This window comes from Nicotiana attenuata, unplaced genomic scaffold (genome assembly GCF_001879085.1).
Source record: "Nicotiana attenuata strain UT unplaced genomic scaffold, NIATTr2, whole genome shotgun sequence".
Classification (NCBI taxonomy): Eukaryota; Viridiplantae; Streptophyta; class Magnoliopsida; order Solanales; family Solanaceae; genus Nicotiana; species Nicotiana attenuata.
Genome location: NW_017673781.1, coordinates 18,946 through 120,414, shown reverse-complemented (window position 1 = coordinate 120,414; position 101,469 = coordinate 18,946). Strand labels below are relative to the sequence as shown.

At 37.2% G+C, this 101,469-nt stretch overlaps 5 protein-coding genes across 9 annotated transcripts; 2 read left to right on the top strand and 3 right to left on the bottom strand.

Moving 5' to 3' along the window:
• The first annotated feature begins 25,085 nt into the window (after window positions 1-25,085).
• On the top strand, window positions 25,086-27,244 carry LOC109217261. Its single transcript, XM_019381489.1, has 2 exons — window positions 25,086-25,569; window positions 25,671-27,244. The coding sequence occupies exons 1-2, from the start codon at window positions 25,086-25,088 to the stop codon at window positions 27,242-27,244; spliced, it is 2,058 nt and encodes a 685-aa protein (XP_019237034.1).
• An 18,641-nt stretch (window positions 27,245-45,885) lies between these two features.
• LOC109217262 lies at window positions 45,886-46,813 on the bottom strand. Its single transcript, XM_019381490.1, has one exon. The coding sequence runs from the start codon at window positions 46,738-46,740 to the stop codon at window positions 46,141-46,143; it is 600 nt and encodes a 199-aa protein (XP_019237035.1). The 5' UTR covers window positions 46,741-46,813; the 3' UTR covers window positions 45,886-46,140.
• A 3,547-nt stretch (window positions 46,814-50,360) lies between these two features.
• Window positions 50,361-61,386, bottom strand: LOC109217264. 2 transcript variants are annotated; one of them, XM_019381495.1, is made up of 11 exons: window positions 61,262-61,386; window positions 61,091-61,176; window positions 60,675-60,783; window positions 59,647-59,745; window positions 59,490-59,555; window positions 58,955-59,071; window positions 58,573-58,647; window positions 53,064-53,166; window positions 52,831-52,878; window positions 51,022-51,143; window positions 50,361-50,933 (listed from the first exon to the last, which is right to left on the bottom strand). In XM_019381495.1, exons 1-11 carry the CDS (start codon window positions 61,328-61,330, stop codon window positions 50,841-50,843), a joined length of 987 nt encoding a protein of 328 aa, XP_019237040.1. In that variant the 5' UTR covers window positions 61,331-61,386; the 3' UTR covers window positions 50,361-50,840. The 2 variants fall into 2 exon arrangements, with proteins under 2 accessions (XP_019237040.1, XP_019237041.1); XM_019381496.1 differs by having other exon boundaries at window positions 60,675-60,780.
• Window positions 61,387-73,868: 12,482 nt separating this feature from the next.
• LOC109217265 (B-box zinc finger protein 20) lies at window positions 73,869-77,474 on the top strand. The gene is made up of 3 exons (XM_019381497.1): window positions 73,869-74,327; window positions 75,919-76,300; window positions 76,981-77,474. The coding sequence occupies exons 1-3, from the start codon at window positions 74,142-74,144 to the stop codon at window positions 76,986-76,988; spliced, it is 576 nt and encodes a 191-aa protein (XP_019237042.1). The 5' UTR covers window positions 73,869-74,141; the 3' UTR covers window positions 76,989-77,474.
• Window positions 77,475-78,243: 769 nt separating this feature from the next.
• Window positions 78,244-89,333, bottom strand: LOC109217263 (kinesin-like protein KIN-7D, mitochondrial). 4 transcript variants are annotated; one of them, XM_019381491.1, is made up of 25 exons: window positions 88,731-89,332; window positions 88,537-88,634; window positions 88,348-88,437; window positions 87,944-87,996; window positions 87,587-87,652; window positions 87,380-87,433; window positions 87,021-87,080; window positions 86,455-86,533; window positions 86,287-86,354; window positions 85,714-85,770; window positions 85,523-85,627; window positions 85,202-85,306; window positions 84,911-85,018; window positions 84,703-84,834; window positions 84,081-84,263; window positions 83,434-83,616; window positions 82,818-82,964; window positions 82,239-82,358; window positions 82,101-82,151; window positions 81,916-81,963; window positions 81,643-81,792; window positions 80,138-80,890; window positions 78,914-79,043; window positions 78,717-78,833; window positions 78,244-78,535 (listed from the first exon to the last, which is right to left on the bottom strand). In XM_019381491.1, the coding sequence occupies exons 1-24, from the start codon at window positions 89,069-89,071 to the stop codon at window positions 78,751-78,753; spliced, it is 3,264 nt and encodes a 1,087-aa protein (XP_019237036.1). In that variant the 5' UTR covers window positions 89,072-89,332; the 3' UTR covers window positions 78,244-78,535; window positions 78,717-78,750. The 4 variants fall into 4 exon arrangements, 3 of the variants coding, with proteins under 3 accessions (XP_019237036.1, XP_019237038.1, XP_019237039.1); XM_019381493.1 differs by having other exon boundaries at window positions 80,138-80,845; XR_002066613.1 differs by lacking the exons at window positions 78,244-78,535; window positions 78,717-78,833 and adding an exon at window positions 79,875-80,004 and having other exon boundaries at window positions 78,980-79,043; window positions 88,731-89,333.
• Between the last annotated feature and the right edge of the window lie 12,136 nt (window positions 89,334-101,469).

Below are 101,469 nucleotides of genomic sequence, written 5' to 3'. Positions count from 1 at the left end.
GTGCAATGCGAGGACTATTTCATCACCGAGACTTTGATTGACGGGGGGTTCAGCCTCAACATTTGTCCATTGGTGACCCTCAGAACATTGGGGAAAAGTCTGCATGAAATCAAGGATGGGGCTATCAACGTCAAAGCTTTTGATGGTTCCCAAAGGTCCACTATTGGGGAGATTAGTTTATGTCTGCAAATGGGGCCAACTTGGTTCGATGTTGATTTTCAAGTAATAGACATCCCAGCATCCTATAACTTGCTACTGGGACGACCTTGGATCCACGCCGCTGGAGCCGTAGCATCAACCCAGCACCAAGCAGTGAAGTTCGAATGGAATCACCAAGAGGTGATTATTCATGGCGACGGGAGTAACCCCATATACAGTCGTCAAACCATCCCAGCGATTGAAGGAAGAAGGAAGCTAGGAGAAGAAACTTACCATCACATTGAGCGAGTCAACGGCATGGACAAAGATAAGTGGTGGGATAACAAGATAGAGAGTATACTAAACTGGAGCGGGTATGAACCTGGCAAAGGGCTCGGCAAGAACATCCAGGGAATCACCAAGCCTATCAAACTGAAGAAGCATGGCACCACTTTTGGGTTAGGGCACGGATATACTTGGCAAGAATTCAGAACTGGTCGCCACCATGGCGCGACCCTTACTATCCGCTGGAGCACCCTATACCCCGCCTGGAACAGACTTTCCAGCCGGCCGACATCATATATGGGTCAGAGGAAGATGAAGCATTAACAACAATGAAGAACCTGTTCTTGGAAGATGACAATATGGACTATCACGTCATTCTCGATGAGGAAGGGGAGGAAGGCCCTTCCATACAGGCAGTGAACCGAGGAGAGCGCCTCAACAATTGGTCCGTCAGAACCACCAAGGCCCGGAGAGCTTCGGGGTAGCAAGGCTGAACAAAGCATTATGCATTATCTTTTATTTTTCGCTAGTTGATTTCCCTTCAGTATTATCTTTGAATTTTGAAAAGAGATCTGATGTTCAAAACAATTCTTTTAGCATTTATTAAAGTATTTCAATTTTTATAAATCTCGCTCTTATTATCGCTTTTTCTCTGCCATTTACTTTACTTTACACATCATTACTATTACTTGTCTTGATGAACCGACGAATGTGACATGCGACGAGGTAACGCAACAAACGGATATAGACTCAGAAGAGGATGAGATACCAGAAGAGATCGTTAAAGAGGTCGAGGACTTTGAGAATAGACCTAAGTCTAACCTGGACGAGACTGAGGTCGTCAACTTGGGGGATACAGAGAATGTCAAGGAAACGCGCATCAGAATTCACCTGTCACCGTCAGAAAAGGAAGAGTACACAGAGTTCTTAAAAGAATATGAGGACATATTTGCCTGGTCATATGACGATATGACCGGTCTCGGTACATCTATTGTAGCTCACAAACTGCCAACAGATCCGATATGTCTGCCGGTAAAACAGAAGCTCAGAAAGTTCAAGCCAGACATGAGTTTGAAAATCAAGGAAGAAGTTACCAAACAAGTCAACGCCAAGGTCCTCAGGGTAGTGGAGTACCCGACATGGTTAGCCAACATTGTGCCAGTACCAAAGAAGGACACGAAGGTCAGAGTCTGTGTCGACTACCGGGACCTCAACCGGGCCAGTCCGAAAGACGACTTCCCCTTGCCGAACATACACATCTTGATCGACAACTGCGGCAAGTGCGAGCTGCAGTCATTTGTCGATTGTTTTGCCGGATATCATCAGATATGAATGGACGAAGAAGACGCGGAGAAAATAGCTTTCATTACGCCGTGGGGGATGTATTGTTATAAGATGATGCCGTTCGGATTAAAGAATGCTGGGGCCACCTACATGAGGGACATGACTACCATTTTCCATGACATGATACACAAAGAAATCGAGGTGTATGTGGATGACGTCATCATCAAATCCAAGAAAGCCACTGACCACATGGAAGATTTAAGAAAGTTCTTCAACAGGTTAAGAAGGTACAACTTGAAACTGAATCCCGCTAAATGTGCATTCGGGGTTCCTGCCGGAAAACTGCTTGGGTTCATCGTAAGTCAACGAGGAATAGAACTAGATCCGTCAAAGGTCAAGGCCATCCAAGAATTGCCACCGCCAAAGAACAAGAAGGAGGTTATGAGTTTCTTGGGGAGACTCAACTACATCAGCCAGTTCATAGCCCAGTCCACTGTCATTTGTGAACCAATTTTTAAGATGTTGAAGAAAGACGCCGCCACTAATGGACCGATGATTGTCAAAAGGCTTTCGATAGAATCAAGGAATACTTGTCAACGCCGCCAGTACTGGTTCCGCCCGAACCAGGTAGACCGCTATTGCTCTACCTTGCAGTACTGGATGGAGCATATGGTTATGTTTTGGGACAACATGATGAAACGGGGAGAAATGAGCAAGCCTATCTACTATCTCAGTAAGAAGTTCACCCCGTACGAGGCCCGGTATTCCCTGCTAGAACGCACCTGTTGTGCTCTGACTTGGGTAGCTCAGAAGTTGAGGCATTATTTCTGTGCCTATACCACTTATCTCATATCAAGGATGGATCCGCTGAAGTACATCTTCTAGAAGCCCATGCCCATGGGCAGGCTGGCCAAATGGCAAATTCTGTTGAGTGGGTTCAATATTGTCTACGTGAATCAGAAAGCGATCAAAGGACAAGCACTAGCCGATCATCTTGCCGAAAACCCCGTGGGCGGAGAATACGAGCCTCTAAAGACGTATTTTCCCGATGAGGAGGTTTCTTTCATAGGAGAAGACATTGCGGAATCCTATGATGGCTGGAGAATGTTTTTCGACAGAGCGGCAAACTTTAATGGAGTTGGCATAGGAGCGGTTCTAGTATCAGAAATAGGTCAGCATTACCTGGTGTCCGCCAAACTCAGGTTCCCGTGCACCAACAACATGGCCGAGTACGAAGCCTGCATCTTAGGGCTCAAGCTGGCCATTGATATGAACGTTCAGGAGTTACTGGTGATCGGGGATTCAGACTTGCTCATACATCAGGTTCGAGAAGAGTGGGCAACCAAGGACTCCAAAATACTCCCATACTTGCATCATGTACAAGAGTTGAGGAAGAGGTTTACAAAGACGGAATTCCGACATGTCCCCAGAATCCAGAATGAGTTCGTCGATGCATTGGCCACTCTATCATCCATGATTCAGCATCCAGATAAGAACTTCATTGATCCCATCCCGATAAAAATCCAAGATCAACCTGCCTATTGTGCTTATGTCGAGGAAGAGGCAGACGGAAAGCCATGGTTCCATGACATTAAAAAATATTTGTCAACAGGAGAGTACCCAGAACTTGCAAACACTACTCAAAAGTGCACACTGCGGAGATTGTCCAATCACTTCTTTCACAGCGGAGGAATCCTGTATAGAAGGACTCCCGATTTGGGATTACTAAGGTGTGTCGAGGCAAGGGAAGCATTCGGGTTGTTGGAGGAAGTTCATGCAGGGACTTGTGGTCCGCATATGAATGGTTTTGTCTTAGCCAAGAAAACATTCCGGGCCGGTTATTTCTGGATGACTATGGAGACGGACTGCATCCGGTATGTCCGAAAGTGCCACCGCCGTCAGATACATACAGATATGATAAAGGTGCCTCCTAACGAGCTCAATGCAACTAGCTCACCATGGCCGTTCGCCGCTTGGGGGATGGATGCCATTGGACCTATCGAGCCTGCCGCATCAAACAGGCACATGTTCATACTAGTGGCGATTGATTATTTCACCAAATGGATTGAAGCAGCATCATATAAGGCGGTAACCAAGAAGGTTGTGACAGACTTCATTCGCGATCGTCTCATTTGCCGGTTCGGCGTCCCAGAGTCAATCATCACTGACAATGGTTCCAATCTCAACAGTGATCTGATGAAAGCAATGTGTGAAACCTTCAAGATCAAGCACAAGAATTCTATAGCCTACAGGCCTCAGATGAATGGAGCTGTAGAAACGTCCAATAAGAACATCAAGAAGATACGAAGGAAAATGATAGAGAAACACAAGCAATGGCATGAGAAGTTATCATTCGCTCTACTGGGATACTGTACCACAGTCCGCACATCGACTGGGCGACACCCTATATGTTGGTTTACGGTACCGAGGCAGTCATCCCAGCCGAGGTAGAGATTCCCTCCCTGAGAATTATGCGAGAAGCAGAACTTGAAGATGCAGAATGGGTAAAGAGCCGCTATGAGTAATTAGCCCTTATAGACGGAAAAAGATTGAATGCAGTTTTCCATGGTCAGCTTTATCAAAATAGAATGACCAGAGCTTTCAACAAAAGATTCAGGCCGAGACAGTTCGCGCCAGGGCAGTTAGTACTGAAGAAGATTTTTCTGCACCAAGACGAAGCCAAAGGAAATTTTTCTCCCAACTGGTAAGGTCCGTACATGGTTCGCCGGGTTCTAACCGGAGGAGCTCTCATACTTGCAGAGATGGACGGAGAAGTTTGGCCGAAGCCGATCAATTCAGATGCAGTGAAACGATACTATGTGTAAAACTAATATTGATTCCTTTATGATGTAATTTGAACTACGCCTGACTTGATTCCCGTTTAAGAGGGGATACGTAGGCAGCCCTATGGGTTCGGTCACAATTCAATAAAATTTCCATTTTCCCCGATTGGAAACTGGGGCAGAATTTTGAGGAGGACCCTCAAAATTCCGAAGTTGACTTTCACCATCCACCGCGCGCAGCCGTCAGAGGCACCGGCCCAGTAAACTGGGGCAGAATTTTGAGGATGACCCTCAAAATTCCGGAGCAAAAGAGGTTGCAATATCTTGAACCGTGTCGCAGTCGTCAGTTTATCTAAAATCGTTTTATCTATTATGTATATACATCATATTTTATTATTTTGCTAAATCATGCATGAATACTATCAGAACAGCTTTGTCAGCAACGCTACCCCAATGAAAGCAAGAGCCGAGTAGGACGAACGCAGTCTGCGGGAAGACGAACTAACCTTCCCCCTTGACAAAACTCACAATCCTTCTTTGAATGCAGGTACCCCAAGACATAGAATCATCGGATACGGTTACAAACTCATACTTTTCAGGAATGCAACTCCCAGAATCATCACCTATTTTCAAGTGCTACTCGCACGCAACATCCCCAGCAGCCACAGTGACAATCAACTAGCAGCTATCGTCTCTCAGCTAAGAAATTTTGTCACTCTTCACCTCTATTTTCGCACACTGCATAAGGCTACCTTTCTGCCTTCCGAGGTTAAGCACTACCTCCATCCTGTATGGCTGAAATATTGCCACCTCTCATTTGCATCGGCTGAAAGATCGCCAACTCTATTTAAATCTTTACATCGGCTGAAATACCGCCATTTATGCTTTTCATCGGCTGAAATATCGCCAACTTCATTTAAATCTCTATATCGGCTGAAAGATCGCCAGTTTGTATTTAATCATTGTCGGCTGAAATATCGCCAACTTTATTTTAATCCTTGTCGGCTGAAATATCGCCATTTATATTTATGCCTTACATCGACTGAAATATCACCAAATCCTGCATTTCATGGGCTGAAATATTGCCAAATTGTCCAAAGGCGTCATTGTTCGGAGGCACCATTTTCATAGCCCGAGAACGCCATGCCATGTCCCGAGGACCCCGCTTTATATTCTACACATCATTATTCAAAGGCATCATGGTTCGGAGGCACCATCATCATAGCCAAGAACATCATTTCATAGCCTGCGAATCCTTTATTATGCGCTTCACGGCCCAGGACGTCATGGTCTGAGGACGTCATCCTAACTGTCCAAAGACAACATTCATGATCCAACGGGAACTTGCATCACGTTTAAATTCTGCACGATATGCTTGTATTACTCACTTGCAGGTACATCAGCTGGCAACGACCATTGCTGCAGGAGCGATCTCGCTCTGGTTCTCGAAGCTCATCAGTCCCTGACCATCCATCCCAACCCAAATATTGCGTCCGTCCTTTTCAAAAACCTCCATCGGCATACTCCGTCGATGTATCCTGAACTACATATGACCTGATTCTTGTAAGACCAGGGATATGTAGGCAGCTCAAAAACCAGAGCTCGGTCAAAACCTTTGCAAGTCGTCTCTCTCGGTCAAAATTGGTCATCATATCTTTACCCGATAACTCTTTCATCCTTCCCGGGTAAAGAGGGGCAGCTGTTGATACCCAATTTTTCCCAATGTATTTATATATACTCAAAATATTCTCAAAATAGTATGTACATGCATATATAAGTATGCCCAAGAGTTTTGGTATTTTTCCCTTATTTTTTTAAAGATCTTAAAATCAATTTGTTGTCTATTTTAATAGTACCAGAATTCAATAATTATTCCCAAACCAGCATTTTTGGTGAATAATTTATTTCATTCTCATATTTACACTAAGATATAATTAAAGTAATTTTTGCGTATTTTTATACATTTGTTTGGTATTTTTTTTAGCTAAATTGCATACAATTGCAATTATGGCCTATTTTACAATTAACAGCATTTCATAATCATAAAATCACTTTTAGTATTTTTACATTAATATTTATATGTTATTAATTAGTTCAGTACCTGTAATTTATTTTTTAAATCATTTCTTACTATTTTTATAAAATAATAAAAGGGGAAAATTGGCTATTTAACAAACAACCCTTATTATTTCAATTATAGCCAATTTAGCCCCATCCCCATCAGATTTTTAATTAAACCCAAATGGCCCAATAACCCGTTTAAACCAGCCCGACCCAAGCCCCCTTTGATCTGAACCGTTGATCTTTGAGATCAACGGCCTCAATTCGCCCTTCCTTAATTAAACCTAATGACTAACCCTAATTCCCTCATTTTCATTTCAGTAGCCGCCCCTGAACACCCTCCCCCTCTCAAACTCTCTCGAGTGTTCTTGAAACCCTAATCACCTTCCCCCCATTTTCGACCTCTAATTCACCAGAACCTATGGCCTCTCAGGCCATGGATGATCTATGCTCACCTCCTATCGCTCCTATGTGCTTGGTACTCGAAGGTTCGAGGCTAGACCTCAAAAGTCTCCACCCAGACCTCTGCCGACTTGAGGTTCCCGGCCATCTCCGGCCTGGCTCCGGCACATCTTAGCCTCCTGAGCCTGTTTCTAGTCTCATTCGACTTAGATCGAACGTTTTCGAAGCCTTTCTCAATTTAGGGTTCATCTGAAAACCCGAACTATCGAGGTTCTTCTCCGGTTATCTCCAGATCTGTGTGTATTCATGCTTTATCTTGAGTTTTCAAGTGGTTTCCCCAATTTTTCTTTTTAAAATCTTATTTTCAAAGTCGTCTCTTTTCTGGTTTAGGGCTTTCCGAAAATGCTTCAGTGTTTTCCGACTTTTCTTCTTCCTTTCTTATGTGTGTTTTATATTCTTATGTGTTTTCATATATACATGTTCTTCTACCATATTTTCTGTATTTTGTTCTTCTCTCTACTATGTTTTTACATGCTATGTTTATATGCCATGTTTCTATGCTATGTCTCACATGTTATGTTCTACTACTTGCCCTTCCACTATNAGACATTTCGGAAGCCTCCTCGAGACCCCGAGGATGAAAGGCCACGATCGAGTTACTCGACCTCACGGGCTCGTCGAAGGCTGAAGCAAAGGAAGCAGGGCCCAAGGTCAGGGTGAGAGGAGATGTCTCTGAAGCACATGGCTACACCTGACAGTGCCGGTCTATCTGTAACCTACTGAGATGACGTGCGATAGGCCGTCCCATCTTTCTACTCTTGTAAATAATATATGCATATTTTACCGAGTCCCCCCGCCTATATAAGGGGGGCTCACCCCACCTTGTAAGGGACTGATGTTGCTCCACTTCTCAATTAAGCAATAATATCTCTCTCTCTATCTCTTTCTTCTAAGTTAACTGTGTTCTTCGACCCCGAGGTCTCCCTAGCATTTTATTGTTCTTCGTTTGTTCTTCGTCTTTTAGCTCAAGATTGACGGTACAAAGCCTTGTATACACATACTTATCTGTTATCCCCTTCCCGACTACCCTCGGTAATATTACCTCCGATAGGCCCGAGGTAGGCTTGAGGCCTGGCCCCGAGGTATCTACTGGCTTGTTCTAAGCCCGGGAACGCCCCCTTACTGGTTCGATTGTTATTTTGGCTAGCTTGATCTTTACTGTCTTACTCAATATTTAACACTAATCACCCTTCCAAACTATCTCGGGAATAGATCACGTATTTTTAAAATCCCATTTATAAATTTAATTGTTGTTACCATTTTCACGGTAAACAGTTTGGCGCCCACCGCGGGGCTAAAAATAATAGTGATTATTTTCTTGCTGGTTTCGTCACTTAAACGCACAATATCTCTCACACTTTTTCTTGCCCAAGACCTTTCGATTTCAGGTGAATGATCAGCTCAATAAGGGAAATCGAGGACGATAACCCCAAAAATCGCAAGGAAAACAATGTGGCCATCCTAACGGCTGGTGTGACATCGCGGGACCCCGATAACGCATCTAGATCGTTCCGAGCGGATATGGATTCGTACGCTGCACAGCGGGGTAACGAAGTCTTGCACTTCAATGGCGGCACGCAACATGCTAACCGATAGGAAACCCGAAAAATCCCAGCTCCGGTAGAACGGGAAGTTGATCTTCATATTATTTTTGAAATGTTGTAGGAATAACGTTTGGCTATCTCTCAGCTACACAGCCGCCCGGAGACTCTTAGCGCGGTAGCACCCAAAATATCTACTCGCTCCGAGCCAGTATCCAAGGTATTGGGCAACGACGAACCAACGACCTATCCTGTAGCGGTAAGGATGCTAGAGGACATTATCGAAAAGATCGACTCACGATCGCGGAGACTCCTACAGCAACTGTCTCCCGGAGATACGATACCGGGACTTATTTTGCCGAAGTCAGAAACAACGAAATTCCCTGGGGATGACAGGACCCCAAGTCCTCACAGGTACATCACCACTCACGCACGCCCGTTCAGAAATGATGACCCCCATAATGGAGAACTCGGGCCCGTCCCGATGAAGGGATTCGAAGAAATTCCCCTAGAAGAAACTACGACGCGACACCATTGTTCGACATCTAATCTCGGGGACCCGCTCACCATGCTAACACGGTCCGTGGAAGCACACGCCAACGCCATCAATATAATGCAAAAGGGCTCAATGCACCGAAGGCCGAGAGAAGAAGAAGAAATAAAATATCGCGTAAAGCTGCGCCCCGCTATCCGACAAGACAAACGAGACCACTTCTGGTCCCGAATAGTAGGGTGGCACGGGCCTTCGCCCGAAACCCAAACAAAACATACCCGGCAGCTCCGGAGCAATTCGAGCGAAGCTTAGTCAAATATCCGGTCGAGGCTTGGTCATATACCAGCAACCAACGCCGGACCCAAGTCAGCCGCGGATAACCCTCGAGAAACCCTCACTGGATAGGCATATCCAGGCAGATCCCTAATAGAGAAGCCGACACTGAACAAACGGAGCCATCATCCACATGGCGCGAACGGAAGCAACGATCCGAGGTACAGCGCATCTCGCAACAACAAGGCGGTAGCCCGAAGACGACACCTTCGAGGAACCCCCAATGGTACCAGATTCAACAAGACGCAACCGGCAAGAAAACCTCGCCCGATAGAGCTCGACTTCAACGTTGCAGTTCCAAGCATAGTGGTCACCATAAGTGAAGCCGGGAATTCCGGATGGCTCGGACCTATTCGACCAAAACCCCTCCAAGGAAACCGTGGCCCACCACGAGAGTCACGAAATGCTCGGAGTTACAGACCCAAGAGAGCAGCAACTACGCCATCCAACAAAGGTGATTACAAAGCATCGCCAAGCAAGCGAACCCGGATCCAGCTCAACGGACAAGGGGAAATTGAACAAAGCAGAGCCGGCAAGTTGCGCCATATCGTCACAACCGCTAAAGGATGGCGGCACCCCGCTAAGATCCGTAGAGCGTAGAGTGCAAGTGCCCGTCGCCAGAAAGGGACGATCTCGGCGAATACTCCCCAAGGACACCCTCTCGCTCGAGGAAAAAGACGCCGAGACTCCACCTCGGCATCACATTAACGTATTGGTAATCCCTCCTTCATTCGAACTCATTGTCAAATAAAACATACATTAATGATTATAGGTCTGTCGGCCAAAGTTGTACCGACAATGTCGGGTCAAAGCCAATAAGACAATCCGGACCAATGTCGCCCTCATGCCGGACCGCTAATATGTCCCCAATGGCGGTTGCCATAACATCCAAATCGCTCCCCCTGCGCGGCCTGCCAGAGCTCAGGCTATTACGTCGGGTGACGCAGGATGCAGACGCTTTGTACAAACAACGGCGAATACGTCGTCCGGGACGCAATTCCGGCCCTACTCCCCCAAGGGTGTGAAACTCCATGACAGACGCGGAGCCAAAGCATCTAGCTGCAAGCGACAGAAGGAGATTCCCCGCCTTACGCCCATGACCGGCGTTACCCTCAAATGAGGTCAAAGGGTAAGAGCACTCGCGTCTTTGGCCCAGCCTGGCCGGACGAGGAATACGGCTGCCGAGGGGCATGCTCCCTGGAACACAACATCCTTTTATCATTTCCTTTTTTCCTTTCTTGTTGCTAATCTGTACGCAGGCAAGCAGCCAAGGCATTCAGTAGTTCCGGATCCCGCTCGAGGATCCGTGGCCGCCATGGGACTGCCGGGCATTCTTTCCTCGATCGGGTTTCTATCAGGAAGAGGCTTCCGCCAACAAGATTATTAGCAGAACTGCACGTCCCCTGGGAAGGGACCCAACAAGTCCACGATCTCTCTCTCTATTTTCCAATATGGAACCATATAAGCACATCGAATAATCAGGAGAGTCACATCCATGTAGACCAGACACACAACAACAGAACAACATGTATTTACAACTTATATTTTTGCCAAGCAATAAAGAATATTTTCCAAGCATTCAACGCCTCGAAGAAAAATATTTCGGCTTATCCTCAGCAAAAAACATCTACATCGTATACGTCCCGAAATGCTCGGAGACTTAATCAATTCGACACCCTCGCGACCCCATGGTCAGTGTTCCGGCCTCACAAAAGCCCTCGTGATATGACCCCAAGACTACAAAAGGCGATATTCAGGCCTAGATTGATTCGATATATTTGGAGACTCACCATGAGCAATCCGACAACTTGCGCGACCCCACGATCGGAACTTCAGGCTCACCAAGCCTCCGGAAAATAGCTCCGAGCTCACGAGAAGCCGTCTTCAAGCAAACTCGATGACTCCGAGATTGTCGCCAATTTCCACGCACTGGAAAATCCGAAATTGTAAGACCCTAACGGGCAGCCTCGGCAAAACCAGATCTATTCTCCATAAACTGTAAGACCTCAACAGGCATGGAAAACTGTAAGACCTCAACAGGAATGGCAAAATGTAAGACCTCAACAGGCATGAAAAACTGTAAGACCTCAGCATGCATGATAAAACTCCAAGACCTCAACAGGCATGAAAATCCCGATATTTGGGCTATAAGTCGCATTTGTAAGAATCCCTAAAGGGCATACCCTCGACGTAGATGCCTAAACTATCACTAAGGGATCAAAAATGGCTACGGCCAAACGCATATGACTACGGTCGAAACGGCTGACACAGCCCATATAACGCGACTCGGGGACGCCCGACTGTTGCTAAAAAATCCTCCGAATCTACTTCGAAAAGAACCGGTTAAACACAGGCTTCCCTCAACAGGCAAAAAATGAGTCCCGACCATGTCGACTTTAAAATCGCAAAAGCGTCGATCTACTCGACCTATGGGCTATGAACCTTCCGAGGTGCTCAAAACATCGCCGACTACGACTTGAAATCGAGGTTATTTTAGAACCGACGATGGGTCAGGCAAAATAATCAATAAGACCTTAACGAGAGGAAACAAAGCCTACAAAAAGCCTCCGAGCCTTACATCAAACAGCGTAAGTGCCATTGTCGCCGGCTAAGCAAAGCCTCCGGGCCTCACACCGAAAGGTCTCTACGACCATCCTCTTGAAAATTGACAACTTGAGGATTAAAGTGAGCTCGAATCGTAACCCGATTCGGAGACCAGATCCAAAATAGTTAAACTAAGCAAAGCCTCCGGGCCTCATATCAAAAGGGTCCCTGCGACCAAACAGCGTAAGTGCCATTGTCGCCAGTTAAGCGAGCCTCCGGGCCTCATATCGAAAGGTCTCTACGACCAAACAACGTAAGTACCACTGTCGCCGGATAAGCATGCCTCCGGGCCTCATACTGAAAGGTCCCAATGGCCAAGCAACGCGGAAGGTCACAGTTGTTGATACCCAATTTTTCCCTATGTATTTATATATGCTCAAAATATTCTCAAAATAGTATGTACATGCATATATAAGCATGCCCAAGAGTTTTGGTATTTTCCCTTATTTTTTTTTAAAGATCTTAAAATCAATTTGTGTCTATTTTAATAGTACAAAATTCAATAATTATTCCCAAACTAGCATTTTTGGTGAATAATTTATTTCATTCTCATATTTACACTAAGATATAATTAAAGTAATTTTTGCGTATTTTTATACATTTGTTTGGTATTTTTTTTTAGCTAAATTGCATACAATTGCAATTATGGCCTATTTTACAATTAACAACATTTCATAATCATAGAATCACTTTTAGTATTTTTACATTAATATTTATATGTTATTAATTAGTTCAGTACCTGTAATTTATTTTTAAATCATTTCTTACTATTTTTATAAAATAATAAAAGGGGAAAATTGGCTATTTAACAAACAACCCTTATTATTTCAATTATAGCCAATTTAGCCCCATCCCCATCAGATTTTTAATTAAACCCAAATGGCCCAATAACCCGTTTAAACCAGCCCGACCCAAGCCCCCTTTGATCTGAACCGTTGATCTTTGAGATCAATGGCCTCAATTCGCCTTTCCTTAATTAAACCTAATGACTAACCCTAATTCCCTCATTTTCATTTCAGTAGCCGCCCCTGAACACCCTCCCCCTCTCAAACTCTCTCGAGTGTTCTTGAAACCCTAATCACCTTCCCCCCATTTTCGACCTCTAATTCACCAGAACCTATGGCCTCTCAGGCCATGGATGATCTATGCTCACCTCCTATCGCTCCTATGTGCTTGGTACTCGAAGGTTCGAGGCTAGACCTCAAAAGTCTCCACCCAGACCTCTGCCGACTTGAGGTTCCCGGCCATCTCCGGCCTGGCTCCGGCACATCTTAGCCTCCTGAGCCTGTTTCTAGTCTCATTCGACTTAGATCGAACGTTTTCGAAGCCTTTCTCAATTTAGGGTTCATCTGAAAACCCGAACTATCGAGGTTCTTCTCCGGTTATCTCCAGATCTGTGTGTATTCATGCTTTATCTTGAGTTTTCAAGTGGTTTCCCCAATTTTTCTTTTTAAAATCTTATTTTCAAAGTCGTCTCTTTTCTGGTTTAGGGCTTTCCGAAAATGCTTCAGTGTTTTCCGACTTTTCTTCTTCCTTTCTTATGTGTGTTTTATATTCTTATGTGTTTTCATATATACATGTTCTTCTACCATATTTTCTGTATTTTGTTCTTCTCTCTACTATGTTTTTACATGCTATGTTTATATGCCATGTTTCTATGCTATGTCTCACATGTTATGTTCTACTACTTGCCTTCCACTATGACTTGATATGATTCGTCTACTGCATTTTTCAACCATGTTCATTAAGTGTTCCTACTATGCCTGCTTAAGCGTATTTGCCTCTACTGTCTCTTCTACTCTCATTGTGTTTCAAATTAATTCCCATACTCTATTTTACATTAAACTTTCTACTGTATTTGCTTGTTTCTCTTCTTTGCATTTGGTTCAAGTCGAAGACCCTAGGATTTGGGGATTTTTGATGAGTTTGGTCTTGTATGTTTGGACTAGGGTTCCATTCGAGCCCTGGACTCTCTCAAATTCACTTTGGATCCATATAATGAGTTTGAATCCTTTTGTGTATGAACTCTTCTGACTAGCATGACAACCCCTTTTATATGTGTTAAAATCTTTCTTCAAAAGGTTTTCTACTTTGTGTTCGAATCAGAATCCTTTTTTTTGGGGTTAATTGATTGCTACTGATTCTTCTTAAGTGAAGCCTCCCTTCACCTTTTTCTGACTTGGTTCATTCACATAAAATTTTCAACCCTTGATTGCTTGGCTTTCAATTGATTTCCTTTCCTTAATTTGCATGACCGTGTACTGTCAAAAGCCTTTCCTTAAATAACTATTATGTATTTACCCTTCTTGCATTAATTTGAAAAGTGTTTAATTAACTCCTTTCCTTATTTACCTTGCCCGTTTGAAATCAGAATCCCTTAATTAAAGGGAAACCTTGTGTGATTGATTTTTAAACTATTTTCTTACCTATTTCTGCTTCTCTTCTGCATTATAAATACATGAAACAATTGTTTTTTTATTTAAAACACACACACGATTTTTAATCATCACAACTCTCTTCTAAAAGCTTACACTCTTGCTTCTTGATTGCAACTTGGCTTCCTTGAGTCTACTGCTTCTCCCTACTTGCTTGTTTCTAAAAACTAGTATGCCCTTTCATTTAAACTTTTGCCCCATCCCTATATGTTTATTCTATAGTTTCATTCTTCTGTGTGGTTTGCTGTTCATGCTTCGTAGCTTATGCTGGGTATTTTTCTTTCTTTGCTTCTGTTTTCATATGAATCCCTACCCCTAACCCCCTTATGTGTTGAGTTGAAACCTTGGCCTGACAGCATCCCAATTACTGCCCAGGCCATGGTTTGACCTTCAATAGGTCCTGGACTCTCCAATGTTTGGCTAGTGGGCTGGTCAGGGGTGTGCCAGCATTTTATGTTGCTGGGCATGACCACCAGCCTGCCTTGGCATCCCTTATATCCATGTATTGCACTTACACTTATTCCTAGACTCTAAGTTCTGCCCCCCTCCAATGAGCCTTGCCTTAGGACCTTGAGCTCCCTCTGAACTCGGACATTAGAGGGCTGGCCCTTCCACACAACACTTTAACTCAGTTCTGTAATGATATCTGGGTGTGAGCATTGCCTGGAGTTCTTGAAACTCCTTGGAACTTTGACACATCCCGGATAAGAGAAGGCTTTGGAACCTGATCCTGGCAGTTGGCTCATATCATATTGTTAGACCTTGGATTTGAATTAGGCTCCTTGGATGCAGCTTAAGAGTTCTGATTGTAATTTTATTTCCCGTTTTCGATTCATCTTAGTCTGTAATAAAACTTTGTAATAACCTCTGGGGTGATTAGTGAAAGGGTAACCATGCATGCAAAGGGGTAGATATCATGCTCATAGGGAATTACCACACATCTGTACTCATGTATCTTGCCTACAGCTTTGCACATTTGCATATCACACATAGTTATCATGTCTATAAGGTTTCTGCACTTCTGCACATATAGATACCATGTCTACAGGTTTATGCATCCATATAGATACCATGTCTATAGGAATTTTGCATCTCCATATGGATACCACGCCTATAAGTAACCAGAAATCCAGACTCTACGCATGCATTGGTCACTAGGCAAACCTATTTATACGATTAAAAACTAACAGTATTCAGATACCATGCCTATAGGATTTCTGCGCTCTTGCTACGCCTGTAAAAAGTGTTTAAATTAACGACGCTAGAAAGCATGCCTATAGGAACTATCAATCAAATCTGAATCACTCGTTTTAAGATTTGCACTAATTACAGAACTCGCACCATTCTGTTAAAACTGGCAACTTTCTTAATCAGTTTGTTTCTTTATTCTTGAAACCAGTAGATGCCATGCCTTTTGGTCATCACGTAGGCAAACAAGTATGTAGTTAATTAATTGCACTGGTCTTCGATAAGTTGCCTAATGCGAACTTCTTGCCTGAAAATATGTAATGAACCAGCCTGTCTAACGTTAAGCATAATTTCGACCTAATCAGTACATGTAAGACATGCTAAACCACATGATTTTCTGTGATTAAAGGAGGTTTATCTGAGCCTTAATTGTTTTGTGCTCCCATAACTGCTTTCATGTGTTTTGCTTGACGCCTTAGTATTTTAACCTTTTTAAACCTCTGAAAAGCCAAGCTTCCTCCCTTTAGGATTAGTAGTCCTAAAAGCCTCCAGGACTGATAGGTGGGACGGGTAATAGCATGCAATAAGTAAACGAGACTATTTCGCGCTTAATACCTTAACGGGGTGGGAAAGGTAGACATGGAGATAATGATCACACGATAACACTACGCGTACGATTGATTATCGGTGTTGTGTGGATGATCCATGTGATGTATAAACCTAGGACCCCTTTCCTTATACAACTTTGTTTAATATCAATAAAATCTTGTCTTTTCAACTACTCAAAACTCCTCCTTAATTGTACTGCATCATTCCTTTTCTTCCAAAATTTTTTTCTTTGTTTATTCAATGTATTGATTAATTTTTTGCGTTTAGTCCCCCTTTAAACAAATTGTAGATCATCTAGACCTTGATCCCACATACTTGTCACGTATCTATTTGCAACCCTTATATGTAAAATCATTTGTGTATCTATTTGCATTAAAGTCACAACATAGCATGGCCGGGAACCACACTAGTGGATCTTGAAAGGTGCCTAACACCTTCCCCTTGAGATAATTTCTAGCCCTTACCCGAACTCTGGTTTTCCAACTCAAAAACCCTTAGTGTCCTAATGCACTTAATCATTAGGTGACGACTCTTCAAATTCAAAAACCCAATTCCCAAACGGGAATAGAGTTGTCTTCCCAAATGTCGTAAACCCGATTTCGTGAGAAAAGGGGGGCGTCGACAATAACTACATGAAAATGCATAAGTCTTATAGGCATGGTAACTATATGAAAGTGCAGAAATCTTATAGGCATGGTAACTATATGAAAGATACTTAAATTAGAGACTCTTATAGGCAAGTTATCTACCCTTTTCATGCATAGTCACCCCTCCCTTTTCACTAAACATCCCCGAAAGTTTATTACAAAGTTATTACAGCCCTGAATGGAATAAGAAAAGCAAAATTACATCAGAAATTAAAAGTACAACCAAGGGGAGCCTAATTCAGGCTCCTTGTCTGAAACATGAGATGAACCAACTCCAAAGATCCAATTTCAAAAGCCTTTCTCTCATTTGGGGTGTGTCAGAGTTCCCTAAGAGCCTCATGTGGACTCTGGGCAGTGCTCACACCCAAATACATTACAGGATTAAGACATAGTGCAGTGTGGAAGGGCCAGCCCTCAGGTGTCCAAGTTTAGAGGGAACTCAAGGTCCCAAAGCAAGGCTCACAAGAGAGGGGCAGAACTTAGAAACTAGGAGAGAGTGTAAGTGCAGAAGGGGAAATCTGAAAGAGGAGAGGAAAAGGGAATAGCTTAAAATCAGTGCACATAGGGGTATAGGGAAGTGGGGAATTTGCAAGAACACAAGAAGAGCAGGCTGATGGGCATACCTAGCAATGGGATGTGCTGGCATACCCTCTAGCCTGTTTTAGAGGTTAAGACCTCATTGATTCAGAACCCAGTTCATGGACAACAACTGCTGTTGCCATGCCCTAAGTCACTACTCAGAAACACATAGGGGTAATGGGATAGGGAGCAAAGATTCACAGTAGAAACAGGCAATAGAACATAGGCATGCTAAATTAAATATTGAACTCTACATAGACAGTAAAGTAGACATGGATATAAAGAGTGTAAGTAAACACATTGGGGTGATGCTGAAAACTAAAATTAGGACATACCAGTTTCAAGGAAACAAGTAAGAAGAGCAGTAGTCTTGTAAAAGCCAAAGTGCAAACAGGAAGACAGAATACTATGAATGTGAGTTCAAGGGAGATTGTGAAATTGTGAGGTCTGAAATGTGCTAATCGTGTGTGTTTTGTGCAAAGAGGGGTTGTGTATTTATAGCGTGGAAGTCATGAGGAAATAAGGTAAGAAAATAATTGAAGACTGATTGTAAATCAACCACATAAGACTCCCTTTAATTAAGGGATTCAAATTCAAACGGGTATAAAATAATTAAGGAAAGAAATTAATCAAACACTTGTGTAAAGCATGCAATTGAGGGTAAATACATAAAGGTTATTTAAGGACAAGGTCTCTGAAATACACGGTTGTACAATTTAAGGAAAGAAAATCAATTAACAGCCAAGAAATCACAAGGTCTGAGATTTGGTATGAATGAACCAAGTCAGAAAGATGGAAAAGGTTTTCACTTAAGGAAAATCAGTAAACAATCAATTAGACCTATTAAAAAGGAATTCTGAGTCAATCACTAGTTTGAAAACCTCTTTGAAGAAAGATTTATCACACATATAAAGCATACAGACACGTTTAAACATGAAAGAACTGTCATGCCAATCAGTAGAAGAGTCTAGTGTAGAAGAAATTTAAAAGTTCAGAGTTGTATGTAAGCAAAGAAGTTCAGACTTAGTTCAAAAACTCAAAAGTTAGTCTGAGAGAGTCAAGGGTTCTAAAATAGAACCCTAGTTCAATCACATGACCAAACCTCGGCAGAACCCCCAAATTCTAGGGTTTCCACCTTGAATCAAATACAGAGATGAGGAAGCAAGTAGTCGAAACAGGCTCAGGGGTTTCTTTCAGAAACTCATGAGAACACATGCAAACACAGTAGAAAGAGTAGAAGAAACATGCTTAAGAAAGTTTTTTCTCAGAAAAAACCTAAACAAGGATCAGTAGAAGGAAAATATCAAAGAACACAGTAGAAAGGTATAGTATAGCAGGACATAGTAGAAGAAATACCAGAACATAGTAGAAAGCCCATGAGAACATAATATGGAAAACATGGTAGAAGAAACACAAGCGTGGAGCATATAGAACACAGTAAAGAACATTCAAGAACGGAGTATAAAACTCAGTAAAAGACCATACAAGAACATGGTAAAAGAAAAAGCACAAGAACACAGTAGAAAGCATGCGAGAACATGATATAGGAAACACAGTGAGATAAACATGTGAGAGCAGGGTATAGAGACACAGTAAGAAAACGAAATATTAAAAAGCACAGAAGAACATGTGTGGTAGAAAGGAAACATATGAGCACAGTAGAGACAAATACACACAAAGAAAGGGAAAAGAAAAGTCGGAGAAACATTTTAAGCATTTCAGAAAACCCTAAATCGAAAAAGAATCGATTTTGAAAGTAATTTTTGAAAGAAAGTTGGGGAAACCGTTTGAAAACTCAAATAGAGCATGGATACACAACAGATCTAAGAAAAATCGGAGAAAACCTCGAATAGTTAGGGTTTCAGAAGAACCCTAAAATGAGAAAGGCTTTAAAAAGGTCCGATCTGAGTCGGAGAAGATCAGAATCAGGCTCAGAAGACCAGGATACGCCGGAGCAAAGCCGGAGATGGCCGTAGAACCTTGGATCGGTGGAGATCTGAACGAACACATTCGAGGTCAGACCTCGAACCTTCGAGTACCAAGCGTATAAGAGCAAAGGGAGGTGAGTTTAAGCCTCCCATGGCCTGAGAAGCCATGGATTCCGGTGGTTTCGAGGTTGGAGACGGTAGGAGACGATTAGGGTTTTGAGAACATTCGAGAGAGTTTGAGAGAGTGGGGTGTTTAGAGGCGGCTGATAGATGAGGAATGAGGGGATTAGGGTAGTCGTTTGGATTAAAAAAGGCAAGAATGAATAGGGGCCGTTGATCTCAGAGATCAACGGCCAGGATAAGAGGGGATCTGGGTCGGGTAGGTTTTAGTTGGGTCTACGGCGGGTTAAATCGAAATTGGGTTAGCCCGTTTAAGATTGAAATTGGGTTTTAATTGGGGGTTGATTTGGGCTATAATTGAAATGAAACAGGGCTAGTATTTAAATAGCCAATTTTTCCCTTTTTATTTTATAAAAAATAGTAAGATAATTTCTGGAAATAAATTAATGGTACTAAATTAATTAATAATATATAAATATTGAAATAAAAATACTGGAACCAATTTCATAATTATAAAATGCTATTAAATCTCAAAATAGACTAAAATTGCAATTGTATGCAATTTAGCTTTAAAATTACTAAATAAATTTGTAAAAATGCGTAAATATCACCTTAGCTATATTTTGGTATAAATGTGAGAATAAAATAAGTTATTCACCAAAATAATAATTTGAGGAACAATTATTGGTTTTTGTACTGTCAAAATAGGACAATAAATTGATTAAAAAAATTATTTAAAAATTAGAAAAAATACTAATACATTTGGGGATACTTATATATGCATATGTATGCTATTTTGAAAGTATTTTGCATATATAGAATATACAGGGAAAAATTGGGTATCAACATCTTCTTCTTTCTTTGTTGCTGATTAAGGTATGTATTGATAGTTCAAATAATGTAGGGGTTGTTTGAATATCATGACTATCTTATGTTTTTGGAAGTATTGTTATTTGTTTGGTTCATGAATGCTTTGTTTTGTTGACACATGTTTTATATGCATCTCTCACTTCATCTTAGTAGATTACTTGTTTGGCTAAGTCTATTTACTGATATTTGATTGCATATTGCTTTGGTTAGTTCAAGTGTTGAACAAGAATGCATGTTCAACTTGCCTAAATTGCAATGCTCGATTTTTGAGTTCCCTGAATATGAGCATTTTGTGTGTTATCAAATCTGTGTCTTTAGAGTAATATCATAGTTTGAAATAAAATCTGTACAGGCGGTTGAGTTTGGAAATTATAGATTTCATAAGTTGATTAATATTCATGTGTTTGAACAGGCTAGATTTGTGATTTGATACAAGGTTAAGCAAATGTGAAGTGGAAGAGAGAAAAATGATCTATAAAGTTTAGTGTTGTATGATTAATTTTTATTGTAAGTTTCACCTATGGTTATTATTGTAATAATTCTAGCAGATTCATTGTTGGGTTTTGTATAATTTGATTTAATTACTTATTGGTATGGTAACTGAATATGTAATAGTATGCCTTCATTTGTTGTATTCCATGTTGTGGGTATGAAACAAGAAGGGTTTAGCCTAGTAGAAAATGAGCCAAACGCTATGGGCCTCGATGTATGCCCAATGACCTTCCATGTGATTGAATTAAGGTTCAGCTCTGTTGCTAAACCCATATATGACCCATTACCATTAATTGGTTGCTGACTGTCTAGAATCAAGTCACTAAAATAGGTTAACCCAATAATCTGTCAAACTGCGGTTAGCTTTGTTGCATGAATTCTTTAGCAACTCAAAATTCCGATTATTCTGTCTTTTATGGCTGTTAGCAATCAAATTCAGTTGCCTCTATCCAAATTCGTAAGCCACTAACTTAGTGCAACAAAGATCCAAGGATTAGAATTAGTTTAGCACCTGCAAGTTTGTCCATCATGATTTCAATCCGTAACTCTCAGAACTAGCGCAGAATCTCAAAATAGATTAGGAAATAAGTCGCAAACATCGTAGCTTGCTTTAGGCACGATTAAATAAATCCTCGCGACTATGGATACGGTTCCCGTGGCATAGTTGCGATACATAAATTTAAATTCGGGTGTGCATTTTATTTGACCCGGCCATAACTTCAACTAATAATAAATTAAATATGTTGTAAATCGCGGGTGCATTCATGTGACGCGGTTTGCACTGTGTACGACAATCATGATTTGTTCTATAAACATTAAAAGCGGCTAGATAGTTAAAAATGAACATAGGTTAAAAATGTGTAATTAATCAGATAATTAGGCCAATTACTAATAGTTGAGCGATCGTGCTAAAATTACGGAACCCGGGAATGCCTAACACCCAGGTTAACAGAATTCCTTGCCCGGATTTTTGTGTTTCCCGGACTGTAAAACAGAGTCAAACTTCCTCGATTCGGGATTTTAAACCGGTGACTTGGGACACCATAAAATTATCCCAAGTGACGACTCTGAATTTGAATATAATAATCCCGTTTCGATTATTGTCACTTAAATCAGAAAAACTCCCTATCCCTCTGCGGGAAAAAGGAGGTGTGACAGCTCTGGCGACTCTACTGGGGAACGAACCCAAAATCTCTGGTTCAGGGTTCAGAATTTGAGCTTAGAATAACCGTTATAGTTGGCTTTTATTTATTATCTGTTTTTTACGTATTTGAGCCTAATGTGCTAAATGTTGCTTTTTACCGCTTTGATATTGCTTGAACTGTATATAAACTGTTACGAAACCCTCTTCTCTCTGAGTCTTCTAAATCATCTGGGAAGTGTGCACTTCCTATGGCTTCTTTTCTGTTAGAGTCATATCCCAATTTTAGAACGAGGTTCGGATAAGTTGCAAAGCCGGTGAAGCTTCAGTATTCCAAGTATGCTCCCCCCCCCTCCCCCCGGCTCGAGTTGTCCGCTCGGGTAAGCCAGGTCTAGAATAATACACCCAGGTTTTAAACCTAGAATAACATAGCCTCATGCCGGATCCCTAGTAGGAATGCTTGTTTGCATCACGTGCATTTGACTTTGGGGACTCAACAAAGGGGTTGGGTCCGTCTTGGACAGGTGTACCCGAAATAAAAAGACCATCCTGATGCATTTTACGTGCTACTTGTACATTTATTTGCTTCGGCTTGCATGTTGACCGACTTCTAAAATAGGAAAGAAAAAACCAAGTTTGAGGTAAGAGAGAGAGAATCACCCGTTTTTGAAAATCCTAGTATCCAAAGCACCCCGAAATTCTGCCAAAATTTTGAAGAACAAAAGAAAAAAAAGTCGTGTTAAAATAAATCATATTTTTTTGTTACATCGAAATTTGCCGAACTATGCGAGTCTGATTCTCACCGGATGTGAGATACATGGCCAAACCTCATCAGTTCCGGCCCACAATTTTCAAAAATCCAAAAATATTTTCCTTTACTTCCTTCTTTAGAAAAATCTTTCTTTAAGACCCCAATTTAAAAAAAAATCCAAAAATATTTTCATTCTTCTTTAGAAGTTTTTCTTTCTAAAATTGAAAAGAAAATTCAAGATTCAAAAATATTTTCTTTAGACGTCGTTCTTTCACAATTTTAACATAAAAGTCCAAAAATCCAAAGATATTTTCTTTCTTCTTTAGAAGTTTTTCTTTCGGAATTCCAACCAGAAAAAATTGAAACCCAAAAATATTTTCTTTCTTCTTTATAAGTCTTTCTTTCGGAAATTAAAAAAAAATCAAATTCAAAATCCAAAAGAAAAGAGTTAGTTTATTTACTTTATTCCCGATCTTCTTGAACTACGTAATGATCTGACTCATGCGGCGTCATGATACGTAGACAATCCCCATAGGATTCGATCATATCCATAAAATAAAAAAGGAGAGAAAAGAGCATTGAGTGAAAAGAAAAGAGTGGCAAAACAAAAGAACAAAAGAGAGTGCAAAAATAATAAAAAAAGAGCGGTAGGAACAAAGCGAGAAATCAAGAGTGATTAAAGGGAGGCAGAAACAAAAGAAAAAGGCGCAAAGTTAGTTAAGGCCGGGATGAAACATGCAACCGTTCAAACACATGATAAAAGCGTTTAACCGTTTGGGTGCATTGCATCTCAAACGTGCGATTTCCAGTGTGTTAAACTCTTGAAGCTAACAAGTTTGTTGTTGCGATTAAGTTCAAGAAGGTGGTTAGTTTGTTTGGCATTCTGGCAAGTCATCCATATAACACCAGGTCAAAACACAAGGCACTCATGGCTAGCAAAGAATCGGGCACAAGTGTTGTTGACCCACCAAGAGAGATGGTGGAGTTTGAGTCGGGATTGAAAGAGGGGGTTCGATTGTTGAAGCATCAAATGGCAGAAATGTATCAAGAATGGATCAGGGGGCATCCTCCACCGTCATTTCCTGCCAACTATATAGAAAATCCTGCTTTCATCCCACGACTGTCACAAGCCCAAGATCCCACTATCGTTGATCTTTCCCCTCAGCATGCACCGGGCTTTACCCCTTACCACCACTACCCCGGCACTTTAACCCAAACTTTCCATGCTCCACCAGCCAAAACAACCGCATACCCGGCTCCGACATCTACTCCTGTTTTTGTAGCCCCTCCGCGAGCTAACCTCCATCGATCTTCTAGTGAACCGGCAATCCAGGCTCAAGATACCCAATACTATGCTCCATAACCCACTTTTAAAGTCCCGGATCCTTACTCCTTCACTCCTCACTTTGAACCACCTGTTGAAACTGAGAAACCACCTAAGAACGTGGAGCAAGAGGAGATATTTAGGAAAGTAAAAAGTCTGGAGCAATCATTTAGGAATATGCAAGGGTTAGGAAGCCAAGTGAGTGTGGCTTATAAGGATTTGTGCTTGTTTCCTGATGTCCAATTGCCTGCCGGGTTCAAGATGCCCAAGTTTGACTTGTACGATGGGCATGGAGATCCCGTGGCCCACTTAAGAGGGTTTTGCAGCAAGATGAGGGGTGCTGGTGGGAAAGATGAGTTATTGATGGCATATTTTAGCCAAAGCTTGAGTGGTGCAGCGTTGGAATGGTACACCTGCCAGGACAATAGTAGGTGGTACACTTGGGACGACTTGGCTCAGGCTTTTGCTCGGCATTTTTAGTACAACGTAAAAATTATCCCAGATCGCCTATCCTTGACCAAGATAGAGAAAAAGCCCAGTGAGAGATTTAGAGAGTATGGTTTCCGGTGGAGAGAATAGGTTGCACGGGTCAACCTCCAATGGAAGAAGATGAAATGGTGGAGTACTTTCTTCAAGCCTTGGAGCCTACTTACTTTGGCCATTTGATCTCGGACATAGGTAAGTCTTTCAATGAAGTGGTAAAGATAGGAGGAATGGTGGAAGAAGGACTAAAATCAAGCAAGATCATGAGTTACTCTGCCATAAAAGCAACCACGCAGGCGATCCAAGGTGGAACCCGGGGCGTGTTAGGAAAAAAGAAGAAAGAGGATGTTGCTATAGCCGTCTCAGGATCATGGAATGGCCCAAGAGGTTCACCTTACCATTATACCCATCCTCGACCCCAACCTCAAGCCTATACCCAAGCTCCATATAATCCACTCCAACACTACTTCCCACCACAAGAACCTCAATATTCAGTCATACCACCCCAATATCATGTCCACCACGCACAGTTATATGCCGCAATGGCGTGCTCCAACTCCACAAAATCCTTATCCACCCCCACAACCACATCGAAACCCAACTGGTCCAAGTTTTCGGCCGAGGCCAAACAATAGAAGAGAAAGGCAACGGAAACAAACTTTCACCCCGCTTGGAGAGTCCTATACCAGTTTGTTTCAAAGGTTGAGGCAGTTGGATGTTTTGAGGCCGATTGAGTCAAAGTTACCAAATCCCCCACCAAAGAACCTTGATTATTCCCTCAGATGTGCATATTGTTCTGATGCCCCAGGGCACGACACAGAAAAGTGTTGGCATTTGAAGAGCGCAATCCAAGAGCTTATTGATACAAATCAAATCGTGATCCAAAGCCCGAAAGCGCCAAATATCAACAAAAATCCTTTGCCTGCCCATGCCAAGACGCACATGATTGAGATAGTGCATAAGGATGGGGAACCCTATAAGTCTTCAAAGTCTGTCATGATGATCCGTGCCAGTGAAAGTAATTCAGTTAAAACTCCAGTTTCTACAAATGCAACACCCTCGACGGCTGAAGGGCTGACAGATAAGCTAAGACGCCCAACGTGAAGCCGCTTGTATTAGTCGTGAAAGGGTTCCCGGATGATGTTGGAGCAAAGCAAGGAAAGCAAAGAGTGGTCGTGCCAGGAGTAGCAAGTAAGCTTGTCATAATCGTGGAAGGGGCTCGCATTGCCCCTGTTGTTATTAAACCAGTGACCCAGCTGCCAGTAGATGATACCAAGGTTGTTCCCTGGAATTACAAGCAAGTGATAGTAACTTATAAAGGGAAAGAACTGGAGGAGGAAGTTAATGAAACCGGAGGGCTGACTCGTTCCGGGAGATGCTTTACCCCAGAGGAATTGAGGAAGGCCAAGCCATTCAAAGATAGCCCAATCCCAGTGAAAAAGCCAGTTACCGAAGAGGAGGCGGAAGAATTCCTGAGAAAAATGAAAGTGCAGGACTACTCCATCGTGGAACAGTTAAGGAAAACACCAGCTCAAATTTCTCTTTTGTCATTACTGATACATTCAGACGAACACCGCCGGGCCCTCATGAAGATTTTGAATGAGCCCCATGTCCCTGATAAGATCACGGTGAACCATTTGGAGAAGATTGATAACAAGATATTTGAGGCAAACAAGATCACTTTCTCAGATGACGAACTTCCCCTGGAGGGTACAGAACACAATCGAGCTCTTTATCTCACAGTGAAATGCGAGGATTTTGTAGTCTTGAGGGTCCTAGTTGATAATGGTTCCCGTGCAAATATTTGCCCTCTCTCCACTCTACAAAAGTTGAAAATCAGTACTGAAAGGATCCACAGGAACAATATATGTGTTCGAGGTTTTGACGGAGGGGGAAAGGATTCTGTTGGCGATATAATGCTCGAACTGACAATAGGGACAGTCGAATTCACCATGGAGTTCCAAGTGCTAGATGTGGCCGTTTCCTACAATTTATTGTTGGGCAGGCCCTGGATACATGCTGCCAAGGTTGCCCCGTCTTCTCTGCACCAAATGGTAAAATTCGAGTGGGATAGGAAGGAAATAGTTGTGCACGGTGACGAGAACTTATGTGCTTACAATGACACATCCGTCCCGTTTATTGAAGCTGAAGATGATAAAGGGCCTTGGGTCTACCAAACTTTCGAAACAGTGTCAGTTGAGAAGATTCTGGAGGGTGAAAGCATTCCAGGTCCAAAGCTAGCCTCCGCGTCCGTCATGGTAGCAAATGAAATGCTGAAGAATGGTTTTGTGCCGGGCAAAGGTCTGGGTTCATCTCTACAGGGTATCGTACATCTAGTGTGTCTACGTGAAAGTCTGGGTACGTTTGGTCTAGGATTCAAGCCCATAGGGGAGGAGGTGAAGTGGGATAAAAGGTTGAAAAAGAAGGCATGGTCACTTCCTAAGCATGTTCCACACATCTCCAGGTCCTTTGTCAAGCCAGGGGTCATAAGGCGCCCAATGTCAGCGGTCCCAAAGCCTGTGGTCGACTTTGATGAAGGGCTGATCAAGAGGTTCCAGAGTCTATTTGATGAGGTTAATATGGTGGAAATTGGGGAAGGTTCCAGTAAAGCAGATGTGCAGTTCGTTGGGCCAAAAGTGAAGCTTAGCAATTGGAAGGCTATTCCTTTCCCTACTCGGAAGGAGTTTTGGTAGTTTGCTTTGTTTTCCTTTCTGTTATCTGGGTTATTCCAGGGTTGTAATTCAGATTTTTATTTTTTGCTTGTTTTGATATACAAACCCTTCTATCCTTTATTTTCAATGAAATGCAATTTCCCATTTTCCATTATTCCTAATAGTGTCTCATTTTTGTCTTTCTTTGTACAGTTCTTTTTATATTGGTTTTAATGACATGACATGCATGAGGAATTTTCGGCCAAGTCTTAAAAGCCTATCTAACTCTGAAATAATTATCCAAGAAGTAGAGTGTGATGATGAAACAAAATATGATGAAGAAGCGGCATTTGAGGAAATTAGTAAAGAACTAAATCATTTTTGAAGAGAAACCCAAGCTTAATTTGAATGAAACTAAAGCAACCAATTTAGGAGATCCAGATAATATCAAGGAAACCAAGATAAGTGTACACATGGAACCACAAATCAAGGAAGAAATAATCAAAGCACTGTTTGAATATAAAGATATCTTTGCATGGTCATATGACGACATGCCGGGTTTGAGTACTGATTTGGTAGTTCATAAATTGCCAATTGATCCGGCATTCCCTCCTGTCAAGCAAAAGTTAAGGAAGTTCAAGACTGACATGAACGTGAAGATCAAGGAAGAAATCACAAAACAACTTGATGCAAAGGTCATTGGGGTCACTCGATATCCCACTTGATTAGCTAATGTTGTGCCAGTACCAAAGAAGGATGGTAAGACCAGGGTGTGCGTTGATTACCGCGATCTCAATAAGGCAAGTCCAAAGGATAACTTTCTATTGCCGAATATCCACATTCTAATTGATAATTGTGACAAGCATGAGATCGAGGTCTTTTGTGGATTGTTATGCGGGATATCACCAGGTCCTGATGGATGAGGAAGATGCAGAAAAGACAGCGTTCATCACGCCATGGGGAACATATTGCTACCGGGTAATGCCATTTGGTTTGAAGAACGCTGTGGCAACTTACATGAGGGAAATGACTACCATATTTCATGACATGATACACAGGGAGATTGAGGTTTATGTAGATGATGTGATCATAAAGTCAAGAAAGCAGTCCGACCATGTCGAAGATTTGAGAAAGTTTTTCCAAAGGCTCCGCAGGTACAACCTCAAGCTCAACCCTGCAAAATGTGCATTTGGTGTCCCATCTGGAAAACTGTTGGGATTCATAGTCAGTCGACGAGGTATTGAGCTGGATCCGTCAAAGATCAAAGCCATCCAAGAATTGCCACCGCCAAAGAATAAAACTGAGGTGATGAGTTTGCTCGGACGGTTAAACTACATCAGCAAGTTTATTGCTCAACTCACGACAACTTGTGAGCCCATCTTTAAGTTTCTAAAGAAGGATGCCGCGGTCAAATGGACCGATGAGTGTCAGGAGGAATTTGATAAGATCAAGAGGTACTTGTCAAACCCACCTGTGCTGGTCCCGCCGGAGCCTGGGAGACCTTGAATTCTTTATTTGACGGTCCTGGGTAATTCGTTTGGTTGTGTGTTGGCCCAACACGACATCATTGGAAAGAAGGAGCAAGCCATTTATTATCTCAGCAAGAAGTTCACTTTTTACGAGGTTAAGTATACTCTTCTTGAAAGGACATGTTGCGCCCTAACTTGGGTGGCACAAAAGTTGAAGCATTATCTGTCGTCCTACACTACTTACCTCATTTCTCGCATGGATCCTCTAAATTATATCTTTCAGAAGCCTATGCCCACAGGAAGACTTGCAAAGTGGCAGATTTTACTCACAGAGTTTGACATAATCTATGTGACTCGAACCGCGATGAAAGCCAAAGCCTTGGCCGATCACTTGGCCGAGAACCCGGTGGATGAAGAGTATGAGCCATTCAAGACTTATTTTCCTGATGAAGAAGTGATGCATATTGACGAGGTTGACCAGGATGAACAGCCAGTTTGGAAACTCTTTTTTGATGGAGCCGCTAACATGAAAGGTGTCGGAATATGGGCTGTACTCATTTCTGAAACAGGGCATCACTACCCCGTAACAGCTCAGCCTTGATTTTACTGCACCAACAACATGGTTGAGTACGAGGCATGCATTCTGGGTTTGAGGTTAGATGTAGACATGGGATTTCAGGAAATATTGGTTTTGGGAGATTCAGATCTGTTGGTTCACCAGATTCAGGGAGAATGGGAGACTCGGGATTTGAAGCTCATATCGTATCAACAATGTCTGCATGATCTTTTTCAATGATTCAGATCAGTAGAATTCAGGCATATTCCTAGGATCCATAATGAGATTGCCAACGCCTTGGCTACTCTGGCGTCAATGTTACACCATCCGGATACGACTTACGTCGACCCTTTACATATTCAAGTTCGTGATTGGCATGCCTATTGTAATGTGGTTGAAGAGGAACTTGATGGTGAACCTTGGTTCCATGATATCAAGGAGTACATCAAGTTGGGGGTATATTCGTTACAGGCCACAGGTGATCAAAAGAGAACTATTCGACGTCTGGCTAGTGAATGTTTCTTGAGCGGGGGAATTTTGTACAAGAGAACTCCAGATCTTGGACTACTGAGGTGCATAGATGCTTAACAAGCTTCGACTATCATGGTCGAAGTGCATTCCGGAGTTTGCGGGCCGCATATGAGCGGATATGTCTTGGCAAAGAAAATTCTTCGAGCAGGTTATTATTGGCTCACCATGGAACGAGATTGCATCATCTTTGTACGCAAATTTCATCAATGCCAGGTGCACGGTGATCTGATTCATTCTTCTCCATCTGAGTTGCACATAATGTCTGCACCTTGGACCTTTGTCGCTTGGGGCATGGATGTCATTGGACCAATTGAGCCAGCAGCATCGGACGGGCATAGGTTTATTCTGGTGGCCATTGATTATTTCACCAAGTAGGTCGAAGCTGTAACTTTCAAATCTGTGACCAAGAAGGCAGTGGTGTATTTTGTTCATTCAAATATCATTTGCCGGTTCGGAATCCCCAAGGTAATCATCATAGACAATACTGCTAATCTCAACAGTCATCTGATGAAAGAGGTATGCCAACAGTTCAAGATTATGCATCGAAATTCCACTCCGTATCGCCCCAAGGCAAATGGAGCTGTTGAGGCGGCTAACAAGAACATAAAGAAGATACTTCGTAAGATGGTGCAAGGTTCAAGGTAATGGCATGAAAAGTTGCCTTTTGCTTTACTGGGTTATCGCACTACCGTTCGCACTTCAGTAGGTGCAACTCCTTATTCGCTAGTATATGGAACTGAGGTAGTTATACCTACGGAAGTTGAGATTTTATCCCTTCGGATTGTTGCTGAAGCTGAAATTGATGATGATGAGCGGGTCAAAACCCGATTAGAGCAGTTGAGTTTGATTGATGAGAAAAGATTGGCGGCAGTATGTCACGGTCAATTGTATCAGAAGAGAATGGCAAGAGCATACAACAAGAAGGTGCGTCCCCGAAAATTTGAAGCGGGCCAGCAAGTATTGAAACGCATCCTTCCACATCAGGCTAAAACTAAAGGCAAGTTTGCGCCAAACTAGCAGGGGCCGTTCATTGTGACAATAGTGTTGCCCAATGGTGCTTTGTATTTAACAAATATAGAAGGCAAATATGTAGATATGGCTATCAATTCTGGTGCAGTCAAGAGATATTATGTGTGATTTATTTGTTTGTATTCAATTGCGTTATTTGTATTTGGCATGTTTCAAAGATTGGAATGACAAAGGCATTTTATTCTGCTATCCAAATATTTTTATCCTTTGTTAAACCCTTTTTGAGCCATATTTATTTTCTTTCACACCTCTCTTGTGGAATCAGAAATAGAGTTTTGAAAAAAAGGAAGAGAAAAATATAGAAAAAGAGAAAAAAAAAGCAAAAAGAGAAAAGAAAAGAAAAAGAAAAAGAAAGCAAAAGAAAGAGTAACAAAAACAAAGCAACTCTTATTCCTTGAACTACGTTCGACCTGATTCATTTTAAGGATATGTAAGCAGCCTTACATGGTTCGGTATCATCAAAATAAAAATCCAAATTCCCCAGACTCAAAGAAACTGGGGCAGAAGTTGTGGTTTTGTAAAAGATCTGATTCCAAAAAGTTGTAATTTTGAACCCTTTCATTTTAAGCTGTTTTGAGCCTGCAGGCCGCCTTTTCTTTCTAACCCCGTCCAAAAGCCTAAACTACCATCCTAAGAAAGACTTTCCGATCAATCTTTGAGGAAAGCCAAGTCAAGCGAGATTAGATGTATGATCCACATCATGGGTAACACTTTGTTCATGAGCACAAGGAAAGATGAATAAAATGAGAGAGTCTTATTGGTGAAAACCCTCACGGGCACCGTAAGGCGATGAAAGCTGAGAGGAAATTTAAAATGAGAGAGTCTTATTGGTAAAAACCCTCACGGGCACCGTAAGGTGATGGTGAGTTGAGAGATGAACAAATGAGAGAGGTTTGCTGGTGAAAACCCTTCGGGGCACTACACGCCTAATGAGGTTCGTGACTTTACATAGAGATTGGATTATGGAAATCCCGGGTTTGAAGTATGAAGACGTGGCATGAACTAAAATATAATTAGTTGAATGGTTTGGGCTGATTAATCCGAAATGCATGTCATGATCATTGGAGCCAACTGCTTCACTCAGATAAGTCTCCTTTTTATTTTTTCTTCCAATAGTTATCTTTGTTCGAAATTTTCCTTTTTATTCCTATTCTCGAAGTCACTTTGCTTCGTTTCTTTTGGGTCTACTTCTCTAAGTCTTTTTCAATGTTAGCCTTGTTAAGCAAGCAAGAAAGGATTTCAAAGCTTATTACCAACTTTTAATTGTACAAAGCAAAGTTCAGCCAGAGCACATCACAAGTGGCATGATTCAGAATGAGCAATAAAGTGTTAGTGGGAGTTCAAGTGGTCAAGTGGTTCGTGAATTTTGAGGAAATATAAAGGTTCAAAATTGTTAGGACAGAGGTGTCATACAACAAGTGGAGTGTAAGCTACTCGGGTCATTCAGGATTTTGTGGTTGAGGTTCGATCAGAAGGTCAAACAATTCTTTGCTAGCCCAAAGCAGCTAATCGGAACGAAGCATGGCAACGGCTAAAGCAGACACCTTCAGCAAGGATGCCACAAACTAACCACCGCACTTTCAAACTGAAAAGATTTTCTTTGATTGAAACAGGGGCAGGAAATTTTGTTTGCTCTGCAGGAATCCTTCATGAGGAAAGGACGTACCAGATAAATTTAATTTCAAGTCTTCAGGACCCTCCTGGATAATGGGATTTAGTTGTAAGTTTTCAGGACCCTCTTGGATAATGAGATTTAGTTTTAAGTTTTTAGGACCCTCCTGGATAATGAGATTTAGTTTTAAGTTATCAGGACCCTCCTCGATAATGGGATTTAGTTCCAAGTTTTTAGGACCCTCCTGGATAATGGGATTTAGTTCTAAGTTTTCAGGACCCTCCTGGATAATGGGATTTAGTTTCAAGTTTTCAGGACCCTCCCGGATAATGGGATTTAGTTTTAAGTTTTCAGGACCCTCCTGGATAATGGGATTTAGTTTCAAGTTTTCAGGACCCTTCTGGATAATGGGATTTAATTTCAAGTTTTTCAGGACCCTCTTGTATAATGGGCAAGTTTTTCAGGACCCTCATGTATAATGGGATTCAACTAACACTCACAGACGTTCCAGGTACCAAACTGGGGCAGAAAAGCTTCTTTTGTTTTGTCTGTTTTGTTGTAATAGCAGGCGCCCACCTGAAAAATGAGGGAATTATTTCAAAATTCAAGTCAGTATCAGGCGCCCACCTGAAGAAAGAGGGAATTCATTTCAAGTTTCAAGCCAATATTAGGCACCCACCAGTAGAACGAGGGAATTCATTTCAAGTGTTAAGTCAAGTAGCAGGCACCCACCCGGAGAATGAGGGAATTCATTTCAGACTTAAGTTTAAGTTCAAGACAACAGCAGGAACCCGCCTGAAGAATAGGGTCAATTCAAGTTAGAATTAGCGGAAGCTCGCCTGTGCGAGTCAATAGTTCGAGATGCACAACAGATGTCGAAGATTCAAGATCAAGTTTTTTAAGACCCATAGATAGGAATCTTGTAACTCATAGCTGATAGATTTGCTTAATTTCTTTTCATTTTGAGTTTTGGTGTAATAAGGAGTTCAGCAAACAGCAACAGCAGCAACAGCAGTGAAATCACAGTTTCTCGGTAGTCGCAGCTACCAAAACTTCAGAACTATACTGACATGATTCCTTTATAGCCAAGGATACGTAGGCAACCTCGGAAGCAAGGTTCGGTCAAACTTTTTCAAAATGCTTCCCATGGAGTATCCAAACGGGCAAAAATTGCTCGTTAATTGCTCGCTTTATCTTTGCCCAAAAATTCTTCGTGTTTCCGAGCAAAGAGGGGCAGCTGTGAGCACGTGATTTTTGCCCGAATAATAATACTCCTATAAATTCGTAAAATAGATTTTTCCTAATTATTTATATTTTTACAGAATTTCTAGGAAGGTTTTGTTAATTGTTGTTGGCATTTAGTTGCATGTTTAATATTTTAAAATCATGGAAAATATCCTTAAAATATTCAAATTTCATGCATTGCATTTTAGGTTGTTATTTGTATTTTTTAAGGTTAAGTTGTTAATTAGTTGCATTATAAAACAAAAAACTTACAAAAAATGCCATAAGTTCTTGTATTTTTAGCTTTTAATTTCGAATTTTTCTTTCGTTAGTTTAGGTTAATTGATTATCTAAATATTAGAAATAGTAAATAGGTAAATTTTATAAATTAGAGTTAAGATAAGATTTAATTAGGATTTTTAGTCAATTTAAGATTTAAGATCAAGAAAAAAAAAGAGGAAAATTGAAGAGGTTGTTATGGTCTTAGCAAAACTAGGCTAAAAGCATCTCAGTGGCCCAAATCCCTTCATCCACCAGGCCCAAATACCCTCACCCTGTCCAGTCCAACCTAATACACCAAACGACGTCGTTTCGTTACACTTAAATCCCAGCCGTTGATTTCGTTTAATCGGACGGCTGAGAACTAATCCCCCACCTTCCTTATATCTGTCCGAAGGACCCCTTATCCCCCAAAACCCTAGAGAACCCTCCCACAACTCACCTCCCTCATCTCTCTCTCACCTTAGCCGTCGCTGCCGCCGGAAATCGCCCCATGGTGGCGGTCCGTCGCCAAATAACCCCAAACTCACACTCCACACTCCCCATACCCCCTAATCACTAATCCACCATCTATTCTACCAAAATCCCCGCCCATTCTCTCCAATTTCAGATCTAAAATCTGGAAAACCTAATTCTTCCCATTCTTTAGCCGTTTTCGTTCCCCAGCCGCTCGTTTTGACCTAGAACCTACGTCAATGCATTGTTCTTGACAAGAACAACCGATTGACATTGGTTTTTGTTCATTCCGAAAATTTCAAGAATCCGGCCGAACTTCCGGGATTCACTTCAAATCGTCTTTCTCTCTTATTAGGTATTCTCTTGTCCCTCCTATCTTGTTTTGTTGTTTTGTTTGTTCTATAAAAAATTAGAGAAAAAATAGAAGAAGAAGAACATTGGTTTTTTTTTTTAATTCAATTGTTGAAAAGATTTTTTGTTCAATTATTGTTTAGTTTAGGGTCTTTTGTTAATTAACAAGCTTAACTTATAGTTCAGTAGCATTATAATTAGTTCAATCGTGTTTTTAAAAATTTAGTATTTATAATTTTACAATGTTTGTCATTCGATCTTCGGTTTGTCTGTTTGGGATTCTGTCTGTTGCCGGACTTGGCCCATTTGTTTGGGCCTAAGCCTGTTGGTCAAATGACCTAAGTCCTGAGTGTTTGGGGTAATTATGGGGATCTGGCAGGGCATTATAGGGATTAAATCTAAGAGAATATTGTGTATAACTGACTGAGAATATTCTAGAGATAGGATAAGGGGTTAAGATGCAAATAAACTAGAAATTAGGTCAGATTTTTGGGTTGAAAATGATCAATTTGAGAAGTAAAAAAGGGCAAAAACATATACAGAATATATGGAATGGACAGCTGTCCATATTCAGTTATGAAAGATGCTTTTCGTTTTTCTGAAATTGAAGGAGCACATGTCAGATTTTATTCCCTATATATAGGACCTCTTCTTTCTCACAAAGGCATGGATTGACACCCTAAAAATCCTCTCTGAAATTTCATTTCCTTTCTCATCTTTAGGATTGCTCTGAAAGCAGAATTTTCACCTTAGAACTTTTTTTTACAAGTCTAGTTTCCTTCATAAAAAACAAAAAACAAAAAAAGAGGTTTGATAAGTTTGGTTTTTCTGGATCAACTCTGGTTTTCTCAAGTTTGGTTTGGATTTGAGATCAAGCTTCATTCTGGGATTTCATTGCTGTTCCTCTACTAATTTGCTGCTGTCCTTCCTGCTGTTGTTTCTATCTAGTTGTCCAGAGGCTTATTTTCTTCTTCTTTATTTGTTGCTGATTAAGGTATGTATTGATAGTTCAAATAATGTAAGGGTTGTTTGAATATCATGACTATCTTATATTTTTGAAAGTATTGTTATTTGTTTGGTTCATGAATATTTTATTTTGTTGATACATGTTTTATATGCATCTCTCACTTCATCTTAGTAGATCACTTGTTTGGCTAAGTCTATTTACTGATATTTGATTGCATATTGCTTTGGTTAGTTCAAGTACTGGACAAAAATGCATGTTCAACTTGCCTAAATTGCAATGCTCGATTTTTGAGTTCCCTGAATATGAGCATTTTGTGTGTTATCAGATCTGTCTTTAGAGTAATATCATAGTTTGAAATAAAATCTGTACAAGCGGTTGAGTTTGAAAATTATAGATTTCATAAGTTGATTAATATTCATGTGTTTGAGCAGGCTAGATATTGTGATTTGATACAAGGTTAAGCAAATGTGAAGTGGAAGATAGAATAATGATCTATAAAGTTTAGTGTTGTATGATTAATTTTTATTGTAAGTTTCACCTATGGTTATTATTGTAATAATTCTGGCAGATTCATTGTTGGGTTTTGTATAATTTGATTTAATTACTTTTTGGTATGGTAACTGAATATGTAATAGTATGCCTTCATTTGTTGTATTCCATGTTGTGGGTCTGAAACAAGAAAGGTTGAGGCTAGTAGAAAATGGGCCAAACGCTATGGGCCTCAATGTAGGCCCAATGACCTTCCATGTGATTGAATTAAGGCTCAACTGTTGTTGCTAAACCCATATATGACCCATTAGCATTAATTGGTTGTTGACTGTCTAGAATCGAGTCACTAAAACAGGTTAACCCAATAATCTGTCAAACCGCGGTTAGCTTTGTTGCATTAATTCTTTAGCAACTCAAAATTTCGATTATTCTGTCTTTTATGGCTGTTAGCAATCAAATATTGTTGCCTCTATCCAAATTCGTAAGCCACTAACTTAGTGCAACAAAGATCCAAGAATTAAAATTAGTTTAGCACCTGCAAGTTTGTCCATCATGATTTCAATCCATAACTCTCAGAACTAGCACAGAATCTCAAAATAGATTAGGAAATAAGTCGCAAACATCGTAGCTTGCTTTAGGCACGATTAATAAATAAATCCTCGCGACTATGGATACGGTTCCCGTGGCATAGTTGCGATACATAAATTTAAATTCGGTGTGCATTTCATTTGACTCGACCATAACTTCAACTAATAATAAATTAAATATGTTGTAAATCGTGGGTGCATTTCATGTGACGCAGTTTGCAATGTGTACGACAGTCATGATTTGTTCTATAAACATTAAAAGCGGTTAGATAGTTAAAAATGAACATAGGTTAAAAATATGTAATTAATCAGATAATTAGGCCAATTACTAATAGTTGAGCGATCGTGCTAAAATCACGGAACCCGGGAATTCCTAACACCTTCTCCCAGGTTAACAGAATTTCTTCCCCGGATTTCTGTGTTTCGCGGACTGTAAAACAGAGTCAAACTTCCTCGATTCGGAATTTTAAACCGGTGACTTGGGACACCATAAATTATCCCAAGTGGCGACTCTGAATTTGAATATAAATAATCCCATTTTGATTATTGTCACTTAAATTGGAAAAACTCTCTATCCCTTTGCGGGAAAAAGGAGGTATGACAAATGGGAAGAGCTTTACTTCTGAGTAGGCTCACTCAACATAAATCTAAATTAGTCAGGGCAAGTGTACTTCGAACATAAATGGTTAAACAAAGAAAAAATAAATCCTAGTTCAAAACTTCAACTAACAAATATTTGCAAACATCTAACCACGTTATCATAGTATCACGAACGTCAGAAAGATTGCTATTACACTGCTAAAGGATGTACATACGAAAAGATCACACTTCTTCACTCTTTTTTGTTGCTTTTTAAATTATCGTTTCAAATGCATGTAAGTCCAACTGAATATGTTGGAAACTAAACCAAGATTATGTAGTATTCCTAAGTTGTCTAGGATTTGATATTTGGTAATTTATTTAATTCATGTCTAGTTAGGTTTTGTTTATCAATTTTATATTGGAATAGGTTTTTGGTTTTGTAGTATTATAAATAGGGGTGCTACTACTTTTTTTTTTTTTTTTTTGTAGAGAGATTCAAGAGTTTATGAGTTGTGAGAATCCCTCCTACCAAGTTCTCTCCCTAGTTTAATAAATTTTTTCTATATAACTTTTGCTAAATTTCTTGCTTGTGCCTAAATTGTTCTTGGGGATATTTCAATCCTTCAAATTGGTATCATAGCCTGTGTGAGATTCTGCAGAGTCGGTAAAGATCCTAAAAAAATTTATGGATACTCCATATTTACATGATTGCCAAGTTTTCAAGTTTGATGGCAAAAATAATTTTGAAGATTGGCATCTATATATGAAATGTTTTTTCAATATTGCTGGATTATGGTCCGTTGTTGGAACCCCTAGAAGGTACAACATTGACAGGTGATGCAACTAAGCAATTAGAGAAAAAGACAATTAGATTATAAGGCACGTTACTATCTCACCAGCAAGGTTGAATTGCGTGTATCTAACAAATTTTTACATGAAAAATCAACTAAGGAGGCTTGGAGAATCTTGGTGAATTCACATCGAGGTTCCGCCGAAGTAACGAAAGTCAAATTGCAAGAGCTAAGGAGACAGTACGAGTTGGCCCAAATAAAACCAACAGAGTCCGTTAAAGAATTCATTATAAGAATTACTAATATTGTCAACGGCATGAGGACCAATGGAGAAGTACTAGATGAAGTTAAAGTGGTTGAAAAAAATATTGCGGTCCTTGAGTATAAAATTTTATAAGAAGAAGGTGGTTCTTGAGGCTACCAAAGATCTTAGCACTTTTACACTTGATGATTTAGAAGGTGAATTGGTGACATATGAGATGTCCTTAACTCAAGACACACTTGAAATAGTGGAGGAGGCGTTGCAAGCAAAGGTGAATCAACCTAAAGCAAAACAAGAGACAAGTTATCCTAAAGAAACAAATCAAAGATACCAGAATTTCAGAGGTGGAGGTCGTGGTAGAAGTAACTTTCGAGGACGTGGTAGAGGTAATTTTTCTTATCAACAAAGAAATAGTAACAATTTTTGGAAGGAACAACAAGGTCATCAAAATTTTCAAAGACGTGATAAATCTAAGATTCAGTGCTATAATTGTGGTAAATTTGGACATTATGAAAGCGAATGTTGGTCTAATAAATCTGGTAATAAAGACGCACATGCTAAGATGGCTGAAAATCATGGGGATAAACAAGAGACTTTATTATTTTCTAGTTCTGGGGTTCAAGAAACTAAAGGGAATGAATGGTTTATTGATTCGGGTTGCAGCAATCATATGAGTGAAAATAAAAAATTATTCACTTATATGGATAAAACATTTAGAGGTACAGTAAGACTTGGAAATAACGCAAAGGTGCCTGCTGTTGGAAAGGAAAAAATTCGCATTACTGTGAAAGATGGTTCTTCTAATTTTATATCAGATGTGTTTTATGTGCCGAGTCTTCATCATAATTTATTGAGCTTGGGACAATTATCAGAAAATGGGTATGATTTACGTTTAAGTATTGGAGTGGCACAATCAGTGATGATAAATTTGGACTAATTGCAATGTTTAACATGAACAATAGTCGTTCGTGGCCTCTTTATCTCAATAGTGATGATTTACCTTACTTTAGTTCTATAAACTGTGATGATACTTGGTTGTGGCATCTACGTCTTGGGTATTGAATTTTGGGAGTTTGAAATTTCTTGCAAGAAAGAATTTGGTTGATGGTTTGCCTTCTATTGATTTTTCTGACAAGAAGTGTGAGTCGTGTATCTTGGGAAAAAAGTACAGAGAACCTTTTCAGAAAGGAAAGGCTTGGAGAGCTAATGCACCATTGCAGTTAATTCATTCAAATTTGTGCTCAGTTGAAGTTTCTTCTAATGGTGGTAGTAAGTATTTTATTACTTTCATTGATGATTTCAGCCAAAAGACTTGGGTATATTTTTTGAAAAATAAATCTGATGCATGTGATATTTTTAAGAGCTTCAAAGTTTATGTGGAGAAGCAAAGTGGGTATTTTATTAAAACATTGAGGACTGATAGGGGCACTGAATTTCTTGTTTGTGATGATTATTTGAAGAAGTGTGGTATTAAGCATCAATTGATAGCTAGATATACACCTCAGCAAAATGGTGTGGCTGAAAGAAAAAAATAGAACAGTGATGGACATGGTGAGATCTATGATGCATTCCAAAAATATTCCAAAAGGTTTTAGGGCAGAAGCTGTTTCCTGTGCAATTTATGTACTAAATAGGTGTCCTACACAGTCTAATTTTGGAAAAACTCCACAAGAAGTCTGGATAGGTAAGAAATCAAATATTTCTCATCTAAAAGTATTTGGTTGTCTTGCTTATGCTCATGTTCCTGATGCTTTGAGAAAGAAATTGGATGATAAAGCTGAAAATATATTTTTATTGGTTATAGTCATGAGACAAAGGGTTACAAGTTGTTTAATCCAGATACAAGAAAAGTGATTATTAGCAGAGATGTTACTTTTGATGAGCAGAGTTCTTGGGATTGGTCAAAGAAGGATCCTGAACCATCTAGGTCTCAACCAATAATTCCAGTAATAGAGGAAGGAAGTTCTAGCAGACATCAAGAGGAACGTGTTGTAGATATTGTTCAAGCAGAGACGTCCAGTCGCCCGCAAAGACAACACCAATTACCGTCTCGTTTGCAAGATTATGTTGTTGGCGATGATATGATTTATCTGATGAAGATATTGTAAATTTTGCCTTATTTGCAGATTATGATCCAGTTACTTTTGAGGAAGCTGTTAAAGATGATCGATGGGTTCATGCAATGAATGAAGAAATTCACGCTATTGAGAAAAATAATACATGGGAATTGACTACTTTACCACCCTCAAAAAGACCAATTGGAGTCAAGTGGGTATACAAGACCAAGTTCAAACCAACTGGAGAAGTGGATCGTTTAAAGGCGAGATTAGTTGTTAAAGGATACAAGCAGAAGGCAGGTGATATTCTAAAGAGATTTAATATGGATAAAGCCAAACCAATTTTGACCCCTGTTGAAGAAAAATTGAAGTTTGTTAGAGATGAGACTGGTAACTTTGTTGATCCTACATATTTTAGAAAATTGGTAGGGAGTCTAAGGTACTTGACTTCTACAAGGCCTGATATTACTTATGCAGTTGGATTAATTAGCAGATTTATGGAGACTCCACGACAATCCCACTTGCAAGCAGCAAAGAGAATTTTGAGATATATTCAAGGTACGCAAACTGATGGTATATTTTATTCAAAGACTAATGATAGTAGTCTTGTGGGATTTACAGACAGTGATTTGGCTGGTGATACAATACAAAGAAAAAGTACTTCTGGCTATGCATTTTATTTGGGTTCTGGTGTATTTTCTTGGTCTTCCAAAAAGAAACAAGTTGTTGCTTTATCAACAGCTGAAGCAGAGTACATGGCCGCAACAAGTAGTGCTACACAAGCATTGTGGCTACGAAGAATGCTTGGATTTCTTCAATACAAGCAAGACAGTCCTACAACAATTTTTTGTGATAGCAAGTCTGCAATTGAGTTAACAAAGAATGCAGTTTTTCATGGGCGTAGCAAACACATTGATAACAAATTTTACTTTATTCGTGACTTGGTTCAAGACAAAGAGATAGTTATTGAGTATTGCAAGACTGGAGAGCAAGTTGTTGATGTGGCAAGTTGCTGATGTTTTCACAAAGCCACTAAAATTGGAGTTATTCATCAAGTTGAAGAAGATGTTGGGCATGATCAAATTTGAAGATCTTGGTTTAAGGGAAGCTGTTGGAAACTAAATTAAGATTAATTAGTATTTCTAAGTTGTCTAGGATTTGATATTTGGTAGTTTATTTAATTCATGTCTAGTTAGGTTTTGTTTACCAATTTTATATTGGAATATGTTTTTGGTTTTGTAGTATTATAAATAGGGGTGCTACTACTTGTTTTTTCTTGTAGAGAGATTCAAGAGTTTATGAGTTGTGAGGAACCCTCCTACCAAGTTCTCTCCCTAGTTTAATAAATTTCTTTTATATAGCTTTTGCTAAATTTCTTGCTTGTGCCTAAATTGTTCTTGAGGGTATTTCAATCCTTCAGAATAGTTACATTATATTATATGCTATTATCTATCATCATATCATGAGTACGAGTTGTCTGTCTCCGAGGACAAAATCCTTTTCATAATAACCTCATTAATTGTTTTCTTCCCCCCTCTATTGGGAAAAAATGATGCTTTTCGACGCTAACGTTTGGACATAAATTTAATTAAAATTTGAAAAAAGAATAGTTTGAAATTGTGTTGAAAAATAATTTTGGGAAGTTGAAGTTGCGTTTGGACATGCATTTTATTTGAAAAAAGTTGAAGTTTTGTGAGTGGAAGAAAAAATTTCACTCAAAAACTGCCCTAAACCAGTTTTTGGGAACTTGAAACTTTTTTTCAAATTTTTTTTCGAAAGCTAATCGTATTCCATGAACAAACACTGTTTTTATTTTTTTTTTAATTTTAAAAATACCCAAAATCTATGGCCAAATGGTAACATATCTTCCAATACATTTACCGTTATCTGGATTTCAATATCTTACACTAGTAACACAGCTCTTCCAGAGTTTATAAAGAATATTACTTTCCTTTATATACTATTTCCTTACTATGTACTCCCTCCGGTCCATAATAAGTGATTTTTTGGCCTTTTTTTGTGGTCCAAAATAAGTGATTTTTCCAGATTTCAAGAATAAATAAATTATTTTTTTCCTACATTGTCGTTGGAGCAAATAATGCTGGAGTATGTGTTAGGAGTGTTTATGTGAAGAGATAGTAAATATTAATATGGTCAATTTCATTGCTAATTAATGTTAAAAAGCGAATTTCTTAATATGTGTGAAAACAACCAAAAAATTACTTATTTTGGACCGCAGACAGTAGGTACTATTATTAATTTTATGTAAACATTTATTATTTATTTTTAAATCTATGTTGTAAGAGTAATCCACAATGATAAATTTGATATATTTGTTATAATTTACGTCTTCTTTAAGCACAAAAGAATTAGAAGTGGGTTCTATTTTAGTCCTAAAGTATTTGACCTCTCAATTGATATGCTAACCACTCATAATGAAATTTTGGGGAACAAATAGAAGATCTTCATCAGTGGGAAGAAGAACAAAGCCCAACCATAAAAATAGGAGTGCTTGCATTTTTTGTGGTAGTTTAACGGCAGATCAGCATATACCTCTCTAACGGAAAATGATATTGTATAACCTCTTTCGAAATAATAACCAAAAAATATATTTTTTGAATTCATATATATATATATATATATATATATATATATATATATAGTAAATATACTAAATTATACATATTTTATACACTTTTTTGGCTATCGAATATAAATTATGAGCGGGCTAAAAGATAATTAATACCCCTATATCTAATGGAGTCAGCCCTTAGCAAGCCCAATCGTTGAGGCTGAGAAGGACACCATGACAGATCTATGGGGTAAAGCTAAGAAATAGTCATTTTTCCGGACTTGTAACTGAAAAAAAGCCACATATTCTCAAAAGAGATTTTTACATGGTAGGACTCTTATTAAAAAATATTTATACAAATAATAGTACTTCTGTTTTATTCCAAAAAAAGCACATTCAATTTACAGTTGTAGCATTTTCAAAGATCCCTTACCTTAGTTAATGACCATCAATTTCTTAAACGTTTAAACACTGAACCACAATTTAAGGGATTAGTTTTGAGCCAAATTAATCTATCCACTTCTCTCTCAATTCTTTAATTTGAACTTTTCTAAACTTACCGTTTGTCTATGAATTTCTTTTTCCAAATAAATAGTTGGTCTTAAAATCACATTTCCATTATTCTCTCAAACAAAAATACATCATGTCTTTTTATTTATATAGTATATGTTTGATGTATCATTATTAAATAATATATAATTCTGTATATATTCTGTGTATGTATTATATATTTAATGTATAATTTATGTATATTTTAGAAAATCTGAATATATTTTATGTATATTTAAAATATAAAATATATATTTTTATATATGATGTATATGTTATTTATTATTTAATATTATAAGTAGTAACAAGTTTAATACTTATATGCTTATGTATACCATTGTTATTCCTTATGTATAAATATACAGTAAATAAATTTTTAAATATAATATATTGCAAATAATATTAAATAGTTTTATTGAATTAAATTCTTTTTGTGACAAGAATTTCGCTGAAAAAGGGTATACTATGCCTACAGGGAGGGAGGACTGGGAGTTATTTTTGGATGAAAATTATCCTCACATACATTTCTAGTTATATTTGCTTTTTTTTTTTTAGGACTATTGTTTATTTTTAAAAACTGAATCACTTTGGCGCTTTTTTAGGGAAGAAATTCTTTGGATATTTTTCTTAAACGTGATTATTGATCAATATTTATAGCTGTCAGATAAGATATGTATTTATTTAGCTGCCATGTTAGTAAAATGCCAATTGCTGCTACGTTTTTGAAAATATTTCTTAAATTTTGTCTACATGTGTTTTTTCCTCTATTCAAAAGTCATTAGAAAATAGCCTACTATGCTAGAATTCATGATAGTATCCTGAAATTTTCACATATTTTTAAGGTCGAAATCCATGACACTATCTTAATGTTTCTGCATCAAAAATGGCTATGCTATTTTTAAAAACCAATCTAAAAAATGGCTAGCCCGTTTGGCTAGAGGATATAGCGTTTGATATGAAACACACATTCATATCATTGACTTATCTAAAGTTGGCTGCATATATTCATGCGTCAGAGCAGGTGCGTAATTAGAGTGTACAAAGAGCGAAAACCTAGCTTTCTTGGCCATGTGGAACAAGGATTAGCATTATATCATTCCTGTAAGTAATAATCCACTCATTTCTACAAGTAATAACCCACCCAAAACTGCTATGTACGGAACTAGAGATCAAATATAATATTTTTTTGATTTCTCGTGAACCACTTATTTCTACGAAACAAGAGATAGTCATAATCCTAATTGGGACCTTGTATATGTATGTATAGTTGTATTATTGACAGTTAAACCTCTTTACAATAACCTTGTTTATTACTATTGGAACTGCTGCTATAGATGATGATTGTTATAGAAAAATTAAGTGCATATATTAAGATACCGAGACCACAACTTTGTAAATGCGAGACTACCGTTCAGTTAGAACACAGAACCTACTTTAACACCCAAGGGGTGTGGCTTAGACCGTCAATAGTGGATAAAAACTTATGTGGTTCAAATCCTTGGACATAAAAGCAGAATTACTCAATACTTGCACCGGAGGCAACAAATATCAAATACTACTGCTGAGATGTGTGCAAATTGAACCGAACACCAAAATTTGCAGTAATACAGGGACCATGGTGACATGTTCTATTCAACGATTTCATGATAATCAAAAGGGAGCTAGAACTGCTAGAAAATTTTCCCATTTTAACCTACGTTGCGCGGACTCTCCAAAATGCTGCCGCACCCGTTTCGGTTCGGATCCTCCAAAAATACACTACTTTTGGAGGATCCAACACGCACCCGGAGATATTTTCGGAGAGTACGAACAACATAGATTTTAACCAAGATCGTATCACCTTTGCTCGTCAAAAGTCAACCAAACCTAAATGCATTTTTTTTTTTAAAAAAGATCTCTGTCAAAAGGAAAGATAAAGGTACACAAAGTTCTTATTCCCAATCATTGCAGCCTCACAAAGCATCACCAACAACAACAACAAACCATTAGTAGGATTTGGCGAGGATAACAAAAAGACAAAAGAAAACAATATTAGTATCACCACATATCACAAAGCATCACCAACTTAATATAAAATGATAAGTGCTATCTGTCTTCATTTTGTGTCTTATTTCATAGCATGACAACATTGTCACTCAGGATTTACTTAACAGGAGAAATCAAATTATGGTGTTCAATTCTTTTTCAAAGTCCTTGCAATTTGCAAAAACAGAATCTCAATAACACTTAGAGTCTTCAGAGTTCAGATTGCAGTGCAAATTATGAAGAACAAAAGTAGTTCTTTATAGTTGATATATGCCAATAAACACAACACAGAAAAGAGAAAAGAGTGGATCTTGAAATTGAAATGCATTAGATATATTCAGATATTTACATCCAAATCCAAGTAAACAACCTAGGCTTAAAAAGCAAACTACAGAGTTACCAAATTAAAAACAACCTAATTCCAACCAGTCCTAAATACACAAATTAGGATTATATTCAGATCAAATCAGCCATAATTCCAGTTAAATAAAACAACCCTAAAACTTCCCAGTTATTCATCCTTGTTGAAACTGAAACTGCAATATTTACTTTAGACATAACTATGCTGTACACCAAGTCCATGTTTTCCATGAACACAACCTGGCCTGTTAAATATATAAGGTCCTCTTTTTGATTTGTTCATTCTAGAACAAGCCCTTTTCCCTAATTTCCTTATCCTTTGTCTCCCAAATTTATCACTCAACCATTTTGGTACTAACTCATCATCCAAATCATATCCATCATAATCTTCTTCTTCCTCTTCCTCTTCATCTTCATCCTCATGACCATCATCAACCCTAACATTAAAAACAAGCAGTGGACCAGTGATTTGAACATGTGAAGGAGAAGACGGTGACCCGATTTCACATGGATCAACAAGCAATGAACCAGTGATTTGAACATGTGAAGGAGAAGACGGTGACCCGATTTCACATGGATCGTCCTCCTTTGACATCAATTCATCACTTTCATCATCAGAAGTATGATCACTGAAGGAGTAGCTGTCTTCTTGTTCATCATCCGATGGATTGACAAATTCCCACGAAGATAAATCTTCAATAACATCGTAAGTTTCGATTTTGGACTCAGATCTGGTAACCATTGCTGTTGATTTTGGTGTTGCGTGATTTTTGCTAAGGATTCTCAACATATTGGCTCTGATTTTTTTGTGTTAGAAGTTTACTTATGGAGGAGTTTTCTGTGAAAGAGATAATACAACTTACAAGTAATTATAAGAAGAGCAGTTTAGGTGACGTAGCAGTTCTAAGCAATTTGGTCCACCTGTTTTTTTGCTGCATTTTTATTGGTTTACGTTACGTGTCGTTTGCTTGTATCGTGCATTTCTTTTTTCTGATCTTTTTGTTTTGCAAATTTCTCTGGGAATACACCGAAAGTCCGAAATAATAGGATGGAATATCCGGAACGGTACCGTTTTAATCGAGACGTGAAACAAAGGAAACCCTCTTCTGAAGTTTTGGGTTAATAAGTTGAGTAGTTGATCCGACAATAATGGAGAAGGAAAAAGAGAGAAAGGAAAAAAATTAGGCTTAACTTCTTTTTCCAAGAAATATTTACCCAGTCAGTAAATTTAATATGTTGTAGAAAGTTACTTTTATTTTTTATTTTTAGGTTATTAATAACTTCACTAATTACTTAAGCAAACCTAATCAATAGGAGTAGTAAGTGCAAGAAAATTGCAGTATAGTAATTAAACCAAGAAACTTCTAATTTTGATTGAGACTACCGTATGATTGAATGGTCAAGTAATTAGTGAAGTTATTATAAAAAGGCCAAATACCTCAAACTTGCTACTATTTTTCACTTAGACACTTCTATTACCTATTAGACACTTTAACTTGTGTATAAAATGTGCCAATTGAACACCTCCCGGAAGATCTCTGACAAGAATAAAGCGCGCGACATTTACACTTGGTGATGTGGCAATAATACCGAACTAAAAGAGGACACATGGCTGTTCTGATTTATTTAATTTTTTCTTCCCATACTTTCTCTTTTTTCTCCGATTAGAACTCTCCATTTTTTTTAACGATTAAAACTCTCCATTAACAAACGTTCAAACTTATGCCTCCGGTTTGGAATTTGACAAAGAGAACTTTTTTTACAAAGTCGTCGGTGATAGAGACAGGGATGGAGTTTCACAAATCCAAACACGGCCATCAACGGTGAGTCACTAGGCAGATCAACGGACTAGCACGACACCCGCAGTCATCAAGAGGTTTGTCTTAGTTGCAATGTAGCAACAGAAAGTTGTCGAAGACCGTTATACAAACAACCGAAAAGTCAAGAAGTCACTGAGATACAACCATCTTTTAAGGAGGAAGGATCTGGGTTTCCAAACAAAAATGAGGAACACAATAAAGAATAATTTAGCTCCAACTGCAAATAAAGTTAAAATACATGCAAGGAAGTAGGTGATAGGTTTAAGTTTAAGTTTCAATGATGATAATATTATCTTATGTTATATTTACAGGACAAACAAAAAGGAAAGAATGAAGATGCTCAGCAAGATTGCTACTGGATTCAAAATAAGGAAAGAATGAAGATTCCGTACTGCATTAATGATCAATCAAGAAGCAGATTGACCCGTCCTCAATCAAGGGAAATCAGATTGCCAATCATGGACACTCCTTTTTAGAAGATCGTGCTTGCAAATTAATCTCTCCTTGAATTCAGTTGTGACAAGGAAGGTCACATTCGAATCTTGGCCAGTCAAAGAGCAAGATTCGAAGAGGCACCCTTTGAGTCAAATCCCTTAATTAAAGATCTTGTGCCTCCAATTTTGAAAAGGACTCAACGGCTCTTTTCTCTTCTATAAGAGGACTGATCTCTCAAGAAGAAAATCACGCAACTACACAAACTGTATTCCAAATCTGTCTACTTCTTAGTTCAAACATTGTAATTCTGAGTTATCAGTGTCTCAAAAGATAGAGAGATCTAGAGTACAAAAGAAAGTTGTATCAACTGATTAGAACTCAAGTGTCGATACTGCACGTTGGTGGTAAACGGGAAAAAGCCATCAATATTGTAACTTTTGTTCAAAGATCTTAAGGGAACCCTTGTGACCCAAGGGAAACTGGATGTAAGTACCACAACGGTACGGAACCAGTATAAATCGTGTGTGACTTACCATTTCTTTTTACTGCTTTCACTCTTTCTGTCTTGTGGTTAGTCAACTAATACTTATATTAGTCGACCAAATTTTAATTAGTCAACAATTCCCCCCCCCCCCCCCCCTTATACTTTCAGTAGGTATAGAAGAAATTGTTGCTACTTTTGGTTAAGAGGGTTCTGATCTCTTACATACGAATGTGTTTGACCAAAAAGTGTTGAGCCTTTTAGTTAACTAATTAATGAAGAAAATAGAGGATAAATCCTAGCCCAACATAATTAACTTTAGATCTAATCATATTGAATATAAGAATCGAATGAGACCAAGCTTGTATAACATTTCTTTGGATGATTGAAAGACATCAAATGTAAATAATAAGCTTACATCTTTGATACATCGTTCCGTGTTTGAAAGAGCAAAGAAGAAAAAGTAGGAATCTCGTTGATAACTATGAGATCTATCTTTTCTGATTCAACAATGATTGGCACATTTTATACACAGTTAAAGTGTCTAATAGGTAATAGATTCGGTTAAAGTGTCTAAGTAAAAAATAGTAGCAAGTTTAAGGGCCTGTCTATGTATTTGGCCTTATAAAAAAGTAAGGCAAATGATAAAATATAATTATTCAATAATAAGTAAAGGCAAATGAGAAAAAATAAGGTAATATGTCCGATCATATCAAATCGGTGGTTACAAAAAGATGAGGGAAAAACTCGTAAGATGTCGGAAAAGTAAAATATACGAAATCACAAACGTAGATTGCTCGCGGCTAAATATGAATTGAGACGAAAGCTTTATAAAGCTCTTTGCAAAGATCCTGACTTTTCGTCGTTACGTAAATTCCGAAATTATTGATCAGGTAGGCTTTTTGCCAATGTCGATCTTGTTGATCAGGTCATAAGACTCCGCAAAGAATGGCGTTTGAGCTTTTGATAATTTGCGGAAAGATTTCAATAAATGGTGCAAAGGTTGCTGGAGAAAGAGGTTACTATCTGATAGAGGCTGGTTTACGTCTTAATCAAGATTTAATTAATTTTGCTCTTGATTTCTTGGAGAACAGGGGATATAAACAATGCAGACTCCCTACCTCATGAAGAAAGATGTAATGGCAAAGTGAACTTATAGTTGGCTCAATTTGATGAAGAACTTTACAAGGTAGATGACAAATATCTGACTGCCACTGCTGAACAAGCTCTGGGGGCTTACCTTAAATGTAACTCTAGATAACTACAGATAATAATTGAGAAGAATAGTAGCCTGAAAAATAATGCATGCAACCTAGTTAATTACACCGATAGCACAAAAGTTCTTCACATTGTCAACATATATAAGTTAAATCCAATTATCATATGCTTCGGAAATAAAAAGGTAATAAGATTCACCTGCAAATACAACCACGACACATGCAAGTTGAGTTTAAGGCAGCAGAGATAGTAACTCCATGAATGATTCACCCAGGTAAAACAATGTGGAAAGAAGCAGCTCTCTCTTACAACTGCGGAGCTGCTCACCTTAGGAAAATACATTTGCAGTCAAAAAAATATAGAGAAAGCAGTTTCGTAAATAACTGATCTACTGGTAGCTATATTAAACAGTTCCACAGCATGCAGTTTGCTGCAGTGAAGGCACCAGCTCAATCATTAACTATGAAATCAAAACCAATTGATAGATTTCATTAATCGAGGACATGGAGTACAGTTCCACCAGTTTACAACAGATTAATGTAGGCCATGCAAACGGCATTCAAGTTAAAATTGCCAAACTGCACTGCCACATTGTGTTATTGCACTCAGAAAAACTTGCGATGCCGGATACTTACAGGTTAGAGAATGTACAAGGGGCCAAACAGGAGGCAGGAGAAGAGAAATTGGATAAAAACTAGACATGAGCGGAGAAAAAAATAATAGAAACAATGGGACAAAAATGGAAGATGTGAAACGTGATAGAGACCTCATAACTCAAGGGGATCGACTGTGGATCTCAGATTGCTTCATAAAGTTTGCTGCTCAGTAATGCGTGGTAGAGAAATGACGATATATAGACGAATATCATCATCTTTTCATATAAATAATGCGGGCTTATGGTGCCTCCAGGTGTAATTACTAGTTTACTACCATATCTCAACCTTGGAGTACTTTGACAATCTCCCCCGCTCTTGCCTCAATACCTTTCAGATACTCAATCAGAACTCGCTGCTGGTATGAACCTCCCTCCTGAGAAAGAAAAAGAGAGAAAGAGTAAGCCATATGAACAATCCTTTGATGAATGTCACAGAGCAAAAATCAACTATTGTATCCGTACCGTACGTATCAAAGTCCTTTCCATTCTCTTCTTAATAACAGCATACAATTCCTCAGGTGAAATATCACCTTTTCCAATGGTCATGCCATCTATCAAGAGCTTGTTCCATTCTTCCTCTGGTGCTGCATCAAAGGGGTAAGTGCATCTCGTGAGAGATGAATAAACATTTTAGGCAATTGTGAAGTAAATTAATATAAAGGTTAAGGTCACTTATGAATTGCTCTGCTGGTAAATGGATCATAGAGACGAGTAAAACCTTCTCACACTCCATAAGGAGAGATAAGTCATGTATGTCCATTTCCAATGTTAACTGAGAAACTCATTGCTCTAGAGAGTCTAATTGCTCTAATGCCCCCAAAAAGGATGAATTTTACCCTTGTGGTATCTGAAACTACAGGTACCTTTGTGTGAAGAGTAAGAGATGTACCCTCTGAGGATTAGTCCCCCACCCCCAACCATTGACTTGCTACATGATGTAAATTACTGTAAAACATTGACCTTGTATATGAACTCAAACCTATTACACCACCTGAACTCCATTAACTAACAAAGACCCAAAAACCTCCACCTAAGAGTATGGTTACTCAGCAGATCATCCATTTCCGTCCTCAAAATAATTTGCTTATTATGCCTCATATGTCAGTCTTTTTTTCTCTTGCTCCGTATTATTTATGAGGCTTTATCAGTGTCTGAAAACACCTTTGATGGCAAACTGGGAAGGGAATCCATGACAACTACTAAAACCTAAAAGCCAGAAAACTAACACTTTCTCCTTTAGCGCAGAAGCAATGCTAGAATAGTAAATCTTAAAATAACCAGGGATAAAACTTTTTGCTGGAAAAGTTGTTCGCTTAACCAATTTTTCGTAATAAACAGACAAGACAAGAAAGCATCATGAGCATAAAAATACAATAGACAACTCCTTTCCTCTCTCCGATTTTAAAGCTACTATAGCGACAATCACCTTTACCTAGTATACCAAATTCATAGTGCACACCACTATTTCTTCCTTATTTCAACAATTCAATGGGAATAAAAAGTTCTGGAACTGCCGGCTCAAACTGGAGCGGACAAACAGTTCAAGTCTGCTGCTCCAATAGATTTTACTCACAAATGTGGTCAGAGACAGATTGGGTATTTTCAGAAAATTTGCAAGGTCCGTGACGGTTGGTTCATCAGAGGAATGGAGGTAAATGGAGATGACATGAAGTTGAATCTGCACTCTTTAGTGGGGTGGTTCCAATGGCGTGGGTGCCAGACTATAGACTTGGGTTGTGATCAGCTGACTTTGGTGCTGAAATTGGAAAAGATCATCTTAGAGAAAGACAGCTGTCACTCTGTGCAATTGATTGGTGAGATTGTGAATTGATGCAAGAGGGAAGAATACTTCATTTTATTAACATTTTAGAATTTAAGGGCCTCGTGATATAAACTGCAACATACATTGCTGCAAGTGCAATACAAGCTCAGCCTCTTAAGAAAGTAGACCCAATACTAGGATGAGCTTCAGAAACTGCAAGGTTGGTGGCCATTATCTGATGTGGGATAATCAGAATGACTCCACCCACAAGAGATAAAACAATTAAAACGACGAGGCAGAGAGTCAGAGAGCTAAAAGATCTCAATATCTACATGACTCTCTGCCTCGTCATATAAGTATGTCCTCTCTAGCATAAGTGTGTTGAAGACATGATTAAACAGATATAAGTGTGCCGTCTCTAGCAACTAAAACTTATAGATGAGGTGGTCTCACAATTCAACTAATTTGGACCGATGCCGGTTTATAATAAGCTTGTAACTGAGAGATACCTTTGATAATGCTCTCAAGAAACTGTTCAGCTTTTAACACTTCATTTCCTGCACCAAAAGCAAAGCAAGGATTAGAACTACAAATTCTTGTTTTCAGATTGAACATGCCAGCAAACCAACACAGTGACTCCAACTTTGCAGTTAGAAAGGATGTATTCCGATGGCCTAGAAAACAAATAAATCTTGTTCATTACTTAACAATTAAGTCAAATGGAATTAAACAATAAACAGACCTTTTTTTGCATAACTCCGCTTTGACAGCACTCTGGAAGCATACAATTGCAGAACTTTTTGTAACATAGCTTCAAGTCCTGGCTTGTCCCCGTCTTTTTTAGCCTACACAGTGAAAAGCTCAGTACTATTATCCGTTCTCTGTGAAAGAAAGTGCGCTATAATGATCATTCCTCAAATAAACAGAGTTTGCTTGTGAATTGAAAACTTTGTTTGCCAACTCAAGCTTAAAATCATTTACTGTTAAGAAAAGAACAATTTCATTTACTGTTAAACCGAATAGGGAGAAGAACAAGTTCCAAAACTAAGAAGGGGCTGAATTTACTGTTAAGAAAGTCGTCAGGGAACACAATAAAAGATGAGTAAGTGAGTCTGACGAATGAAGAGTATTAGAAGAGGGAGGCCGTGACGGGGAAGGGAGACCCTTTCTATTTTCAAGAGTACACTTTGTTTCAGTTAAACGAAATCCGATAAAGGCAAGACCAGCAGGGAGGAGTATGTGTTTGGAACAATATATCCAGATAACTATTTAGAATCTTTCTAGGTCCTTGTAAATTCATATACCAAAATTGACATATGTTCCATGTTGAGTTGTCCCACATCGGAGGGATTTGACGTCCTTGGTCTCCTTATATGGTCTTGGGCAATACTCACCTCATAAGCTAGCTTTTGGGGTTGAGTTAGGCCCAAAGTGCATTTATTATGGTATCAGAGCGGCCCATCCCAATTATCGTTATCGATGTTGGGCCCCCATTTATGTGAGAATGCACGGGAGAAAATATTATTATTAATTCATTATGACAATGATACAATGAGCCATATATATATACAATACATGTCCTACTCCTAATACATATGGGATTAGGGTTATTTACTACTATTTATGCAATGAAACTAACACTCCCCCTCAAGCTGGTGCATATAAATCATATGTACCGAGCTTGTTACATATATAACTAATACGAGGACCAGTGAGGGACTTGGTGAAAATATCAGCAAGTTGATCATTCGACTTCACAAATTTTGTAGCAATATCTCCCGAGAGTATCTTTTCTCTAACAAAGTGACAGTCAATCTTGATGTGTTTAGTTCTCTCATGGAACATTGGATTTGACGCAATATGAAGAGCAGCTTGATTATCACACACAAGTCTCATCTGACTAATCTCACCAAATTTCAACTCCTTGAGCAACTGTTTGATCCAAATTAGCTCACATGTGGCCATAGCCATTGCTCGATATTCTGCTTCTGCACTAGACCGAGCAACCACATTCTGTTTCTTGCTCTTCCAAGACACCAAATTTCCTCCTACTAAGACACAATATCCAGACGTAGAACGTCTATCAGAAGGTGATCCTGCCCAATCAGCATCTGAGTATCCAACGATCTGCTCATGGCCTCGATCTTCAAACAATAAGCCTTTGCCTGGAGCTGATTTTATATAACGAAGAATGCGGACAACTGCATCCCAATGACTATCACAGGGAGAATCCAAAAACTGACTCACAACACTCACAGGAAAGGAAATGTCAGGTCTAGTCACTGTGAGGTAATTTAATTTACCAACCAACCGCCTATATCTTGCAGGATCGCTAAGAGGCTCCCCCTGTCCTGGCAGAAGTTTAGAATTCGGATCCATCGGAGTATCAACAGGTCTACAACCTGTCATTCCTGTCTCCTCAAGAATATCTAAGGCATACTTCCGTTGTGAGATCACAATACCTGAGCTAAACTGAGCGACCTCAATACCCAGAAAATACTTTAATCTGCCCAGATCCTTAGTCTGAAAGTGCTGAAAGAAATGTTGCTTCAACTTACTAATACCATCCTGATCATTGCCGGTAATAACAATATCGTCAACATAAACGACCAGATAAATACAGAGATTTGAAGCAGAATGTCGATAAAGTACAGAGTGATCAGCTTCACTACGAGTCATGCCAAACTCCTGAATAACTGTGCTGAACTTACCAAACCAGGCTCGAGGAGATTGCTTTAGACCATAGAGGGACCGGCGCAACCGACATATAAGGCCACTAGACTCCCCCTTAGCAACAAAACCAGGTGGTTGCTCTATATAAACCTCATCCTCAAGGTCACCATGAAGAAAAGCATTCTTAATGTCCAACTGATAGAGAGGCCAATGGCGAACAACAGTCATGGATAGAAAAAGGCGGACTGATGCTATTTTAGCCACGGGAGAGAAAGTATCACTGTAATCGAGTCCAAATATCTGAGTATATCCTTTGGCAACAAGACGAGCCTTAAGTCGATCAACATGGCCATCTGGACCAACTTTGACTGCATACACCCAACGACAACCAACAGTCGATTTACCTGAAGGAAGAGGAACAAGCTCCCAAGTACCACTCGTATGTAAAGCAGACATCTCGTCAATCATAGCCTGTCGCCATCCGGGATGAGACAGTGCTTCACCTGTAGACTTAGGAATGGAAACAGAGGACAAAGATGACACAAATGCACAATGGGATGATGAGAGACGATGGTAACTTAAACCGATATAATGAGGATTAGGATTAAATGTGGACCGTATACCTTTTCGTAGTGCAATCGGTTGATTAAGAGGAGACAAGTCCGCAGTATTAGCAGGGTCAGGTGCAGGACGTGAATCAGCTGGGACTGATACTGGGGGCGGACGACGATGATAAGTCAGGAGTGGTGGAGCTGTAGAAGGTTGAACTCGACTAGGTGGTGGCACTGGAGCTATAGTTGGTGGAACTGGACTAGGTGGTGGCACTGGAGCTATAGTTGGTGGAACTGGACTAGGTGGTGGCACTGGACTCGGTGGTGATACTGGAGCTATAGGTGGTGGAGCTGTAGCTGGAACTGTAGGCGGTGGAGCAATGGAGGAAGATGAATGGGAGATAGGGACTGAATCTCCAAAAGAAGGAACAGGTAGCACCTCAGAAAAATCTAAGTGATTAACTGGACCTGTGAAGTATGATTGGGTTTCAAAGAAGGTAACATCAGCAGACATAAGAAATCGCTGAAGGTCAGGAAAATAACATCGATATCCCTTTTGAGTTCTCGAGTAACCCAGAAATATGCACTTAAGAGCACGAGGAGCTAACTTATCTTTTCCTGGAGTAAGGTCATGAACAAAGCACGTACTCCCAAAGACACGGGGTGGAAGAGAGAACAAAGGTAAGTGGGGAAACAGGACAGAGAATGGAACTTGATTTTGGATAGCTGAAGATGGCATACGATTAATAAGATAACAAGATGTAAGAACTGCATCCCCCCAAAAACGCAGCGGAACATGAGATTGTATGAGTAGGGTACGAGCAGTTTCAATAAGATGTCTATTCTTTCTTTCAGCTACCCCATTTTGTTGGGATGTGTACGGACAAGATGTTTGATGAATAATCCCATGGGAGTTCATAAATTGTTGAAATGAGGAAGACAAATACTCTAGGGCATTATCACTACGAAATGTGCGGATAGAAACCCCAAATTGATTTTGAATTTCAGCATGGAAGGCCTGGAAAATAGAGAACAACTCAGATCGATTTTTCATCAAAAATATCCAAGTGCACCTGGAATAATCATCAATGAAACTGACAAAGTAGCGGAATCCTAAGGTAGAAACATTTGAATGGACTAAAGTAAAAGGTGACTCTGCTCGATTGTCAAGACGCCGCGGGAAATGGGAGCGGGTATGCTTACCAAGCTGACACGACTCACACTCTAGAGTGGACAAGTGAGATAAGCCAGGTACCATTTTCTGAAGTTTTGACAAACTGGGATGTCCTAACCGTTTATGTAATAAATCTGGTGAATCAGTAACGGGAGAAGTTATTGGAGGAAGACAAGATGTGAGTCCATGTGATTTTGCAAGGATAAGGTAATAAAGTCCATCCGATTCACGTCCCGGTACCAATGATCCGCCCTGTACTGCGTTCCTGTATAAAAACAAGGTCATCAAGAAATAAAACAGCAGATTTAAGTGATTTGGCTAAGCGACTAACGGCTATGAGATTAAAAGGACTACCAGGAACATAAAGAACCGAGTCTAAAGGTAAGGAAGGAAGTGGACTTGCTTGACCTATTGCAGTTGCCATGGCTTGAGACCCATTGGCCATTGTGACTGTTGGAAGAGATTGAGAATATGAGATACTAGTGAAAAGAGATTTGTTACCAGAAATATGATCAGATGCACCTGAATCAATGACCCAAGACTCAGAAGGTGAAGAATGGGAGACACCAGTCATGCTACTATTTGTTGGAACAACGGAGGTTAATCCTGAAGATGTCTGTTTACGTGCTTTGTACTGAAGGAACTCAATATAATCTGGTAAAGAAACCATCTGGATTGGATTTATTGCATTTAATCCAACGGATTGTGAGTTAAAGGCTTCAGGTACGAATTCCATTATAATATCGTGCCGGAAAAAGCATGAAATTGCTGGGGATCACTGTTTACGCCGGAAAAATCACTGTAGCTCGCCGGAAAATTGCAAAGTTGTCGGAATCTGTCGGAAATAGTACCAATGGACTCGGAATTGCAAGGAGATGAAGTTGTTCTGAAGAAACTTTTTCAAAATCTGACCGGAAGGGGTCTAACGCGCCGGCGCGTGGGACAAACGTGCCGCCGCCGGCAGAGCTCCGACAGGCGCGTGACGGCGCGTGGCTTGCTATTTTCCGGTGATTTTTTCTGGGGTTTGGTCGGATCTCTCTTGGGAACCTGTGTTGGTGTTGGATTTTGCACAACACTGATAATTAGTGACTTTGACGCAATTAGTCACTTAGGTCACCGGAAAATTGCACGGTGACTGAGTTCTTTCTTCCCGGATATCGCTGGAATGACGCACAACGATAAATGTCTCACGGTTGCTCTGATACCATGTGAGAATGCACGGGAGAAAATATTATTATTGATTCATTATGACAATGATACTGTGAGCCATATATATATATACAATACATGTCATACTCCTGATACATATGGGATTAGGGTTATTTACTACTATTTATACAATGAAACTAACAATGTTGTCCACGCTCCAGTTTGCAGGCCTGGGCGTGAGGGGCGGTGTTGAGTTGTCCCACATCGGAGGAGGGATTTGAGGTCCTTGGTCTACTTATATGGTCTTGGGCAATCCTCACCTCATAAGCTAGCTTTTGGTGTTGAGTTAGGCCCAAGGTCCATTTATCATTCATTCCATTTATGCATCCTTTTAGTCTGTTACTATTACAGTCATTTTGTTTAACGGGCATGTCTCGCAAGCTGACCCAACAGATTGCTATCTTTTTTGACAACCCTTTTGCCTACATGAAAGATAAAAGAGTGTATTCTGGGGTCCAAGTTAGAATCTTCAATTTCAGCTGGAAGGTTTTCCAAGTCAAAGGTAACCTGACTCCCAGAAGAGAGAAAGACAAATAAAATAAAATATGCATTAAACTAACTCACAATGCCAGAGTACAAAGACCCAGAGTAAACTTAAACCATAAAAGAGAACTAGGCAGTGAGATTCACTCAAAAAGACTCACTTGCCGCAGCTGTGCATTGACTTCTGAGAGGAACCCTTCATCAAGTTGGCCTTCTTGCTCCCTTTGATTTATTTCCTGAATGTTAAAGTAAACTAAAACAGGTATAACACATAGCCACAAAGCCCAAGAAAGCAAATCGTTTTAATAAAAAAAAATCTATGTAAATAGATATATGAACACTGAACAGAACTCTAGCATACTTTTTTTTCTTTTGAATAAGTAAGAACTCTAGCATAGTTCTATTACTCAACCTCCTCCTTGCACCCCCTTACTTTTGACTTAGGAGGGATGATGTTCACTTCAGGTCTTGACTCTGCCATGGCATTTCAAAATAGTCCACTGTGAAAACTAGCTCAAATTAGACAGGATGTAAAAGACATACTTTCTCCATAAGACTGAGAGCCTCAGGATCCCTAACAGGCCAAGAAATTTCTTCTACTTCATCAAGCACAGGTTCTAGGATTGCTTTGAGCACATCAGTAGACGAGTCTATCTTTTCCTGCAGGGAGAGAAGAAATGCCATTAGAAACTGGCTGTTGCTCATATGAAATACATACCATAAAAGTATTTTTGTGGTCACAAGCACCAAGCTGACCTTCTGTGGCAGTGGTAAATGAAGGTTGAGAATAGAAAGAGAAAACGAAAAAAAAAAAAAAAAAAAAAGTGTGGCGTGCTTTCTAGGTGGAGAGGTGAGGAACATGGAAGAAGAAAAATAACACATCCTACACTCAAATCTTATCATATGGAAATTCTCAATAAATTTTCTGTTCTTTGCTTTGCTATTCGTTATTTTTAATTGATCAAGTGGCAAATATAAGGTATGCATAATGACACTAAAAGGAATTTCAAGTGTGGCGTGGGTTTTTCCATGAGACTTCACACTAATTGGACAATAGGAAGGGAGATAGAATATATACTTTTGTCTTGTGAACAAGACGATCTACGATGTTCATTACCGACAACGCCAGCTCCTCGTAGTCTTTCTGTAAAAGAAAGTCGACAAAGCTTATTCTGGAAGTTGAAAGAATTCATGAAGCATAAACCAGCTGAAAATAATAAGAAATGGAACCGTGCTTTGTCATCGTCAGACTTGCAGGTGTCTGCTCTAGCTGCAAGTCTTATCCAAAAGCTCTCGTTGAAAGCGAGAACGTTCTCCACAACTAGCTGTGGCAGCTGCAACCATAATACAGAGAATGATAAAGGAAAATTTTCATCAATGTAGATCAAAGCTGAGATACAGAAAATGGTCTCAACTTTGACTAGTATAGCAATTTATTTAATAGCTCTTTAAGGGTATCATAGCATGTTCAGATTCACAACAATAGAGAGCTTATCAGGATAATCAAATCTATAATCCAACAAATTGCACTACACAGAAAAAAACTAGGCCCACTATATTGGAAAAGAAAAGAGAGGGCTTGACCAGAATTCCCCAACTAAGAGACAGAAACAAACTAATTGATACAAAAGAACTCGCAACTACACTAGCAGCCTCATGATTGACAATAACATTGCTATATTCTTTTGAAACTGACAAGACATTGCATGCAATTGAATGCAGGTAGAAGCTGCTGCAGCTGCAGCTGCAAACTAGAAGCTGCTGCAGGTACACAGTACATTATTAGCTATCTTGCCAACTAATCAGCAGTAGTCACTCAGAATGCTTTAATTGAATGCAAATCAGAGGCATATCTAGGTAAGAACTAGCACAAAGCAATTATTCTCGTAGTCATCGAGTAATTACTGGTCTTACTGCTGTGATATTTCGCAGGTGTACATCTTTTGGTAGGATTACCTTTCTACTTGTGGTCTTATTAGTTATTACTCTTACGTGAATTACTGAATCAGGAGCAAGCACGAATGGACCATGGGGAGACCACGGTTTAAATCCCTATAGAGATAAAAGACATTAGGTGCTTTCTTCTCATTTGTTTGAGCCTTGGTAGATAGAGTTACATACAATGGGAGGTAGCACGTAACAGGTAGATTAGTCAAGCTGCATGCAAATTGCCCAAACATCACGGTTATAAAAAGAAATCGAGAGCAGCTGAGATATGCTAATGGAGAAAGCCTTGAAGAAAATTGAGAGCAGATTTACTTACTTCCTTATCACTTGCCTCCCTCAGTGTATCTATAAGCTTATCCACCTCCACAGTCTTTTTGAAAGATTCCTCAGCATCTTTACTGACTGCACGTATCAATTTTTTCCTGCTTAATATATCCAAACAATTAACATGATGATTAGTATACATTTCACCTATACAAAACGGAAAAGTATTTGAACTTCACTAAATTGTCTTAACAAGTAAAAATTTCCTTCAAAATGAAAATATCTAAGACATTTATTTTGACTTATATAATAGTACAGTGATAGTGGAGAATAATACTTGTATATAAATTGAAATGTTAGTTTTATAGAGAAATATCACATCAAAGTTTATAATGTGACTATCTAAATCAATTTGAATTCTTAAAAGTTGTACGAAAGGAATACAAATGAAAGAGATATTTTGCCAACCTCTTGTTGAATATGAAAGAAATTTGATAATGCTTCTGAATGTGAATCCCTGTTTGCCCAGTTCTCATTGCTCTATGCAAGTAACACTGCAATTTAAGATGAAAGAAAAACAATGAATGATGAAGCAATTAAAAAGGTAAAGATTGAGACTTGAAAATGCGAAGAAAGTACCGGATAACGCTGTGAATTTGAAGAGAATAATCGAATTGCAATTGGTGTTGTCGATAAAATAGTTGCCATTTTCAAAGCTTTGATTTTTGGTAATGGTTTTTACGGTGTTTTAAGGAATGGCGGGAGAGAGGCTGAGAGGGAGACACATAGCCAAACGTTACGATTCTCATCTCGCGTTACCCGGGCCCACGCACCACTCTATTGGGCTGGGCTGCAATGTAATCTGTGTCACAGACTAAGTTGCCCAATAATGGGCTTTTAATAAATTAAGCCCATTATCTTGTATTGGGTTTCAGCTCCAAGTCGAAGAATTAACTCAAATAGCCGTTCACCCTATCAGTTAAACTAAATATAGCCGATGAATGTATAATATAAGCATAATTATGTATTAGATATATATAGTTATTTATAATCAATATATATTTTATGTACTACCACCGTTCACTTTTACTCGGCACGTTTTGACTTTTCACGCCCCTTAAAAAATAATAAATGAAGTACATAATTTATCATGATACCCATATTAATTGATGTATGCGTAAAGTGACAAGTAAAAATAAAAATCTACTTTTAGTATACATGCCAAGTAAAAGTGAACGGGGGAGTATATGACTAAAAGATATTAACTAATTAATATAGATGGCTATTTGTGTAAAGATCCCATGGGCTTTTGAGTCCATATTACGTTTCTCTTGGATGAGGTTTGCAATGGTAAAAATAGTACGGTCTAGCCAGTTTTCGGACTGGTCATTCAAAAATAGCCAGCGTTTACCAAGTCAATGAAAAATAGCCACTATTTTGCTACAACAGAGACAGGTCCAGCAAAATATTCTGGAGTTCGGTGCAGCTGTGTATGAACTTCCAGCATATTATGCTGGAACTCCAACACACGGAAAGTTCCAGCATAATATTCTAGAAATTCGAGCATTTGTGTATGAACTTCCAGCATATTATACTGGACTGGTATACTTTGCTGGAACTCCAGTATATTATGCTGGAGTTCTAGTGTACTTATGTTAGAGCTGGAACTCCAGCATAATATACTGGCGTATTTTCCGAATTTTGAACAGTGTTTTCGCTCAGATTTATCTTTACATGAAAAGTGGCTAAATTTCGATTACTTTTGAAACTAGGCTATTTTTGAACGACCACTTATAAATCTGGCTATTTTTTAATTTCTCCCTTTGCAATGCTTTGCCAAACCAAGATGATACAAGCAAGAATGAGATGGGGTGGAAAATAAAACATGAAAAAGATTTATATAAATCTGAAGCTAGATTCTAAAATAGGATCACAGTGAACATACTCCTAATTTCAAAGTTTGCGCGCAGACCTTAACAACTAATATCAAGGTCTAAGGCCATGTTTGTTTTGGAAGATGAAGATCTGAATACTGGGTAGTTGAGTATTTTTCACAGCATCTGAATGTAATTATTTATTTTTATTTAAAAACCAATAAACATAAATTATAATATATATTATTTTTAAAAAATATTAGAAAACTTTTTAATTCACATGGTGTATAAAAAAATTTCTTTGATGAACCACACCCTAAAAATTAGCGGCAATGCAACTGGCGACAGGGCTGATCGGCTATGATGGTTGTTATAAGATGATATTGGTAGAGTATGTTGATAGTAGTAGTTATTTGTTATGGTGGCCAGAAGCGAATGTGTCGTGTTGGCTAATGGTCATGGCTAGCAGTGAGCGTGGTTAGTTGGGTGGTTGTGCAATCGGATTAGTAGTAGAGGTGATTGATAATGGTAATTAGTGGTGGATATGGTTGATGGTGATAATTGGGGTGGAGGCTGGTAATGAAGACGATTGATAGTGGTGATTAGTGGTGTTGGTGTAGAGTGGTGGTTGATAGTAAGGGTATATTCTGGGCTGGGACTGCGCCTAAACGGACCAAACGAGCCGGGCCAAACAGGGCCGGGCTTAGGCGGGCCGGTCTTTGGCGGTCCCGGGCTTCACGGTCTCAACGGGTGGAACCGGCCCACGACAGTCCTAAGCCCACATGGTCCCGGGCTAAATGGGGGCGGGCCCACGGGCCTGACGGGCTTTTTCGTTCCGGGCTATTTTTTTTACTTTTTTTAATTAAAGGCAATTTCTTGTAAACTATATATGTATATACTAATATAAATTGCTTATACATGGCTATATAAATATATAATGCCTTATTTAGAGCTTATATGTATTATATATAGTATATATAGTTTGTATAGTATATATATATATATATATATATATATATATATATATATATATATATATATATATATATATATATAGTATATATAGTATGTTATGTATATATATTTTCTTATATAATTTCTTATAATATATATTATAGCTTATATAGATATTGTAAGTTAAATCTTCTAAAGAGTCAAATTTAAAGACAAAAAAATATTGCAAAGAGATATTCAAGGGAATGTCTTATAATTTTTATTATCACGACATTAACAAAAATGGCAATATCTTTCTTAGTCTTCCTCCCCCAATGGAATGAGCACAACAAGGTGCTAATACCACCATTAAAAGGAAAAAAAATTAAAGAAGATGTGCCAAAGTACAAGTTACACCATAATCTACATAGTATCTCTAACAAATTTCATAAATCCTTCAAGGTTCGGAGGAGGTTCCGTTGGTGGTGGTGGAAAAGAAGCTTGTTCATCACCGCTTCCGGGCGAAGCAACATCCTCCGCAAGTTCCGCTATCATTTCTTCATAAGCTTCGTCTATCTCCGGTTGTGATTCTGCAAGTCCAAAATTTCTTCTTTCCGAGCGGATCCAATCTCTGAATAGTACTGATTTTTCCAAGCTCTCCCTCATAGACGCTCTATGATCACCTATTTGAAGTCTTGCTTGACTGAAAGCGCTCTCTGATGCCACTGTTGAAGCTTGAGTACATAAAATATCCCGAGCCATCCTTGCAAGAACCGGAAAATATTTTTCTCTTGCCTTCCACCATTCCAAAAGATCAAAGGTGCCGTTTGGATTCTCCTTTTCAAGGCCCTGTGACAAATAAACTTGAAGTTTATTTAGATGTGAAGTATCATCAATATTATCACCTTGAGAACCCCTAAACTCCGTTCAAGAACTAAGTGCTTTTAGGCCCGCAGGTCTTTTAGACGATTGTGAACTAGACGAAGTAGGAGTTGAAACATTTGGCCTAGCATTATCTAAGGCTTGTTGATAAGCATTATAAATTGTTTGAGCATTTATTTTAATTGAGGCTTTTGCCTCTGCAAGTGTAGCAAATTCCTCTTTTGAAAGATCTAAAGCCTTATAAATATTTGAATACCAAAAGTGAGGACCTCCTAATTTCATTGTAGGATTTAACATGGCAGCAACACCATAAATAGGGGGGATAGGGAAAAAATATTTTTTAAACTTTTCTTTCATTATATTTATAGCAAGTTGATAAATTTTTCCACCCTCTAAAAATCAACAAACAAATCACATAGTGCTGCAATATAAACTAAACAGTTTGAAATAGTAGGATAATATTGCCCAGACAATTTTTGTAGCTTGATGAAATTGGTGTAAAAAATCTATAAGAATTTTTACATTATTCCAATCTTGATTTGTAAGGATTTCATCATCACCCTCACCACCAACACGAGCATTAAACGTTGCATTAATTGGGTTTCTATATTCATATGCAACTACTAAACTTTCGTACATATAATTTCATCTAGTCGGACAAGCTTTAGGAACCTTTCTTTCTCTAAGGCCAAATTCATCATATTTTTTAAAATACTCTCTAAGTCTACTTCTACGGTTTGAATAAAAAAGCCAATTAAGAGCCAATTTAACCTTTTCAATTACTAAGTTTAAAATTCTCATACCATCACCGACGATTAAATGGTAAATATGACAAACACATCTAACATAGAAACAATTACTAAATGCAAGATTTAGTGTTGTTGTAAGCAAGCCTATAGCATTAGTGTTACTAGAAGCATTATCCATAGAAATTGCCATTATTTTATCTCTAATGCAAAAATATCTACAAATATCTGTAACAGTGTTAGCAATAAACTTACCTGTGTGCCGTGAATTAATTATTCTATATGCAATAATGCGTTTTTGCATTATCCACTCCTCATCTATCCAATGACTTGTAACAGTTAGATAATCACAGTCATTATTACTTCTACCAATATCAGTAGTAATAGAAATCCGATTAGTTATATGAGTAAATAAATACCGCAAATATTGTTCATATTCATGTTTATATTTATAAATATCGCTCTTAACTGTTGCGCGAGGCCAACCTATATAAGTAGGATTAAAAACTTTTCTAATATAATGCACAAAATTAGGATTAGAAGGAAAAGTATAGGGTAAGCACATAACGGTAACCATCTTTGCTAATTCTTCACGATCTTTATTTGGATCGTAATATAAAATACCTCCGGTCACAGTGTTAATTCCTGGTTGAACTAGATTTGAACCTGTACTAGGGTTAACCGTAGTATCTACACTTGTCCCCTCTAGCTGCGCTTCATTTGAAAAACTTAGCTTTATCTCTAGGGTGTGTTTTTATGTGCCTAGTCAAACTACCCGTACCGCTACGGTCTCCAGTAAATTTATGCGCCAGCAAACTCCCACAAGTTTTGCACTTAGCCTTATTTTGTTCTCTTAATGAGTAAAAAAAATTCAAACAAGTGATGTTTCGGGGTGTTTAGAAGGTTGTCTATTAAAAGTAGGGGTTTCCACAGGTGGGTCGGGCGGGGCATCGGTTGGGTTATTAACAGGACTAGTAGGTGTATCATCTAAATCCGGTTGGGTTTCATCTATATCATCATTTTCAGCATCATTTTCAAAAATAGTTTCATTAGGATAAAGAGCATTCATAACTTCATCATTTAATTGTTGACCTGGTGCAACATCATGGCAAAATTCACTATCGGAAAATTGAAAACAAGGTTTATCACTATCAAGAATAATAGGTGCAGAAGGGCGGGTAACATGTCTGGGTCGGGGAGCCGGGGGAAGGGTAGTAGCTTGGCGACTAGATTCACCAATTTTAGATTTTCCCTTAACACCAAACATTTTTTTCAAAGAAAATGCCATATTAATTATAATTATGCAAACTAAAACAAACAAAAATATATTCTTAAAACTTAAGAGTTGGAACGAGTTTACCGAATTGACGAACAACTTCTTGAAAATTGAAAATCGTTGAGACTTGAATACTTCACTTCACCAACTTCACAATTTTTCACAAAATTGCAATAATAAAGTAAGCAATTATAGAAGAGAATTAGATATAGATTGAGAGAGATTGAGAGAGATTGATGAATTTGTGAGTAAAAATGAAAGAATGAGGGGGTATTTATAGTTGAGAATTGGAAAAAAGTGTAATTATATAAAGTTTGGGTTTAAATTAAAGTTTGGGGGCCAAATGGCTTTTTTTTAAAGTCCCAACGGCTCTTTTTTGATGGCCAGCGGCTAGATTTTAAAATTGACCGTTGGTCATTTTTTTTTTTTTTTTAAATATAGCCGTTGAAGCCTGTTAGGCCCGGTTGAACCGGCCTAGGCTCGCCTGCCGGTCCCGGGCTTAGCGGTCCCGGGCTCGTGGGCTAATTGTTCAAGACCGGCCCGCTACGGGCTTATAGTACCATTTGGGACCGGCCCACTGAGACCGACCCATTAGGCCCGTTTGGCCCGCGGTCCCGGGCCGATTTTGGGCTGGGCCCGGCCCACAGTGCAGCCTTAGTTGATAGTGAAGTTGGCTGGTGGTTCAATCACTACTAGAAATTCGGCAAAAATCGATCAAGAAAAACCAATCAACTTTGGTCAGTCAAAAAACCGGCAAAAAACCCGATCAAAGTTGGTCGGTTTTTCAAAATATTTTATTTTTTTAATTTTTTTTTACGAAACCGACTAACTTTGTCGGTTTCTTTGGCGCAAGAATGCCGGAAACTATTTTTGAGTCCCGCAAAATTTATTTTTCAAGTAACCGACCAATTTTGGTCGATTTTTCAATTAAAATAAATAAAAATTAATATTAAAAACCGACCAAAATCGGTTGGTTAATTCGGCCGGTCATTTTAAAAAACCGACCAACTTTGATCGGTAATTTTATATTTTTTAATAAAACTGACCAACTTTGGTCATTTATTTTCGTGTGAAAATACAATTAAAGAGTATAAAGAAGAAAAAAGACAATCTCAAAACAAAATGCACCAATGGTCTAATAGTAGAATAGTATCGTGCCATAGTACACATCCCGGTTCGATTCCCAGATGGTGAATCTTTGATTACATAATTAAAATTATCGACCAACTTTGGTCGATTTTTTTTTGCAATATTTTTTTTTTGAATTTAATTGACCGATCAACTTTGGTCGATTTTTGGCGGATTTTTAGTATGAATGATAAAGTTGACGATTGTGGTTGGAGGCTGGTGCTAGAGGAAGTTGAAAAAAAATAAAAGGTTGTGGAAGTCGGCTGATGATGGAGGTAGTTGGTGTTTATTGTTGTCTCGTGATTAAATAGACCAAATAATAAAAGAATATATTTACAGGAAAAGTTAAGGGAACGTCTTAATAACTTTAAAATTATGTATAAGATTTGAATAATTAAAAATTAGTAAGTGGTTATGAAACAAAAAAAAAACATAATTTTTTTGCATAATATTTGAATGATCCAAACTTACTAGAAACTAATAAGTGGTTGTCAAAGAAAAAGCCAAATACAGTTAATAAGCTAAGATTAGATAATTCACATTCAAATTTTTACAAGTGCAAACAAATAAAGTTTAAATGTTTTTTTTAAGTGCTTTTCTATAGCACAATATGGTCCCTTCATGACAATGAGTGGTCTATTTTCCTCAACCTCCATATTTTCTTGATTTAAGAAAATATAAGGAAAAAAAAAAGTGTAAAAGAAACTACAAAATAGATGAGCAAAAACATATGGTTTGAACTTTCTAGTACAATGCATATGGCCCATAGTCATCACTTTTTGATCCTCAAAATCGAGTTCCATGTGAGAAAGCATCACAAGATGGAACTTTAAACCATTTAACAACATATACAATACATACCCGCATAGTATGTGGAGCAGCGGATGAGACTGTTCTTCCCTTAATCAGACGTCTCGGGTTTGAACCCTTGATATGAAAAATTTCTTGATAGGGAGCGCTTTCCCCCAATTGGGACCTTACGTAGGACTCCAATGCGAGTACCGAACACCGAGTGAAAAATCAAAAAAAGACATAATATACAATACATAATGGAGAACTATTCATTTTTGAATAACGTCGTATCCACTATCAATAATTTTATTTAATAATAATATTTTATGATTTTTTTGTTCCTTATCTTCTCAGTTCTTATCCAATCAATGAGATCTACAATTCTTAAATATTCTAGTCTTCCTTTCTAAGATGTTCTAAAGATCTCATCCATATCCCAATTCTGAAAAAGTGTTGTTTGTCATTTAGTGATCTTTACTCCCACACACCAAGTATTTTTTTCCTATTCTAACAAAAGCACAACTCTCTATGAGAATATTGAAATTTTCTTTTCCTAACCTTTCCAATCACTTATGTCATAGCCTATAATTGACTGCTATAAAGATTTAATAAGCCAAAGCAGTAATGGGGGCTAACAATATGAAATTTTGGCCTGTGAGGAGAATTATAAAAAAAAATTACCAAATGATGTAGTGCAGTGGATGAGATTGTTCTTTCCTTAATCAGAGATCTCGGGTTCGAGCCCTGAATATGAAAAAATCCTTGATATGGAGCGCTTCCTTCCGAATGGAGTCCTACTCGGTACAATGCAGATACCGAACGCCAATTGAAAAATAAAAAATAAAATGAAATTATAAACTCTGGAGCAACAGGCAAGGTAGAAAAAAGTAGAGCATGTAGCATTTTCTTTCTCTTATATTTGTGATATTTTGACTACCTTGCGTACATTTCAATTATCCGGTCAATCAAGGTTTAGACAGATTTAAAAAAAAGTTGTTTAGCTATGTTTTTTTCTTATTAATTGGTTTATGATTTTCAATAATTTTATTAACCGCGCGCTATATTATACCTTTAAGTGTGAAAAAAATAAAGTGAGGTTTAAGAATGTTAAGAACAGGTGGTCAACCAATCAGAGAATATTCATGAACTTATAACTGATACCTTCCTTTGACTATTCTGAGGAGGAAAACCAACATACATAATCATATTATTCACACTAATTAATATAAAATATATGAAGATGAAAAATATGAGGGTTAGACATTAGCTTGTTGATTCATGTGGAAGATACTCCCTCCGTTCACTTTTACTTGGCACGTTCTGACTTTTCACGCTCGTTAAGAAATACCCCCTCCGGTCCAAAATAAGTGATTTTTTGGATGTTTTCACACAGATTAAGAAACTCACCTTTTAGCATTAATTAACAATAAAATTGACCATGTTAACCTTTACTATCTCACATAAACACTCCTAACACATATTCCAACACTATTTACTCCAAGGGCAATGTAGGAAAAAAATGATTAATTCATTCTTGAAATTTGAAAAAATCACTTATTTTAGACCCAAAAAAAAAAACCAAAAAATTACTTATTTTGGACGGGAGGGAATAATAATGAAGTACATAATTTATCATGATACTCATATTAATTAATTCATATTTTATTGGATTTGAAAAAATAATTTGAAATGAGTAATAAATACTATGAGTATAAAAAAAAATTGTCTTCTCTTGATATGCGTAAAGTGACAAGTAAAAATGAAAATCTATTTTTAATATAATTGTCAAGTAAAAGTGAACGAAGGGAGTACTAATTATTACAAAACGGATAGAGTAGTAATGAGCGAGAATGAGTTTCTAGAAAAATAAAAAAGGACATGTCTCTTTTAATTATTTATAAATAATCCAAAAGTATGTCTCTTTTAATTATTTATTTGAAGATACAGCCTAGATAATGGCATTTTCAATTCTTTGCCATAATCGTTGTATTTGTCTCTCTTCATTAAGTTAAAAGGGACATTAGGCACTATACCTTCATCCGAGTTAGGCGACAGCTCCAGCAGAACTAAGCTATTACACAATGATTGTGTTTACTTCTTCTTTTTCTATTTTACTTTCTGTTTTACGCCTCCAATATTTGGAATCCACTAATCCGATTAATTTAAATTAGTTATATGAAGAATTCATTATAAGGAAGATGATGCCATTTTTAGGAATCGTATTTGAGAAATTCAATTAAAAGTAAAAATAAAGAAAATACTAAACGAGGCAACGCAAGACTTCACCAGCCTTGCCTAACCTACAAAGTAGTGTGGGACTGACTACTAATCTCTCTCAAGTCTCAATTTCTATTTCTATTTTTGCACGAAAAGTAAACAGTTGCCATTTTCGAAAGCTTGAAGTGTGAACTTAATAATTTGTAATTACGGCATTTGACCATGTGCACTAATGTGCCCCTAAATTCGCCTCTGTTAACTATCTCGTGCTCAAATTTTCATTGGCTAATTAATGTCGGTCATTAAAATTTCAAAAAGCTTGATTTAGTCGTATTGGCACACCATTCAATACAATTATTTAATCTCTCTTTAACATTTTTTAGTTTAATAGTCTGTTTGGCCAAACTTCTAAAATCAGCTTATTTTGAGAAGTGCTTTTCTTTAAAAAAAGTGCTTTTGGTGAGAAGTAGTTTGTATTTGGCTAATTAATTTGAAAAATACTTTTGAGCAGTAATTAGTGTTTGACCAAGTTTTTGAAAACTGCTTCTAAGTGTATTTTTCTCAAAAGTGCTTCTCAGAAAAGTGCTTTTGGAAAGAAGCTATTTTTTTCTGCTTCTCAAAAACTGTTTCTGCCTCTCCTCAAAAGCACTTTTTTTCCTTCCAAAAGCTTGGCCAAACACGTCAATTTTTTGCCAAAAGTGCTTTTGGCAAAAAAAAACACTTTTGGCCCAAAAAAAAGCTTGGCCAAACAGGCTATGAATCTGGAAATAAAAAAAGACGTGCCTAGCTCCAACGACCAGAAAGCTTTAAAAAACGCGCCAGCCTTCTCTTTTACTCTCTCCGTTCCACAATAAGTGACTAATTTATTTTTTTATTTTGATCCAAAATAAGTGTCCATTTATATAATAAAAAAAATTCAATTTGTTTTTCCAAAATTACCCTTACGTACGTATCCCTAAAAAGTCATTTACTCCTCACATTTGAGAAGAGAAGTGCTACTATAACTATGGTGCAATATTTATTGAAGGGTAGTTTAGTCACACTATCTATTTTCGTCTAGAATTTAGTATTTCCTTAATGAGTGTGCCTAAAGCAAATTGGTCACCTATTATGGATCGGAGGGAGTACTTGATCAAAGATTGAAGCAAACTTGTAATACCCTATTTATGCTCATGAAATACCACTTCTTTTATGCGTAGTAATACTTAAATATTGATGTAATTATGCAAAATGAAATTTACACGTTAGCAACGTAAAAATAAAGACCAAAAAAGGGTCAGCGATGGGAAGTTCTAAAATAAACAAGGATATGTTTAAATTTACTTGCATCAACTATATATATATACATATATATATATATATATATNTATATATATATATATATATATATATATATATATATATATATATATATATATATATCATACTATTTTATATTAATTATAATTTAAATTCTAAATAAATAAATGAATATAGACATCCAATGTAAATAAATTATTTTCTCGTTACCAATTCCATAAATGGTCACTTTTCAAGCAGTTGTGGAGTTAAAAAATGCTTAAAAATATAGGATCTACCAATGATTTGACAAGAGAGCCAGGCTAGCTACAATGCAATAGTAATTCTTATCCTTGAGCAATTTTCGATGTCATTTATGGTTATATGATTATATCATCTATATATAGGGGTGAATAGCAAATAAGTAGCTACTTCATCTATTTCTACTTAGAACAGTTGACATTATTAGCATGGGCGAAGCTAGAACAACGGGGTAACGGATTCAACCGAAACCAATAGCTTTAGTACAAACCGTACATTTGTCATAAGAATCCATTGAATTCGTCTTGACTTCGCCTCTGATTATTAGATTTAACCCTAGTAAGAGATGAATTTAAAAGAATAGCTGTCAAAGCCAACCAACACGACACCCACCCCTTTTAATTTTTGTAAGTAAAAGAAAAGAGAAGAAAAAGTAAAGTGAAAGCAACCGTCTTTGCTTGCCCATAAACTGACATACTTTAGCATTTACACATATTCTGTGTCCCAATTTGGAAATATTTTGGAACAAGTCATATTCCTTTGTTAGATCTACCTTTTAAATGTAAATTTATAATGTCAAAGCTTAAGAGAGTACCGATCTGGAGCAATAAATGAGATAAAACAACTTTCTCCTACTCCATGCAGCAATGCCCCCATTTTCACGTATCAAAAAACTGAGTTAAGATAAAATAAAGTGATGTTTCAGTTTTCAACTTCTTAATGATACACCTAGTAGTTACTCCTTCCTGTTCACAATAAGTGTTCAATTTGCTTTTAGCACGGCCATTAAGAAAATACTAAATTCTATACAAAAATGCCTATTATGACTAAACTATTCCTAATTAAACATTTAATGTGAGGAGTAAGAAAATTTTTTAGGGATATGTACATATGGGATATTTTGTAAAAACAAATTGAATTCTTTCTTGATTACATAACCGGACATTTATTTTGAACCAAAATGAAAAAGCAAATTGAACACTTATTCTGATCCGGAGGGAGTAATATTTTCCCGAGCATATGTATCATGTAACTGCTAGTAAAACTATGTTCGAAACCAGACAATCAAAGAAGTAAAGAAATGTTAGTTCAATAAAATAAAAGATAAAATAATTTTCGAGCCCACAAGGTACTTATATGTCCTTAAGAAATTTAATCCTCTCGCTGTTGCCCAAGGTTATGGATTACTTCCTCCCAGTATAGAACGGAACAACTATTATGTAATACTGGCGATTGAAATTACAGAATTTCAACGAACTCAACAAACAGAGCAAATCACATTTCATACTTATATGTTTGTTTTGAAAAAAATAATAATGCAACAATGTAAAGAAGAGATGAGAAGTTATCATATTAATCTGTGTATAAAATGAGGTCAAGCGTCTAAATTTATAAACAATAAAATGGTGAGATAAAGAGGTGCAATCGAAAATGTACCTCTTCCATTTCCCCTTCACACCTTCTAGAAGAAAAAAAAACCAACAGGAACTCCACCAAAAACCGATAAAAATATCACCTAATAGAGCAGTAATTTTTATTTCTTCTGAAATTTAAACTATGATCTCTTAGGGGTCGTTTGGTTGGAAAAAAGTTATCTCAAAATTAATTATTTTGGGATTAATTATTCTGGAATTAATTATTCAGTCTTTCCACGTGGATAAAAAATACTATTATCCCGGGATTAATTCTAGTATAATTTTTTCCCAATCAAATATATGGACAAACTCTTATTAAATTTATTCTCAAAATTAATTATTCCTTATCCCTCGTACCAAACCAACTCTTAGGATATTTATAAGATTTTGAGAGCTGAGTGCGAAAGTTGTTTAAAGTAAATAGAATATAGGCTTTAGCACCAAACTTGTTTCCTTTCTTTTGTCTTTACATTTATTTGGACAGAAGCCATGGCTTCTTTTCCAGAGCTTTCTCTTATTAATCAGTCAGTAAAAGATTTAAAGAGTTTCTGAACTCCTCAGACATTAGCTGTGAGCCCCCCCTCCAACCCCTTTCTGCCCATAAACTTTTGTCTCTTTCCCATATTTACTGCATTAATATTTTTACTATATATATACATATATCTGTTTAAGGGAAACCATACAAAGAAAACAGAGAGAGAAAAAAAAGAAAAAGAAATGAAGATTCAATGTGAAATTTGTGATAAAGAAGAGGCATCAATTTATTGTTCAGCAGATGAAGCTACTCTTTGTCAACGTTGTGATTATCAAGTTCACCATGCTAACAAGCTTGCTAGCAAACATCTTCGTTTTTCTTTAATTCATCCTTCTTTCAAAGACTCTCCTCGTTGTGACATCTGTCAGGTATAAAATAATACACTCCTCCCGGTCTACTTAAATTGATTTTTGGTTGTTTTAACATTTATTAAGAAATTCATATTTTAATATTAATTAATAATAAAAATGACTGTATTAACTCTTTACTCCAAGGGCAAACTTTGGAAAAGAGAAGTTTCTGAAAAATCAAATATTGTGGACCATAAAGAAAAAGGCCAAAAATCAATTAAAATCGACTAGAGGGAGTACTAATCTCCACTAACAAAAAATAGGGGTCGTTTGGTTACCAGGATTAAAATTATAATTTCGAAATAAAATTTGAGATTGTATTTATCTTACGTTTGGTTATGAGTATTAGTTAATACTGAAACAAATTTTATACTAAGATGGTGGTATAACTATCTCATATTAAATTTGGGATTATAATCCTGGAATTCTTAATTAATTCCTGAATATTCCCGCTTTGCAACCAAACGTAAAATTTCTTGCACTTTCATCGCATAGAAGCTAAATTCTTTTCTTACGAGTTATAGTGCCCGTTTGAATTGGCTTATTTTAAGGCTAAAATTTCACGGTATAGCCAGTTTTGGACTGGTCAATTAAAAATAGCCAGCGTTTAACAAGTCAATGAAAAATAGCCACCGTTTTGCTGCAATAGAGACCGGTCCAGCATAATATACTGGAGTTACGTGCACTTGTGTATGAACTTCAGCATATTATGCTGGACCGGTATACTTTGCTGGCTCCAGTATAATATACTGGAGACTGAAGCACTGGTGCTCCAAACTCCAGTATATTATACTGGACCATTATACTTGCTGGAACTCCAGTATATTATGCTGGAGTTCTAGTGTATTTATGATGGAACTCCATCATATTATGCTGGAGTTCAAGTATACTTATGCTGGAACTCCAACATAATGTACTGGAGTAGTTTCCGGATTTTGAACAGTGCTTTCGCTCAGATTTATCTTTACATAAAAAGTGGCTAAATTTCGATTACTTTTGAAATTGGGCTCTTTTTGAACGACCAGTTGTAAATCTGGCTATTTTTAAAAATATCCCTATTTTAAGTGCTTTTAAGCCAAAATCGCTTTTAAGCCATTTTGTAGTATTTGGATAAGTAAAAAAGTGCTTTTAAACACTCATTTTAAGCTAAAATGACAAAAATAAGCCTAAAGGTAGAATTTCTAACTTATGGCTTATATTTAAAAGTCACTCAAAATAAGCGCATCCAAACGGGATAGTATATGCAATGACATTGCAAACCTTTGTTACACAAAACTAACTAGTAACTTTCCCATTTTCTAGGTTATAAATCACATTTTTATGAATATGATGACCTAATATAGTCAAAAAAGAAAATTTACACGTTAAGTGTATATAAGTTAAAGTCTTTACTAAAGAATTTAACTTCTATATATTAACGTGTAAAGAATTCTCAATTTAATATATTTTAAACTGTTATAACAGGTAATTTGTTTTTTTTTTTTTTTACAAGTTCCACTTTCTATAGATAATTATCTGTAGTTATCTTTTATGTGACCTCATAGAGTAATTTTTTATTTTTTGAGTAAAATTATTTTTCTCATTAATGTATTGGTAATTTGATGATCAGGAGAGACGAGCATTACTCTTTTGTAAAGAAGACAGAGCAATCCTTTGCAAAGAATGTGACTTGCATATACACAAAGCAAATGAACATACCAAGAAACACAACAGGTTTCTTTTAACTGGAGTGCAGCTCTCTTCTGCTGTTGCTTCTTACAACCAAACTTCATCATCTTCATCCCCTACTGGATCTGCTGCAAGTAATGCTGAAAATTACATATCGTGTACTAGTAGTTCTGGGATATTGAAGGGTAATTCAACTGTAGAATCAACGCCTAATTTTCAAGAGGGTTCAGTTTCAACTAGTAGTATATCGGAGTATTTGATTGAAACTCTTCCTGGTTGGCATGTTGAAGATTTTCTTGAATATCCCTGTTCTTCTCACTATGGTAAGTATTTTTTGACAATTACACATTCAGTTCTTTTACGGTTTAACTTATATCCGCTGACAATAATAACAAAGGCACCTTTGCAAAAATAATTCTAATATATGTGTTTAAATTCACTTCAAAACAGCTTGAAAGTATTACAAACAAAATAGCCTTAGGACCAACATAGTCCTAGACTCTAACCAGAGGCGGATCAGGATTTAAACTATATTATATTGGTTCAGCCGTTAAGGTTTTCATTAATTTAAATTTATGTGTTCATATTTACTACTATTTATTATATTTTTAGTGAATTTTTACACTTAAATTTATGCTCCGCATAAAAAGTTATGGGTTCAGTTCAACCTGGTGTCAAAAGGCTAGATCCGCCTCCCACTCTAACTCACTTACTTGCAAACTTGCAACAATATGTAGACACAACTTACGTAGAATGTTGCATGCGCCACTGACAGAGAATATAAATAAATTTTGACACATCAGTATGATTTAACCTATTATATAAGGTAACTTGTTTTATTTTTCAAGTTACTAATTTCATTTATTTTGAATAATTACCTTTAATTATCTTTTATATGACCTAATAATTTGCAAAAATTTCTGTTGTATTAGTGTATTGAAGTTAAATAAGTTTTCTTATATATATGTTCAGAACTGCAACTAATGATGCTGTTTGATTACAGAGTTTTGATCAGAAACGGCCTGCTGTTTAGTTTATTTCCACTACAAGAAGTGGAGGTACCTCAACATCAAATTCAGCCTCTAGAATACAATGTGTTGAAAGCAAGCAGGAACACAAATGGAATTCCTGTTCCTCAGATCAACCCTCCATTCTGCCAAGCAACTAAGGGTGACTTGATAATACTAAAGGGCATAAATCTTTGGAGAAATAAGAAAAACAGAGCTATACAAGCCATCAGACCTTTCTTTTGGTTGCTAATTTTGATCTTTCACTTGGTTTTTGGACATGTTATAAGCGCAAGCTCCACTGTTTTTGCAAGTCAAATCACTTGGACTTGTTAGAATCTGTCAATCAGACTTGGAATGGGTTTTCAAACCAGATCTGGTGTAATCTTTTTTCTTTTTGAGGAGCCAATCTTTTTGTAATGCTAGTGGGATGGTCTTGTGCCTGTTACCTGCTATGATTATTGAATATGGAGATCTTATTTATTTCTCATATTTATGGCCAAATCAATTAGTTAAGGGAGATTGATGCAAAGTTTATTGGCTTTCCTTTTGATTCTGAAATAAGCTCAGCAGCAGCGTCCTCATAATCTTGCAGGACGACCTTTTATATTCAGGGCTCAACTGCTAAGATAAAAACGGACTGTCGATGAAATCAATGGCAGTTCAATCATCTAATGTAAGCAATAGCATCATATGACTAAAAAGGCTTTAACTCTTCTGAGAAATTTTTCTTTAACTACTATGGTTTTAAACCTTACCAATCCATTTAGAGTGAATTAATAACAGGGAATACAGGGTTGGCCAATGCATGCTGGAGTAAAAGAATGAAAACTCACTTGAGAAATGAATTTAATGACGGCAACGGGATGTTTGGCTACAGTTGGAAAATAACCTCGGTATTTAAGTCGTCATTAATAGCCGAGCGATTGGTTGAAATAACATTCATATTACTTATGCTTTAAATCAAGATATAACTTGTCCCCAAGCCAAACTCCTAAACTTATCCAATACAATTTAAGTATATTGTAACCTAACAAAAACTCGTCCAATCAGTTCAGACCAATCCCGATTAAATATCTCCAAAGATAATTTCTATCTAAAGTAATCCCACATATCACATGGCACTAAGGGAGGATATGAACCAGACTAGCTGGTGAGCCAGATTATGCTTATCTAATACATGCTGAAGACAGGCGTAGTTATTGTAAAAGCAGAAACCAAAAAAATTAACCAACTGATACACCAAATAAGAAACGCTAGGCACAAAGAGAACCAGATTTACAGACATCTCAAAATTGTGACTCTAGCTTGTGTCCTGTACAATGCCTTGCGCTCAAGGAGATCAAACTATGCTAGCAGCAACTCACTGAATTCAAATTTACTAATTTTCGTCTTTGTTTCCTTTTGTAGCACCTATTTTTCTTAATTTACAGTTACTTGGCGGACAAGTGCACAAAAAAAAAAAAAAATACCACTTTGACATTACATACAGTTGAACCTTGTAAAGAATGTCATGAGAAAAGGAGCTTCACAAGATTGAAGAGAACCCTCCTGCAAAGAGAGAAAGTAAGCACCTTATTTTAAGTTGCATTCAGAACTTGTGCATAAATTGTTATTGTAAAATTAAATTAGGACTCAGGATTGTTGAAGTGCGTAACTATCTCACAGAAAACCCTTTAATTACTAACTTATATTATATATCTTAGCAATGACAACTCAACAACCACCTTACCTTTCACCACCTTTCGAGCACTTGAAATGCCATCTCAAGTATAAGCAAAAATTCTATCTGTAATTTTAGTCCGACAGATTGGACACTCGGCACAGGCAAGGGAACAAGATTTACACACTGCAAATTAAGTCGACATTAGACATCTCCTACCAAGGGAGCGAGGATAAGCTGAGCACATAATCAGAAAGTTGACTTACAGCAAAAATGTCGGCAAGGAAGGAGCATCGCAGAACTTGGTGATTCGAAACAGACTTTACATACATGTGAATTTGCATCAACATTTCCCAAATATCTGTGCTCCTTTTCTTTCATCTCTTGCATTCTAGCCTGGTGGCGCACAGGTAAAAGATCTTTAATATTCCATGCCATATTTTGATTCATGAAGGAACCTAAAAAAACTACAGTTGTTATTAGTACTTAACTCCTATGCAAAAACCTAAGAACAAACACGTATCCCCTTACCCATTTAATATTTTCCATTTTAGCTTTCATCTTAAAATGACGATTTAGCTACTATATTACACTACAAAGTCAAATTCTTCTAAGAATTTCAAATCTATTTGACTGTCAGAAGTTAAAAATGTTCTCTTATAACTAAAACCAACTGTGAGTTCAGCATTTTCTCCCATTACTAATATAATATAATATGCAAGTCACGAACAGTAGGACTTGCCTGAAAGGCTGAAACAACCTCAAAAGATTGACACAGAGCAGTAAATAGAAAAGCTTATACTGCTCTTAGTTACTTTTGATTGGTTGGAACATTTCAAAAGCACTAAAGTAAATGCACTACTATGCGAGAAGCACCATGGAACGACATATGACTGAAAGGTAAATACTTCCTCTTTCTCAGTTTATGATGACACTATTTATATTTTGAGATGTCTCGAAATGTTCGATACAATTCCATTTCTACACAACTTTCAGGAATAAAAATTCATTACAGTATCCAAATTTTAATCTTTGATGCGATATCTTCCCCGCCCAGCTAACTGTTCAACCATTACTTTAATATTTTCTCCTGTTACCATTAAAAGAATATATAAGTCATATTGACTTCTTAAACGCCATCATCAGTCAAATACAAGACATAAAGTGGGACGGATGGAATAAGTAAAAGTATATTAATCCTGTGACTTACGGATGTTGGACACTTACTCTACGCACCCCCTCCTCCGGTGTTCTACTAAAATCAAACAACCTTCATCTTCCAGAAAGCTTGCATATCTTCCTGGATCCGAAGTCTATCTCACACTTGTTTTACAACTAAAAGACAAAAATGACCATCCTACATAGAGAGGGAAAGGTAAAGGAAGGCTTGCATACAGAGCTTCAACTCAGACAAATGACAAGGACGTGCCCATTACATAAATGTGACAAGATACAAGTGCTAAGTGGCAATAAAGAATAAACAGAATTACCTTCAAGCGGGCAACAAGAATGTCTTCCTTGAGAATCTCTGCAACTGCAGTTGCATGATCCATGGTCCGGCCATCATCGAGGATGGGGTCACAGTACTCACTATCATTCATTTTTGGATCATTCCTATTGTCTCCTCGAATATTCTGCTTTTCTGCTACTGTCTTTAAATCTTGCATGGCACCATTCTCTTTCCTAAGCTGAGAAACGAGCACCCACATATTTGCTAAATCATTTTCCAGAGCTGCCTCCCTTTTTTTTCCCTCTTCAACCTTTTTCTTGTACTCATCTTCCAGTATTTCCTTCTCAACCAAAGCAGCCTCCAGAGCTGCCTCACATTGTTTTCTTGCCTGCAACTCCATTTTTAAATCTTCAGGATCCAGATTCCATGTGCCAAACCCATCACGAACAACTCCAGCAATTTCAATTTCTCGTCCAGAAACCCGACCTCTACGTCCTTGCCATAGGCTTTCACCATGCTTTCCGGAGCGAGCACTACCAGTCTGAGCAATGTAATTCCTAGAATTCAATATTTGGCGAGCAGCCAACAACTCTTTCTCGAGTTTTGTATTCTGTATCGATAGCTTTGTCACTTCACCAGCCAAAATTTTCAGTTCTACTGCAGCAGCAGATGCCAATTCTTTTGCATATGAGGCTTCTTCTGACAATTTCTCGTTCTGTACTCGCAATCCACTGTTCTCCTCTACACTCTGAAAAAGTTCCAACTTCAACTTATCATTATCATTATCAATATCCTGCTCAAGCAACAAACTTATCAGAACCATGATAAGGACACATTTAAGGAAAATGCAGTCACATAAAAGTGTCTGTAGGCACAAGAAAGCTAAATAAGCAGAGTTAGAGAGATGTAGTCCTTTAATTGCTGTATATGTCACACTAATGGCAGATTGAAGAACTCTGATAGAAATGCCTAGTAATACTTGCTTTCATGCAGGTAAAGCCATTAGTCAAATACAAATCTAACATAGAAAGATTAACCAAGAGAAATTGAAAGATCAAAATGATCATGTGTCTAGGCTCCATACTACAGCACCAAGTTCAGTATGTTTATATAGAACAGAACAAAAGGTAAAAGACTAAGCATCTCCAATAATTTAAATTCCTAAGTTAAAAAATCTTAGACTATTCATTCATAAATAACATATCATCAGGATGCCCTTCAAGGCATTTGCACGGCTTTATATAGAGGAAGTAATAAAACACTTCGATAGGTCTTAAGAGTTTGAATTCTCAATGTATCTTTAGACTATAGAGGCACTAAGGATATGAGTCCTCTGCTCAGCATCTCTTAGCTCAGTTTACTAAACAGTGATATGCTCCAGCAAACCCCTCCCCTGCAGGAGACCATCTTCATGAAAATAAAGAAAATAAAATTTGGTCTCAGTTCTTCATATATCACCACTGCCAAAAGATGCCATATAAACGAGAACCAGTCCAATAGACAAACGCGAAATCAGTTAATCCTGAGCTGAAGTATATAAATCACCTGCAACTGAATTTTCTTCTTAAGGTCATCAATATACTCGTCTGATACACCCTGTTGTTCTGATGAGGGGTATGACTTTTCCACCTTCAGTACGGCTAGCTGCTGCTCAAGATTACAAATAGTTTCCTGCAGTTCCTTGTTCTCTAAACACTGAAACACATAAAAAATGACAGCCCCATTAATCCTGGACATCCACCACCATTGGCAGGCCGACAACACTGAAGTGACTACCATTTTGATTAACAACAAAAATAAATAATGGTGTTTTTTCACCTTGTTCTGCAGCTCTTCCTGGAGAATCCGATTGTCAGCTGATTTTATCTGCATTCAAACGTCAAATTCTAAATAACTTTATATAATAGATGTTCCGCACTGTGATAGAAAGAAAAATTCTTTAGATTTGATTTTAAAATAATTGAATTGGTGCAAATCAAGGAAGGACTAATCTGGTTACCAACCTCAAGCTCAAAGCCCTGTTCACTACATTGTGTCATCAGCTTCAGCAAAGTCTGGCAGAAGACAGAACTATGAGACAACCACAAATCACCATTAAAGAGAAAACCTATGAGGTTGAAAAAAGAATGGTGTGACATCACCTGCTGCATTTCAACTAAAGATGCACTGGTGACTGATGTTTCACCAATTTCAACAATGCGCTGTTCTAAGATCCTTATCTGCTCTCTCTTTTCTTGAATGTCACACTCCAAACTCTGAATCTGTCACAAGTTTAGGCATTACGGTGAGTAAAAATCTTAAAAACAGGAGACATCAATGTACAGAAGAACAAACAATAAATTGTTTTCATGAAAATCATACAGCTGTTGTTGCTTAACAACAAAATCCTACACACCCATCAAGCATTTAACATGCCTAGCGACTTTGAGGATTAGAAACTATTGAAGACACTAGAGCTGGATATGTTTCACAAGTAGTAAATATACCAATACCATGCCTTGAATTTTGAGGAAGCATCAATTACAAATTCATTTGAATTCCAAAAGATATATCTAAACTGTTCGCGAATTTTGAGATAAGATTATTGACTGCAAAATATAGCTGTAGATTATTCAAAGAGAGACCCAATATGTGGCTATAGCAGCCATACACACATCCATCATATTACTAACCATCATATGTATAAAGGATTCAGTCCACAAAGACAAAATAAAGCTTACGTCAGTACGAGTTTTTGAATTCTCAGGATCATTCGCAGACTGCTCCATCATTCGTTTCAATGTACTCGTACTAAATGCAATCTCTCCAGCAAGCATCTTGACTTGCTCAACTAGGAGGTCCATCTGATCTGACATTGGAACTCCTTTCTATATTCAAACCAGAAAGACAAATAAAACATTAAAAGTTGGAAGGAATTAACATTTGATATGCAATGGAAAAGTATTCCAATATATAAGAATTAGACATTCGAAAAAAATAATCTTAATGGGAAAAACTAGATTTGAAAGAAAAGTACTAACTTCTCTATCCTGAGACAACATTGGAGAATGCTAAAATGTATGTATCCAAGAAAGTTTGAAAATTCAATACTTGAAAAAAAAAATTAGATATCAAAAATCAAACTCCATGCAATGTCAAAGACCTTAGTGGGCTATTCAGAGTAAACTTAACTACATGTGGATTAAAAAGTAACAACTTCAAATAGTAACCGACAAATCCTTTGATTCCTACAGAAGATTAACAGTCATATGCAGTAAATAGGAAGTGGAATTAAGAACAAATGAAGTCTCCTCGTTTAGAAGATATTAAGGACTGGGAAGAATCATATATGGGCACCTTTGAACCACAGGAAGAACTACTGATAACTTCACCCGCCTGAGTTGATTCAGTAATCGTACTTTCAGCCTGGGAGATATCATCATTCCACTTGCTTGAAGATCTTCTGTGTTTGACATCAGAAGTCTCTGATGAAGGATCCCTCTGATTCTCGCTATCAACGAGCACAGAACCATCCAACTTCTGTTGGAAAGGTGAAAAAAATGATCAATTTAGGAAACAGATTTTATATTTGAAGGTGAAAGTTAAAAGATCATTTTGGAAAATTGATTCTATATCTATATCAGGCGATATTTCAGCGAATCTGTATGTGAAAACAGATTCCATTATCTGGATCAACATCGATGCCAGAAAATTTGCACGTAAATAGTAATCAGAAAGAAAAAGAGACAAGAGAAGCTTAATTTACACTCTTGAAGGGGAGTGACAGTGTTAAAATCTCTATGTAAGATAAGATGAACAGTGACAGTGTTAAAATCTTTATGTAAGATAATATGAACACTGGTAATAAGTAGTACGAGAAAGTCCTATGAAAATCACAACTCATTTGATGCATCTAAAATCTAAATTCAGAAACGATAACCAGAGTTCTAGTGGGCAAAGAACAGCAAATAGATAACTCAAGAAAAATAGAGAGGGCGGCCTACATCATCTTCAGAAGCAGACTGACTCCTCTGATGTACAGCAACATCCCCCAAATACCCAGGAATTGAATTCTTTGAAGAAACAAGGATCAGTTTAGTTAGCTTCTGTATCCGGCTCAGTAGAGCAGCCTTGGCATCCTCCTCCTCCTCCAACCTTGACTGCATCTTCACTTGTCCCTCTTCCAACTGTGAAAAGATGGTTAATAATAACAAAATACAGAACCAATTATATCCTATGTTCCAATTCACATAGCAGTTTTTCTTTTTGGTCCATTCCAGGGCAATTGACACCTTTTCATGCCTGGAACTCATTAATTTTAAACTTTTTCTGTTTCCCTTAACGACATGCCATTGTGGAATTGACATGACACTTTTTGACCACAAGATACAAAGGGTACTTTGGGATTGTTAATTGTCTTAGCTTATGAGTCAAAAATCTTTTATCTTTCTTAAACTTTGCGCCGAGACAAACACCGCCATATAAATTAAACAGACGGAGTACATCCAAAGAAAATATCTTAGAATCTAAGTACAGGCATCCTCGGACATGGCATCAGTTGTATGTAACATATTTGACCTCAAGCTGTAGACAGAGTTTACCAAATCATTTGACTTGAATGCATACCTGCTGTTTCAGGGTCATAAGTTCTTCATGATTGACTCCTACAAGCATCCCCCTTCTTAGCTGATCAAGCTCTTGCTTGAGACAAGATATTTCTTTCTGATATTTCTTAATCAGTGACTTCTCATCAATAATCTGAAAGAAAGATATATGAGTATTCAGCCTTCCCTACTGCAATTCCATAAAGCTGAAGTGATGCAGACAGGCAAACCTTGTTGCGTGATGCATAAATCTCAACACGCTTAGCCCTGCTTGCAAACTTTAACGTATTATGGGTTTCTTCCATATTGCTTGAAGCAGGAGTAACAGTGCATATGAGCTATAATCAACAAGAAGCAGGAGATTAGTCATCTCTTCAATGCACTTCATGCCAAGCAGCATAGATGCAAAAATGTCTGACACCAAAGGCTAAGAAGCAAAGGATGCACATCCAATAGGATAAGAGAGCAGTTTCAAATGGTCAATAAATTGATATGCACGACATGTGCTTAATTGCACTTACAGAAACATGTCCATGCCCACTAAGTGAAGATTGTAGTAGGCGAGTAAGTTTAGAATCTCGATACGGAACATGAGATGCCTTCCCTTCACTTAATTTTCCAATGACCTTAACACATCAGAGAAAAGTCAATGTGTCAGACTGAAATAAACCCAGAAGTAGAAATTCATCTAATACTTAGCGAGCTCAAGAAAGAACATAGATAACTGATCAAGTGTGCTGGTAGGTAAGGAAGAAGTCAATCAGAACACTAACAGATGTCATTATGCAACTTTTATGGGAAACCTACTTACAAACTGTCAACAATTGTTTCTAAATACTTACAGTTCCAAGAGTCAGGAGACTTTTGTTTATGTATGAGCCTTCTTTTCGTCGTAATCCTGTAGTTTCAGTTTTAGAGCTCTCAGATCCAGCTAGATCAATCAAGTTCTGTGGAACAAAACACATTAGTATTAGCTGGTATCATTCAACAGTTGATATTTTCAATGCTGAACAAATAGTGCAAGAAACCATACAAGCTGTGAGAAGATCACACCATCATATTCATCACCATGGGCACTACTTTCAATCATCTGCAAAATGTGTAAAGAAAGGGAAAACAGTCAGACTTGACAAATAAAGCCCATCACCAATTACCAGTAGCAAAACTTAAAACTGCTAGGGATAGGAGGTTAAGAAACAGAAATTAACCACAGCTCACTAGGGAAACACAACAAAGCTATTCTGACAATGTGAACCAAATTCAGTCACTCTAAAGCGCATCGCCTCATCAAAATGCATAACCTGTTAGTACCAATACTCTCTACTAAAATCCTCAAGGCATTTGAAAGCTCTAAAATGTCACAGTTGTTTTTAGAAGACCTCTTAAACATAAAGAGTAACAGCGGTAGCAACTTCCCAGAAACTTGTGTTTGAACCCAATAATAATAACTTGAACTGAAACAATTAAGCCTTCAGCTGACCAAAAAACTGATTTTAATGCTGGCTGTGAGGAGTTAAAATTCACGCTCACTTAGTGCAGAAGATAAGAAGAATTTCAGATCAACCAAAGAAATGTATGGATCGAAGTGAACATCTGATCCACTAACCAAGGTGAATATTGTGTGACTGCGGCTACTAAACAGATTAAAATTATTTGAACCAACGTGGCGGTGCTCTGCAACAGTAAGAATATAATTAGTACCAGGATGCACAAAACATTGGCTATGAATAGATGTGACTATCGGACAAAGAACAAGAACAGATTCAACAGTTACCTTCCCCAGCAGCAATAAAAGAAAGAGCATGCCCAGGTGACAAAACAACTTCCTCCTTTATACCTTCAACATAAGTACCCTGCAGAATTGCAAGAATAAAGAATTAAGAACCATACAGCAGCATTAGAATCATGAACTATGATAGAGAAACATGAATATCTGTTTTCTAGTAGAACAACTACACACTGAAAACACCACCTGCAGTTGCTGGTAGGTAATAATAGGTTTTTTATACTTCAGGTAACAAAAAGAATGCTAGATTTTGTTTCTTTCTTGACACATGTCAAGAGTTAAATAGGTGTTAATATGTTTGGTGAAATTTCGTCTGATAACATCAAGACTCAAGCATGTGACAACATGTCGGAAACATAATTTAAAATTTACTGAAATGGTTGTCAATAGCCCATAGGAGATAGAGCTATTATTTGATTCCTCTCATAAAAACAATAAACTTGTTTATGGACAAACATATAGAAAGAAAGATAAAACTAACCAGAAACATAAGTTGTGGAGAAAGTGGAATTAAATTTGCAGAAGTAGCAAAAGTAGTAGTATTATATAAAAACCTGTGTGTCTTCCCTAATACGCAAATTCTGTCCTGTTGGATCCAGCAAGTCATTGATAACCTGACAACATGAACAAGAAGAGCATGCACATGATTTCTAGCTAGATTTAGTAAAGGATTTTAACATGGATGAGATGACAAATGCCTAAATAGAGATGCTCATGAATTAGTACAAGAAATTAGAAAGAGTTGAAGCAACAAGTTCATAAGAAAGATGCTAAATCTACTATCAAATTTTCCATATTGTATAAAAGATGCTTATATATGCATGAGCATCTGGTAAAGAATATAGCCGTTAATCTTTCTAGCATGCACTACTGTCCACATATACGAAAGCATCTGCTGATGTCCACTACTAACCTCATTATAAATTTCAAGATATGATACACGAAGTAAGAATTCACGTCCAGGAGTCTGAAAGGCAGGTTTCAATAATTAGCAACAACAAAAGATAATGGAGGATTTTTTTTTCAAGAAAAGGGCTATAGACTGATAGAGCTCTAGAGTGTCATACTAGAGAGGTGCATTATCAAAATTTCAGAATCTGTTACTTGTAAGCTCACTTACATCTTGAATAATGCTAAAAACATCCTTTATTGCGAGCGGAATTATACCTGGAGAACTTTGATCACCCTGTAAACAAAAATCCAACATTAAGATAACAAAAGCTTTGCTGTTGTTGGTAGGTTTGTGGGGAGGGGGGAAACAAAATTTCAATTGAAGACAAATTTAAATGCCGACTTGAAGCACGAATTTGACTCTATAAATATAAAGCTAACACATTCCACTTAAGACTGAAATTTTGTCAGTTGCTAGCAATTAAATACTTCTAAACTGTTTGTTTCGGGGATGTTACAAAAGCGTCAAAAGCACTTTCCCGGTTCAAGGGAAAAAGAAGATTGCACAAAGGATATATTGACTTACATGCATAGTGTGTGTCTTTCCACTACTTGTAACACCATAAGCAAATACTGTGCCTGCACACACAGCAGGCCTAGTGTCAAATTACAAAAGCTAAGTATTGAAAGAATTACATTTGCAAATGCAACTTGCAACACATAAATGATAACAGATCAGCTCAACATGATAGCTCGATGGTTTCAAGAACCTATTTCAGGTCAGCACATTGGGAGGATATATGATAAAATTAGCGCTCAACTACTCCGAATATATTCGATGTCAACTAAGCATCACTTTGCACAAATTAATCTTCACGGAGCATGGCCCTTGAACTCACATTATGACTATTTCATAATGCCACTCCATTCCATTTAGCCTAAAAATGCAACTGTTTTCTAGCGTTAACAACATGAAAGTAAGTATCATACCGTTTACGCCCTCCATTGCAGCCTTTACCACAGGTCGAGCAGCAATTTCATAAACCTCCTGTGTACATGTATCAGGTCCAAAAACTCTATCTGCCGATCATGCAAAGCAAATATATAAGTGAATCTCCTCCAAACAAGTGAAATATCAAACCATTCCCAAATAGAATATACAATTGACAAGAATAGTACCAAATGCAAAAGCTGTTGCAGCATTGTACTCGTTCCGTACAATTTTATCACCATCAGCATACCACGCAATTTCATCGCCTTTGTTATATTCTCGTTCGCTGTCACGAAAAATTACCGTAATTCCAAGCTCAAACCCTACAATAGGAACTCAAATTCCGAAAATTGAAATCAATTCAAGCAGATGTAGCATCTACCTCATTGGCCGAAACCTAACTGTGACCGAAATACTCTCTCCCGCTCTGGACATATCCACTGGCTCAGCAATCAACTCCTCCATTGGCTGTAAATTGACCGGCGTACGATTTTCGTAACCTCGTGAATACGCCGAATCAGTCCGGTTCCGGCTCGGAGTCGTGGATTTGGAGCTGAAGCCAGTTCCAGAGCCGAAAATGGACGTCGCCGTGGACGAACATGATTTCGGCATGAGCCTTCCGTTCATGAAAGATGATGAGGACGAAGTAGACGAGTACGGACTCGATGACTTACGGTAGTGAAACGGCGAGCTACTTCTCCCTCTAGACGAAGAAGCCGCCATTGAACCGCCTCACTCTGCTTAACGAAAAATCAGTACTACGATTATATGTGTGCGATGCAGCTGTTCTTCAAGTATATATATGCAGCTAAAATTCTCAGTGCGAAAAACTTTTAAGACAAAGGAGAACTGCAGAGAGGTGAGAATCAATGGAGGCGTTTGAATTTTCAGAGTTTGATTTTTCAAATTAATAAATTATTGTATTTTGTGAGAAATATTTGGAGGAGAGTGGGCTTTATTTGAATGAGGATGGTGTGACGTGGAGACGGAAAGTGGCCCTCGCCGTGCATTGGTGGAGGAGGTTTAATTTGAAAAACTGATTAACGAGGAAATGAGCGGGAATAAACATGGCCGTAGCTACCGATTGATTAAGGATAAATATCTTAAAACCCCCGGAACTTGATACCGATTATCAGTTACAACCTTAAATTATTCGTGGTCTTAATTACCCCTCAACTTGGCCTTTTGAGAGCCATTACACCCCTCGACGTTGATGTAGCAAAGAGTGTGGGTGCACTCGCCTACCACGTGGATTTTTCCGTATATGTGGCATTTGTTTTAAAAATACAATATATTTTTACCTTTTTAAGTATGTTACCTTTTTAGATAAATTTTTTCGAATACAATTTATGATAAAACTTGTATAAAACTACATTATTTAGGCTAAATTCTTTATTTGGCTAAAACTAATAAATTTTTAGTTAATTTTTTTTTGAATTTGACTTAAAATAAAAATTTATACAATTGAAATAAATAGTCAAGGCGTTTAAAAAGTTATAAAAATACATAGTTTGAAATTAATTATTTTGGCTATAATTTTTTATATAGCTCTAAATCGGTGCTCTAAAAATATATATATATATATATATATATATATATATATATATATATATATATATTTTACAGATTTTACCTGAAAAAGTAAAAATACACAGTTGGAACAAATAGTCATTGCATCAAAAGAAGAAATAAATACAGATTTTATTTCTTCTTTTGATGCAATGACTATTTATTTCAATTGTGTATTTTTACCTTTTCAGGTAAAATCTGTAAAAAATAAATAAATTTTAGAGCACCATAATTTAGAGCTATATAAAAATTATAGCCAAAATAATTAATTTCAAACTATGTAAGTTTTTATAACTTTTTAGATGCCTTGACTATTTATTTCAATTGTATAAATCTTTATTTTCATGTCAAATTCAAAAAAAAAAAGATTAACTAAAACTTTATTATTTATGGCCAAATAAAAAAATTTAGCCTAAATAGTGTAGTTCTATCCAAGTTTTATTATAAATTGCATTCTAAAAAAAATTATCTAAAAAAGTAACATTCTTAAAAAGGTAAAATTATATTTTATTAAAAATCCACGTGCGCTGGCGAGTGGACCCACACTTTTTGCCGCATCAACGTTCAGGGGGGTAATGGCTCTCAAAAGGCCAAGTTGAGGGGGTAATTAAGACCACGAATAGTTTAAGACTGTAACTAATAATCCGTATCAAGTTTAAGGGGTTTTAAGGTATTTTGCCGATAGATTAATAACTATCTGCATTATTAATAGGAGTATCAATAATAACTCTAGAACGAGTTGGCTAATTTATTACAAGTGGAACATTTAACTAAAAATTTAAAAGCTATTTTCCTTGGGCCTAAATATGGAAACACAATCAAGTTTAATTTGAATATATAGAATTAATTCCGATTAAATAGTTTAAGCTTAGGTTGTGTATCAACATTAAATATTTGCAAGCTCGATCTAGTTTCCTCCTTCAATTAAAAGAGTTCACATAATCTCAATGCGAATAAAATATTTTCACATAATTCCTAAGATATTCATTGACAATTTTCAATTATTTTTTTATGATGATGCTTCGTTAATAGTAGGAAAAAAATGTAATGTAGCATTGAATTACATTTTATAAAATTAGCTTTCACCTAATTTCAACAATGACAGTTGTTTCAATAAGTTGCAAGATGGATCTGATTTAAGGGAGAAAAAAAGTTAATTTAATAACACAATTGTTAATCGTTAAAAACTATTTTTTTTTCAAATATTAAATCTCCAATCTAATTTTTTCCGGTTTGTACATACAAAAATATTTTTACATATAATGGTTTAAAATCATCGATCCGCCTTTATAAGTTGCCCTCTCAAAACTTGAGGGAAAAAAATAAGGAAATAAACTGAGGGAATCTCTCAGATATTCATAAAAGTGAAGGAGTAGAAGCCAAGAATTGTTATGCTAAGTTACTATCATTGGTACTGTCAAAAATTTGATTGCACATGGTTTCCTTTTTCTGCTAGCTCTCATTTGTGGTCCTTTTAAAGCAATATATGGTTGAGAGGATTATTATATATTATTATGTTATGCTGTGAGTGGGTGACAACCTTAGGAGTTGGAAGTTGGCGCTTAAGTGGCGGAGCTAGAATTTTCACAAAGAAATTTAAAATATAAATAAAATACGTGAAGAAGCCAAATAAATTCAAAATTTTTTATATATAAATAAAAAAATAATTTTAACCTTATATATATAATATAATTGATGCAATATATGCGACCGTAACTTATGGCTCCCAATATCATAAACTTGTCCTTCTTTTTGTATTACTAGCTTTAGAGTACGTGCGTTGCATGTGCATTCCGAGTCACTCAATAAATAATTAATATAAAATAGTAAGGTACGTTAAAGAGGATGCAACACTCATTTATTATGTTTACATAATTATTAAATAATAAATAAATAAATATCTTTTGAACTTGTGAGACGAACCGTTTAGTATTAACGTCTGCATTTGTCAATATTAGTTAATATGAAAGTTATATAGAAAGAAATAAAATTTTAGGTGATCCCATTTTCTAAGCTCCTTTTTTGAGTTATAAGCTATTGTTATCCTACCTATTCTTTTTATTCAATAACAAACAAAGTTTATATTGAAAGCATATTCGATAAAATAAGAATTAATTGAAGAAATTGGTTAACATTTAAGCAAATTTTTCATAGGCAACTTTGCAACCAATAGCACTTGACTGCGAAATACATGATAGCCGAAATTTAGGATAAAAATGTTTAATGACGTACAGATCCTATGGTGATTTGAGTTAATATTAAATATACTTTTAAAGATAAACAATTCAATTAATTATCTCGGCGATATTTTATTATGATACAGACACGCACACATACTCCAATATATTGACAACAAATTACACATTGAATTTGACATCTCAGGTTCAATTAAATTTTTCTCATATGCTTTAGACCTCTATCCTTTTGTTATTGTAGCAAATTCCTTATAAACTTAATATTCTACATACAATCAAATGTACGTATACACCACCAAATAATAAAAGATAACGACAACGAAAAAATCGAGCAAAGAAAATGCATATAGCAAACAAATATCCAAATACAACATAATAATACGCGATGCATGTATATTTTATATCAATGAATATAAATTTTAAGAAAATTACATAGATATTATTATCAAAAATATTGCAAAATTTTAAAAATCCAAATTTCTAAAGAAAAATGATGAATGTTGTCAGTTAACCACATCCCTAATTTGATATTTATCTAGGATTACATACAATATCTATCCGCTTGATAGATTAATCGACACTACGAGAAGATACGAAACTCTATGACAACACTTTTTGAAAGTATTTTATGAACATTTTTTTTTTAGAAAGAATAACGTGAAATAGCGGACACCTTTACATTACCAATCTTAAGTCTACAAAATTTTAGCGATCTGAAAATAGTTGTTAGCTCATGAGTATGGTTTCTGTAGAATTTGCTTTAAATTTTTATCTCTTGGTATCTTGAAGTGGAACACTTCTAAAGTCACATAGATTATTGGTATTTTGGGTGAGATAACACTTTCTAAAATTATGGTTCTTGTAAAAATTAACTTACTCGAATTATATAAATAATTTTACTAAGATTACATTCCTAAATATTATAATTTTTTATACAGTTGAAATTATAAAAAAATTAAGAGTCAAAATTTTAGTAAATTTAATACCCTAAATATTGAATAATAATGTAATAATATAATTAAACGATGATTTTTTCCAAGACAGAAGATCTACGTGAAGCCATCCTAAATAAAAATCAACTACTTCAGGTCTACAAAATTTGCAGTAACATTTATTTAAGGTAAATATTAATTGGCTTTTTAAATATTTACTCAAGGTAAAATTTTAATCAATCTTAAAGTTCTAAATTTTAGGTATCTAGTTTAAAGAAGAAAATATTTAATAACCAAATCTCAACGAAGTTCTAGTTCCTAAATATTAGAAAAATATTTAAAATGACCATTTTATCTAGTATGAACTTTATGTTTAAAGGGTAAAAAAGACTAATGATATTTCGCTAAGTGTTTTCGTGCTTTTAATATAGTATAAATTGGTAGAGTCAGTATTGCAATGGTTACACTGCAATAGTTTCACTAAATACCAGTGTTAGTAGCAGCTGACTTGTGTGTGTCAGGCTCATAAAGAAATTACTCCAGATAACTACATAGAAAATGATTAAAAAGATAAGTGCAGATACATTAATGTGGTGGAATAAATTGATATAATTGGCAAGATGTCATTGAAGATTTGCATAGAAAAATGTATATATGTGGTGACCCAAAAGGTCATCTCGTATTTTAAAACACAATTCGGGGTTTCGAGGCCTTGAAACCTTATTTTCTTTCTCCTCGATTTGCGTGCGCAATCCTGGCGTGTTTCTGAAAAGCCTTTATATGAAAATTTGAGAAAAATATTGAGTTTTGCCTTTAATATTGATTTAAGTTGACTTCGGTCAATATTTTGAGTAAACAGACCCGGACCCGTAATTTGACGGTCCCGGAGGGTCCGTAGAAAAATATGGGACTTGGGCGTACGCTCGGAATCAAATTTTGAGGTCCCTAGCCCGAGTAATGAATTTTTGAAGAAAATTGTTAACTGAAAATATAATGGTTTTTAGAAATTGAATAATGTTTGATCTTGTTGGTATCGGCCACGCATGTTAGTTTCGGAGCCCGGTACAGGTCTGTTATGATGTTTATACCCTATCTGTAAAGTTTGGTGAGAAACAGAAGTGATTTGACGTGATTCGGACCTTTGGTTGAGAAAATATAAAGTTTGAAACTATCTTGAAAATTTCATGTGTTTTGGTGTTGAATTCATAGTTCTAGGTGTTATTTTGGCGATTTGATCGCATGAGCAAGTTCGTATGATGTTCTAAGACTTGTGTGCATGTTTGGTTTGGAGCGCCGAAGGCTCGGGTGAGTTTTGGATAGGCTACGAAGTGATTTGAAACTTAAGAAAATTTCTGGTATGTTGCAGGTCTGCAGACTTCACATTTGCGAAGTCTGGCTCGTAAATGTGAGCATCGCATTTGCGAAGAAGCTTCGCATTTGCGATCAGTAGGGTTGGGAGGGGACTTTCGCAATTGCGAAGTTCAGCATCGCATTTGCAATAGGAACAGGCCGCATTTGCGAACAAGTGCTCGCATTTGCGATAGTAGCGGGTCTTGGACATTCTTCGCATTTGCGGGGTTCGCAATTGCGAATCCCTGATCGCAAATGCGAAAACTGCGACTGTTCAAAATCATTTTTGGACGGGATTTCTCATTCATTCTCCCATTTTTCAAAACCTAAACTTCAAGAGGCGATTTTCCGAAGACCATTTCTTCCCCAAATCATAGGTAAATGATTCTTAACTTATTTCTTTCAATCTATTTCATCATAAAATCTAGGGGTTTTCATGGTGGAATTGGTTTATTTTTTGTAGAACTTAGGAATTTCGAAATTTGGGGATTTAGACCTCAAATTGAGATCGGATTCCAAAACCAATTGTATATCCGGGATCGGGGTGAATGGGTAATCGGGTTTTGTTCCGAATTTCGAGTTCTGACCAAGCGACCCCGGGGTCAATTTTTGACTTTTTGGGGAAAATGATGGGAAATCTATAATTATGCATTGGAATTAGTTTCTTTAGCGTTGTTTGATGTTAATAAGTTAATTATGAATAGATACGAGCGGATTGGAAGTGGAAACTAAGGGAAAAGTGGCATTTGAGGCTTGAGTTTGGCCGTGGAATCGAGGTAAGTTTTGTGGCTAACCTTAGCTTGGGGGATTAGGTATTGTTGCCTTATTTGCTATAAGTTTAGTTGTTAAGTATGACGTATAGGTGAGGTGACGAGTACCTATACGTTGTTGCCGGGTCATAGCATGCGAGTGAGTCTTATACTTGTGACCGTTGTGTTTCTTTATACATACTATTCCTGCTTAAACTGGTTATTACTCATGTTAAATAAGTCTTATTATGCTTTCCTGGTTTGGATATTGGTTGAGTATTGGCTCAAGTTGAGATTTATGTTGTGAAGTTAAACGATGAAACGAAGTTGTTTAATTATGATGCCCTTGCCGGGTTGTTATTGTTTCTGTTGTTTCTTATGGCGAGGAAGAGTGATAAAGAACGAAGGGTGATGCCGTGCATGTTTCTATTACTTATGTGGTGAGGAAGAGTGATAAAGCATGAAGGGTGATGCCGTGCACATTTCTATCATTCATATGGTGAGGTTGAGTGGTAAAGCACGAAGGGTGATACCGTGCACGTCTCTATTATTGATTATCTGGTGAGATTGAGAGTAAAAGCACAAAGGGTGATGCCGTGCACGGTTCTATTATTGATTGCCTGGTGATTGAGAGTAAAAGCACGAAGGGTGATGCCGTGCATTCTCCGTTTGCTGTGTTTACTTGTTATTACCGATTCAAAGTGTACTATCTGTTTAAATTCCTCTACTGCTGTGGTTCTTTATTTTGGTATCCCATAGCATGTTGCTCCCTTCCCGTTAATTTCTGCTTAGCTTCTATTAATTATTATTCTGTTAGCATATTGTTTAACTGCACAAGTTTATGTTATTTGTCGTGTCGTAGCGAAAAAGATTGAAGTTCATATGCAAGTTAATCAAAGATTGTAAATTAGATGAATTGTGAATCTTAATATTCTTGATGCAAATTTTCTTGACAAATCGCCTTCTTCTTAATATAATAAACTGTTAATTCCATAAGGGACATGTAAATAGTAAAATTGTTATTTTAAAATTATTCTAAATTACCAAACAATACTTATTAAGTAGAGTTACATGCTCATCATTTGAAAGCAAAATTTTACTTGTCTTATTAGAATTTCTGACTCAATCTAAGATACAACCCGTCGACGTAGGGGGGAGGTTGCAAGATACATTTGATCCCAAAGCAAAAGAAGAGAAAAACTAAAAAAACCAATAAAATCATGTTAGCAAACGGCTATGTCTTAGGAAAAATAGTACACAATTGTATTATTCACGATAAATAATTAGAATAAAAATGAACTTAAGATAAAATAATACAAAATCTATTGAAATTGCAAAACTATGGATTCACAAGACAAACAAAATTCGGATATGTTTTCTTCACGCACATTGACCGTGATATTTTTTGGAAAACTACTAGTTATGTCTATTTGTAAGTAGTTTATTGCAAATATTGGTGAATACGTAAAATATTATTAATATTAGCTAAATGTTGCCAATATTAGCCAATTAGCTATTGGCTATTTGTAGCCAGAAAATGTCAATATTTTTTTGTTTTGAGTGAGTGTTATTTGAATAGATTGGGTACATCATAAGGAGTGTTGATCTCAGTTTTGGGATGATTCGGCGGAGTTTTGAGGTGGTTTGAATTAAAAATTCAAAGTAGAAGATGAACATGAAAAAAGATAATAAGTGTATCACATATGTATCAAATTTGTATCACATGTATATCTATGTATACCTTAGTGTGTGATACATGTTCGATATATGTATCGCATAAGAGATTTCAGAACTCGGTTTTAACTACAAATTTTGATACCAAATCACCTCCAATCTTCCTCAAATTTTGTATATTGGCTCATCTATGTGTTTTAAATGAATTTCAACCATACCCATTGAAATTTCCTTTCCGTCTTACATCTAATATTACTGATCACGCTTAAAAATATGAAAGGAGATTTTTGTGTGTCATTCTTGGAAAGAAAGAACCTTATTTATTTGAATTTTTAATTTTTGTATGGGCTTGGCTAATTTTGATAAGTTTATAATTAATGGCTAGAGGATGGTAAGATAAGACTTATTTGGGACATTTCTGTAAGTTACCTGTATGGGTCAAAATCTGACTAAGGAAATCTGGCACAAGAGATGACCAAAGAGCGATTAGGCCTAGGTCTTGCACAAGATTAAAGAAAACAATGGGCGAGCTGATTAATTGGGGCCGAGGTCAGGGACTCTGGCTGGCCATAACGGCTAGTTTTGTAGTACAATATTTTAGGGGAATATTCCACCGTATATTCTGTGTGTTTGTACCTTAAGTTAGGTAGGAGATATGTCTAATATAAGAGGAGAGGGAGAGAGAAGAAAATGGCAAGTAATATTCTATATGATAAGTTCTCTCATGAAAAGTTGACTCTCAAGTGAATTACAAACATAATCTTACATAAAGATTCGATTTGTTGCTCATCCCACTTTCTCGCATCAAATCCGAGAAAGCTCCCTATATTCTCACGTTTGTTTGCCTTACATCATTGTCACAGGAGAATCATCCACCTCATTCAATATTTGGGTGAATCATTCTCTCTATTTACATTTATTGCCATTAAATATATTTATCGCTTATCATTATTCTGGTGATTTGAGTTAACATTACATATACTTTTAAAGGTAAACAATTCAGTTAATTATCTCGGTGATATTTTATTATGATACAGACGCGCACACATACTCCAACATATTGACAACAAATTATACATTGAATTTGACATCTCAGGTTCAATTAAATTTTTCTCATATGCTTTAGACCTCTATCCTTTTGTTATTGTAGCAAATTCCTTATAAACTTAATATGCTACATACAATCAAATGTACGTATACACCACCAAATAATAAAAGATAACGACAACGAAAAAATCGAGCAAAGAAAATGCATATAGCAAACAAATATCCAAATACAACATAATAATACGCGATGCATGTATATTTTATATCAATGAATATAAATTTTAAGAAAATTACATAGATATTATTATTAAAAATATTGCAAAATTTTAAAAATCCAAATTTCTAAAGAAAAATGATGAATGTTGTCAGTTAACCACATCCCTAATTTGATATTTATCTAGGATTACATGCAATATCTATCCGCTTGATAGATTTATCGACACTACGAGAAGATACGGAACTCTTTGACAACACTTTTGGGAAGTGTTTTATTAACATTTTCTTTTAAAAGAATAACGTGAAATAGCGGACACCTTTACATTACCAACCTTAAGTCTAGAAAATTTTAGCGATCTAAAAATAGTTGTTAGCTCATGAGTATTGTTTCTATAGAATTTGCTTTAAATTTTTATCTCTTTGTATCTTGAAGTGAAACGCTTCTAAAGTCACATAGATTATTGTTATTTTGGGTGAGATAACAATTTCTAAAATTATGATTCTTGTAAAAATTAATTTACTCGACTTATATAAATAATTTTACTAAGATTACATTCCTAAATATTATGATTTTTTATACATTTTGAAATTATAAAAAAAAAATAAGAGCCAAATTTTTTTAGTAAATTTAATGCCCTAAATATTGAATAATAATAATAATAATAATAATAATAATAATAATAATAATAATAATAATAATAATAATAATAATAATAATAATAATAATTAAACGATGATTTTTTTCCAAGACAGAAAGATCTACGTGAAGCCATCCTAAATCCTAAAAATCAACTACTTCAGGTCTACAAAATTTGTTGTAGCATTTATTTAAGGTAAATATTAATTGGCTTTTTAAATATTAACTCAAGTTAAAATTTTAATCAATCTTAAAGTCATAAATTTTAGGTATCTAGTTTAAAGAAGGAAATATTTAATAACCGAATCTCAACGACTTTCTAGTTCCTAAATATTAGAAAAATGTTTAAAATGATCATTTTATCAAGTATGAACTTTATGTTTAAAGGGTAAAAAAGACGAACGATATTTCGCTAAGTATTTTCGTGCTTTTAATATAATATAGATTGGTAGAGTCAGTATTGTAATGGTTACACTGCAATAGTTTCACTAAATACCAGTGTTAGTAGCAACTGACTTGTGTGTGTCAGGCTCATTAAGAAATTACTCCAGATAACTACATAGGAAATGATTACAAAGATAAGTGCAGATACATTAATATGGTGGGAATAAATTGATATAATTGGCAAGATGTCATTGAAGATTTGCATAGAAAAATGTATATAAATAAAAAAGCAAGGGAAAAAAGGCGATAAATACAAAGCATCTACACTGATAAGTAATAAATATTTTTTTAATGGACTGTCAGTGTTAAAGAATATCAAAAGGTTAATATAAAAATTAAGGATTTTGTAAAGACCCGGCCGATCGTTTCATGAGTTACAACTCCGTTTTCCACAGTTCTGCTTCTTTAAGTGTTGTTCAGCTGTATTTCATCATATCGTGTTGGTTGTTCTGTGTTCGGAGTGATCTTGGAGTGAAATGAGGCACTTAGTCTCTAATTTAGGTGCTTTAGTTGGAAAAGTCAACCGGATGTTGACTTATGTGAAGAAGGTCTCGGATGTGAATTCTGATGGTTCAGATAGCTTCGTTAGGTGATTGTGGACTTAGGAGCGTGTTCGAAATGTAATTTGGAGGTCCGTGGTAGATTTAGGCTGGAATTGGTGAAATTGGAAATTTGGAGTTTTCCGGTTGGCAGTGGAAATATTGATATCGGGGTCGGAATGAAAATTTTGCATTGTTTGCGGAATTCAGAAGTTTGAGAATCCTTAGGCTTTAATCCGAGGGTGATTTAGTGCTATGATGTTGTTTTGAGTGTTCTGAAGGTTGGAATAAGTTTGAATGGAGCTATGTGACTTGTTCGTATGTTTGGTTGAGGTTCCGAAGGCCTCGGGTTGATTTCAAGAGGTTGACGGATCAAGGATGGGATTTGAGGAAGTGCTGAAGAATTCCTTTAGCTGTCATAACCGCACTTGCGGCTTGGGGACCGCAGGTGCGAGGTCCGCAGAAACGCTAGAGCAGCCGCAGATGCGGTTAAGGCCAAGGAAGCTAAGATCCGCAGATGCGAGAGGAGGAGCGCATCTGCGTGACCGCAGGTGCGAGTATTAGGCCGCAGATGCGGCTATGGCCGGATAAGTGAAAACCGCAGATGCGGTTGGTTTGACGGCAGAAGCGGTCCCGTAGGCGCGGGTAATGGACCGCAGATGCGGAAAGCGCGGGGCAGAAAGTATAAAAGGCCATCTTCGCAAATTTGTGCCATTTCTTCACCATTTTTGGACGAGTTGGAGCTTGGGAGCTGTGATTTCAAGAGGGAATCAAGTGTTTTCAGTGAGGTAAGCTACTTGGACCTTGTATCTTGTGTTTATGGTGATTATTCCATTGTTTAATCATGTTATTAGTGGGAAAATTAGGGAAGAAATTGGGAGATTAGGACTTGAAATTGGAGAGTTTAAATTGGAGATTTGAGGGGCCATTTGAGGTCCGATTTTGATGATTTTGGTATGTATGGACTCGGGAGTGAAAGGAGTTTCTAGTTTTGTAATTTTTGTTAGATTCTGAGACGTGGGCCCGGGGGTCGGGTTTGGCCAATTTCCGGAATTTTGATTTAATTTGATAATTTTCGCGTGGGCTTTGTTCCTTTAGCATGTATTGATGACATGATTCCAATTTTAGATAGATCCGGGGCGATTTGAGGCCGAGTCGAGCGGCAAGGGCATCGCGGAGTAGATCTTCGTCCGGCTTGAGGTAAGTAACGATTGTAAATCTAGACCTGAAGGTATGAAACTCCGGAATTTCATACTATTTTGATAAATGAGGTGACGCACATGCTAGGTGACGGGCGTGTGGGCTTGCACCCGTAGGGATTGTGACTTGGTCCGTCCAGTGGCAACTGTAGAGTTACATATTTTGATAAACTCAATATGATATCTATGTCTTTTAGAAATGATTCTGTTAACTTGGGCTGAATGCCATGTTTGGGGCCTTGTGCCGTACTATTTAGACCCTCGGTTATTCTCACATTGTTTTGATAGAAGCACTATCCTCAGTCATGATTTATACCTGTTTATTGCTTAATCTTGTTGATCACTCTATTTTAATATATGAAAGTATTTTGGGCTGAGTTCCATGAGTTTGTACTGAAAAGCCCGAGTGGCTTGTGAGGTTGATGAGTGAGTGAGGCCGAGGGCCGGATTGTGAGGATAGTTAGGGATCGGGCTACACACCGTAGCGTTATGTATGTATATATATATATATATATATATATATATATATATATATATATATATATATATATATATATATATATATATATA

What these genes read in the sequence shown, in the direction of transcription:
- LOC109217264 (XM_019381495.1), bottom strand. Translation starts at nt 61,330, where the DNA reads ATGGCAACTATTTTATCGACAACACCAATTGCAATTCGATTATTCTCT. An exon ending in GTCTTGTTCACAAGACAAAA is followed by an intron (nt 59,072 to 59,489) that starts GTATATATTCTA and finishes CTCTCCCTGCAG; the next exon opens with GAAAAGATAGACTCGTCTAC. An exon ending in AAAGGACTTTGATACGTACG is followed by an intron (nt 50,934 to 51,021) that starts GTACGGATACAA and finishes TTTCTTTCTCAG; the next exon opens with GAGGGAGGTTCATACCAGCA.
- LOC109217262 (XM_019381490.1), bottom strand. Translation starts at nt 46,740, where the DNA reads ATGTTGAGAATCCTTAGCAAAAATCACGCAACACCAAAATCAACAGCA.
- LOC109217261 (XM_019381489.1), top strand. Translation starts at nt 25,086, where the DNA reads ATGCCGCAATGGCGTGCTCCAACTCCACAAAATCCTTATCCACCCCCA. An exon ending in GATGATCCGTGCCAGTGAAA is followed by an intron (nt 25,570 to 25,670) that starts GTAATTCAGTTA and finishes CGCTTGTATTAG; the next exon opens with TCGTGAAAGGGTTCCCGGAT.
- LOC109217263 (XM_019381491.1), bottom strand. Translation starts at nt 89,071, where the DNA reads ATGGCGGCTTCTTCGTCTAGAGGGAGAAGTAGCTCGCCGTTTCACTAC. An exon ending in GTCACACAATATTCACCTTG is followed by an intron (nt 85,771 to 86,286) that starts GTTAGTGGATCA and finishes CACATTTTGCAG; the next exon opens with ATGATTGAAAGTAGTGCCCA. An exon ending in GTGGGCATGGACATGTTTCT is followed by an intron (nt 85,019 to 85,201) that starts GTAAGTGCAATT and finishes TGTTGATTATAG; the next exon opens with CTCATATGCACTGTTACTCC.
- LOC109217265 (XM_019381497.1), top strand. Translation starts at nt 74,142, where the DNA reads ATGAAGATTCAATGTGAAATTTGTGATAAAGAAGAGGCATCAATTTAT. An exon ending in CTCGTTGTGACATCTGTCAG is followed by an intron (nt 74,328 to 75,918) that starts GTATAAAATAAT and finishes TTTGATGATCAG; the next exon opens with GAGAGACGAGCATTACTCTT.